Genomic DNA, 114,764 nt, shown 5'->3' on the forward strand with positions numbered 1-114,764 from the left:
GTTCACTGCCCACAACTATATTTTGCCATGGAGAGTTCTTAAGATTATGGGGTTTCAAATATCACCAGTCTGCTATAAATTCAATCATAGCATCATTAAAACCTAGATCATTTTTTAATTTTCATAGCAACCACATAGCTCTATAAAGCTTAATTGTGAATCTTTAATCTCTTTAACTGGTTAATTGTACTGTGGGAACTATTTTAAACTCCTCCTTTGGAAACAGCCAAACACTCTTCAGATATCCACTCTCTGTAGTAAAGGTGTACTATCACTCATCTCAGATAGCCCAGGGTCCAGATGTGGAATCTGTCTCTACTCACTTCTTTTTCTTCCTCCTCCATTGCTTATCATCTTCTTCTGCTCCCCCTCTTTCCAGCTGGCACCAAAACTGGCTCTTTCAGGCCAGGTGGGGAATAAAATGTCTATCCCCATTAGGAACTGAGTATCCAGCTGGGCCAGAATCTGTCAGTCTTCATTGGGAAGAACCTTTCCACCACTGCTGAAAAACAAAAATAGAGTCCTGATAACCAACCTCTGCTTGCCTCCGTCACCATCACCATCAAGGCCAAAAATGGGATCCTACCGGACCCAGTTCGATGTGGGAACAGAAGCCCCCAACCTGTGGCCAACCCTCCTAATGCAAAATGTCTTCATCATTTTATCTCCCCTTTCTGTGATCTCCTTTGGATCTCCTGGGGAAAGCCCATCCCTGCTTATTCCCTGTGTGGAAATCAACTTTTAACCAGCCTTATTCCATTTTGTTTTCAGTCTGCATTTTGCATTAATTTACTTTGTTCTCCTAAATCATGTTTCAGCAACACTCTGGCCCTGTCATCAACTTCAGGCACACCTTATCATCAGTTAAGAAAACTGGAGCCACACTTGATTGAATCCTGTTGTCAGTGTGAATAATAATAATTATTATTATTAATATGGTATTTAGTAAGCTCTTACTATATACCAGGCACTGTACTGGGAACACTACCTCCACCATGGACTAGATCTAGCAACCTCTCCCACTTTTCCGTGATGAGGTTGAGCGCCCTTTTAGGGCAAAGGACTCCTTTGTCCTCACCCATACAGGTCTGAGTTAATATTACAATGAAAGTAATATTGTAATTATTACTGCTGCGTCTTGATTCTTTTACTGGATCTGCCACTTGACAGATGAGGGAAACAGACACCCAAGATCTTGGTAAGAGTGGGATTTAGAGTATTTTCAGCATGGCTACTAGTGCCTTGCCTAGGAACTGGATATAAAGCAAACTAAAAAGGGACCCAAAGGAAGTCTAGGTATGCACTGAAATGGATAAATGCGTTCTATGTTGCCCTTGGGGTGCAGTCTCACACATCCTGTTTTGACTCCTGGATGTGTGGATGGTCACATCAGAACTGGGTGCTCTCTCAGTTCAGGGCAGCACCCTAAAACTACAAATCTTTGAAAGAGATATCCCTAGGTGTAGCCTGCAGAAAGACCAAGAAAAAACGTTCATGTCGGAGAAACTGACCCCCACAGAAGAATTTTACAGGGAAAGCATGATACACTTCAAATGAAAGCAGATCCTACAGGAATGACCAGTCACCTGACACCCCAGATGCCCCAAAACCCTCAGCCATCTGCCCATCTGATAGTGATAACAATAATTAGCCATTGATACACATAATGGTATTTGTTGAATGATTCTGTGTTCTAGTCACAATACTAAATAGCATAGATAGAAACAAGGTATTGGGTGTGGCTTAGTCCCTGGATTTCTGAAGGTCTAAGTTTAGGAGGAGAAATAACAAGTACTGACCCCTATTTTGCAGACGAGGAAAGTGAGACACAGAGAAGTGAAGTGACTAGCCCATGGTCAAGCAGCAAACAAAATAGCAGAGGTGGGTTTAGAATTCAGGTCATCTGAACTCAGGTCCATCTTTTTTTTCCAGTAGGCACACTGCTTCTCCCATGAACCCAGCATGCTGCCTACAAATGAAGGCAAATTCTATGGGAATGACCATATCATCTGAGAGGAACCACCACTCCTCCATACACCCCAAACCCCCAGCCATCTGCCCATCAGACACTAAGGACGGTACTTGACTCACCTTTGGGCCAAACTACAAACTTTCAAAGCATTTAGTGCCCTGTTATGTGTTGGTAATACCCTCTTCTCATTACCAAAAAGTTGTCTGTGGAGCAATGCCAGCCCTTCATAAATCTCCAAAATAGCTCTTGTCTAAAATTCTGGTCTATTTCCAAAATGCCCTTAAGATGATTAGTATAAAGTAGAGTGGCGCCTTTCCAGATAGAGACCTATTTGATTTAGCACAAAGATGATATTGATTCACTGTTCAGATAGAAATATGTCAAAAAGAATAAAATGTGTTATGGAGGAGGCTATTGCTTCCTCAGTGGTCAATCTGGATTTACCTGAGCTACTAGAAGCAGGAAGGAGGCTCACCATGCATCCACGACATTTACAATCTTATGCTGCCCCGCTTGGAGTGTACTGATACCTCCAGATTCACCCTACCTGCTCACCATGGCCTAGTGGAAAGTGCATGCACCTGACAGTCAGAGGACTTGGGTCCTAAATGCAGCTCTGCCAATTGCTTGCTCTGTGACCTTGGCCAAGTCACTTAACTTCTCTATGCCTCAGTTCCCTCAACTGTAAAGTGTGGATTAAATACTTGTTCTTCCTCCTACTTAAACTGTGAGCACCATGTGGAACAGGGACTGTGTCCAATCTAGTTAACTTGTACCTACCCCAGCACCCCAGTGTTTGACACATAGTAAGCACTTAATAAATACCATAAAAAACACTTTTGTTTTTGTGCCTCCTTGTTCCGACTACCACTCCTAACTCCACACCAGCTACTTTAGGTTAAATAGAGTAGAGAATGTACTGAGGTCTGTATTTCATCTGATTCAGAGATGCCCTGACATCAATCAATCAAAAGTATTTATTAAGCATTTATTTAGCGCAGAGCATGGGAGGACCCAGATTCACAGTCTTCAAAAGGCGATGCTTCTAAATACTGGTCACCAGTGGTAGGTAGGGCATATTTTGCACCCAGAATAAGTGGGCTTCTTTCTACATCCTACCATTATATGGGTAATTTCTCTGCAGGTGGAAGAATTGGGAAGAAACCAGGGGACATGGGAGACCAGAGCCTCTGCCTGAATTATGCCAACCCACTGCCTTAATTTGATTTCCTTCCTGGTGCCGCCAAAGAGATTAAAGAGGGTAGAGATGGCCTGGGCCCACGGCCTATGGATGGGTCCAAATCCAGACTGGCATGATCCCATTCCCTGACTCATCCTGAACATTTTAGCCACCATGCTTGGGTGCCAAAAGCCCTGTCATTCATTCATTTAATCATATTTATCGAGTGCTTACTGAGTGCAGAGCACTGTACTAAGCCCTTGGAATGTACAGTTCTGTCAACTGGTGGGTTCAAGTTCAAGATAATAATAATAATGGTATTTGTTAAGTGCTTACTATGTGCCAAGCACTGTTTTAAGCAGTGGTCCAAGTTCAACCTGAATGTGATAGCCTTGGACCTTCCATGGACTGGCACTGGCCTAAAAACCCATCCTATAGAGTCTTCCCCAGACACAAATGTATAGCATCAGCTGAGACACTACCTCTGCCTGCTCCTTCTGCTTCCTTGGGACCCTGGGACCATGATGGGGTAGGGGAGCAGGGCCAACTGCAGGACTGATGGGAGGGATGGTTCCTCTGCACAGCACAAGGCACAACTGCCCTCTTGTCTCATCTGAGTTCTATGTTTTTTCTGGTACAGAACGAGGAATCTTTTTGTCTCAACAATATTATAATATACACAGCTACAGTCCTTGTTGTACTAATGTGTGAAGACCAGATTAATCAGAAAAAGGAAAGTACATCGCCTTGGTAGGAGAAACTAGAACTCGGGACAGTAAGCTCGATGTGGGCAGGGAAACTTTCTACCAACTCTGTGATTTTATACTCTCCCAGTTGCTTGGTACAGTGCTCTACAAACAGCAGTTGCTCAATAAATACGATTGATTGATTGATTGATTGATTGATTGATTGATTGGTAGCTTTCTGCAACTCACAGAATCATCTTCTTTTTCCACTGCCTGCTCCCTGGGGCTTCAAGCCCTAAATATAAATGCTGTCTCTGCATTTGGAAAGGAATCAGTTAAGCTTTGAGGATTAAGAAAACAGAGGTGAAGTATATTAAATCATCAAATCACTTCACTATTCAATATTTGGTATACTTTTCATAAAAACAACAAGAGTGGCAGGGTTAGAAAGTTGAATGCCAAAGTAAAGAAATCAGGAAAACTGCCCTCTGTAGATATCTTTCAGTTGGATTGAAAACTGAAGTGAATATGGAGCAGTGCTTGGCACATAGTAAGTGCTCAACAGATACCATTATTATTATTATTATCATTATTATTGATATATGGAGGATTGATTTTGCTAACTTCTTCCAGCTCCATTCCAGACGTAGGCCCCACATAACACGTAAGCCTCGGTAGGTGGATGCACAGAGCAGCAGAACAGAGAGGTTTTGGTTGTCAGCTGACTACATTAGCAAGGAAATTTTTGGTGATGCTGAAAGAGATCTACTATTTTACCAAGTCTGACTTGCTGGTTGCCATGGTGCATGAGTGCATATTGCGGTTTCCTAAACCTTTGCACCTGAACCTACAAAGGACTGCTGACAGGAGCTTATTTTGGCATTTGATCACGCATTAAAACATAAAACCTATATAAAACTTACTTTACTTCAGCAGGTCTGGTATAATGGTGTTATGAACATCTTTTGAAGAAACCCCACCCTCTGCCCCACAGGACGTATGAACATAGCTGCAATCTGTTTATGTCAACAATAGTAGCAATTTTGGTATTTGTTAAGCCAGATCTGAATTAAGCACTGGAGTAGATACAACTTTGTCAGCTTAGACACAGGCCATGTCCCACAGATAAGGTAATTGAGTACCACAGAAGTTAAGTGGCTTGCCCAAGGTCTCTTAGCCAACAAGTGGCAAAGCCAGGATTAAAATCCATGTCCTTGGGATTCCCAGGCCCATGCTCTATTCACGAGGCCACGCTGCTTCTCATTGTCCGTCACTGTCTGTCTTCCCTTCTGGACTGCAAGATGATTCTGGGCAAGGGAATGTGTTTACCAACTCTGCTGCACTGTACTCACCCAAGCGCTTAGTACAGTGCTCCGCATGCAGTGAGTGCTCGATAAATACCACTGATCAGCCAATTCACAGAGTTGGGCATCACCTACTGGAAGGATAATGGGTAACTGAAGCATAAATGGAGGAGCACTCATCTCTCTGTGGATAAAGTCCTGAATATAGCTGTGCCCTTGGAAGTCTGTGGTGATTGAAGAAATCTTCCATCATGGATACTGTCAGGCAGTGCTGTCCAGACAACAGTCCTGAGTCCAGATAGGGGATAGATCCAAATCCACAATTATGGCAGTGGCACCCACTGTCTTCACTGGTTGCCCTGAAGTTGGTAGCATGTCCTACCCTGGGACTTTAGGCAGGAAAGAGGCAGTTCTCAAAGCAGGATTCTGGGAGAGGAGAAGGAAGCTTTCTTAAATTCTTGGAATAGATTAAGGCTTATGGCATCAGCAGTAATCAATAATATATATACATCATATTTTTTTAAGTGCATACTATGCACTAAGCATTAGGGTAGATCAAAAAATATTTAGATTGGACACAGTGTTTGTCCCACATGAGACTCACAGTCTAAGTCAGCACTGAGGTAGATACAAGATAATAAGGTTCCAAAAAGGGCTCACATTATAACTATTGGGAAAACCAGGTAATGAATCCCTCTTGTGCAGATGAAAGAACTGAGGCACAGAGAAATTCAATCGCATTCATTGAGTCCTTACTGTGTGCAAAGCACTGTACTGAGCATTAAGCACTGTACTAAGCACTTGTTAAGAGTTAAGAAATTCAGAGAATTGCCCAAGGTCACAAACAACTGGAGGAGCCACAATTAAATTCCAGGTTGTCTGTCTTCCAGACCCACACTCTTACCACTAGTCCATGCTGCTTCTCACAATGGCTAAAGGTGGGGGTACAGACCAGATGTCTTTTCAAGATAGTTCTCAGCCTGAACACATTATAGCCATTCAAATCCCGTCAGGCATTTTGTACTATGAATAGAAACAGCTAAATGCAGCTGGGGATATAATGCTAAAATGAGAAGGTGTTGGATGGCCTTGAATTTAAATAGTCTACAACTGTGTCTTGTTGTTAGTAATGCATCTGAAATATGATTTTATTACATTTCCTTTTATTTTGATCCTATAGATGAAAAGATGAAATCGGAGCTCAGCACTCGCTTGCTATACAGGTGATCTGCTTTATTAAACACCAGCAGAAAGATAGTTTCAGGTGGGTAGGTAGGAAAAAACGGTGTACATAAAAGGAACAGAGACTGAGGGGAGGCAGAGAGAAATGGAGAAAACAGAGAAAGAAGGGAGACAGACAAGGAAATGCATCGAGGGGAAGCATCATATCTACCAACTCTTATGTACTCTCCCAATCACTTAGTATAGTGCTCTGCACACAGTAAGGGCCCAGTAAATACCTCTGATTGATTGACTGATTGGAAGACAGAGAGACAGAAGAAAATAGTGACAGAAGGAGAAAGACACACATTCACACCCAACCTCTCTCTCAGTCACCCTACAAGCATTCACAGTGACTGACATATTTACCTACTGAGATGTCCTCGATATAACGTAGAAGTGACCAAAAAAGGTACGGACACTACGGTTGTCCATAATTCCTACCACATAGCTACTGGGGTGATTTTACTTTGCAATGAGCTCCCTGTTACCTCTGCTGTCCATTTTCTACTCCCTCTGACTTTCTGTCCTGCCCTTTTAGAATTTGGAGAAGCCAGAAGTCATGGCCTTGCTGAGTTTCCTAAATCAGAATCATGTTCCCTTTTCCTTACAATTTACAAACTTGCTACGGTTAATACCTTCATAATGGCAATTATCTTGTCAATTGTTAGGAGATTACTTCTTGACCAATGTGTATGCCCATTTTTTCTCAATTAATATTTGCTCATCTCTAAAGAAGAAAGCAATGCCCATTTTCATGTGCTTTTCATTGGATAAAAATATATGTTTTAAATATAATTGAACTAACTTTAAATTTATTATTTTGTCAGGAAGTGAAAGGTGATGTATTAGACTGCAGAGTGGCCTAGTGGAAAGAGCATGGGCTCGGGAGTCAGAGGATCTGGTTTCTAATCCCAGCTCCTCCACGTGTGCTATGTGACCTTGGGCAAGTCACTTAACTTCTCTGTCCCTCAGTTACCTCATCTATTAAATGGAGATTAAGACTGCGAACCCCCAGTTTAGTTTGTATCTTCCCCATTATTTAGTAGAGTGATTGGCACATAGTATTTACTTAACAATACCATTACAAAAAAAGGAACACCTAAAATAGCAGGGATACTTGCTCTGCGGCCTGGTTTGCTTCAGTAGAGCCATGGGAACTGTATCTGTTGGACCACTGCAGATTGCCTGTGTTTCTCAATTCAGTAGAATGGTGACAGGGCTTTTTCTGGAGTGGGACTGCTTTCCCTATGCAGACTGGCACTGAGGGTCCAATCTACAGTGCCCAGAGGTCTAAGACAATTTGATATTTGCAGACATGTAGATATGTACACTTTGGTTAGTGTCCATGGGAGGAGAATATCACTTTTTTAATGGTATTTCATTCATTCATTCAATAGTATTTGTTAAGTGCTTACTATGTGTCAAGCACTGTTCTAAACTCTGGGGAGATACAAGATAAGCAGGTTGGAGAAGCAGCATGGCTCAGTGGAAAGAGCATGGGCTTTGGAGTCAGAGGTCATGAGTTCAAATCCCAGCTCTGCCACTTGTCAACTGTGTGACTGTGGGCAAGTCACTTAACTTCTCTGTGCCTCAGTTACCTCATCTGTAAAATGGGGACTAAGACTGTGAGCCCCATGTGGGACAACCTGATTCCCCTGTGTCTACCCCAGCGCTTAGACAGTGCTCTGCACATAGTAAGCGCTTAACAAATACCAACATTATTATAATTATTATTATTATAAGGTCCCTGTACCATATGGGGATCACAGTATAAGTAGGAGAGAGAATAGGTATTGAATCCCCATTCTATAGTTGAGAAAACTTAGACAAAAAAGTCAAGTGATTTGCCCCTAGATCACACAGCAGGCAAGTGACAGGCAAGGGTTAGAACTCAGGTCCTCTGGCTCTCAGGCCCATGCTTCTAGATCACGCTTCTCATTCAGGTTGGGGAACCCCAGAACAGTGAGATCACACACCAAAGAGTTCTACCGATGTGAGAGTTTATTCTTGAGCCAGAATGTGAAATACATCTGCTGCCTGTACTTCTGGGCCTCTTGATGGTGAAGATTTCAATTCACTTTTCTCTGTCATATGGTGCGTGGGGCAGACAGTTGCTGGGGAGGAAGTTGGAGTGACTCACATGAGCTCACGGAGGGCTTGGAAGGTTTGAAGGGGATTTTGGTCCCTAGGCAATAGACCTCTTGAAATGAGGGGGCAGATTTGGAAGACCACAACATCTAACCAATCATCTCCTGTACATTCCAATTGTCTACTCTTGGGCATTAGAGTGGCCAGAGAGGAGGAAGACCTTGTGATGGGGAAAGCAGAAGAGGTTGGCTCCATATTAATGCTAGAAATCATGGATATAGAAGAGGCAAATTTGGGAGGTTAGCTCCTTCCTGGATTTAGAAAACTCCAAAGCAGAAAGCATTAGGCAGTGAGCCTAACATAAATTTCATATATTCTGTGTTCCCCCTCTGTTTCCTTTTGATTTGGTCTTGTCAGGATTCATGTTTTTTTTCTTTTTGAGAAGTGTGTGTGTTTGATACAAGCAGATGCCTGTGTTCCCTTAACCTGTTGATGTGAGAGCAGCAGAAGGAGTAGAACTTTGGAACCCGGGACAGAAATCTGCTCAAAGTTATAGGGCTGAGTAGTCCGCCTGAGGCCTAATGGTCCTCAATTACTATATCTATGACTAAACTAATCCTGATCCTCTCTTCCCAAGAGTCTCCCTGGAATGACATATTTCTTCCTGGCATCCTGCTTTCTGGATGAAATGACTCTGGGAGAAAAGAAACAACTTAGTGGAAAGAGCATAGGCCTGGGAGTCTGAGGATGTAGATTCCCCAACTTTTACCTGCTGTGTGACATTGGGCAAGTCACTTAATTTCTCTTTGCCTCAGTTCCTGCTTCAGGAAAATGGGGATTCAATACCTGTTCTCAATCCTACTTAGACTGTGAGCCCTATATGGGAACTGATTATCATGTATCTATCCCAGTGCTTAGTATAGTGCTTGGCACATAGTAAGCACTTTAGACATACCATTATTCTTATTACTATTATTAACATCATCCTGCAAGAAGCCACTATAATAAAGAAGAACAGGCTTATATTGCCTCTTGGTATAATATGGTTGCATCTGCTATTCTCATTCCTCTGCCACTACCACTCAGTTCTCTGCCACTCTCTCTGTCTACCCACTGCTATAGAAAGGGTTAGAAAGCCCCACAAGATTGGGAGTACATCTCCTGCCGATGTGACTTATCAGCCACCTCTTCCCATTCCCTGGGCCCCATCCCACCTTGGAAAACTGTTTGTTGCAATGCTAAAACAAACCCAAGACAGGAAAGGCAGAGTGGTCCCCAAGACACAAAGAGTCGAGGCAATTGTCATTAGGTTTTGCCGAGCCTTTATCTGAGTCCAAGAAAAACCTGGCTCATCTCCCCAGACCAAGTACTGTCAAGGACTTTGTCATGTAGAGCCACTTCCAAGAAGAGGAGTGGTGAGAGAGGCCTGTGAGGGGATCGGTAGGCGGGAGCACAAGCTGCTTCCCAAATACCAGGTAAAACCCGATGCATTTCCTGTGGCTTTGGGTTCTGCGGTGTATCTGCTGGCAATTCAGCCAACCCATCTCCTCTGTGTTTCTGTGAACTGACAGAGCAGGGTTCCCTAGATCTCTCACCTCGTCAAGCAGAGCAACACAGCTTTCCAGGTAGTTTCTGGGCCTAAGTTGCCCAGGAATGGTTGGGCCTTGGAAACTCCCAGACCCTGACTCTGATCCCACGCCTGTGCTGGGCCCGCCAGTAGTGATGGGGCCCTGATCAGAAGCCTTGCCCTTAAAGTCTGTGTGCTTGAGTATAAAACTGCTCACATTTGAGCAGAGACACAATTGCACAAGAAAAGTAATGGAGGGCACAGGGTGGCAGTAGGCATCCAAGTACAGGGAGTGCTCTCTGACACCACTACTGAGGATTGGACTGCCAAAGTGAATGCTATGATATGGCACCGTCTGTAGACTGAGAATATGAAGCTGCTGAAACATGTTCTAGTCCAAACTCTGATTCTGCCCCTCCTTAGTCCCTCCAATGAGAGAAAGGGAGGTAATCCAAAGGCTCCTATATGAAAACAATTGATTTCCCTGTTCCCCAACTTTTGAGATTGAGAACAGGTATTGAATCCCCATTTTCCTGAAGCAGGAACTGAGGCAAAGAGAAATTAAGTGACTTGCCCAATGTCACACAGCAGGTAAAAGTTGGGGAATCTAGCCCCCTCTCCCTTCTAGCCCCCTCTCCCTTCTGCACCTTCTGGATCTGTACACTTTGGACATTGATATTCAACCCACCCTCAACCCCACAACACTTACATATATAACCGCATTTTTTTATATTAATGTCAGTCTCTCCCTCTAGACTATAAGACTGTACAGGGAACATGCAGGGAACATGTCTACCAACTCTGTTGTATTATATTCTCCTAAGCACTTAGTACAATGCTCTGCACTTATTCATTCATTCAGTCACATTTAATGAGCACTTACTGTGTGCAGAGCACTCTACTAAGTGCTTGGAAAGTACAATTCAGCAATAACGACAGACAGTCCCTGCCCACACTGGGCTTACAGTCTAGAAGAGACGAGACAGACATCAAAATAAGTAAACAGGTATCAACGTAAATAAATAGAATTATAGATATGTCCATATGTACACAAAAGCTGTGGGGCGGGGGAGTGGTAGAGCAAAGGGAGCAAGTCGGGGTGACATGGAGAAGAGGAAGCACTCAATAAATACCATTGACTGATTGATTGATTGATTAGACCAAAGTTCAAAAGTTCAAGTAATGTCACCCAGTACCTCAACATACCTTATATAAAAATGAGCTTGAAGCTTTGAGTATGGAACCTGTTTGTGGAACGTAAGAACTTTGTGGTACAAGACACGCATAAGGCAGAGACTAGAGGGAGAGGAACTGTTGTTTTATAGAATGCTTTGTTCAAGGTCAAATGGAATGCTTGTAACCAGCAATTTACCATCTTACTTTTCCTCTGCGAAGTTCTGACTGGTAAGTAGAAGTGATGTTACTTGACAGTATGATTAATCTGAGCTGTTTTTGATAAGAGACAGTCAGCCAATTCTATCTTGATCACTGAGATCAGCTTTATGGATTGGAGTAGATGGCTTGTGGTCAGCTTGAAAAGGGCCAGAGAGAGGAAATCATTTCCTTGTCCAGGTGGATTTACACTACCTTCTCCCAATTGCACCCTGTGAATTGTGACGGGGGGAGCGGAAGTTTTATCAACTGATCTCCTAGTATAACCCAGCGCACCCATTTCCTTCCTCTAGGACCAACCTACTCATTGTACCTCAGTCTGATCTATCTTGCCACCAACTCCTTGTCCATATCCTCCTCTGTTCTGGAACTCCAACTTCTTCATATATAACAGACTACCACTCTCTCACCTTCAAAGCCTTATTTAAGTCACATTTCCAGGAGGCCTTTCCTAAGCCCTCGCTTCCCCTACTTTCTCTCCCTTTGGCATCACCTACGCACTTGAATCTGTATAATAATAGTAATAATTGTGGAATCTGTTAAGCACTTACTATGTGCCAAGCACTGTACTAAGCAGTGAGGTAGATACAAGATAATCTGGTCCCACATAGGGCTCACAATTTATGTGGGAAAGGGAACAGATATTGAATGCACATATTTCAGATGAGGTAACTGTGGCACAGAGAAGTAACTTGCCCAAGGTCACAGAGCAGATAAGTGGCAGAGCAAGGATTAGAACCATCATCCTTCTGATTGTGAGTCCCATATAGGACATTGACTGTCCCAACCTTCTCCAGGGCTTAGTGTTGTACCAGACATATAGCAATCACTTAGCAAATACCATTAAAAAAAGCCAGGATCAAAAGTGGCACTTACTGATTACCTCAATGTTTAATATTGGTGGAGGGGTTTTCTGATGTGAGACTCTTAATCCTGAAACATGTCCCGCTGACTTCACTGGAAGTTGGAGGGCAGCAGTTATATCAGAGCTTATTTCAGTGGTCTGCACATAGTAAGTGCTCAATAAATACCATTCATTGACTATAGATATAGCTTGGTGAGAACACCCAACAGAGCACATGAGGATTAAACTAAGAGGATGACTCTGCTGGAGATGTGGCATTTCCCCTTCATTTTTCCTTTTGGGTGGCGGGGATAGAGGTTGCGGTGTGGGTACAGGTTTAGAAATGCAAAAATAAATGATTTTATGGAGGGAGGCCACGCCAATCTGTACAAGGATTTTTTTTTTTTCCAAGGGAAAGGGCCATATTGGAAAACTTCGTCTTTATAGATAACGAGAGCAGTTTCTCTTTGCTTCAGGCACGCTGACTTGGTCGGTGAAATAGACTGGACCTTTTGGATTGAATCTTCCCCTAGAATCCTTGAGGTCTCCATATTAGTCTAATCAAGAATTTGTTCAAATTGAGAGTACCATTCTAGTGCAGACAAAATGTATACCAGTTAGATGATTTTCATACCTCCTAGCCTCAACCCTAGAGTTGGTGGAGAAAGAGCCCTCCATTAACATCTGTGGTTATTTCGAGGTAAAGACCCATTCAACAGGCATGGTTCCCTGAGGTCTGGGGTGCTCTTCAATGGGAAAAGGAGCATTTTACAGAATTTTGAAACATGGAATATTGTAAGCCTTTTTTTAATGTAACCGGGGTAACAAGTAGTTCTCGCAGTTTTATATGCTGAATCTTGAAAATTGAATGTTCCGTTGCAATTCACTGTCTGCTTACAGGTTACCCACTGCATGTTTAATGTGAAAGACATCTTTAGCTTCAGGAATTGGCTCGGGCGGAGGTTGGGAAAACACCACTGCAGGAAATGCTCAGAAGTGGGTTCCAAGAATTTGGTTATTGTTAGGATCCCCAGCTCAGAACAATGCTGATGGATGGCTTAGTGGCACTGGGAGCTGGGCCATTAGAAACTCAAATAAACCCTCATTGTGTTGACTCCTATTTTCAAAGCATTTAAAGATAAATCTTCGGCATGGGATGCGGGCACGTAGCTACTACATGACTTCTGTTATCACTAATGAGTCATGCACCTCTAGGTCTGCACTTTCTGTTGAATATTTACCCTTTGATTGAACATTTTTTTGCATCCTGAAGCATTCTGCATCTATTTCCCAAGAATAAAACCCACCTCTGGGGTGTATATTTTTATCATTTCCTGGAATTTCCAATGAGTAAAGAGTAACATTATACAGTGTTCCAGTATAACACTGAATAGAACTGGCAGGGAAATAGGATACCTGGACCAGGGGGAAAATTTTGCCAGAGCTGATGCCTGGGAACACTTCTAGTTCCACCTAATGCTATCATGGTGTTTTGGTTTTTTTTAATGATATCTGTTAAGCACTTACTATGTGCCAGGCGCTGACCTGAATACTGAGGTAATCGGGCTACACATGGCTACACATTTTGCAGACGAGATAACTGAGGCACAGAGAAGTTAAGTGACTTGCCCAAGGTCAGACAGCAGACAAGTGATGGGGCTGGGCTTAGAACCCTTCTGATTCTCAGGCCTGGGCTCTATCCACTAGGCCTCGTAGTATTGGATGAGTGGGCCTAGCCCACTCTTTTGCAAAATATGGGTAGTGAAAGGTGCCAGGAATGGAGTGTGGGTGTGACATCACACCTAAGCATAAGAGAGTCCATAAGTTCCCCAAGAGCCTGCCTGTGCCTAGTCTGAGCCTCAGTGACCCGTGCGTCATGCCTCATGATGGACAGGTGGATCTTACCCAAGAATGCAAGTGTGGCTGGAAAGACAGATGCTTGAAATAACGGTAACTCAATCAGTCTATTGATGGTATTTACTGAGTGCTTACTGTGTGCAGAACATGGTCCTAAGAGCTGGGGGGAGTACAGTAGAGTTCTTAGACATGTTCCCTGCCCATGAGGACTGCACTTAAGGATAGTCATTGATTTTCTCTTAACGAATAGGAAAAAGGTAAATTCCCCAGACCAACTCAGTAATAATAATTGCTTTTGTTAAACGCTTACTAAGTGCCAAGCACTGTACTAAGTGCTGGGATAGAATGAAGATCATCAGGTTGGACACAGTCCAGGGAAAGACCCTTATCTTCAAGGAGTTTCCTGCCTAGTGGGTAGAGACAAGCTTGAAATACAAAATAATATATCCTACAATGTATAGAAATGTTCAGTTTTTGAAATGGTTATTATGGAAGATGTACCCAGGGTAGATATTTTGTGGATCCATTTTCCTGCCTTTCTATACTCCAGTCATTGTACCCATTTCTCTTTCCTTTTTTCATTATCTAAGTACTGACTCTAAGTTTCTTAGATGTTCCATTTTTGTCTGAGAAAGTCTCTATTCGTCCATAGGAGTCCCAGCATTGCTACATACATTATCTTATTTTTTGAATTTTTTTAAGGAATGGTTTAAGTTTGGAATAAAATCCTATGCCATAATGGGATTTTATTCTATTTAAATTTTTTCATCCAATGGCCATGCTATTTCTTTCCTATCTCCCAAACCCTATACTTAGTTCCACCTTCTAATTCCGTTGTATTGTACTCTCTCAAATACTTAATACAGTGCTCTGCACATAGTGAGCACTCAATTGATTGATTGATTCTAAGCCTTGGGCACTCACCTCACCCCACGGCACTCATGCTATAAAATCCTATATTAGGGTGTTTCTTTAAATTGAATTTATTTTTGATGTCTATTTCCCTGACATTAGACTGTAATCTCTTTGAGGACAAGGATCTTGTCTACGCACAAAGTGCTCAATAAATGTCAGTGATTGATTGAATAGATATTAACTGAGGAGGGCATTGTTGTTCAGAAACTGAGAGATCCTAACTCCAAGCTGAGGAGTTCTTTCTCAGTAATAGAAACAACTTCACAGGAGTATCTGGCTTGCATATTGAAAATTTACCTGTAAAAAAAAAACTATCTGTAGATAGATTGATTTCTAACATAAAGTTTATATTCACCGAATGCTGTTTATGAAGGACACTGAATATCTGTATTGAACGAGGGAGGCATTTTGATTGGTTCACTCTATACTGAAAAATAATAATTTGTCCCCACCATGTTGTTTGCATGATAATTGAATTTACATTGACTATAGATGTGTATTTATACATATATATGTATATATACATAATTATCAAAAAGTCTGGGCTTACTTCAAATTTATGCCTTAAAATACCTATTTAAAAAAGATACCCAGTGACTTCTTTGTCCCAATTTTGCTTCTGTGGGTTAAGCTTGCCCTACTTATCATCTCTCTATTATCTAAATTTGACACCACCAACAGATCTGGGGTCTGGAAATTTGGCAGCCAAGAGAAGGTCGTCGAGGTCCTAAGGCAACTCCACAACTAATTCCCATAACTTCTGAATGTGCTATTCCAAAATCTACCCTTAATCATTACACATATATATTTATGAACACATATTAACATGTAGACTTATAAGCTCCATTTATTTATTCAAGTATTCAGTCAACTGTACATATTTTTGTCTTTGTCAACTATATCTGTAGTTTTACTTCTGTTCCTAGGGTATGCATACAATTTGATTTTCCCCATGTCAATTTTTCATTGGATGGGAACAATCAACATTGTGTGAAGCACTGCATTTGTCACTTGGGATAGCCCAGTGAAAGAGAAAAACATAGTCTCTTCCATCTCTCCTTGAGAACAAGGACTATGTTTTTCTTTTTCATTGGACTATCCCAAGTGACAAATACAGTGCTTCACACAATGTTGATTGTTCCCATCCAGTGAAAAATTGACCTGGGGAAAATCAGAAGACCAAGAGAATCTTGACAAAAGATGATGCAAGTGGCCATATGATAGTGTGACCTAATGGAAGGAACAAGAGATTGGAAGTCAGAACCCCTGAGTTCTAGTCCAAGCTCAACCATGTGACTTCTGCATCACCATGCAGTTGGATTCACACCTTTCACTCACACCCCCCGCCTCAGTCCCACAGCACTTATGTCCATATCTGTAATTGATTTATTTATATCACTGTCTGTCTCCCTTTCTATAATGTAAACTCTGGGTAGGCAGGAAACATGTCTACCAACTCTGTGGGGTTGTAGTTTCCCAAGAGCTCAATATCCCGGCTCCGCTGCTAGTTAGCTGTGTGACCTTGGGCAAGTCACTTAACTTCTCTGTGCTTCAGTTACCTCATCTGTCAAATGGGGATTAAAACTGTGAGTCCCACGTGGGACAAACTGATCACCTTGTATCCCCCAGCGCTTAGAACAGTGCTTTGCACATAGTAAGCACTTAACAAATGCCACAATTTATTTACAGTGCACTGCACACAGTAAGTGTTCAAAAAATATCACTGATTGATGCTGTATGACCTTGGGCAAGTTACTTACTCTCTCTGTCCTTCAGGTTCTTCATCCTTAGCACGGGGATTAAATAATGTGTTCACCTTCCTTCATAGACTGTGAGTTCCATGTGGAATAGAGATGTGCCCTATCTGATTATATTGCATGCACCCCAGTGCTTAGCACAGGGCATGGCACACAGGAAGCACTTAGTAAATACTATAATTGCAATGAAACTACAAACAATTACCCCGATTGTATATCCAAGTGTGGAATGGAGCGCTTCTATGTTCAAGAATCACTGTGCTATAATGAAAAAGTGATCTTGAAAACCTATAAGGTAACTAAAGGTTTTATATGCCAACCATTGCTTTAATGGTAAACAAGAGTTTGGGAGAAAGTGCTTTAAAAATAATGGAAACAGTTCCCTAAAGGTACACCTTAGGGTGAGGGGAGGCTTCTGTCCTTAAGCCTTGTTTAACCTACATTGTGTTTCTATATCAGAAGCACTACATCAGATCATTAGTATTTTATAGAAAACTAATCTATAAGGCCTTAAAGTTCACTGACTCAATAAATTTACAGTAGCAGTGAACTGAAAACAATTAAATTCAGCTCCTGATACAATATTAATGGTTTAATAAGGTGTTTCTGATATTGAAATACAAAACTCTTCTATTTGAAGATATTTCTGAACAGTCAAGCCAAAATTTGGCCAATTCATGGCCACACTACTTCTCTGAGTTGCCCTATTCTTTCACCACATTTTATCAAAATTGCAAAGTAAAAGGTCACATTATTGGTAGGGTGAACATTGTGTGTGTGTGTGTGTGTGTATATGTGTGTATATACATGCATATATACATACACATCTTTATATACCATCTCTAGATAGATGATTCCCAAATCTCTCTCTCCAGCCCTGACGTCTTTCTCTGCAGTTTCACATCTCTATTCTTCAGAACAACTCTAAATGTTCACCAGTACACTCTCCCTCTCCCTTCTTTGTCACCTATGCCCTTGAATCTCTACCCTTTAAGCACTGGGTAATCACCTCACCCTCAGTCCCACTGTACTTATGCCAATACCTGTAATTTATTTTAATGTGTTTCCCTCTGTAGACTGAAAGCTCCTCATTGGCAAGAAACAAGCCTACCAACTCAACTCCCAACTGCTTAATAGAGTGTGCACCCACAGGAAGACCTCAATAAATACTACTGACTGATAGATAGGTGCATAGTATATAATATATAATCTATTTTAATAGAATTTATTATATACATATATATATACATATATATATATATGTATATACATATATATATGTATACTTTTCCCTGTCTTTGTAAATGCTATGATGTTTTCTGATTCATCATACAAATTACCCCACATTTCCCCACATCTTGCTATGTCATTTTTCTAATCCTTCCATTAGATTTGGGTCCAGGGAAAAGGCTGATAGCCATGTCTAATTTGAATGCATTTTGGAGTAAAGTTTCATGACAGGCTATGTCAGATATCTTAGTGAAATCCAGACACTTGCTCTTTCCTTAATCCATAGAATTACAAAATCTATCTGAAAAAGCAATCAAATTTGCCCGGTGTGATTTGTTCTTCACAAACCTTTTGCTGCTTAGAATCCCAGGCTCCATTTTCCTGTAGATATTTACAGACATTTTTGATTTGTTTCTCAACCTTAATGTGATTCCAACTTAGTTTGTGGGCATAATTATTTTCTGTGTCTAATAATTCAAATGACACAACAATCAGGATCAAAGACAAAATAAAGTTGAATTGACCAAACACTTTCCGAGATGAGATCATATATGAATAACACTGGTTCTCCTCAGAACCCTTTCCCCAGATAGCTAGGGATTGATTTCAACTGCTCGATTCATGTAATTCAAGTGTTAATCTCTCTCACTGTTTAGTTTGGACTTCAGAGAACTAGATGTCTACCTTGACTAGGCTGTGAAGGAACAATTTTAATTATGATGTAAGAATTATTTTATTAGGACAGTATACTTCAAAGGGCTGGTCACAACTTCTTTGTGCCTCAGTTACCTCTTCTGTAAAATGGGGATTAAGACTGTGAGCCCCATTTACAACCTGGTTACCTTGTAACTATCCCAGTACTTAGTACAGTGCCTGTCACACAGTAAGTGCTTAAAAGACACCATAAAAGAAAAAAAAACTGTAACCAAAGTGTTAGGTGGGGTTACTAGTGTTCCCTGGCTTCAGCTCTGGCAAAACCTGTTCCCTGGACCAGGCATCCCATCTCTCTGCCAGTTTCATATGGTTTTATATTGTCCCAAGTGCTTACCACAATGATCTGCTCACAAGAGTTCAATAAATATGAATGACTGACTAACTGGAAGGACAAGACATTCTTCTGGGGCAACTGAACATAGGTTTTGCTAGAATGATGCCCTCTATAGTTCTTTCTTGACCAAGTAACCAAGTGACCAAGAAGAGAAGTCTTCTTATTCACGTTTGTTCCTTCCCACATCCTCCCACATCTTTAACTTTCCTCTGGCTTTGAGATAGATGTGTGCTTCCCTAACCCTGGCAGTGCCTTATCTTCTGCCTGATTTTCGCTACTCATCTCCACAATATCACCTACTGGACTGTAAATGGCTCCAAAGATCCTGGGATTGTGTCTGCCAAGTCTATTGCATTGTATTCTCCCAAATCCTCACAGTACCCAGTAAGCGTTCTGTAAACACTAATGAGTCCAGTTTGGAGCCTAACAATAACATTCTCTCTCCTAGCACCAGCCCTGTTAGCAAACAGGGTGTGGTTAATAATGATGGTATTTGTTAAGCACTTACTATGTACCAAGTACTATTCTAAGTGCTGGAGCACCATTCTAAGCACTAGATTTGAGCTCAGCTTGAATAAAATAAAGACAGGACCAAAGGATGTGCCATCAGTGGGAATTTTCACCTGTGATTCCACCTGCTTTTTGGTTGATTTATCCTAAATGAGTCAACTTGGAAGAGATAAAGTTTCACTGTGTTGGGGATTTCTCATTTGATTCAACCTGGCATGAAAGACCTATGGTGAAAATATAGAGATACATTCACGCAGAAGAGATTCTTTGGATATAGGCTATTACAGTGAACACCATTCTCTGCATAAGTAGAACCCAGTGAGAAAAAACATCTACTGACTTATAGAAAATCAGGAGGAGAAGTAGCGTGGCCAAGTGGACAGAAAATGGACCTGGGAATCAGACGGGCCTGAATTTTAATCCTGACTCCCTATCTTTTCTGCTATGTGACCTTAGGCAAGTCACTTAACTTTTCTGTACACTTAATACAGTGCTTGGCACATAGTAAGTGCTTAGCAAATACCATTAAAAAGTCACTTAATTTCTCTGTGCCTCAGTTTCCTCATCCATAAGGTGTGGATTTATTACCTATTCTGTTCCCCTGCAGATTGTGAGTCCAGTGAGGGAGAGGAACTGTGTCTGATCTGATCAACTTGTATCTAACTCCAGCACTTATTACACTGCTGAGCCAAGGAACTGCTAACAAGTACTATTATTGTTATTATTAATAATAAGCTTTCAGACAAGAGATCAGAGACTTTTATTTTCAGAAGTTTCTAGAGCCTCTCTTGAAAATAAAAATGTCTTTGCTGCTCTCTAAAATATGAAGATGCACTGCACTTCAATGAATTGAAAAGTTTCCATGGAGTTCACAACTAAGAATTTATTTATAAAATGCTTTGGAGTCCGTCAGCTGACAGGTGCTCCATTAGGACAGACCTAGCAATATAGATCTGTGTCTAATGTCTTGGCATTTTTCATTAGATTTATTGCCCAGTATTTTTCCAGTGTAATATCTCACATAATCCCAGTGAAGAAGGTAAGGATTAGTTTTATCTGTTATGTGCAGTGACTTTTAGACACCAGATAATGCACTGATACTACTTATGTATTCTCTAAATGGTTAATGTGAGGGTTACTAAGGGTTAAATGGTGGTATTTGTTAAGCGGTTACTATGTACAAAGCACTGTTCTAAGCGCTGGGGGATACAAGGTAATCAGGTTGTCCGTGGGGCTCACAGTTTTAATCCCCATTTTACAGATGAGGTAACTGAGGCACAGAGAATTTAAGTGACTTGCCCAAAGTCACACAGCTGGCAAGTGGCGGAGCCGGAATTCGAACCCATGAACTCTGACTCCCAAGCCCGCACTCTTTCCACTGTACCACGTTGCAAAATTTTCTTGCTTCTAGCCAAGATAAGATTCACTTTGTATCATTGTTGAGGGACCAATCAGCCCACAGATCAGCTAGTTTGAATAAAAGAAGTCATGTGAACAATCATTGCAAATCCCCAGTTGTACTTTGAGTAGAGGAATGTCAAAGCATTCGCTGGGTGCCATCTTCCTCAAGATGTGCTTTATTATGTATGGGAATCTCGTGTCTTTTTTCATTCTCCTTCCCTAAATCTTCCACCTAGTTTCAATAATAAAAAATAATAATAACAATAACTGTGGAATTTAAGTGCTTACTAGGTGCCAGGCACTGTTCTAAGTGAGGGGGTGAATGCCAGCAAAGCAGGTTGGACACAGTCCCTGTTCCAAATGGGGCTCACAATCTTAATCCTCATTTTACAGCTGAGATAACTGAAGCAGAGAGTGAAGAAACTTCCCAAAGGTCACACAGCAGACCAGTGGCAGAACACGGATTAAAACCCAGGTCCCTCTGAATCCTAGGTCCAAGCTCTATCCACTAAGCCATGCTGTTTCCATGCAAAACATATGCTGGTGTTTTGGTACCATAATGTTTAGTAATAGGACATCATTAACTGTAGTTCAATTCTTACATCTTTTTACAGAGCAGACAATAATAATAGAGAATACTCAATTCCAAAACTAGAGAACACCATCTTTATCACAGTCGCCATTGTCTTCATCAACGTCATCATTCTCAGGATTTGTTGATGGTCTACTGTGACCTTCCACAGAAGTTAAAATGTTCTGGTCTCCCTCTCTCAAAGAGTTTACAGTGTAATGGTGGAGACTTGAAAAAGAGTCAATGCTCTCACATGAGAAGCTCTTTTATAGACAAACTAATGAATAGAAAGATCTTTGAGTGACAACTGAAAGCTTTTAGGAAATCTGTTTCCCCTAAATTGCTCTGTTCAAGGGTCAGTTAGCTCAATCAATTAATCAGTTAATGGAATTCATTGAGTGATTATTGTGTGCTATGCACCTAAGTACTTGAGAAAGCCCAACACAATGGAACTGGTAGCCATGATCAACTCCCACAGAGTTTTTACAGTTTGCTGGAGAGGTAGACATTAAAACAAAAAAGTCACAACCCTTGGGATTTGGACATTCCCTGAAAATATTCCAGCTCCATGAATGAATGACGGGGTTGTGGTTAACATTTTCTTTGCTGCCAAAGAGAAAAGATAGAGAATAGTGTCCTAGTCCTAGCTTAAACCTAAGCTCAGAAAACAGAAATTCAAAGTTATCGTAACTCACTGTGGTTACAGATAGTTCACTTCACCAAGCACAAATCAGGTGTAGTCAGACACTTCATTATTAGTCCCCATGGACAAAATGCCCTCTCAGACATGCCTGCTGGATATTCCTTCACCTCAACCTGCCAATCTCCTGACAACTCCTAGCACTTGCTTACTTGCTTGGAGTCAGATGGGGAAGGACCAAATCAAGTAAAGAAACCTTCCTTCTTATAAACCAACCATCCTTATCTTATGCGGCTCCTGGTAAAGGCAGGTAACATCCCTGAACTCTCAGTATTGAGATGTAAAACAGGTCTGCCCTAATCGCCTTAACTGACCTCATAGACTCCAAGAACTCTCTGAGGCTAGTATTATTAGCAGTAATAACACCTGCATTTATTGAGAACCCGCTTGGTGCAGTGGTCTGTTTAGGTTTTGGAAAATACAGACTAACAAAGTGCCACTTTCCCTGACTACAAGAGGCTTATATTCTAATGGGGGAGACAGACATAAAAACGCTTACAGCACCAAAATTAAACAGGGTGGACATGTATACATGAGTACTAAAGAGTGTGTAGACTGTAAGTTTCCCCCTCTAGACTGTAAGCCCATTATGGGCAGGGAATGTTTCTGCTTATTGTTGTATTGTACTCTCCCCAGCGCTTAATATAGTGCTCTGCACACAGTAAACGCTCGATAAATACAATTGACAAACAACTGAGTTCATAAGTACCTCATATCCAGGTCAGTTTCAGAAATGTTCCCATATCTTCTTTCTAATGATCGCCTTATTGGGTGGGAACTGGGTAGAGTAGAGAGAGCCAAGTGAAGGGCTAAAGACTCAGAGGTTCCCCTGAAACCGCCAAGCCCCAGCAGTGTGTGGCACAGGATATGGCAGCAGAAACACATCCATTCCCCGGTGCTGTCTGGTATCAGACTGAATTCACTGCTCTCCCCACCTGAGGGAGCTCAATAAATCTTGGCCGCAAGACAGCTCTCACCGAGGGAGGACACTCTTCAAATTATAAAACACTAGTTCACGGAGTCACCTTGGAACTCTGTTCATTCAGACTAAGTGTAAAATGCCTTTTCTGGAAGAGCTTTCCCCATAGAAGTCCTGTTTCACAGCCCAGAAACCCAGAGTGTGCAACTTGGTTGGAGTCACAGATTTGCTACATCTTCCTGCTTTTACTAAGACCTAGAGAGAGGCCAACTGTTTCTTTCAAGTAGCCTCAAAGCTTTCACTCCCAAGTTGACCAGTTCTTGACCAGTTCTAGCGTCCAGTCACACCAAATAGAGCAAGCCAAGTTTTGGAGTCAATCAATCAATCAGTGGCATTTACCGAGCACTTCCTGTGTGCAGAGCACTTAACCAGGCATTTTGGGGGAGTTCAGTGCTATAGGAACAATCTCTGCCCTTGAGGAGCACCACATTGTCAGACATGAAAATAAATTACAGATAGGGGAAGGACAATGGCAGTGAAGCCAAAGTTAGAAGCCCATTGGGCTGTATTTAGAACTCTAGAATTACTTGCCAAATCTTCCTTGACACATTTTTGTGGATCCAACTCAGTAACATATTGATTTGTAAAATAAATTCATATACAGCTTCTAGTCAACTTCTTCTTTATTAAATAATAGCAATAGAACTAAGCATATTATTTAAGCACTTAATATGTAAGGCCCTAGATTTAAATTTCTGCAAGACAGTACCTTACCTGTTTCAACATAAGCACTTAGTCAGTGCTCTGCACACAGTAAGTGTTCAAGAAATACCACTGATAATGAATGACACAGGAAGGTCATACTTCAAGGATGGCTGAACCTGATTAACTTTTATTTCAGTGCAGAAAATTTAGACATCAGTACAATTTGAGATTACAATTTGAGATTAAGAGCCCTATGACTCAAATCTGCTTTGATATTTATGTCCATTAGTACTCCTATATCATAAACTTTACATGAATTGTATCTAGTGGAGCATAAGTCTCATCCTATGGAGCGTCAGTGGTAGATGGAAAGTCTTGTAGTTAAGTAGAAAATAAGAAGGATTAGCCTGCTCAGGGTTGCCCATTTTCTTCAGTCTTTCGATTTGTTAGTCAATCAGTAGGATTTATTGAGTGCTTGCTGTGGCAAGCACTATTCTAAGTGCTCGGGAAAGTACAATACTATTAGTCCACATGGTCCTGGCACTCAAAGAGACTGCAATCTAGTGTGAAAGACAATTCCTCAATTAAATTACAAGAATGTCAAGATTGAATATGTTTTCTCAGACTGATTAACCATTCATTGTTCTATCTCAATGCTTCTTCCACTTCTGGGATAAACCCCACACTGAGGCTAGGCTTGGGGAGCTGGCGGGGTGCGGGGTGCAAGAAGATATCTGTTTTTCCTGCCTTTCTTGCCACATAAATTTTGGGGACAGACACCCCATGGGTGGATTTCATATTTGATTTGTCATTGCTCTTACTGTGAATTTGTGCTGCTTTTCATCTCTTTAACGGAATATAATGGCAATGTAAAGGTATTATTATTTTGAAAGCTCTAATTGCTTAACCCTGCTCTGGCCAGGAGTATGGAAATGAACAGAAGAGTTTGCAAAGGAGAAGTGCATGAGAATCTCCCAGCCTCCTTAAGTTATGTACGCTGCATGCTACCTGCATGACTTCAGGTGAGAGGATCAATATGTTTTACGAGCAATACAAGTAAAAAAGCTAATTTAGTGCAACAGTCCATTTCCATTGATGTCGATCAGAGGGGGGCAGAACACTAGGCTCCTGATTTACTGTGTTGTCAACATTTGTTAATGTACAATTATAAACCTGTCAGACTGTATCTTCTTTGCTGACGGATGTGGAAAATATGGGAGGCTCCAGATTTGAATGTAGCTAGGTTATAATTAGAATTTTTATCATGAATAGAAATGTCACTCTCAGAAAGCACTGTGGTTTGGTCATAAAAGTAATTCCCTTGATTTGGTCATTATGAATTTATCTTTCCATCATCAATCCCTTAAATATTCTGCCTATTTCAATTAAATTCCTCTCAAACGTTGACTGGGATGGAGATAATTGACAATATCAGACCTGAACCTTTCCTGTAGGTGATGGGAGAATGTCATTTGCCTTCGGCTTAGGAGGAGTTATCACATCATATTCATAGTCCTTGAAACCACCTTGCTGTTCTGCTCTGCTTTGGTCTGCTTTGCTCTGCTTCACTGTGCTCCATACCTTTTTCTAAATGCTGCAGTGTTGTTTGTTACTATGGGGACTAAACTAAGCACAGTATTTTAAGGGAGTTTTACCCTTTCAGTAACCCGTATGTTTTCATCTTGACTTTTTACACTTGTATCATCACTTATTTAGAACTAGCTATATAAACAACCTTATGTTTATGTTAATCTATGATTTAGGAGGGTATATTTTATTTCTTCATGTCATACAATTTAGTAGACCTTTTTATCACTTGTTTCTGTCTTAAAATATCCAATATTTACACACTCCAAACATACAAATTCTCTTCTCCCATCATTTTGATGGACGTCTTAGGAAGAACAGAATGGGCAGACATTTGCTATGCCGACTCCATGCAATCTTACAGAACTCAATGCATTATATCTTTAAGATTGGACTCTGTGTGCACCATATAGAGAAAATTAATTTTCTAATTTATCAGCATCTTGACATGATTGAACGGATTGCAAGAATTCCTTTTTTCCATGTTTCCTTTTTGCCTCTTCAGCTTTATCCCACTTGTGGTTGAAACATAAAAGAATTTAAGAGAAGAAAGAAGAATGTGGAAGGAGGAGGAAAGAAGGGCAGTGAGGAGGAAGGAGGAGGAGGGAAGAAGAACAATGAGGAAGGAGGAGGAACAAGGAAAGAGGAAGCAGGAAGAAGCAGTAGGAGGAGGAACAGACGATAATGAGGATAAGGGAGGCAACGATTTGAAGGTGCAGGCAATGTTGTATTTTCTGCATGTGAAGATGGCTACCTGCCACAAGACAGCCCTCTTGGGGCCGATGGGGAGCAGAGTATCTCAAGATGTCCAGACACAGAACATGAGCAACATGGAGATATTTTACTGGATTGACAGTAAGGAGAATCTTCGAGCCCTGAACCCTCCTGCCTGACCCAGTTTGGCCGATAGGCCTTAGTCCCATTCTGATATTAAACAAAGTGAGTTGAGCCAACACCAACCAACAACCACCCACCTGCAACTTCAGTTCCTCCACAGTGATCAGAGGAATGGGAGAATAAAGCTCAATCCTTAAGTGGGCAGAGAGAGACCTCTGACAGCAACTGGTGCCTGGCAACTCAGAAACAGAAGACAAGGGCATTCTAGCACAGAGGTTACCCAGAGAGAGGCTGTTTGAATGGAGAAAGACATCTTGGAGGATATGGATGGTGGAGAGGCACAGCACCACATGGATGAAGGAAAACAACAGAATGGGGATTAGAAAGAAAAGATAGAATGGAAAGTCAATATGTATAATATATATATTTACATATATGCACATATATTCTCAAAAACTAAGAACAAAGAGAACACAAATGATAACAATAAAAGGCATAAGGAAATTTCATGTGGGGAGAAAACACAAGGCTGAATGAGGAGCAAAAGCATTAGAGGAGCCAGGAATCTGGGAGGTATAGATGTATGGAAGATTGAATGTGGATGAATCAGGAAAGATGTATGTTAGAAAATGAGAAAAAGTGACAAAGGAGACTGTGACAGACTGTGACTAGTTAGGATGGCATCAACCTAATTTCGTGTCTGTAAATTCCTCCCCTTAAAACTGTAAATTCCTCCCTTTAAATTGTAAACTCTTCCCTTTAGGCTGTAAACTCTATCTACAATTAGCGTGTCTCTCTAGCTCCACCTTCTAGATTGTGAGCCCCTCCCTTTACACTGTAAACTCCTCCATCTACACTGTAAACTCCTCCCTCTATACAATAAGAGCTTCCATCTAGACTGTAAATTCCTCCCTCTAGACTGTAAACTCTTCTATCAAGGCTGTAAATTCCTCCATCTAAACTCCTTCCTCAGGACTATAATTCCCCTCCCTCCCCACTGTGTAAACTCCACCACTACACTTTAAATTGCCTGTGGACTTGGAACATGTTTACCAGATTTGCTATATCATACTCTCCCAAGCCCTTAATACAGTGTTCTGCACAAAGTGCTCAATAAATATGATTGATTGATGGAATAAGAGAAAACAGAAGGAGGATTTGTGAATGGGAGACAGAAAAGATCGAAGAGGAAACTTAATAATAATAATGTTGGTATTTGTTAAGTGCTTACTATGTACAGAGCACTGTTCTAAGTGCTGGGGTAGATACAGGGTAATCAGGTTGTCCCACGTGGGGCTCACAGTCTTAATCTCCATTTTACAGATGAGGTAACTGAGGCACAGAGAAGTTAAGTGACTTGCCCACATCCACACAGTTGACAAGCGGCAGAGCCAGGATTCGAACCCATGACTTCTGACTCCCAAGCCCAAGCTCTTACTTAATAATAATAATGTTGGTATTTGTTAAGTGCTTACTATGTACAGAGCACTGTTCTAAGTGCTGGGGTAGATACAGGGTAATCAGGTTGTCCCACGTGGGGCTCACAGTCTTAATCTCCATTTTACAGATGAGGTAACTGAGGCACAGAGAAGTTAAGTGACTTGCCCACATCCACACAGTTGACAAGCGGCAGAGTCAGGATTCGAACCCATGACTTCTGACTCCCAAGCCCAAGCTCTTTCCACTGGGCCATGCTGCTTCAACTTGGGGGTGGGAATAGTGACACTCATTGAGGTCTTGGACCTTGTTGTCTGAGATGATGAATTTTGAATAATCCAAGTTGTATACCCACTGTCCTTGTGTTTCTTGTCTGTCCCATCTGTCATTACCATTATGTCCTTTAAATTTCTATATTCTGATCAACTCTGTGTAGCAATATTTGGAAACGCTGCCTCTAAAAGCCATGTCCCATAGAAGTCTTGCCCTATCTGTGGGAAGGAACATGTGTCTGACTTCCTCAGTGGAGGTGATGGAATTCTGGGCTCCTGGACATAGTTGCAACCAGAGATGGAACAAATTAGAGAGAAACAAGGTTGAAAACCAGAGCTGGAGGGAAGAAGCATAAAATGAAAGGAGAAGTTGGGAAAACGGGAAGAGAAAGGGACAGGAAAATAAGATCGCATTTCCAGCCATAGGTCTCCAGCATCCGACTACGCTTTAAAATTGTTAACTAAGAAATAGAGTTCTAAATAGTTGTGGGGAAGTAGGGGTGGGTGGGAACCATTCTAGAGCATGAAGTTTTAGGATATACGGTAAGATGTACTTCCTGTTTCCCCATTTGGCCAATTATTGGCAGTTTTGCTCTTGACCCAGTTCAGTTTTAGCTCACGAATGCTGGGCATGGACAAGACCTTTAAAAAGTCTTAGCATTTAATCACCACTTAAGTTCTGCTTCCCCAGACGTTGACAAACCAACCTGGCCCCTAGTCTGCTGCTTTCAGCTAGTGAATGATGGAATAATTAACAGCAGGAGCAGAACAAGTCAGTGATTCAACCACGGAGCCTATAGGTATCTATCCTAATTTCCAGTCCCAGACTTGTCATAACGTCCCGGGGTGGGAAGTTCAAATGTCATACTTATAGCTGAGATGTGCAAAGTCACTTGGATCTTGAAATTTCCCTTTTCCAAAAATAAATCTTATCACCATGCAAAAATTGGGGCTACCTTAATTTTCTTTCTGCCCCTTTTAACCAAGATTGAACTCTCTTGTTTTTACATAGGACTTTGAAATCAACTTGCATTTACAAACCCTTCCCAATTCCTTTTTCCTTCTACTTTGTTAGAGTCTTTTTAGAATATTTCATCAATCTGGACATTTTCGGAGATATTTCTGTCAGTTCAGTTTGTTCTATGTCACTTACCAATCAAGTTGCCATGGCACAACAATACCCTTTTAAACTAAAAATAAATTTTCAATAATAAATGCACTCCCACTGAAAAAACACAAACCTCACTCCGTTTATAGTACAATCTGTTTGACAAAACCCATTTTATATTGGCTCCTAGCACTTTTAATCTTCTGAAGTGTTAGATTGGGATTTGTGTCCTTGGAAACTAAGGAGGATCTAGTGGAAAAATCACAGGAGAACTGGAGACTTGGGTACTAGCCCCAGCTTTACCATTTGCTTGCTGTATGACCTTGGGCAAGTCACCTAACTTCTTTGAGTCTCAGTGTCCTTATCTGTTAAATGAAGAATAAAATATCAATTTTTCTTCCCTCTGAGACAGTGTGGGACAAGGGTTATGATAGTTGTGATGATCCTTTCCCTACTCCGGTGCTTAGCACAATATTTGGCGCATTATGAGCCCTTAATACCATTTCATTATCATTAAACAATCATTTTAAAAATAGCAGCAATAAAAAATTAAGTATCTGTAGGTGACTGTGATTTATGAGTTATTTCTAATAGCTTTTGGGATCTCAAAGCAAATACTTGACATGTTTAAAGCATTTTAGTAGGCAGGGACTCCCAGAGATGTTTACAAGCCTTAGTAGTAACAATAATATTTATTAAGCATTTACCGTATGCAGACCACTGTATTAAGCACTGGGAGAAAATACACGGAGAATACACAGGGACATGGTATACCTGGAGAAACTGAGGACTTTAAAGCATCAATATCAAAGGCAACCTTTGAATCCAAATGTCTGGCTTGCATACCTGAGTTCAAGCTGTTTTTCTGCTTTCCTTCTCACCTGGCTTGGAGAGATTTTTAAATGTCACCAAATTTTATAATCTTGGATAGCAACATTTCCTAGTAGAAAAAGCATGAACCAGGGTTCTAATCCTGACTGCTGTGTGACACTGGGCAAGTCACTTAACTTCTCTGTGCCTCAGGTATATCATCTACAAAGTAGGGATTCAGTACTTGTTTTCCTTCCTACTTAGATAGTGAGCCCCAAGTAGAACAGGGACAGTGTCTGACCTGGTTGATTTGTATCTATCCCAGGTCTTGGAACAGTGCCTGACACTTCCTAAGTGCTTAACAAATACCACTTTAAAAAAATAAATAAAAATGAAAAATGTACCCAAACTCTGTCCTTCCCATCCTTACCAGTTTGGATTTGGAGTCTGGTGGCACTGCAAGGGACATTTCTGAGTAAAAAAACCCCACAAAAAACAAAACCCTGGTTCAGTGGGCTGAAGAGGAAGGAGGGCAGGATAGGAGAGAGTGATTCCCTTGATGCCTGCTCCCAGGCTACTCCTTCCTGCCACTCCCAGCCCTTAGTTGGAACTGGGGTATAAGGTAATGATTGTCTCTGTTGGACAAGGGCTCTCCATTTAGCTGGGGTAGATGGATACATAGAACAGTAAAAATAGAAAGTGATAAATAATAAGTTAAAATTCAATAATTACAAGTCAATTATATTTTGAAAAATCTCAAAATGAAATTGTATCAGTTAGGCAGCTCTTTGAAGGGGCAGACTTCTGGTGTCTCATGGCTTTGGCAAGCAATCTTAAGGGAGAAATAACTTTGTTAATCCTAACAGTGGCACAGGGGCTCTTGCTCACTCTGAGCTGCTGAACAGAGTGGGGTTCACCTGCCACCATGTTGGGCACCAAAAGGGAGAGGTTGCCCAAGGCCACAGGCCACCTCCTGGAACACGGAACTCCTGAGGAGGAGTTGTTTGGGGACATATGGCAATAAGGCCATTGTGCACCCCTTGCTCTTCAGGCTGGGCTGGCTTTACAGCTCTCCATGAGAAGGGCAGACCTGTGTCAATGGGGAGGAATTTGTAGATATTGCCATAGGGGAACCAGTCAGTCAATCATATATTCATTGAGTGCTTACTGAGTGCAGAGCACTGTACTAAGCGCTTGGGAGAGTGCAATATAATAATAGATACATTATCTGCCCACAACAAGCTTATAATCTAGAGGGGGAGACAGACATTGATATGAATAAATAAATTACAGATATGTACAAAAGTGCTATAGCCTGGGAGTGGGGAATGAATAAAGGCAGCAAGTCAGGGTGCTGCAGAAGGGAGTTGAAGAAAGGAAGAGAGGACTTCGCAGGAAAAGCCTCTTGGAGGAGATGTGTCTCCAATAAGGCTTTAAATGTGGGAAGAGTAATTGTCTGTCAGATATGAGGAGGACGGGTGGTTAAGGCCAGAGGCAGGATGTGGGTGAGAGTTTGGAGGCAAGCTTGACCACTGGCAGGAGGCAGAGTCATGTCGCCTCTGCTGGATTGGGGGTGGAGGGGAAGAGAAGCAGCAAGGCGTAGTGGATAGAGCAAGGGCCTGGGAGTCAGAAGGTAATGAGTTCTAACCCCGGCTCTACCAAATGTCTGCTGTGTGACCATGGGCAAGTCACTTCACTAGGCCTCAGTTATCTCATCTGTAAAATGGGGATTAAGACTGTGAGCCCCACATTGGACAAGGATTGGGTCCAACCTGAGTTGGATCCATTCAAGTGCTTAGTACAGTGCCTGGCACATAGTAAGTGCTTAACAAATACCATGCCATAATAATAATATGACATGGAAACAGAAGAACTGAAGGAGAAAAGGGTGAGGACACATCCAGGGTGGGCAGGGTGAGACTAAATTTCACAAACATTCCCCACAGCCCAGATGACTGAATGAAGAATAAAGAATTGAAGAGCTGCCGGTGCAGGATGTTGGGGGAGGAGGTGGGGCTGGGGCTGAGTCCCAGCCCAGAAGATGAGATTCCACAACCACCTTTGGTTTATTTTTCCGGTGTTTAACAATGCTCAGCCCTCTTCCTCCTTCCCCTCCACATTATTCTCTTTAAGTTAGCCAGGGCAAGTCGAGTCTTGTGAGTGGTTGTGGCCCTAGGGAATGATCACGCTCCTCCCATATCCTCCCTCACCTCCCACAGTCAAGAGAAATGCTATGTGGAGAGCTACCTTGTGGCTACTGGCATTCTGCCCAAGGACCCATACTCAAGGGACTAGCTATATCTTGAGCTAGTTGGATCAACCCACTCTCTTCTCTTCTCTGGGCCTACTTGGTTTGGAAAATTACAGGCTGAGAGAAGACATAATTGAAGTCTCCAGAGATATAAAGGATCAGTCCATCAATCGATGCTAATTACTGAGGGCTTATTCAGTACAGATACCTTAAGGTAAGTAGATAACTACTCTTGAGGGGCTTAGAGTTTGGCTGGGAAGACAGAGATTAAAATAAATTATAGATAGGAGAAAGCAACAGAGAATAAGGATATTTATAATTGCGCTGTGGGGGTGGAGTGAGTTCCTAAGTGCTTAGGGGGTGGGACTAAGGTGATGTAGTGGGGAGGAAGAATAGGGTGGGGAAATTAGAGGTTAGTTAAGGAAGGCTTCTTGGAGGAAACGTGATTTTTGTTGGTGTTCTAAGATGGGGAGAGTGGGGGTTGTCTGCCATGTATGAAGTGGAAGGCAATTCTAAGGCAGGAGAGAGGATGTGAACAAGGAGTGAATGGTGAGAGCATAAGTAATAGCATGGCCTAGTGGAAAGAGCACAAGTCTGAGAGTCAGAAGGACCTGGATTTTATTCCCAGCTCTTCCACTTGTCTGTCATGTGGACTTGGGCAAGTTCACTTAAATTGTCTTTGGCTCAGTTACCCATAAAATGGGAATTAAGACTATGAGCCCTACGTGGGACAGGGACTGTGTCCAACCCAATTATCTTGATCTAACCCAGCACTTAGTACATTGCCCGGCACATAGTAAGTGCTTAACAAATACCATTAAAAACAAAACAAAAAAATGAGACCAAGCACAGTGAGTATGTTAGCATTAGAGGAATGAAGTGTGTAGATTGGGTTTAATGACAGAAGAGAAAGGAATGAGCTGATTGGGTGCTTTTAAGAACATGGTGAAGAGTTTCCTCTGGATGAGGAAGTGAATGGTAACCAGTGGAGAAGATACTTGAGGAGTGGAGAGATGTGCACAGAATGATTTAGATGAGAGATGATTAGAAATGGAGCAAATTAAGCACTTTCCATGATGTCAAACAAACCTGCCTTCCTGAACCCATCCATCTCCAGCCCATCTGTCAAATGACCAAAGTGTTTGATCAATCACTGATGTTTATTTAGCACTTACTGTTTGAAAAGCATTATCCTAAGTGCTTGGGAGAGTACAATCACTTGGTAGACAATATCCATTCTCACAAGCAGCTTGCAAAGTAGCCCGGGAGACAAGCAAAAAACTAAATTACAGATAGGGGAAGGAACATAGTATAGATGGTTGGTGCAGAGCTCTATAGAATGAACTGGCCAGTGAGTGAACATTCAGATGTCTGGGACATAAATCTCCTGATATTTCACAAACTGCACAAAGGAGATGGTGTTTGTGCCCAGCAGGAGCATAAGTCCTGCAGAACCATAGAAACAGCTAGCTTAATGGAGAAAGCATGTGCTTGGGAGTCAAGGGACCTGGTTTCTAATCTTGACTCTGCCACTTGCCTGTTGTGTGACCTTCGGCAAATCACTTACTTTCTCTGTGCCTCAGTTTCCTCATCTATAAAATGGGGATTAAATATCTTTTCTCCCTCTTACTTAGACTGTGAGCCCCATATGGCTCAGGGACTATGTCTAATTTGGTTGTATTGTGTCTATCCCAGTGCTTTAAACAGAGCTTGAAAGAGACTAAGTATTGAATTACTATATAAATGAACTACAGACTTCCAGGGAATTAAATCAGTTGTTAAAAATCATTAGGGGACACCCGTAGCCCTCCTTGTAGCAGAGAAGAGGCTTGGCCTCTGTTGATTAACTGTGATTTCAATATAGTGGAAAATCCAGTAAATTTCATCATATCCTGTAGAGTAGATTGGCCCTCTGAGTTTACCCCAATCTAATCATGAATATATGTCCAATGTCATATGATAGCTCATCACTATAACAATCTGGAAGTTCTAGTCCCATTTTATTAGTGGGGAAAATGGGAGAAATTAAGGTTAAATGGAGAAGCCACACATACACAAGGTGTTAGCAGTATTTGCTGACCACTGGGTATATAGAATACGGTACTAGATCTGGGGATCTAGATTGTAGAAACATGACCCCTATTCTAATAATCCAATGTGGGCTTGGGTGAAAGGAAAGAAAAGGGAAAGAAAGAATGAGAGAGAGAGAAGATGGGAGGGAGGGAGAGCGAAAGAGAGAAAGGAAGGAAGGGAGGAAGAGAGAAAGGGAGGGAGGGAGGGAAGGGGAGAAAGAGAGAGAGGAAGGAAAGAGGGAAAGAAAGAAGGAAGAGAGGAAAGGAGGGAGGGAGAAGAGGGGACATCTGTGCTGAGACACTCGGTTTGATGCAGAAAATAGCAGATGGTGATCAAGGAGCTGAACTGATGCTGATCTATTATCTCAATTGGCGACATTTTAAAATAGTTCCATTTGAGGTTAGCTGTTTCTTCAAGCTCAGTGGCTTATTAAATAGAATAATTTAGTAATTCAGTAGATAGCTGGCATTTCTCTTTCTTTTTTTTTTTTTAACTTGAGCGGCATCATGCTTAAATGCAGCAGGTAAACAATTAATCAAATATTACAGTACAGAATTAAGAAGCCATATACTTCTGGTACTTTTCAGAGAACTTTACCAGAAATTAAAGTAAACTTTAGAACGTGTTCCTTCCAAGAACACAGTCTGAAGCATAAGCTTATATATTTCATTTAGAGCTTGATTTCTCCGATGAAAAGCAAAACGAAATGCCTCAGAGCTCAAATGCGGGTTGCAATGGGATCCATGAAGTGAAACCCTCAGGAAACCTCTTGTTTCCTTTTATGTTCCTACTTCTTCCCTGTATTTCACCACCCTCTTGTTTTGATAAAAAATAATAATGACTGGGGTATTCATTAATAGCTTACTATGTATCAAGCACTATTAAGCACTGTGGTAGTTGGAATATAATTCAGTTGGGCATTGTCCCTCTCCTTCATGGGGCTCACCGTCTAAGTAGAAGAAAGACTAGGCATTAAATCCCTACTTGACAGATGAGGAAAGTGAGTCACTATGAAGTTAAATGACTTGCCAAAAGCCACACAGCAGGTACTTGGCAATTATACCCCAAGTCCTCAAACTTGCACTCTCCTCAACATTATTATTATTATTATTCAGCCATGTGACCTTGGACAAGTCACTTCACTTCTCTGTGCCAGGGGTACCCTCAGATGTAAAATGGGGATTAAGAATGTGAGCCCTCTATGGGACAGGCAATTGTCCAAGCTGATTAACTCCTATCTACCTCAGAGCTTAGTACAGTGCCTGGCAATTAGCTGTTAATTAGCTGTTGCCTGGCACATAGTAAACCCTTAACAAATACCATAAAATAAAAAAAGGGAGCTCCAGGCAGAAGGAAGGACATGAGAGCAAGAGGTTGTTTGTGAGAGAGATGAGAATCAGGGATAGTGATTAGGTTGGTGAGCTGGGATGTTGAGGGAGAGGATCCCTGGACATTCATATGTGAATTATTGATTTGATAGTTGTCTGGGACACCTTCTCTTCAAAGAGCTCAATGTAAAATGTAAAGGCCTTACATCTTTTCCCAGCAATTACTCTTCCAAAATTGCAAAGCTAAAAACAAATGAGGTAAAAGTGGTGGGTAAGAAGTGTGGCTTAGTGGGTCAATCAATCAGTAGTATTTATTGAGCCCTTACTGTGTACGAAAAACACTACTAAGCGGTTGGAAGAGTACAGTCCGACAGGGTTAGTAGACACATTCCCTATCCACACTAAGTTCAGAGCCTAGAGGAGGACACCAACATGAAAATAAATCACAACTATATACGTAAGTTCTTTAGGGCTGAGGGTGGGGTGAATGACTACTGTTTCGGGTACAGGTCCAGAGGACCTGGGTGCTAATACCGGCTCTGCCACTTACCTGCTATGTGACCTTGGACAAGTCATTTCACTTCTCTGTTACTGTTCCCCATCTGCAAAATGGGGATTCAATACCTGTGTCCCCTCCTACTTAAAATGTGAGCCCCATGTGGGACTTAATTATCTTGAATCTACCCCAGTGCTTAGTACAGTGTTTGGCACATAATAAGCACTTAACGAATAACATTATTATTATTATCCAAGTTCACAGGTGATGCAAAAAGGAGAGGGAATAGGGGAAAGAAGGGAAAAGAGAGGGAGTAAGGAAGCCCTCTTGGAGGAGATGTGATTTTAATAAGACTTTGAAGGTGAGGATAATAATGTTGGTATTTGTTAAGCGCTTACTATGTGCAGGGCACTGTTCTAAGCGCTGGGGTAGACACAGGAGAATCAGGTTGTCCCACGTGGGGCTCACAGTCTTCACCCCCATTTTACAGATGAGGTCACTGAGGCACAGAGATGAAGTGACTTGCCCAGAGTCACACAGCTGACAAGTGGCAGAGCTGGGATTCGAACCCGTGACCTCTGACTCCAAAACCCGTGCTCTTTCCACTGAGCCATGCTGCTTCTCTAATGCTGACCCATAAGTGGTGGAACCGGGATTAGAAACCAGGTTCTTCCCCTTGATATTTGGTAAATCACTGCTCCCCACTTGTTCGAAGCCCTTCTAAAAATCATATCTCCTCCAGGAAGTCTTCCCTGATTTATCTCCCATCTTCCCACTGCATTTTCCCTTTTTTCACCAATTCAGCATCACCAAGCACTTGGGTACTCACATACCCCTGTTGCACTGACGCAAATATCTACATACTGTGTTGCTTCCCCCTATATGCAGTTTATATTAGTGTCTGTCTCCCCTGCTAGATCATCAGCCCCTTAAGGGCAGGGATCATGTCCATTAGCTCCTCTCTCAAGTGTTTAGTATAGTTCTTTGCATAGAGAAATAGCTAGTAAATACTTTGACTAAGTTCCCAGGCATGGGTTCAATTAGCTGTTGAACAAACAGTGCAATGTTAAGAGGATAAGTCAGTATGAGACTCCATTTCTGACTTGGGGACATAGTAGAATTTAGAATTCATGGTATTGAAAGAATAGGTTAACAGACCTAGGTAAATAGGAAAAGAGAAAAAAATGAGAGTATGAGGAAAGGAAAAGGGAGAAGCCTGACTTCCTGAGCTACCAGGTTTCTCCCTCCACTGCCAACTCTATTCTCCCCTTCCTCTAGCACTGCTTCCATAAAGACACAACATGGCGTAGGGAGAAGAGCAGAGAGCTGTGAGTCAGAGGACCTGGGTTCTAATCCTGCCTCTACTACTCTCTTGCTGGGTAACGCTGGGCAAATCACTTAACTTTTTGTGCCCCAGTTTCCTCATATGAAAAGTGGGGATGAAATACCTGGTCTTCTTTTCTCTTAGACTGAAGTACAGGAACCTTGTCTAACCTATTTATCTTATATCTACTCCAGTGCTTGCAACAGTATATGGCACATAATAACCACTTAAATAATACAATTATCTGTATTAGCTGAATATGCACTTGATTTGTACCCTTTATTTGCTCCACCCTCAGCCCCAGAGACTTTTGTACATACCCATAATTTATTTATTAATATTAATGTCTGTCTCCCCCTTAGATTTCAAGCTCCTTGTGGGCATGGAACATATCTAACAACTCTGTTATACTGTACTCTTCTGAGCACTTAGTACTGTGGTCTGCACACAGTAAGTACTCAATAAATACGATGGATTGATTGATAGTTGTATACGGTTGAGACAAAGGCTAAGAGAGAACAAAGTTTAAAACCTATCATGCTCAAGTTACTTGCCCATCTCCTTCTGAATTCTGGGCTGTCCCTCTGGAGCTAGTGTCCTGTCAAGGGGCTAGTGAAGGAGAGGCAAGATGGAGCAGATCAGTGACCCATAGGCCCATTACGCTAGGCTCCCAGGCGAGACATAAATCCACTGAGTGATGTGTGCTAAGCCGACTTAGGATGCCCAGCAGACATTGACTGATTGATCGACACGGAGAGAGGACTGTGTATACAGCACTGTACTAATTGCTTAGGAGAGTACAATATAATAGGGTTGGAGATGTCATCCGTTGCATATATATATATACTCTTGTATCTGTGATATTCAGCAGTGAAGGAGATGGTATAATTTTCTCTGCAGGAGCAGAGCAGCACTTTGAAATAGAGGGAGTTGTCTTTCCATCAGGCGCTGAAGGATTGAAAGGCAGTACATGAAAGACTAGGAACTAATTCACTGCAGAGTACTTAAAAATGAAGTCAATACCCAAGCAACACCCTTTACCCAGACATTTTCATGTTCATGTGTGTATGTGGGTGTGGATGTATGGAGGGGTGGGGGGCTGTACATGCACAAAATAAGCAGGCAGAATATTTTTTTTTTCCATTCACATGTGTATACCTCTTTAAATAATTTAGCAAGGGCCCCAAAAATGAGCTGGAGGGAAACAGCTGCTTTGCTTTTGAAGGGATTTGCCAAGCTTACGTAGTTAAATTTAATAGCTGGGTGTTTCAAACCCTAGAGAACAATGTAATTTGTGTCATTACTGTTACAAAAGGATAACTGTGTGGCGAGGGCTTCACTTCAGTTGCCTAAAAATGTCACACAAGCGGACGAAGGAAAAACAAACATGAGCGCTGAAATAAAAAAAGGGTAATCAAGCTTTGGGGGAGTCTATCAAGCCCTATAGTTCTTTACAGACCTAAAATAAAAATAACGCTGACCCCTTGCAAACTCTTATTCCACCAAAATAACTGATTTTCTTTCCACACCGATTGAGTGGGTCAGCAAAAATCATATATCCTGGGACTGCAGCTAAAGGAGACATTCAAGTCCTTAACGAGTAAAGGAATGAAATTGTCCTCTGGAATCGTTTTGCAGTTCTGGTCTTGGAAATTTTGGAAATTGGAGAAATTAAGATTCAGTTGTGGGGCATATTGGTTTTCACCGATGGGAAAATTTTCTTGTTGAAGCAGTGTTCCCACACAGTTCCCCCATTTTGAAAGGGGGACTTGGAAAAAGGGGTAAGACTGCTGGGAGGAGGTGAGAGAAGGGGAGAGGGAGAGGAGTAGGTAGGATAAAGAGTGGGGTGATGGAGGCAAGGGAGAGAGAAAGAGGAGTTAATCTTGGTTTGTCAGAATCCAGTGTAGCAAGCCAGGTCAGGAAATTCAGCAAGCGACTGATCTAATGTTTACTAGCCCCTGGGCTGAATTTGTTCTGGGCTTGCTGGGACTTGGCTTCAGGACCTGTGGGCAGAGACCTGAATATATCCTAGGCCCCAGGGAGGGGTACAACGGGTACAATGCCACCATCAATGACTGCCTAAGATCCCAGATCCCAGAGCCACCAGCAGGGGAGGCCACATGGACCAGTGGCCTCGTCCTCTGGAAGTGGAGGGGTCTCCCTTGTCCCCATCCTTGAGTGTCTCAATTTGGAGAAGATAAACTCCTTGAAGGCAAGGATCATGTTTACCAACTCTGTTGTACTGCACTTTCCCAAATGCTTAGCACAGGGTTCTGCACCCAGTAAGTGCTCCAAATGATTGAGCTGATAATGGGAGATGCCCAATGAAACTAAGCTCCTCCTCTATGCTGTAAGCTTCTGGTGGGCCAGGAACATACCTACCAATTTGGTTATATTATACTCTCTCAAGCACTTAGGCCGGTGCTCTGCACACAGCAAGCACTAATTAAATACGATTGAATGATTGATCCATACCTACCCCAGGATTAGTGAAGCTCTCAGGCATCATGATTGTCAACTCCATTGTACTCTATAATATAAGCTTGTTGAAGGCAGGGAATGTGTCTGCTTATTGTTATATTGTACTGTCCCAAGTGCTTGGTACAGTGCTTTGCAAACAGTAAGCACTCAATAAGTACAATTGAAGTACCCTCTAAAGCACAATGTAGTGCTCTGCACAGAGTAAGAACTCAATCAAAACTACTGATGGATTTATTGAATGTATGTCTCCTAGGAAAAGAGAATGTCAGTGATCATTATGCCTGTCTTCTATCAGTACTGAGGAAAGACTTGCTTCCTTGGGTGAATATTAGTCATGGTTAGTAGGCAAGGGACGATTGTGCGAAAAGTATCTAAGGGAAGTAGGCTGTCCTGAGTATTTTTGTGGAAGAGCAGGATATCCGCACACTGCCCCAAGCCTGAGTGTATTCCCTGAGAATTACTGCAGAGTCCAGGTTAAATTCCCCAGCTTCCAAACCATCAATCTCAGAACGTGTAGGACTTTCACTGATCCAGTTCCAATACTACTGGGGACTTTATAATGACCACTAACTTCTGGCCTAAACTGACACAGTTCCCCATTCCAGGATGTTTGTATATTTTTCTAAAATTGCCAAAAAGAATCTCCAGAAATCCATCTGGCTAAACTGGATTGTCAGCCAGTCTTTGTCCAACCAATGCTCCACCAGCTAGGGAAGAGTTTGGTTAACTGGGAGGTGTGGGAGAGTTGCTTTTGCAACAGATTAGTAAATTAAGACTCCTTCTGGCCACTGTCCCATTACTAGAGGATTACAGTAATATTTTTATTTCTCAAAGTCCTTCTAAAATCCCAACTCGCTCCAGTCCTTATGTGACTGGACTGCAGAAGCATAGTTGGGAATCAGGGCATCTCCCATCCAACTGAAAGTCAAATGTCTAAAATGCCTTTGTGTGCTACAGAAGTAGGAGTAGTAACAGTATTTATTAAGCATTTACTGTGTGCCAAACACTGTACTAAGTGCTGGGAAAGAATACACAGGTGGGAATTTGACATGGTCCTAGTCTCTCAGGAAGCTCACAATCAATCACTCAATCATACTCATTAGTGCTATTCATTCATTCATTCATTTGATCTTATTTATTGAGTGCTTACTGCATGCAGAAAACTGTACTAAGTGCTTGAAAAGTACAATTTAGCAACAGATAGAGACAATCCCTACCCAACAACAGGCTCACAGTCTAGAAGGGGGAGACAGACAACAAAACAAAACAAGTAGATGGGCATCAATTGCATTAAAATAGATAAATCAAATTATAGATATACACATCATTAATCAAATAAATAGAATAATATGTACAGATATATATTCAAGTGCTATGGGGCGGGGAAGGGGGTAGAGCAGAGGAAGGGAGTAGGGGCAATGGGGAGGGGAGGAGGAGCAGAGGAAAAGGGGGGCTCAGTCTGGGAAGGCCTCCTGGAGGAGGTGAGCTCTCAGTAGGGCTTTGAAGGGCGGGGAGGAAGAGAGCTAGTTTGGTAGATGTGAGGAGGGAGGGCATTCTCAGACCAGAGGTAGGAACTAAGCACTTAGGACAATTCATTGCAGCCAGTTCCCTATCCATAAGTAGCTTACAGTCTAAAGGAGAAGTTTACAGTCTAGCGGGAACTTACAACAATCTAAAATAGCAGCCTGCACATCCCACTTTAAGGGCCGTAAGAAGTTGTTAACACTGGTGACATCGAAGCAGAAGGAGTTTTTCTTATGTTCTTTTAATTCTTACTTAACTGAAAACACTATTGATTCTTAGAAATTGATTTAGAAGCTGTGTTGCAATGAGTTTAGATAAAGAAAAACCTTTCAAGAGAAGCTGATGTTGCCACTGAAAGTGATGGTACATTAGAAGAATAACCCATCCTAGAAAAGTCCCTGTTTGGGGGTTTCAGTCCTATGACATGATACTCTGTGTCATCCACAGGTAAGTTTGAAGACTGAGATCTTTCAGGGAAGGAGCCAATGAGAAGGGAAATGATGAAAAGCATTTATCCTCTAAGAGGATATTGATTTTGCTTCCCTTGTTAAAATTAGGCTGCCTCCCAAGTTTAATGATCCCACTGATCTAAGACCCCCTCTGCCGGAGCCTTCCCTCCGCTCAATCCCAAATGCCAGGCTAGTTCTTTGAAAGTCTGGGATGTCAGCAGCAGTAGGGCAGGGCAGCCAGTCTCTGGGTGGCTTACAAAGATGCTCCCTGGGTAGGAGCCAGCTGGGGTCTGTGTATATGACTCCCTGGTTCATTCATTCATTCAATCGTATTTATTGAGCGCTTACTGATTGACCTCATCTGCCCAATCTGGCTACAACACCCCAGGGAGCTATTCATGAACATGAGTGAGAAATATCCAGGTAAGCTTATTGAAGATAATAAATAGCTTCTCCTGAAGAGACTGTCTAATTGAGACCAGGTGTCTACCAACTACATTGTATTGTACTCTCCCAAGTGCTTAGTTCAGTGCTGTGCACATATCATCACTCAATAAATGCCATTGATCGATTCGTTGATAGGGTATCCCGCCACTCCCAGGGAAAAATTGCCTGTTGCAGTCAGCTATCAGTGGGAAAGCAACTCGTTAATCTACTAGACTATAAACTCCTTAAGGGCTGAGATGGTGTATACCAACTCGATTGTATGGTATGCTCCAAAATGCTTGGTACAGTGCTCTGTATGCAGTAAGAACTCAGTAAATACCATCATTTGATTGATTAACTTATCCTGTCTTCCTCTTACCCCAACACTCCACCTGCCTTAGTTTTTAAGCTTTTCCACTCCCTTCCATTCCCAACACTTGTTCATTCATCTGCTTTGCCCATCCCCATCTAACACTTGGTCCTGTTCCCCAGATATCTTCCCTTTGCCCCCAACTGCCCCACAGCTTTGGGGGAGTAAAGTATCAAGGAAGGAATTAGGAGAAAGGACACCTTTAAAAAAAAATCAAGCAAGGTAAGGTAGAGCAGAATGGAGAGGGAGATAAGGAAAACTAAAAAAAAAAAAAATTGCTTACCTGATGCTAGTTAGCTGTATTGTGGGGTTTTATGCTTTCTGGTCTGCATGGTGGTCTGACGTAGGTACTGTTGAACTGATCAGGTGACAAAGCTCTTTGCATTTCTTTGCCTCCTGTAGCAAGGAAATGACTGTAGAGTTCAAGCTGCAGGAACTTCCCCAAAAGCCATCCTCATCTCGTCAAAACACTCAGGCCTCTACTTCCTTATTCTCCTCCCAGTTGCCTCTCAAACAGTCTCCCACCTGTTCTTCAAATCTAACCTCTCTGACTGTGCCAAGAACCTCATCCTTCCCACCTAATAAACACTACTACTCTACTCCCCTCATTTCCTGTTACCTCCCACTTCTCATCCTGATTGCCTTCTGCCTTTAACTAGGCTAGTTTCCCCCATTCTGAAGAGACTTTGTCTGGACCCTCCTGCACAAGCCAGCCATTGTTTGATCTTCCTCCTCTGATTTTGTCCTAAGTATTTGAATGGGATTTAACACTTCCTTTTCTCCAGCTCTTTTTTTGACCCTCTTTAACAAGGCTTTTTTCCTTCTTCACTCCGCTGAACTCATGATAGCTATGGTCCTGAGATCATGTTCTTTTCATCCAGTCTAATGGGCTTTCCCTGTTGTGACCCCACCTGACCTCTCCACTTGCATTTTGACACTATTGATTGCTTACTTCTCCTAGAAGTTCTCTGGCCTTGGTTTTATTGACTCTTGCTGACCTCCCTGCCTCCCCTTTCTCCCTACTCCAGTCCTTACTTCAATCTACTTTCCAAATCATTTTTTTTAAAACTTATACAGTCTGCATCTTTCCACTCCTCGAGGACCTCCAGTGGTTGTTCATCCTTACCATAAACTTTAAGTCACTCAGTCGGCTCACCCCTCCTATTTTGCCTCACTGATCGCTTACTACAATCCAACCCATACATTTCACTCCTCTCATGCCAACAAACTCACTGTATCTCAATCTCATCTATCTCGCTGCCAACCCTTTACCTGTATCTTCCCTCGGTCCTGGAATTCCCTTCCTCTTCATCTATAACAGACCGCCACTCTCCCCACCTATCAGGTTTTATTGGAGTCACATCTCTTCCAAGAGTCTTTCCTCGATTTAAGCCCTCTTTTTTCCTACTCCCCCTTTCTTCTGTGTCTCCTATGCACTTGGATCTGTACCCTTAAGCAGATGATAATCATCCCACCCTCAGCCCCAAAGCATTTATCCATAATTTGTTTTAAGGTCTGTCTCCCCCTCTCTACTTTAAGCTCCTTGTGAGCAGGGCATATGCCTGCCAATGCCACTGAAATGTACTCTCCAAACCAGTAAGGCCAGTGCTCCCTCCACACACATTTTCAATAAAAACCTTTGATTAATTGATTGATTGATCCTGCTTCTTTGTCAACCAGACTGGACTGTCAATCTCCTTTCTTGGCTATCCTTCTTCCTCTGACTCTTGAACTGTGAAATTCTCATTTGACCTAATGAGCTTAAGGGGCTGGCACTTTATCCAGATAGAAATGTCTTCAAGGCAAGAGGAGAGTGAGATATGAACCAGGAAGGCCCCAGAAGGCTCTGTAGATTATACTTTGGAGAAGTAGCGTGAACTAGTGGATAGAATCACGGGCTTGGGAATAAGAAGGACCTGGTTCTAATCCTGGCTCCAGCACTTGTCTGCTGTGTGACCTTGGGCAAGTCACTTCACTTCTCTGTGCCTCATTTGCCTTATCTGTAAAATGGGGATTAAGCCAAGAGCCCATGAGGGATAGGGACTGTGTCCAACCTGATGAGCTTGTATCTACTCCAGAACTTAGTTCAGTGCCTGGCACATAGTAAGTGCTTAACAAATGCCATAAAAAAAGTTCCTATCTCCACAATCACTCAGTGGTATCTACTGAGTGTTTACTGTGTGCAGAACAATGTACTGAGTGCTTTGGAAAATACAACAGAATAGATTAGGTATTCCTTGTTTGTGATGAAGATGGGGCCATTGACCTCTTCAGTGATGCTGTGGGGGTCTGGCTAGAGCAATTTAGCTTATCATGGGCAATCCAAAGTCCTTAGTTTTGTAACAGATAGTGTAGTCCTGGACCTCTTCAGATGTCAAATATCTCCTGATGACTCTAAGTCTTTAGTTTGGTGTTTAAATGCAATCCCAATTCCTCTACCAAGTCTTCCCCCACTTAAATCCCAACATTCCAAGCTGAACAAACATAGTGGTCATTTCCACCACATATCCATTACTCAGTATACCTAACTTCAATCAATCGATGGTATTGAGTGCTTACTCTGTGTAGGGTGCTGTAATAAGCCCCTGGGAGAGTACAATACAGCAAAATCAGCAGACACATTCCTTGCCCTTAAGGATCTTACGGTCGAAAGGACTTCAAAACTTGGGAATCTGTTTATCAACTGTACATTAGATTATTCATTTTGAAGACTCTAGCTGAAAATATTTCTAGGTCTGTCTCACTCATTAATTAGTGTAAGCACCATGTGGGCAGGAAGTGTGTCTCCCGTTTCTGTTGTATTCGCCCAAGTAGTTAGTACAGTGCATTGCATTCAGTGAGACAATCAATATTATTACTATTACTACCTCTACTATAACTATTACTACTACTGAGAATCAGTGTGGCTTAGTGGAAAAAGCATGGGCTTGGGAGTCAGAGGTCTTGGGTTCTAATCCTGGCTCCGCCACTTGTGAGCTGTGTGACTTTGGGCAAGTCATTTCACTTATCCAAGCCTCAGCTACCTCATTTGTAAAATGGGGATTAAGACTGTGAGCCCCATGTGGGACAACCTGCTTACTTTGTATTCCCCCAGTGCTTAGATCAGTGCTTGGCACACAGTAAGCACTTAACAAATGTCATCATTATTATTACTGCTCTATGGGTTCTGTGCCACCATTCAGTCCAGTTATCTGGAAACACATTACCAATCTCTCTCAGCAACGGTGAAAATGCTGACAGGGCTTTACAACCATCTTCAGATTCACTATCTGCGACGCTAAGAAACCAGTGATAGAGCTTGGCTTTCTCCTCAAATACCTTAGACTTTTCTTTTGAAGACTCTAATTATTCCTTCCCAATGGACTATATTTTCAACAACTGTTAATAAATTGGGACCTGTGCAAGAAGTTCCCTTCCTTTCATGGTTTCTGGAATAGCTGTTAATTCTGACCAACCCATATCGTCGGACCACCAGCTCAAACGCTTGTTAGATGCATCCAAATGATTTTATCCCTAGGTCTTACATATTTTTTCTTGCTGCTAATGATCTTGCCAGCCATGCCCTCTACTCTCCACTCTCATTCAAATCTTGGCTGGGCTTCCTTTATTTCCACTTAATAAAATAAAAATGGTAATGATGTAGAAGTTTTAGACATCTAAATTTTCACAAGATTAAGAAAAACAGAAATCAGGAAGTATTCCAAGAGCTTTTACAAATGCCACAAGAATCACTATATCCTGTACAAAACAAACTCATCTCAAATAGGCTCCTGAGATATATCTCCTTGTCTAAGTGAACCAGAGTCAGGATCAGTGAGATAAAGTCATAAATGGTGCTATTCTCGATATGGGGTTTATTAATCAATCACAATTGGTGGTATTTACTGAGGGCTTACTGTGTGCAGAGGACTGTACTAAGTGTTAATGTGCCCAGTAGGTAACTGATCCAGAGTAGCAGCTATTCTCTGACTGTACATGTTTCATGCCCTTAGACCGAATTCCAAATAACTGTGGGATAGCTTGTACAAGGGCTAACTAGAGGGGTGAGGGTGCTGTGTCCCCAGTATTTTTATTTTTCATTTTGGTTTGTGGAGTTCATAGTTGCCCTTCTTTCAGAGTGTTTATGAGCCACCAGAGAGGGAAGAGCTGGTGGCACCAGAGACACTTATGACCAGGAGCCTAAATCGATGAATGGAAGCTAGATCACTTCCCTGACTAATCCCTCATTCCTTCTTCTCCCACTCCCTTCTGTGTTGCCTTTGCACTTGAATTTGCTCCCTTTATTCCTTTTATGCCCGCTCTCGGCCCCAGAGCACTTATGCACCCATCTGTAATTTATTCATTTCTATTAATGTCTGTCTCCCCCTTTAGATTGTAAGTTTCTTATGGGTAAGGAGCATGTCTACCAACTCTGTTGTACTGTCCTCTTCCAAGCACTTACTATAGTGGTTTGCACATTGTAAGCTCTCAATAAATATGAGTGATTAATTGATTGATCACTTAGTTGCCCCCCTCCAGTCCAACCATGTTCAGGGAACAAGCCTGAACAGCACAATCATGAAAGGATAAAATGCCCCATCTCCCTCTTCCGCTTTTCCTCCCAAGAGGTCTCCCACCTGTTCTTCAAATCTAACCCCTCTGCCTGTGCCAAGAACCTCATCCTTCCCACCTTATAAACACTCCTACTATCCTTCCCATCTTTACCTGTTACCTCCCAGGCTAGTTTCCCCCCTTCTGAAGACACTTTGTCTGGACCATCTCAGCTCCATCTCATCCTGCCTCTCTGGACATAGCCACCCTGCTCCTGATAAGCAGGCACAGAGATGCTCCGCCGTCTTTCTCTCTTTCCTTCATGTACATTCTGTTCCTCACTCGCCCTCAACACTCTATTCTTCATAGAAATTTACAACTAGAGTACAGTCCTACCATAGCGACCATTTTCACAGTAAACTTAAAGGCAAACCCAGGTTTAAAAGTTACCTGTCCTCCAGGAGAGCTGAAAGAACTGTTGGATCCTCTTGGGTGGGATTGGATCAAGTTTGTGATAAAGTTCCTCTCTGGAATGCAGGATTTCTGGCCACTGCTAAAGTGCGCTCCCCTTGTCCTGCCTACCAATGACTCTTTTACCACAGAACTCAGGTAATGTCACTATCAATCAAGCAGTGGTATTTACAGAACATTTACTGTGAGCAAAGAACACTACTAAGCTCTTGGGAAAGTACAGTATGACAGAGTTGTTAGATACGATCCCTACACCTTGGCTATTTTGCTCAGAAGCAGGGCCAGATTCAGGCTCGTTGGGACCAAAGCAGCAGTTTAGTGGACTTTCTAGACAAAGTTCTCCATGGGAATGGGAAGCAGCATGGTCTAGTGGATAGAGCCCGAGCCTGGGAGTCAGAAGGTCATGGATTCAAACCGCAGATCTGCCACCTGTCTGCCATGTGACCTTGGGTAAGTCACTTCACTTCTCTGGACCTCAGTTCCCTCATCTGTAAAATGGGTATTAAAACTGTGAGCCCCCTATAAGTCAGGGACTGTGCCTGACCCAATTAGTATGTATCTACCCCAGTGCTTAGAACAGTACCAGGCAAATAGTAAGCACTTAACAAATACAATAATGATTATTATTAATTATTAATCCCAGTTAATAAGGGATTTAAGAGGATAAGAGCACAGAGGAAATTTTCAGTCTGATTCTGTAGGCAACTTGACATGACCCCTTCAAAAGCACCATTGCCAGTTGTGACGTTCATTCCTTGGACACCCAATTTTTCAGACACACGTTTCTAAGAGGAGGTCATGGTTAGAAGATAGTTATCTTATATGCTTAAATAAAAAAAGAAGAGCTTTAGCCTTTCATGCACTTAAGAAAGAGCTAAGCCAAACACACATAAGGAATCAGAGACAGAAAACAATTCACGGAGGATATGACTCAGCTTTCACAAATGCTGCAAAAAGGAAAATTTGTTGTTTCTGTCAAATGCTGAAACTTCAATCCCAGAAACCAAGTCTGCTCTTTATGCCTAAATCAAGAACAGGGGAAATAGTGTCAGCCAGTAATAACTGCGGTATTTGTTAAGCACTTACTCTGTGACAGGCACTATACTGAGTGCTGGGATGGTTACAAGCAAATGGTTGGACACCACAGTCCCTGAATGACATGGGGCTCACCATCTCAAACCCCATTTTACAGCTCAGTGGGAAGAGCATGGGCTAGGGAGTCAGAGGTAATGGGTTCTAATCCCAGCTCCGCCACTTGTCAGCTGTGTGACCTTGGGCAAGTCATTTAACTTCTCTGGGCCTCAGTTACCTCATCTGTAAAAGGGGGGTGAAAACTGTGACCCCTATGTGGGACAACCTGATTACCTTGTATCTACCCCAGAGCTTAGAACAGTTCATTCAAGAGTATTTCATTCAATAGTATTTATTGAGCGCTTACTATGTGCAGAGCACTGTACTAAGCACTTGGGATGAACAAGTCGGCAACAGATAGAGACAGTCCCTGCCGTTTGACGGGCTTACAGTCTAATCGACTGTGCTTGGTACAGTGCTTGGTACATAGTAAGCGCTTTACAAGTACCAACAGTATCATTATTATTATTATTATTGTATGAGGTAAATGAGACACAGAGAAGTGAAGTGACTTGTCCAAGGTCACACAGCAGACAAGTGGCAGGGGGTATTAGAACCCATGACCTTCTGACTCCCAGGACCACGCTCTATCCATTACACCATGTTGCTTCTCACCAGTAGTGTCTATGACTTAGAAATCAAGAGAGTATTCTCTTCCAGTGCTTAGTACAATGCTCTGCACACAGTCCTTGCTTAGTAATTACTACACTATTGCCATCTTTGGTCTCTCTAGTCAGAATTCCAACTGAGGTGCTAGTTGTCCAGTTGCTTCTCAAGTCTATGAACTAATGAATCAATCAATGGTATTAATCGAGCCCTTACTATATGCAGAGCACTGTACTGTGCTTGAGAGAGCACATACAAATAGAGTTGATAGACTACCCACAAGAAGCTTAAATTATAAGTGTGAATATTTGTCCTAGTTGCCATGGTGTGAGATCATTAAATAAATGTGGAAGAGAAAAGCTATCAGAGACCAGAAGCAATCTGAGGGTGTAGAACCTGACAGGGTCTAGTTACTGATTTCCAAGCCACCAAGCCCCACAAATTGCTCATCTTTGAAAGCTGCTCAAGCCCCCACTTTGCAAGGTGCTTAGACATTTGACCTTACTTCCTCCCTCATGGTGCCCAAGGGCTTTCAGAAATTTTGTTGGTTAAATTTTGTTGCTTTCTGCAAAATGGACAGCATAAAATATGGGAGTTCCTCTTCCCATCCTTCCTGCTATTGCATGAGAATCAGTTGACTCTCCCTGCTAGGGAGCTTCTAGGGCAGGTTTCATTGTCTCCCAGTCTCTCCTAGAAACATAGGGAAAAGTAGTCCGTATGTTGGCCACTTGCCCCAGGGAGTGAGTGTCTTTAGCTATGTGACAAATGGATGTGGAGAGAGGGAGAGTCAGTCCATCAAGCAATCGTATTTATTGAGTGTTACTGTGTGCAGAGCACTGTACTAAATTCTCGGAGAATAGAATTGGTAAACACGCTTCCTGTCCTCAAGGTGTTTACAGTCTCTAGGGTGTGACGGACATTAAAACAAATTACAGTGTACGTCCATAAGTTCTGTGGAGCTGAGGGTGAAGTGAATGAGGGGTACAGACCTAAAGAAGGATTTGCAAGGGCGACTCCAGAAAGGAGAGTAGGGGAAATGAACGCTTAGTCGGGGAAGACCTCTTGGAGGAAATGGTATTTTTATAAGTTTCTGAAGAGTGATCATCTGTCAGATTTGAAGGGGGAAGGAGTTTCAGGTCAGAGTGCTAGGGGACGGCAATGAGATAGATGAGACTGAGGTACAGCCAGTAGGTTGGTATTAGAGGAGGCAGGCAAAGCAGAGCTCTGCCAAGCAGAAAGGGAGAGAAGGAAAAGGAGAAAGAGGAAAAGAGAGAAGCAGGGACAGCAGTGAGATGCTTGGGAGAGACCATTCTTCCAAGACAGCTATCAGGGGATCAGTGAACAGAATAAATTTATTTTTACTGAGTAATCAAGGGATTGGAAGCATGGAACAAAATAGGGTAGCAATAGGGAACAAAAAGCAGGATTAAAGGGTAACTTCCCAGAATAGAGAAGTGTCACTAGCAGAATCCTTCAGGGATCAGCTTTAGAATAGTTTTGTTTTTCACATTATGAGTAAGCCGGAAGACGAAGCAAGCAATGAAATCACCATATCTGTCGGAGACCCTAGGCTCTTCTTGGTGGAGAAATGATATGCAGATGGGAATAAACAGCAAGAAGAGCTTGTAAACTAAAGTAAATATAGGCAGAAGAGTATCAGATGAGCAAGTTCAAGGTACTCTTTGACTTGACTTATGCCGAGTCATCTCTGACCCATAGCGACGCCATGGACGCATCTCTCCCAGAACACCCCACCTCCATCTGCAATTGTTCCAGTAGTGTATCCATAGTATTTTCTTGGTAAAAATACCGAAGTGGTTTTTGCACAGTAAACTTGGGTCTCCACCCTTGACTCTCTCCCATGCTGCTGCTGCCCAGCCCGGGTGACTTTTGACTACTAGCAGATTGCCTTCCACTTGCCAGCCATGGCCAAGCCAGGAATGGAATGGGTAGACCTCTGCTTGACTAATGGGTAGGCCTCTACTTGACTCTCCCTCCCACAGTCGAGACTGGTAGACTGCTGGAAACTCTTGAGGTGCCATCCTGAGAGGGGCAAGGTATTTCACCTAGACCCAAATCTTGCATCTACACTGTGATGGATATTATTCTGTTCCTCCACTCTTCTTTGCTGACTCGGTCAGGGACATGCTACTAGCCCAGAGAGCCCACTGGTCTAACCCAGGAATACCATTGCTTATGAACTTGAAGTATCCGTCCTAGCTCAGTAAAAAGACTCAGAAATAATATCATCTACTCCTTCAAAACATCAGTTCTTTGTGGCAGCAGCCACAAAGGCCAGGGAAATACCAAGTATCATCACAAGGGATATAGTTCTGGCAGTATATAAAACCCTGGTTCTACATAAAGCTTTGATGACTCCAGCTCAGAAAGAGCATAAAAAGCTGCTTAGTACAGTGCTCTGCACGCAGTAAGCACTCAGTAAATACAATTGAATGAATGAATGAATGAATAAAGTTGAAAATCTTAGGACAAATTTATGGTTTAGCATCCTTTTGATTTCACTGGAAAGGAAGCTGGGCAAGGTTGGGTTATTAAGATACATATATTCAGGACATATTTGGCCATCATTGAGTCATATTTGAGCTCTAAAGCTGGTGGTCTAATATAATCTCCTAATCAATAAGGGAGGTAAAATGACTTAGGGAAAGTACACAGGTCTAGCCATCAGAAAATTATGGTTCATGCTGTGTGATTCAAACAAATCATTTACCATCTCTGCTCAACGAACCTCAGCAGGGCAATAGGGATACAAGACCTGTTTCTTCCTAACTCAAAGGGATAGGATGAATAAAAGAAATCCAGTGATGTGAAATCACCTGGGAAAATGTGAATTCTAAATTGTGCCAATCTGAATATTTTAGGGCAAAGAGCAAGTTCTGCCTTAAATATCTAGAAATTAAGGCCAAGTATGAGGAAGCAAATTATTCAAATAATTTTCTATTTTTTTCCAGGTAATGGATGAGTGAGTATGCATGGGATGTACATATTTTTAAAGGGGCTTTTACCATGGAAAAGTGCATTATTGTTTCCAAATTAATATAGGCTTTGCCCTGTTCGGACACAGTCACTGTGTCTTCTCTCTAGTCAAGGTTTAAAGCATTCCAGAAAGTCCAAGTGAAAAATGAAAAAGGTGGAGGAGGGGAGGGGTTGGTCCTGGCAGAGAAAGGGCAGAGCAGTGAAAACCATTAGCTTGGAGAGCTGTCAAAGCCCAACTGAATTATCTCTATCCAGAATCTTTGATGTCTTTTATTATAGGTCTAGAGAATCTATGAAAAGATAATTTTTAACAGATTTCTCAAGTGTGTCAGGAACCGCTAGGTAGAGGAGGGAGAAAGAAAGGAGGAAGACAAAGTGGGAAGAGATAAGCTAGGTAATGAAGTCAGAGTGAAGGCTCCTAGGAAAATCAGCCAAGTGCACAGAATAAAAACTGAGAAATTTTCATCCATTTTTCCCTGCAACGAGGAAGATAATATATATGACCAAGAATCCAGTCCCCGTATTGTGGACATTAAGGTATTTTCTTGCTGTATTGAGAAAAGCAGGATGGCCTAGTAGAAAGAGAATGAGTCTGGGAGTTAGAGGACCTGGGTTCTAATCCTGACTCTGCCGCTTGCCTGCTTTGTGGCCTTGGGCAAGTCACTTAACTACTCTATGCTTCAGTTTCCATATCCGTAAAATGGGTATTCATTACTTGTTCTCCCTCTTCTCTAGACTATGAGCTCCATATGGGCCAAGGATTGTGTCCAAGTTGACTAACTTGTATCTACTCCGGTGCTTAGTACAATGCTAGGCAGATAGAAAGCACTGGAAAAATGCCATAATCATCATTATTAATGTGTTTGCCTCACACAGAGCTTGTTTCTTTTTTAGCTGTCCTTTGGCATCCTTATTTTCCTAATAGTTTTTGCTCAAGGAGAGTGGCCCTTCTCACAATTGCTGCCATCCAGGCTCTCCATTCTGCTGCCAGGATCTTCCTGCATTTCTGTATTGTCTTGATTTAAACTGGACTTAACTGGAAGCAGCGTGACAGTGAAAAGAGCAGGGCTTGGGAGTCAGAGGTTGTGGATTCAAATCCCGGCTCCAGATTAGTGTGTCTCCTGTTTGTGTTGTATTTTTCCAAGTAGTTAGTACAGTGCATTGCATTGCATAATAATAATAGTGATATTTGTTAAGAAGTTACTATGAGCCAAGCGCTGAACTAAGCACTGGGGTGGATACAGGATAATCAGGATAATGGGGTTCAAAGCCTAAGTACATTCCAGCACAGGCTTATAAGACTTCAATTCGGTATGAAGTCTAATGCCTTGTTACTGTCAATCTTCTTTTGTCCATCTACCAAAGACCCTGTTGACCTATTTAATTTTGTTTTCCCCAACTCTGCCCAGCACCATCTCATGGGATAGGCGATGAGCTGCCTAAGTGGCAAAATTCAGTGGCCGCATCTTGTTCTGTATTGTCAATATCAAAGAATGTTGATAGCACTCTTGCTTTGTCTTTACTCGCGAGGTGACCTTGGGACCCAATCACTCAAGAATGAATGTTCTTTAGCCCAAGCAGTTAGACTTAACCCAGAAAAGCCAGCAAAAGGGCCCAAACAACTGGGAAAACTTTTTCATCTTTTTTGTTTGTTTTTATGGTATTGATTAAGTACTTTATTTTAGGGAATCCATTCATGCAAGGTGAAACTTTTTCAAAGAGATGTGTCCTATGCTTCTCCAGTATCCACTTGCCAAAGCATAGAAATCTGGCAGGGGGAGTACTGGAGGTCAGAGGAGGAAGTAGCATGGACAGTTCTTCATTTGGGCCAGAGGAAGCCAAAAAGGGAAGGAGCAATCCCAACCTCTAGTCTTCTTAATCATGGAGAAGAGCTTGTCTTCCAGTTCACATCTTGGCTTCTCCTGAGCTGACAGAGAGCACCCAAGATCTGGGAGTGAAGCATTTGTTGGGAAGTGTTTTGGATGGCTCACCACAGGCGGGAGGAGATTGGGAAAGATGGAAGCCTGTGTTCAGCACCCCAGGGCCTCCTCCACTTACAAATCATCCACTGGATTAAGTTGTGCATCCACTCAGGCACTGAAGTATTTTCCCTTCCTACGGCCTCTGGGATGGGGGAGAAGAAGAAGTTAAGAGAGGGGACGCCACCCTCACTCGACACCATGACATTATGCTGCTTGTGCACAGAAGAATAATGTCCTAACATCCCACAGAAGGCCATTGGCCCCCCTGAGCCTTGAATGTTTCTCTGGGGAAGGGGTGGAGTGTCCAAATGACTCAAAAGCCATTTTGTTCTCCTCCCTCTCAGGGCCATATTTGCATAGGAGCTGCTTCCAGCAGGCAAGTATTGGACATTTCCACCTACAGTTGCCACTCAGCACTTCCTCAGGCTGCCTACGCCCCCCTCTCCCATGACGGTGCCCACAGAGGCATCACTCACTCACTGTTTGAAGCGGGCTCTGTCTGTCAGGGGAATGCAGATCAAAGCAACAGTGACAGAGGGGCTGATGACCAATGACTAGGGGACAGCAGAGAAATAGTCATGGTCATCTTTGTTAAACATATTACCATGTTCCAGATACTCTTCTAAGCAGTAGATTTATTGAGTTCTTACTATATACCAAGATTTTTACTAAGCACTGGGATAGGTACAAGATATTCTGTACCAAGCATTGCACTAAACACTGATGTAGAAACAAGGTAATCAGGTGGGACATAACCCTTGACCCACATAGGGTTCCCAGTCTCAGTAGGAGGAAGAAAAGGTAGTGGACCTCTATTTTACAAATAAGGAAAATGAGGCATAAAGAAGTTAGAAGACTTGGCCATGGTCACACACCAGGCAAGTGGCAGGGCGGGCCTAGAGTCCAGGTCTTCTGACTCCCAAGTCCTCAGAGATTGGTGGGAGCCCTCACTCCCTCTAGAATGTAAGCTCTTTATGGGAAGGGAACATGTCTGTTTATTGCTATATTGTACTCTCACAAGTGCTTATTACAGTGCTCTGCAAAGAGTAAGCACTCATTCATCCCTTCAATCATATTTACTGAGCGCTTACTGTGTGCAGAGCACTGTACTAAGCACTTGACTCAATAACTATAATTGACTGGCTGACTGATTCAGGACACTAGAGCCCTGAAACTCTATGGATGGGAAGAGCTGATCAGGGAAGTGGAGGGAGAGTGCATAAGGAGATGTTGATTCTGCTCTCCTTGACTGAGTGGAGCTAGGATTCCTTTCCCTTGTAGCTTGGGGGTTCGAGGCTGTCGAGGAGATTCTAATGGGGGATACAAACTCAGTGATGGCATCCTCACAAGTCCACATGCAATAAGATCTAAAATTCTGACCATTCCCTGAAGCCACCGATGTCACATTCAGCTCAGTATCCTTCTGTGAGAGCAGCAACAGGATAATTGTAAGAAACATGAGATGGTTGCTTTTCTGGACAGCTATTTTTAAGATTTAGGATGGACCATCTAGCTGCACCAACTTCCTGCTAGATCTATTTGTGCCACTCATCCATGAATTAATCCAAACCCCTCTTGAACCCACTGCTATTTTCTGCCAGCTTAATTTACTGCGGTAACCCATTCCATATACTTACCACAACATGTAAATAAGTGTTCCCTGTGGTGTGTTTTGAAGCTACTATCTTCAAGCTCTCATCCTGGGGTGTTATGGGGTTCGGTAAATGATAAATCCATATTTGGCCTAACCACACTCTTCATAATTTTGTAGGCTTCAACCACCCCCACCCCCACCTCTAAACGTAGGTCTTTCCAATGGAAGAGTCTTTACTCTTTCAATCTATCCTTATAAGGAAGTTTCTGCATCTTTACTTTTCAACATTAAAATCAATAAATCAAAGTGGGTAGAGTTGGTCATCCTATTGCCCAAAAGCCAGACCCCTCCTGAGAATAGCATGAATGACCCTGGGAGGGGTATAGGGGTGCTAGTTCTGGAAAACCTAAGCCAGCCTATGATCTTACTCTTTAATAATGGTGATGGGTGATAATAATAATGAAGACAAGAGAACAGTAAGCTGTTTACATTCTTTGGAATTTCTTGGATTTCTTCGTAGATATTTGAAGAATGACAGTAGCCTAGAGAGGGGACTGATTTGAAATATAGAGAGTGAAATTTGGGTGTACACTGGATAGTGGGTGGCATTATTCAACGGGCTGAGCATCTAAGGAAATGGAGTGGTGTATTCAAAGGAAGCAAGCATCATAATCCTATTGAACTGGAAGGCAAAAGAAAGATTAGATAATGCAAGACAAGATGAGAAAGTCTAGAGAAGAATAAACCATTAAAGGAAATGGTGTTCACTGAAAGACATAAAACTCTTGCTTTAATGGAAGTTAAGGTTGTTGCCTGAAATCTATTGAAATCCCATGAAACCATTTGAAACTCATCAAACCTTAAGTGATTCCACCTGAAACCTAATAGAAGACTCAAACCATTTGTATACGCATTGACTCTTGACCAAATCAATTTAATTTAGCACTAAACTTCTGAACTAATCCAAGAGAGTAAAATTGGAAATGGAAGGCTTGATAAATACTATTACTGAAAACTAGAACTTGGATTTCTGTTCTAGCCTTCCATGGTAGAGGAATCTCTCATGCCACAAGGGTGTTGGTTATCAGAATGTTTTAGACCTACCTCAAGAGTTTCTGACTTATAAGCATCCATCCTATTTCATATTCCAAGGAGTGACGGAGTGAGAACTGGCCTGCAAAAACTTCGGAGAGAAGTCACAATCAATCAGTCAGTGGTATTTATTGAGCACTCACCATGTGCGGACAACTACACTAAGCACCTAGGAGAGTATAATGTAAGAGAGAGGGTTGACGTTTTCCCTCCCCACATGGAGTTTAGAGTCTACAAGAGGGAATCACACCTGATCAGAGGTGTGGAGGATAGGCTTCGTTCTGCATAGGAATCTTGGCACCTGGCAAGGTCTCTAACAGCACTCCAGCCACTCCTCCCTATAACTCCCTTTTCCCTAATTGCCTCTCTGACCACGGCAGTTGCAATCCTCTTGCCACCCACCCCCCCTACACACACACTTCACGGACCATCACCTTTTCCCCTCCCTCAGAATTCTCTCTCACCAGTTTCCCTTCCTTGGTTTGAATGAACTAGTTAGGTTAGTGAAGAATTAAGGATGCACGGGTTTATCAACTTTGAATTTATGTGCAACTCCATGAGGCCACAATATTTTTTTCCCCACACCGAAGTCCACACTTTAGCACTAATGCTCTAAAAAGAAAAGCAAAAATTTAGGGAGTATTATGAAGAGAGGTAGTGTAATTCAAATGTTGCTCAGGGAAAAGTACTTACAAGAGCTGTCAGAGAATGAAGGAACAACCACTTAGCCAGCATGTGCTGAGTCTGCTTCCCCCGTAAATTCAGCTCTACGGCAATTTCTCCAGGGGGCTCACGTGAGAGAAATGTAAGCATATCCCGAACCTCATCAACCTTCGAATCATCACTTTAACTGTACTCCGAGCCTAAAGTAGGAGAAAAGCAAATCAGAATCCCTGATGGGAGTTTATACCTTGAATGTATAAAGCAGTCTTCTTCTACATAGCTCAGAGCATTTCACAGATATCACCCCATTTGTCTTTTCTAAATGATTGTCACCATTTTCCTGCTCCTACTACATGGCCAGCCACTTCCCACATACCGAACTGTTTGGCTTCTGAGCACCTTCACCTCCTCCATCTCTCAAATTTTTCATTTGAAAGCCACATAGTCTGCCTCCCCTGCATATTACAATTATTGCTTCTAACTGCTCTGCACTTCTGCTCCCAATTATTTCTGAGTATCTTTGATGTCTTGCCTCCTGCCCTACTCTCATCACCCTCTTCTACACTAGCCTTGGTGACTTCATCATCCATATTGGTTATCTTGATGGCCATCCGACTATTGGTTTAACTCTGCTGACCACTTCATTCACCCTACTTTGGCCACTTAACACCATAAACTTAGAGAAGCAGCATGGCTCAGTGGAAAAAGCACGGGATTGGGAGTAAGAGGTCATGGGTTCAAATTCCGGCTCAGCTTCTTGTCGACTGTGTGACTTCGGTCAAGTCACTTCATTTCTCTGTGCTCCAGTTACCTCATCTGTAAAATGGGGATTAAGACTGTGAGCCCCACGTGGGACAACCTGATCACCTCGAATTCTCTCCAGAGCTTAAAACAGTACTTGGCACATAATAAGCACTTAACAAATGCCAATCATTATCATTATCATTAAACTCTCCCCAGGCCTCATACTTACCATACACGATCTCTCTCCAACTTGTACGTACCACTCTCTAGCCTCAACCTCACCTCATCTGCACACACGCCAAAGCTGCCCTCACACACTCCCCGCTCCGATCACTCCTCAGTCCCATTCACTAGTTCTATTTCCACTTCTCATAGTACTAGTAGTAGATACCATATTTATTAACTAGAACACTGTTCTGAGCTTTGGGAAAAACTACACAGTTGAAAATTCATCATGGTCCCTGGGTGTCCCTTAAGGAACTTACAGTGAAAATAAGGAAAGTGAGAAGGGACGGCTGACAGATGCACAACTGACTAACCCACAAGACTCCTCTTTTGGTCTCCATACTTTCCTTGTTCCACCCATAGAGGTTAATCTGCACACATGGCTTTACTTCACTTCACTTCTGTTGAGAGGATGCCCCAATTTACCTCACCAGCCCCAACTTCACTCCTGCTATGCAATCTTGCATTTCCTCTTGCTTAGGGGACGTAACCTCAGGGATATCTTGCCAGCGGGCCAAACTCAACATGTCCTAGGCTGAATTTCCCATCTTCCTTGCTAAACCCTTTCCTCCTCCTAACTTTCTTATCTGTGCTGAAAGGTTAGAGCCATAACCTCTACTCCATCCCACCTATGCAGCACTGTTGCCTAAAGAAGGAGTCAGCACATTAAGGGGTCCAAGCAATGCCATTTTCCGGAGACAGATGCACTGGAGTGGTCTCACTAACCTGCAGAACCCTTCATGAACCCTTCAACCCCCCTGTTTTTCCCTCCTAATATCCCATGCTTCTCTCCAGCAGCGGGACTCCCATCTCTGACTTCTTGAGAAGTCTGTGGGCTGTCGGATTATTTTGGGGTGTTCTCCTGTGGAGACCTCTGGATGGCCATCACTGGGAATGCCATCCTCTTCTTGCCACTCTATGATTGCTGTTTTCAATCGACCTCCAATGTTCTCTGCTGTTCTTTTGTGTCCATGGCTCCAATGCCCTTTATGACAATTATCTGATCATCCTGTTCTTGTCCAGTTCAACTGTCCTTCAAAATAATTCCTCACTACTTCTCTGCTGTTGCCAGCCACTGTCCTGATCCAATGATCTCCCTTTTATATCACTCATTCCTGTGCCACCAAATGTCCTACTCCATGCTTCTGTTCCCGTTATTATTTCTGCCCAACAATTTGCTCCCCCTTGAACCTCAGATACCCCCCAACTCACATGAAGACACCAATATGCATTAGGCTCTCTTTTACATTTTTTTTAAATTAAATTTGCTTTCTCTAAATTTGATGCAAGACTGCTTAATCCCCAAATCTTACCTGGTGGCGAGGAAACTATAACACCTTTATCTTTGATCCGGTGCTTCTTGCAGTGATGCATAGGATTGTCCAGTTGTCAAATAATAATAATGATAATAATAATAATGGTATTTGTTAAGCGCTATGTGCCAAGCACTGTTCTATGCATCGGGGTAGATACAAGGCAATCAGGTTTCCTAGGTGGGGCTCACAGGTTTAATCCCTATTTTACAGATGAAGTGACTGGGGCCCAGAGAAGTTAAGTGACTTGTCCAAAGTCACACAGTTGATAAGTGGTGAAGTCTGAATTAGAACCCATGATCTCTGACTCCCAAGCCCATACTCTTTTTACTAAGCCACACTAGCTATCTCTGCAGGCTGTATGTTACATCATGAAGTGGATGTAACCTGGGCATACAGGATGTTATTTGGATAATAGAACAGTGTTACAAATTGTCAGTCTTCCCGTCTCCCTCTCTATAAGCTTTATGAAGATAGGAGTCACGTCTTTTACCCTTATCGTATTCTCCCATGTGTCTAGTACAGTGCTTGACACATTATAGGCTCTGGAAAGCATCAGAGCCTAGTTGGAAGGACGACAGGCCTGGGATGCAGGAGACTTGGATTCTAATCCCAGCTCTGTTACTGGCCTTTTGTGACCTTAGGAAAGTCACTTAGAACATCTGGGTCCCATTTTACTGTAAAATGGGGATAAAATATCTTCTCTCTTCCCCTGTGAGCCTCCTGTGGAACGGGGATTGTGTGTGATCTGATTATCTTGTATATACCCCAGCCCTTAGCACGCAGTAATGAAATATATTAATGAATAATAAATGTTTTTAAAGTACTATTTATTGATTACACTTTATATCCATTTGTCATGATCGTGAATTTTTAAAAGTTCAGATGAAATACTATCGACAATATGGGGGGGCTAGAAAATAAGTGACTGGAGAAGTAGAAGTAGAAATAGTATTTATCAAGCAATTTCTGTGTGTGTTTAGAGCACTGTATTAGGGACTAGGAGAAAATACACATGTGAGAATTAGACATGGCGCCTGGCCCTCATCTACCTCATCATGAAAGAGGAGGAAAAAGTCAAAAGTGCTTTGACTTGTCAACGCCATGGAAGATTGATTAGCCAGATTCAGACGGCTAGTTATGATCCCAGACTCACATCCAACGTCCTGTACAATTTTAAAAATCAAAAGCAATTCCAACTCCACAGCTCGTTGGCTAAGGAGAGCCCCAATTATCACTGATGATAATAATAATAATGATAATAATAATGATGGTATTTGTTAAGTGCTTACTATGTGCCAGGTACTATACTAAGGGCTGGGGAGGATACAAGCAAATAGAGTTGGCCACAGTGCCTATCCCATGTGGGACTCACAGTCTCAATCCCCATTTTACAGATGAGGTAACTGAGGTATAGAGAAGTGAAGTGACTTGCCCAAAGTCCAACAGCAAACAAGTGGCAGAGCCAGAATTAGAACTCATGAACTTCTCACCCCCAGACCCATGCTCTATCCACAGACTGGATTTACACAGTTCTAGTCTTCCAAAGGGCTCGGGTTTGTTTTCGGTTATATATCTGATTTATTCTTATGAGGTTCTTATGATGCATCATGGCCTAGTGGAAAGATCATGCAGCTGTGAGTCAGAAGTCTTCATTTCAAATCTAGACTCTGCTGCTGGGCTACTGTGTGACCTTGGGCAAGATACTTAACCCCTTGGTGCCTCAGTTGCATCACCTATAAAATGAGGATTTTTTTTTTTTTTAGAAAAGCCTAGTGGGATGGGGACTGCATTTAATCTGATTTTCATGTGCTTGGAACATAGTAAGAGCTTAAAAATACCATTATAATTATTAGATTAGGGAAAGCAGGTGTTATTATCCCAATTTTTCAGATGAGGAAACAGAGACAGATGGTTCAAGTGACTTGTTAGAGGTCACACACCAAGTAAGAGACAGAGCCAGGAAAGAAATCCACATCTCCTAAAATCTGACTCAGGTCTCTTTCTAGCACAGGGCTCCTCTTTTGGGTTAGATAACGAAGCTACTGGTAATCGGTTGTGTTTTAATCAGCGTTCGTGGCTGTGGTCCAGAAGACTAGTCGAGTGACCAAAAATCCATCCCACATCATGGACATGGAAAGATAGTTTCTTCGGTAACTTTACTGTACTCTCCCAGTCACTTAGGGCAGTGCACAGAGTAGGTCCTCAGTAATGACTCTGATGGATGGACTGCTGCATCCGTACCTTCTAATTGACACGAAGCTGGAGAAGGGAGATGAGGGAGGACTGCAGTTTGGGTATTTGTCTTGGACTCTGCTCCTCGTGAAGGGGTACCAGATTTGGGGATTACAGTTGGAGGGTGGAGAGAGAGGTCAGGGAGGGGTCAGTTCACTGTCACCTCTGTGCTCCGTTCCCTTGTTGCAGCAGCTATTAACTCCATGGGTGCTTCTAGAACTATCAATGTATTTATTATTAATAATAATAATAATGATGATGATGGTATTTGTTAAGCGCTTACAATGTGCCAAGCACTGTTCTAAGTGATGGGTTAGATACAAGGTTCTCAGGTTGTCCCATGTAGGGCTCCCAGTCTTAATCCCCATTTTACAGATGAGGTAACTGAGGTCCAGAGAAGTGAAGTGACTTGCCCCAAGACACACACAGCTGACAAATGGTGGAGGTAGGATTAGAATCCGTGACCATGTTCCTTCCACTAAGCCACGCTGTGTGTAGAGCTCTGTACTAAACATCTGGGAGAGTACAACACAGTTGGGTAGACATGTTCTCTGCCCACAGTGAGCTTACACAGTAGGGAGGGGGGGACAGACCTTAATACAAATATTTACGGCTATAAACTCTAGGCAGTGTGATCTACTGAAAAGAACACAGGCTGGAAGTCAGAGGACGTGGCTCCTACTCCCAGCTCTGCCACATATCTGCTGTGTGACCTTGGACAAGTCACTTTGCTTCTCTGGGCCTCAGTTCATCTGTAAAATGTGGATTAAGCTTATGAGCCTCATGTGGGATCGGGACTGTTTCTGACCTGATTACCTTGTATCTATCCCAGTACGGTCCCTGGCACATAGTAAGTGCTCAACAAATACCACAGTTATTATTATTAGGGCCTGGAAATACTGAACATACACACACACACACACACACACACACACACACGTGTTCCCTTCTCCAGTGTCCCAAATAGCAGGACGGGGCAGGGGTAGAGAGGAGACATTTTATTGCCCCAGACCCACACAAGCCTGATGCTGGCTCTGACCAGCTAGCACAGCCATGGAAGCATCACCTCCTTCTTTCATTATTCCTTCACAGTACAGGATTCCTGGTGAATAAAAATAGTTCCAGGTGATCACCTCAAGAGAGCATGCCCAAATAGGGTGAAAACAGGGCCAGGAAGCCCCAGAAAATATAAGAAAACAAGTTGGACTTTTCAAACCAAAGTGATGTGATGAAATACTACTTTGCATCAGTCCCCTCAAGGCCAAAGATTAAGAAAGAGCAACGGTTTTAATGCCACCTTTTCCTTCCATTGTGCCACAGGGGAGATTTCTGTGCCTGGGGGACTCAGGCAGGCCTGAAGCCTAGACACTGGGGCTGTCGTTCATTTGCCATGTGGCTTCAGTCACTCTCACGTCACTCTCTCCCCAGAGCCTCAGCACATGGGAGTAACCTAGCCACCAACCTAGTGCATCCACTCATTCTGCAGATCGAGAGCATGTTAAAAAGTGTTTAGAGCTCCTTGAAATAAATACAAGAGAGGTTTATTCAAAAGAAATTATCTTTCTGTACAAGATAATTAAGGACCCATCCCTCAAGTTCTTTAGAGTCAGTGGACTGTAGATCTATTATAACCAGTACTTTGGAAGAAGAGAAAATTACTTGCTTCTGTTCCTTTTTCCATGCAGGCTGTAATCACTACTTACTTCTTTCACTGGGAGAATGGATAAGATTTACTGTTGGGCTGCTTTAATCTATAAAGGAACTGACATTCAGAGCAGAATATTCTTGCTCCCCCCAACAGATATTTAGCAATTTCCTAGTGATTTCTTCCCAGGATTCATGTCATTTCACAAAGAAGGTAACAGACTACAGCTTCTTCTCAATGAGCACTACGACTCTTCCTTACAAATAATGGAAAAACAGAATAAGCCCCCTATGCCAACCTGAACCAGTCAATTCTTAAGTTTGTCAATAATGTGTGGGTTTTCAACTGACGTTACCTTGGCATGAACAGGTCTGGCATGAACAGTTGCAGATGGGAACTGCCCACTCCTTGTGGGCAGGAATGTGTCTATCCATTCAGTTATATTGTAGTCATTTATTCCATCATATTTATTGAGCACTTACTGTGTGCAGAGCACTGTACTAAGCGCTTGGAAAGTACAATTCGGTAACAGGCGGAGACAATCTCTATCCAACAACAGGCTCACAGTCTCTGTACACAGTGTTCAATAAATATGATTAACTGATTTATAAGCAGAGATAGAAGCTCGACTCCTAGGTCCCTTTCAGCTTGACTAGATGAGATGCCCCTACTGCTCAGATTTACGGTGTCCCTGCCAAAAACATTCAGTAGGAAGATAAATCTATTAATATATGCCAGAATTTCTCCTTTCTATGGTGACAAGGAAGGATGGGATTGCATTCATTCATTCAATCATATTTATTGCATCCCTTCATATATTTCATTCTGAGGTTTCATCTAGGGTCTTGTGGGTACCTTCTAATTCCCAGTTTGGTACAGTACCATTTGATCTCCATGGCAACCAGTCCAGACTTAAATCCTGGTGAAAGGACTCTTCAGCAACTACCTAGTCCAGTTGCCACAGCAGTCAACCAAAGCAAACACTTTTAGCACAAAATTCCTGTTGAAATCCACATGGTTTGGAAATAAAGACCAAATTTCTTAGCAAAATATTCAAAAATCAGGTCATGAAATCCAAGTCCACCAGAATTTTCTCAATTCAAGAAATCCTTTTGAGATACCCCTTTGCTTAGCCAAATACAGCCATTCTTTTGAGTCAGTGTGAGCCTTATCTATGAAGGTGGAGGTCAGCGTGGCTGGCACTAAACTTTTGTGGGGAGGAGGGATCATCAACAAGTCAAGTGACAGCACGGGTTGTGGAGTGGCATATGCTTATGGTAGCCTGAGCCTGGAATTCTATTTCTGCTCTGGACTTGATGTATTTTTACTACAGTGTATTAATCCTTTCTGTATGTTTCCCTTAGTGCAAACAAGCAATACACCCACAGACAAAAATACTCAGTCTATGTCTGTGTCCCTACTTTTATCCTACCCATATCCTAATTCTTCCCCCTTCTAGCTATTACTCTCTCTGTATTGTGCTCCCACTTCCAAAGAATTACCCTGTTCTTTACTCTCCCACCTTCATCCCTTTACTCCTATAGTTCCCCCAGCTTGGCATTCCTTCCCCACATCAACTATTGCTCTGCCAACATTCAAACCACTCTTAAAATCCCATCTCCTGTAAAAAGTCTCCCCCCATTAGTTTCTCCCTACCTCAAACCATTATTTATTACATTTGAATATTCACTTTGACCACCCCGGTTATAAGTATTTTTTTATGTTTTTCTTTCCCCATTAGTGTAAGCTCTTTGTGGGCAGGAGAGATATTAATTTTTATGGTAATTGTTAGGCAACTGCTATATGTCAAGCACTGGGATAGATTATACAAGTTCTCAAGTGCCTATTATAATACACTGCACCATGTGGTTGCTCAATAAATGTTATTGCTACCCACTAGGTAGGGCCAGCTTTTGGCTGGAAAGCAAATTTTCATTTAATTACTTTTGACTATCATAAAATTGCTCAAAACTTTCTCTGGTCTCTTCCTCCATCTCTAAAGCAGCTTTTTTTAATGGCATTCCTAAGTGCCAGACACTGTCCTGAGCGCTGGGGTAGATACAAGTTAATCAGGTTGGACAGAGTCCAAGTCTCACATGGGGCTCATAGTCTTAATCCCCGTTTTACTGATGAGGTGACTGAGCCACAGAAAAGTTTGGTGACTAGTCCTAACTCATGCCCCCAACAAGTGGCGGAGCTGGGATTAGAACCGAGATCTCTCTGACTCCCAGGTCCGTGCACTAACTACTTGGAAACACAGCTTCCCCTTGTCTTCTGCTCTGGCTGCCCATTCTTAAGTGCCTAGAATGGGAGACTCAAATCCTGATGATGCTGATCTTCCTGGAAGAAAGGCTCCTACTTTGAAATCCAACAGCCTTCCAGCTGTTTCTCCTTAAGGTCATCAATGAAGTTCCTCTCGTATGAGGTTGAGTGGAACGTCATATTTCTTTAGGCCCCGGGATTCAGTAAGAAAAGGTTTCTGGCAGCAATAAGAGAGTTTCAATTTGAAGGCTTTTGCAACAGAACACAATCAAAGCTTCTGAAATTTCTATTGCCGCCCTACATTCTGACCCTTTAAAAATGGAACTCTTTAATGCTCAGTGCCTCACTTGATGTCTCTAAAATGGACTGACAGGTAGGCTGTTATTAATAACCAGGCCTTTAGAAGAGAGAACTGCATTTCCCTCCCTTCCTTTGCCAGCAGTATCTTTTCCTGCTCCTAACCTCCTAAATGTCTGAGGCTGTGGTAGAAGACTAAAGGTTCATTCTGTGGGCCCATAAACCATTCCTCAGTATGTTTTCCTATTTTGTTAAAGATTGTCCCAGGACTTGCCCATACATCTGCATTTGGATGCCAATCCTATTGAGAAATTTTGGAGGACTTTCCTTCTATAGCTAAATCTATTGGGGAATATCAATGAATCCATGCCATTATTGAGCACTTACTGCATGCTGAACGCAATAATAACGGCTTGGGAGGGTACTACACATCAGAGTTTATGGATATGTTCTCTGCCCACCAGGAGCTTACAGTCTAGAGGGCGAGACACATTAAAATAAATTACAACAGATACATAAGTATTGTGGGGCAGAGGGTGGGGTGGATATCAAGTAGTTAAAGGGTACAGATCAGAGTGCATATTCAATGCAGAAGGGAGAAGGAATAGGGGAAATGAAGGTTTAATTATATAAGTAATTTATGAAATGGCAAGATACTTAAAAAGCAAGCCCTAATGGTATTTATGCTTCCAGGTTACTAAAGTAGAAGGCTGAGGTTTCTTACTACTGTGGTATTTGCTAAGCGCTTACTATGTGTCAAGCACTGTTCTAAGAGCTGGGGTAGATACTAGTTAACCAGGTTCGACACAGTCCCTGTCCTGCATCGGGTCCACAGTCTATGTTGGAGAGAGAACAGATATTGAATCCCCATTTTAAAGTCGAGGAGACAGGCACAGAGAGGTTAATTGATTTGCCCAAGGCCACACAGCAGGCAAATGGCAGAGCCAGAATTAACATTAGTAGTAATTATAACAACAGTAATAATTATAATAATAACTGTGGTATTCGTTAAGCACTTACTATAAGCTGAGAACTGTACTAAGGGGTTGGGTAGATACAGGATAATCAGGTTCCACATGGTCCTCAATTTTATAATTTAACAATATTGTAGGAAAGATGTCCTAATTGTACTAAAATTACTGGTAATGTAGAAGCAGCGTGGCACATCGGAAAGAGCCCAGGCTTGGGAGTCAGAGGTCATGGGTTCGAATTCCGGCTCTGTCACTTGGCAGCTGTGTGACTGTGGACAAGTCACTTCACTTCTCTGTGCCTCAGTTACCTCATCTGTAAAATGGGGATTAAGACTGTGAGCCTCATGTGGGACAACCTGATGACCCTGTATCTACCCCAGCGCTTAGAACAGTGCTCTGCACATAGTAAGCGCTTAACAAATACCAACATTATTACTTTGAGAGATTCCACAAAATGGTAGCTTACTTCTACTTCATCAGAAGTAAAACGCAAGTGTCCACTCTCCCTAGTGACCCCAGTTGGTAATCAGATCACACCTTCTTTAGTCCCATCTTCCTCGCCCTCTTCAAACTTTCATTCCCTTCCAGTGGCAGCTTTTAGAGCCCTGGATCACCTCCTCCGTCCGCCTCCTACGCTCCTATGCTCGAGCTGCTGAGCGCTGCTGGCGAAAGTCCAAGCACCAAGCCGACCTCACACACTTCAAATTTATCCTTTCCTGCCTTAACTCTGCCCTCTCCTCCGCCAGGCAAAGCTTCTTCTCCTCCCTCATCGACACCCATGCCCGTCACCCCCGCCGATTGTTCCGGACCTTTAACTCTCTCCTTAGGCCCCCTGTTCCTCCCCCTCCCCCATCTCTCACCCCCAATGATCTGGCCACCTATTTCCTCACGAAAATCAACACGATCAGGTCTGAGCTCCCCAAAGTCACCCCTCCGCCTCTCCCCTCCCCCCCCAACAACCCCCTCCCCTACTTTCCCATCCTTCCCTGCAGTATCCTCAGAGGAGATCTCCTCCCTCCTCGCAAGTGCCACCCCCTCCACCTGCGCCTCGGACCCCATTCCCTCTCACCTTCTTAAAACCATCGCCCCTGCCCTCCTCCCTTCCTTAACTACTATTTTTAACCACTCAATCTCCAAGGGCTCCTTCCCCTCTGCCTTCAAACATGCCCACGTCTCCCCCATCCTAAAAAAACCCGCTCTTAACCCCACTTCCCCCTCCAGTTATCGTCCTATCTCCCTACTACCCTTCCTTTCCAAAATCCTAGAACGAGTCGTCTACAATCGATGCCTAGAATTCCTTAACTCCCATTCTCTCCTAGACCCCCTCCAATCTGGCTTCCGTCCCCTCCACTCTACCGAGACTGCTCTCTCTAAGGTCACCCATGACCTCCTTCTTGCCAAATCCAATGGCTCCTACTCCATTCTGATCCTCCTTGACCTCTCTGCTGCCTTTGACACCGTCGACCATCCCCTCCTCCTCCATACCTTATCTCACCTTGGCTTCACGGACTCTGTCCTCTCCTGGTTCTCCTCTTACCTCTCTGGCCGGTCATTCTCGGTCTCCTTCGCTGGAGCCTCCTCCCCCTCCCATCCTTTAACTGTTGGAGTTCCTCAAGGGTCAGTTCTTGGCCCTCTTCTGTTCTCCACTTACACTCACTCCCTCGGTGAACTCATCCGCTCTCACGGCTTTGACTACCATCTCTACGCAGATGACACGCAGATCTACATCTCCGCCCCTGTCCTCTCCCCCTCCCTTCAGGCTCGCATCTCCTCCTGCCTCCGGGACGTCTCCACCTGGATGTCGGCCCGCCACCTAAAACTCAACATGAGCAAGACTGAGCTCCTCATCTTCCCTCCCAAGCCCGGTCCGCTCCCAGACTTCTCCGTCACCGTGGATGGCACGACCATCCTTCCCGTCCCGCAGGCCCGCAATCTCGGTGTCATCCTTGACTAGTCCCTCTCGTTCACCCCACACATCCTATCTGTTACCAAGACCTGCCGGTTTCACCTCTACAATATCGCCAAGATCCGCCCTTTCCTCTCCACCCAAACGGCTACCTTACTATTACGGGCTCTCGTTATATCCCGGCTAGACTACTGTGTCAGCCTTCTCTCTGACCTCCCTTCCTCCTCTCTCGCCCCGCTCCGGTCTATTCTTCACTCCGCTGCCCGGCTCATCTTCCTGCAGAAACGATCTGGGCATGTCACTCCCCTTCTTAAACAACTCCAGTGGTTGCCTATCGACCTCCGCTCCAAACAAAAACTCCTCACTCTAGGCTTCAAGGCTCTCCATCACCTTGCCCCTTCCTACCTCTCCTCCCTTCTCTCTTTCTACCGCCCACCCCGCACGCTCCGCTCCTCTGCCGCCCACCTCCTCGCCGTCCCTCGGTCTCGCCTATCCCGCCGTCGACCCCTGGGTCACGTCCTCCCGTGGTCCTGGAACGCCCTCCCTCCTCACCTCCGCCAAACTGATTCTCTTTCCCTCTTCAAAACCCTACTTAAAAATCACCTCCTCCAAGAGGCCTTCCCAGACTGAGCTCCTCTTCCCCCTCTACTCCCTCTGCCATCCCCCCTTTACCTCTCCGCAGCTAAAGCCTCATTTTCCCCTTTTCCCTCTGCTCCTCCACCTCTCCCTTCCCATCCCCACAGCACTGTACCCGTCCGCTCAACTGTATATATTTTCGTTACCCTATTTATTTTGTTAATGAATTGTACATCGCCTTGATTCTATTTAGTTGCCATTGTTTTTATGAGATGTTCTTCCCCTTGACGCTGTTTAGTGCCATTGTTCTTGTCCGTCCGTCTCCCCCGATTAGACTGTAAGCCCGTCAAACGGCAGGGACTGTCTCTATCTGTTGCCGACTTGTTCATCCCAAGCGCTTAGTACAGTGCTCTGCACATAGTAAGCGCTCAATAAATACTATTGAATGAATGAAAGTTTCCCATGGGTTCTCCTGCATTGCCCCTTTGGCAATACACATTCTCGGAACTTGGACCGTAAAGGAGGCCAGTCCTGTAGTCATACCCAGGTGCCGAAACGGGGTGCGCATTTAGAAACACCAAAAGGACAATTGGATTCAACTCAAAACATCTTATGTCAAGAACTGCCTGCAGTAGAAAACACATTAATAGTCCACAAGCCCTTCTTCCAGATTACGGAGCCTTCCCTAGCAATTCTCATTACCTCAACTAGAAGCTCCACCAGCAGCGGAATACAACATTAGTCAAAACAGAATCTTTTAGGAGATGCTCCAAAAAAGTTGCTATCAGGTATCAAATAAGTATCTGACCATCCCGAAAAGACTCTTTCTCAAAATCCACGAAAAAAGGCCAAGAAGGAAACCACTATGAGGAAAAGGAAAGGAAGATCTCCACAGTCAGAATCGGGACAAGAATCTTTCACTGTGCCTCATCGTTTCTGAACAATATAACTCTATTAAAACCTGCAGCTTTTCAATTTAATGCATCAACAAAATTTAGAAAAGAGAATTGATTGGTCCATCCAGGCTAAAAATATATTGCCCTCTTACTTGTCGTTGGAAAAAACTGGAATGGTTTTCATCTGCAGAAGGAAAATGGTGTTTGTAGTAACAATAATAACGGCATTTATTACACAGTAGTGCCAAGCCCTGTACTAAATATTGCGATCAGATGAGAAAATCCCTGCTGCATATCGGGAATCACAGTCTAAATCGGAGGGAGAGTAGATATTGTATCACCATTTTACAGCTAAGGAAACTCAGGCACAGAGGATTAAGTGCCTTGCCCAAGGTCACCCAGCAGATGAGTGGCAGAACTGGGATAAGAACCCAGGTCCTCTGACTCCCAGACTCCACTAGGGCTACACTGCTTTCCAATATAATCTCAATGTAAAGCTGAGCTCTCGTTAATACTTGAGTTGCCTTTGTCTTCTGCCAAGTAAAATTAATTCAGATATTATACCACATAGACAATCCTCTTCTAGAGAATGTGGTGCAGCCTAAAGTTCTGGGACTCAGACAGCTCATCCGAACATAATTAAAATGGTCTGAGAATCTACAGATCAATAATGTGCCATTCTATTACATATTACTTCTAATCAAATTTTTCTAACTCTGCTGCAGACATATTTAAAATTCCAAACACAATATTCTTGGAGCCCAGAAGTAAGCCTGGAACTTAAAATAGGATAAAGGGAGAAGGGGCAAATTATAGCCCAAACCTTACGATTTAAGCTAAACCAGTCATAAATAAGCAACAAAAATTACAGCTCATCGCCCTCAGGGAAATAAAATAAAATGAAATCAGCATTTAATTTTACTCAGCTGGCATAAATGGCTCACAAAATGATACCAGAGGCAGACTTCACCAACCTTTCAGGCTACATTCTAGTTTGCTGCCTTTGTCAAAACACTTTTTTGATGAATAAAAGTCCTGAAGGGCAGTCTCAGTCTGTGCTATCAGTTCTTCAGGGCCAAACTGATGGGGAATGGGGAATTCAAATCTACTGCACTAGTAGATGACGTAGCCACTTTTGAATTGTGCCTATGCAATCAAATCAATTTGATTGGACGGAGCAATTACTCTAATGAAGGAAACTGCACTAAGCACTTGGGACCAGACAGTAGAGTTAAACACATTGCCTGCCTTCAAGCAGTTTGAAAGATGGCAGAGGAGACAAACACTACAATAAATTAAAGGTAGGGGAAAGCATTAGAGTTTAAAGATATAGATATAAGTGATGTGGGGGTGGGAGTTGGGGTGAGCATGTAAGTGAAAAGACAATGCAATAGGGCGGGAGGTAAAGTGAGGAGATGAGAAATAAGTTGGGAAATACTTCCTTAAAATGGGGAGAGTACTACTCTAGACCGTAAGCTCACTGTGGGCAGGGAATGTATCTACCAACTGTGTTATACTGTACTCTCCCAAGCGCTTAATACGGTGCTCTGAATACAGTAAGCGCTAATCAATAAATGATTGATTAGTGTCTGATGGATATAAGAGTGTGGGGTGGGGAGAGGAAGGGGGAGTTTCAGGCCAGGGGCAAGCCTGAGCAAGGGGTCCACGGATGAAATGATAGCAAGCGGGTATCAGAGGAGTAAAGTGTTTGGGATGGACTGCAGTGGGAGAAGAGCTTAGAGGAAAAAGTGCTGATGGAGGGGGCTTGAATCCAAATGATGGTAGTTTTTTGCTGTATCAAGCAAAGGTATTTATTGAGTTCTTACAATGTGCAGAGCACTGTACTAAGCACTTGGGAGAGTACAAAAGAGTTGGTAGACATGATTCCTGTCCTCCATAAGCTTATAATCACAATATAACCATCAGAAAGCATGAGGTCACCAAAAGCACATGGGGATTTCTAGAAAATGGTAGCCTGATAATAATAATAATGTTAGTATTTGTTAAGTGCTTACTATGTGCAGAGCACTGTTCTAAGCGCTGGGGTAGATACAGGGTAATCAGGTTGTCCCACATGAGGCTGAAGGTTAATCCCCATCTTACAGATGAGGTAACTGAGGCACAGAGAAGTTAAGTGACTTGCCCACAGTCACTGAGCAGACAAGTGGCAAGGCTGATGAAGGATGCCTTGCAGAGGTGGGATCTAAACGCAGGCACCGTGCTAATTTTTGGAAGACTTGGAAGACGGGGGAAAGGGAGAATATGTTTGCTTTTCTCAAGTGAGTAATTAAAGATCCCCTCAACCTTTACTAAGTCTATAAATGTTGTATTCAGCAATAGCCTCTTTTTCTTTTTTCTTTTTATGTAATTTGTTAAGCCTTTACTACGTGCCAGGCACCGTATTGAGCACCTGGGTAAATACAAGTTAAGCAGGTTGGATGCAGTCCATGTCCCACATGGGGATCACAATCTTAATCACCATTTTACAGATGAGGTAACTAAGTGACTTGGCCAATGTCATACAGCAGACAAGTAGCGGAGTTGGGATTAGAACCCAGATCCTTCTGACTCCCAGGCCTGTACTCTATCTTCTAGGCCACACCGTTTCCCATCACTGACCAAAAGGTACAATAGAATGTGCTGCTACTGAGGTATCAAGGAATATTTTGCTCTGAAACTACAGACTTATCCTCCCACCTCAATCAATAATACTTATTGAGTGACTGCGAAAAGAGCACTGCCTTTACTTGATATAATCTATATGCGTGGGAAACAGAATCATAGAGTTATTTAACATGACTCTGCCTTCAAGGAGCTCAAAATTCATGCCCCTCAGCACAATGGAGAATGTGTGGAAGGCTTAGTGCAAACTGCTAAAAATAACCACTGGGGTCTGAACAATGCCCACCTGAAACAGCAAGAGACCAGAAGAGAGATTCACTGCTATAGTCCCAAGGTCTACAACTTGGACTGTAAGCCCCATGTGGCGTAGGGACTGATTAATTTGCATCTATCCTAGCACTTCAAACAGGACTTGATGCAAATACCATAAATTAGTATTAATAGCTTATAATATGGAGGCAGTCTGTCAGCAGCATCAACTTCAAACCAAAAGGCGACTGAGCCTAAAATGTAAGCTTCTATTGAGCGAGATCCTGTTCTAAACAAAACTAGATGAAGTTAATATAAATGCTGATTGGCAGTGATGAAAATTTACCTCCAAGCTAAGAGATGGTGGCTCATAGAACTCAAACAACTCTACAAGGAACTGTAACATTTTTTTCTGATGTGAACCTAAAACAATTATCCCCACAGTATCCTTGGTTCATTCTCTCTCTCTCCCTCCCTCTCTCCTTGCCCCCTGCTCCCCCTCATTTTTAAGGCCAGGTTTCTGAACCATATTTTGGCTGTAGCATATATGCTTGACCAAAGGAAAGGGAAGGGTAAGACAGGAAGATCAATATAGACATAACTATAGTAGTCCAGACAGAAGGTGTTGCAAGCCAGGATCAGAAAAGTGCCAGAACTTCGACTTGGGATGAAGAAGTGGTCAGATTTGGTAACCGTTTGAATATGAAAAGTCCCCAAACTATGATTGATATGGGAAGCGGGGAAGTATTTGACAATCGGAGTCTTTCCATAAAGTCTGAAATACAAGAGTGAGGCAAGGAAAAGAATGGAGTCATTAGCTAAATCTGAGTATTCTCAACAAAGAGGCTTCAAGAACAGGCTGTACAGAAAGAGAGCTGGCTAGGAATTTCATTTTAAGGACATCCTTAGTGAGTAGGATGATAAGGACAAACATTTAAAATAACATATTTTCAAAGATAACATTCATTTTACCCCAAATTTCTTATTTCTAAGAAACAAGCCACAGTTAAAGCTATTGAGCATGGGCAATTTACAGATTTGAAAGGCTTCATTTTTTGTGTCTAACTCTTGTGGTGCTCAACTAGTGGTGACAGATTTGATTCCAGCACTATTTTTCCTTTCTAAAGCCTACTATCCTTTAAAATTCTGCCTGTCATCACCAAGCTCAGCATGGGAGGGCAAGCAGGTAGGGAATAAGGAAGCAGTTTGTTTTTTGTTGATGATGATGTTTTTAAATTTGGAAAATTTGTGGGATGGATGAGTGGTTGTCCATTATGGGACCTACAGAGCTCAAGTTCAACCTACCTTTCATTTCTATGGCAAACATCATTTTATTATAAGAATCCCAAGAATAATTATCCAATCGCCTTGCAAAGTTTCACTTTTAGGAAACAGAGAAATAAAGAGGTGCATACTATATTAAATGACTACTTATGAAGATGGAACTCTATTACTACTAAGGTTCCTTAATTTTGCCTACATTTCAATCGCACTCCACTGAGATCTATTTATAAATGATCAAAATCACAGGCTGATCAAGAATCCCATAGGAGGCCTAACTTTCTAAGGCGTTGCTGTCACTTTCCTCAGCCGGCATATAAGCCCCGCAGTCATTTGCAGCCTTCACTTGGGCTTCCACAGCCCTTCATGTAGGCTTCTATCCTGAGCCTACATGAGTCATATTCACCACTTGGATCAACTTTTTCTATTTTTTCCTCCAATAGCTTCCCTACACCTTTAGGAATCACCACAAGGAAGACTGCAGCTCAACTCAGCTGAATTTAGCAATAATACTTCCAATGTTAAAGTCTTCCACTGACTATCATTACACTTTGGCAGAGTTCAATTTGGGAAAACAAGATATGAATGTATGTTCCACATCTTTGGAATACATAGCACCTTCTATGAATACTTAAATTTCCCAATAGTACCTCTGCTATATCCATGCAATTATTCTCTTTTGCCCTAATACAATGAAACTACTAAACTGGTGGAATGTTGCCAGGGGCTTTCACCATAATTCAGAGGCAACATAACCAAAAGGCACAGTTGAAATTAGTTTTCAGAATGAATGGGTTAGTTCAGGGGCTGGAGCAGCTGAAGGCTGTGTACAATTAATGGCATTTGTCAACACCCGCAGCCTCCTCTGTAGAACAAGCAATCTCCACAGAGTGCCAGCCTCCAGCTTGGGGCACCTTAAGATCCACATGACCTGGAAACAAAAAGCAAGCCTGAGACGTGCACTGGAGAGCACAATGGCACATTTCAGTGATACTGGCATGGTTATAATACAACCTCTAATCAATGACAATTATCTAGAACAATTCTGTTAACATTAGCATTGTGGTTGTTCACACAGGCTATCACTGCTTAGAGGTATAATGAATGTCTTTTAAAAACAGGAACGTTCTCAAATGCAAAACCCCCAAAAGCATGATATTTACACATAACTGCACTGAGAGTTCATCCCAAATTCTTTTTAAAATATAGTAAAAATGCATGCAAAACCAATTTTCACACCCAAGCCCTAACTAGCTTTGCCTGAATTTTTAAGACTTGTTCAAACAAATAATTAAGTTAATTATATGGCGAATGATGATTTCAGCTGTCTCTGCAGACAGACAACACGAAGAAATCCAAGGAAACTTTCATTAAATAAATTTATTTGTTAAAATAATTTAACTCCAAATACAACTGTTGTGTTTGCATCGAGTTCTATGTACAATTCTTGTTTTATTTGAAACATCAAGATTTTAACAACTGACATTGTTACAAAACGATAAACCGCTTTTCCACTTTAAATGGTCAGTTGTATTAGAGCTCAACAATTAACTGTGAAATATATTTACTTCACCTCTGGGAAACCCCAAATCAATAACGTTAAGTCTGGTTCCAAAACCCGCTGCAGTCATTCTTGAAACCCTGATCGAGAATTAACAGCCAGATGCACTAGACAGATTAAAAAAAAAAATTCCCCATCTTTAAACATTTGCTCGTTTGTTGAGGAGGCGGTCCACAATTAAAAACCTAGCCCGTGTCAGGGCACAGACACTGGTAAAAACGGAAAATAAAAAAGAACATTATACACAACATACATATGTACACATACACACACATATACACACAGAGGAAACCCCTGAAAACAAAATGCAGACATCTCCGGGCAACATTCTTGACTCAGGAAAGCAAATACCAGTAGTTTTCCCACAGAAAGAGTGATGGTAACTGCAGCATTGGGGCTTAGAAAGGCTCATTCCTGGTAATTCAAACCAAAGGGAGAAAGTGATCAAAGCACCTTTCAATAGCTCAGGAATAATTCTAAATAGTAACACTTTTGATCAGCTGCTGGCTTGTTTTGCTTAGGTTGAACAAAACATAAGCGAACAGTTACCATCACTATCACAGTTTAAAAGAATAAAAGTTGCAACATTTAAAAAGAAAAATCTGTAAACCTAAAAAAAAAAGCCTGCCATTGTAGAAAAGTACAAAAACTCTACAGCAACAGCTAAAGAAAAATGGGTCTTTGGATCAAACCATAATTTTTTTTTTTAAGGCATGTTAGAAATACTTTCACTTATAATAATTGGTAGTCTGATCAGGGTACAAAATAAAAGTGACCCAAGGCAGCCAACTTCCTCAGGATGGCCACCATTTCTTATGGCCACTTAATGTCACTTTTCTTGTCCAAATGCAACTCTGATTCACTCAAGTTCAATTATATTCACATCAGATGAAATACCAATAGTGCAGGACAATCTCCTTAGAGTCACACAATAAAGAGCACAAGAGCATTTACACAGCATGATGATGTGTGGTGCTTCGTCACTAAATACATATAGTACTGTGATGAAAAACATGACCAGGAGGCAAATTCACTTCTTACTAGAATTTTCACATTATAAGCCCATCCTAGTTTTCTGTCATGGATTGTCTCTTAACTAAGAAACCATAAGTTTTGCTAATCCTTTCCTTTTTATATCCTACTAGACCGCTTGTGTAATACAGTTCACTTTTCTTGCCTGCATAAACAAGCCATACAGAACTACTGTAGACCTTGTGTTGATTATTCCAACTCTCATCTGCTGGGAATTATTTTATCAAAGTAACTATAAACGAAGATAAGTCTGAATAGTCACAGATTTCACAAATTCGACAGAATTTATGGACATACCATTGGTTCGGTTGGCAAGGGGCACGGCTCCCACTTAGAAGAAAAACTGACAGTCTTGAAATTGTCTTATGTGCAAATATATGGTTGCTATTTTAAATGAACATGGTCCCGAGGGAAGGTGGTGGAAACTGCTAGAAAGAGAGCAACTATGGAATACGGGAATAAAAGGAAGAAAAATCAGGGTCCAATCTTCATGTTCGAAACCTTTTATTTCCTTGTGTGCAGTGCATAAAGGATTACAGGCAGTCAGTTGCTGCTGGATCTAGTCACTTCATTTCTCTGTGCCTCAGTTACCTCACCTATAAAATGGGGACTGATACTGTGAGCCCCACTTGGGACAAGGTCTGTGTCTAACTCAATCTGCTTGTAACCATGCCAATGCTTGGTACAGTGCCTGGCACACACTGAGCGCTTAATGAATAGCATCATTAGTTTCTGCTACCTGAGTTCTGGTCAATTGATCAATCAACAGTGTCTTGAGCACTTACTGTGTGCAGAGCACTGTTCTAAGCACTTTTTCGGTTGTTAAACATTACCCCCCGTTTTCCTATAATGTGGAATCTCCAAGAACACACTGCTGTGTTAAGGAAAACTTATAGTCCTTGGCCCCATCTCCATGTGCATGTGCACGGCTATGTCCTCCGACACTGTCCTGTGCTGTAGCCAGAGACACATGCAGTCGGAGGAAAACGGTTCTCTAAATCGGCAACTGGGTTCTAGCCAAAACAAGGAGTGAAAACACAAGCTCTGGTAAAATGGAGTGCACTTAAATTATCTATATATTTTGTATTTCAAGACACTTGAAATAATTCTAATGGCAATTTACGGGAAGCGGAGAGAGTACAACTCTTCAGTCCCATAGATGCCACTCTCTCTGATCCTGTGCAAAATTCTACCATGTGTGCACACAACCCAAACCCCACTCCTTCTTCTTACTCACTGATACACAAATGACTACAGGTCCTGTTCAGGATCGGGTAACCAAGAGGACACAGGCCAGGGATATTGCCGTTTGGAAGGCCAATTTTATTTGCAAAGGTCCATCTCAAGGCAATTTTACCAGCATTTAAAATTTAAATTTTGATTGAAAAAAAAACCCCAAAAAACCCTTCAATGTGATTGTAAAACTTCTGAACAGGTACTTCTGTGCCATTACTCATGCAAATGATTAATATTTTACTGTTATAACTAAATGTCACAACTAGAGCACCTTGTCAAAACAAAGTTTTCATTCCCATTCTATTTGCCATTTCACTAATCGGCAAAATTGTTGCCTGACAACCCTTGGTAAAGATAATTAAAGATAAATCTTTCCATTGGTTAACTATTTTTTCCATAATATATGGTCTCTCTTGCATCAGTTATTCAATTAAGGAAGAGAGCTCTAAAATAGCAAACTCTGATTTTGAAAGATGGCCACCCAGCGATCACACCACAAACCATAGCCCTTGAAGGCAAGAAGGAATTTGTTGTCTTTAGCAAACTTAAAAATGCAGAGTATTTGCACTGTCCCATGAAAGGTTTCCACAAATGGGAACACCTGGATGCAACATGGCTTCATTTTCCTTACAAGATGGAACTAGTTTATCTACTAAAACGCTCCTCGTTAGTAAGGCTAAGCAATTTATTTTCATCACAGTTGCTTCCTCCTTGGTCGGTAACGACACTTCCTGCATTGTAAACAGAGGGTTTGTTTGGTTTTCTGGCCTGATCAAAACCTGAAGAGGTCCTCCATTTTCAGCAGCAGAGCAGACGATTTTACAGATGCTAATCCCCAACTGTGTTTTCCCACCACTAATAAGACCTTTTTCTTTCAAGGATCAATGCAATGACATTGTTCCACATCACAAAGTGAACAACAGTATCAGCTTGGAAAACAAGTAATAATACAGAAGCCTCAAAGAGAACTTCTCCCTGGGCTGCTGTGAGCAGTTCAACTGAAATGACCATTTTTGGCTGAGTAAACCTGGCCAGGAAGTACCAACAGAAGCCCCGAAGTAGCAGACAGCAAAAGATATCTCCCTTGCGGATCTTCAAAAATCAGGATAAAATTGCTTAATCGGGAATGGTCACTGCGGATCTTCTTGTTTCTCCATCTAGACTGTTCCTAATTTACGCAAGAGCCGCTACGATTTGAGACAACACCAACATAGCTTTCAATGAAATCACCCTGTAGATCGATTGGCTATGCCATAAAGTTGCAGGTGCATACGGAGATGGTGATGGAACTGTAGTTACCAAACCCGAATATATTCAGAGACAATGATTGACATTCACTGCTCAGCTCTGAATGAGTATTGCTGCTTCACTAGAGACTCATTCCACACATCTTGCAAACCAGGCAGTAAAGCAGACAGAACTTCGTCATCTTACAAAAAGTGGGCAATGGGGTCCGGGCTAGGTCCGTATTTTTTATGCTATTGGATGTTACATGCGGAACAGCATGGATCATCTTTGTCTGGCTGAGCTGCGTAGTTCATCTGTCTGACAATTTCTGCAAAAAGCTCATCCACCATTGTTTTACTTTTAGCAGATGTCTCCATAAAGGGACAGCCCCACTCTTCGGCCAGGGCTCGACCCTCATTCGACGAGACTTCTCTTTCACTCTCCAGGTCCACTTTGTTCCCTACCAAGATCACTGGCACTTTCTCATACCTGCGAGGAAACAAAAGAAATAACAACAATTGAGACTTCTTCAAACTGATAAGTCGACAAAGAGAATACCATATTTCCATCAGATGGTGAGCACACATTTCACATATTCGCAAATATTGATCTTGGACAAGAATTCATATTAGGCAGTGGTTGTAGTTTACACACATCTTGAAGGCCCAGAGAACTTTGGACAACATAGGTAATACTGCTGTTGATTTTAAGCGTGAAAGATGAAAATGAATCGTTCTCCTAGGTCTGATTCACTTTGGGTAGTTTTTGTCCTATATTTGCAAGTTCTGGCACAGTCTAGGCTTGCAGATATCGGGCAACTGATGGAATGCCTAAGGAACCCTTTTACTTAGAACTCTATTCCAAGAATAGCTTTTGAGTTCAGCCTTTCTCCAAAGCTGAAAACAGTCCAACTTAAAAGATAAAATACAAACCCTAGAGGTCAAGTCATTAGCTCAGAGTGACAAAGAATAAATGTAAAATTGAAAAATCATTTCTTGTCTCCTTACTAGTTGTCATTTTATTTGTACTTTTACCTCGATTCAAGTCATGTGAAAGCTTCCTTGTTTACGCATTCATAAGTAGTCAAGGGATACTTTCACTCTGGCTTTAGAAAAACTGATAAATCATGGGGAGGAAAAAAATACAGTGCCGTTGCCGCTAAAATCAAGTTAATTTCTCACTCTGTCAGGTCTGGTAATTTGGAAATGAATGGGATTTGTGTATATCTTTCCAGGACTAGCTGCTACTACTTGGAAGTGGATCATCATCATTGGTATTGAGTGTTTACTATACGCAGAACTGGGTTTTAAGTGCTTGGGAGAATACAGTTACAATGAAGTTGGCAGACCAATTACCTGCCCACAATGAGCTTACAGTCTAGAGGATCATCTAATATCATTAAATGTGCAAAGACAGAATGAATGGAAGTTCTTTTACCACTTCAATAGAATTAAGATTTGGAATTCTAGGATCAAACCCAATTTAACTGTGATCTCTATACTTTCCAAATTTTAATATACTTAATATTAAATTTACATATTGCAGTTTTTTAAGATTTTTACCACTTGTAATTTGCCCATCCAATCTAATTCTACCATTGCTAATTTAAGTATATTCATGGTCATCAATACTTTGAACATGACATCTGAAGATTTGGGGATAGCTAAATGTCCCATGAATATTTTTTCCCCTAAGGATTTTTTTTCTACCTACTCTATATGGAAGTCTGAATTTTCCTTGGGTAGCAGTTAACTACAGTTAATTTTTGCTTATTATTTTTCCTCATTCTAACATAGGGCCCTCATCTCCAAATCTAGATTTGGACATTGGCAAAATCTGAATCATCACTGAATCTAATACCTTAAATTGAGTAATTATTATTTTAATCTAATTAAGTATGTCAACTGGTAACTGTTAAGATACGTGCTCTCAGACTTTGGGGCAATTTGTAAAGAAACAAAAAGAGCAATATTTTCAAAGAAAGATTGGTCACACAGAAGTTGTTGAATGTGCATCAAAGTCGGATAGCAAATTAAAGCACATCAACATTTAATCCTTATTTTTACCTCGATTAAAAATCTGATAATTATTCCCAAATACATTTTTTAAAATCCTCTACAGCTATTCTCTACATAAAATTTGATTAAGGTAGACTGGGTGTCCATATCAATTTGTACTTCAAATTAATGGCCCATGTAAGAAATCACTTTCACACTTCAAAGAGATGTTATTAAGATTTATGTTCTAAAATTCAATCTTGAAGATACTTGCAATGATACCAGAGTGGCCAGACCAAAAAGACCGGATGCAACAAGCCTGAAAATTCCTTGCCTGCCTCGTTTCAAACCTTGATCTCCCTGAAAAATGCCTGTCTGACAAGATGACCTTTTATGGTATTACAGTATGACAGAAAATGAAACTTAGCAATGAAGGATGCTCTTTGCCTCTCCACGTGCTTAGGACTGTCCAAGCCTTGAATATAAGACATCACTTGTCTAAGAATTTAGAAAGTGGGGAAACAGTGCAAACTACTCACCTTTCTGCTAGCCCCAATAACACACACAGAGAGTTTCAGTATACAACTCGGCTTCCTGATTTTTGTTTCCAGACAACATTTACCTAGAGTACTTACCCTAAGAATACCCTTTGTTAAATCCTGCTGGGCCAGTCCACTTCTTAATCTTACCTATGAAACAGTATTACCCTTCTTCTGAAGGTGACTGCCTCCCATACTGACCTCTTACACAAAGTCCCGTTGCCTCTGTGTCCCTGCCAGACTTGGGCTGAATTTTAGTGGATTCTGGGTCGATTATTAGTAAGTAGTGAATCTTGATAGTGCATAAATCTGATCGATTAGGTGGACATTATTGTTGCACAGTGGATTTGCCTTTTCTTAGAGTGTTTTATTAATGCTCTTCAGAAGTACTTTTTTCCTTATTTCACATGTTGAAGATGTTAGCTCATTTCATTCTACCATTTATCTACACACATGTATAGCTCATTGCTTACACGTTTAAGCACCTGGCATAGTAATTAGAATGTACTCAATGTCAACAGCCTGAACAGAGCAACAGGCAACAGAAAGTACAACCTGAGCAATTTCCTGCTATACCCACTTCGGGCCCTGATACATATTTCACTCATCAGAGGAAGTATCCACATACATTGACTAACTTTTTGCAAACCTTTAGAACGCAGGCTGTACCCTCATTCTATTACTAAATACTCTGCTGTATTCTAATAGATTTCAAAATTGGCTTAGCAATTTCTCTTTGCTGCGACGGTGATCTCTGCTTCTAGGAGCCTAACATTCTGGTCCAGTCACTCTGCTTCTAGGAGCTTAACATTCTGGTCCCGTAGCCCCCGTATCCCACTGACTTTCGGTTTTGTTTTCATGTGGGCAGGGAATGTGTGTACCAACTCCCAAGTGCTTATCACACTGCTCTCTGCACCCAGTAAGCGCTCAATAAATACCATCAATTGATGTCTTAGTGTTTCATCTCTGCTAATGTATCTAATGTATCTCTGCTAATGTAATGTGAGTCCCACCAAGGGACAGTGACTAGGTCTAACGGCTGCGTATTTTTACCCAGGGTTTGGCACACAGTAAGCACTTAATAAACACTACTACTATTACCAATACAGGAAGTTATCGATGACTTTGAGCCCAATTCCACGGCGATCTAGTGGAATAGTACAGGCCTGGGAGTCAGCGGTCCTGGGTTCTAATTCTGCCTCTGCCGCACACTGTTGTGTGACCTTGGGTTAACTTCTCTGTGCTTCAGCTTCATCATCTGCAAAATGGGGATAAAATACCTTCTCCCTCCTACTTTATGAACCCACGTGGAACCTAATATGTAGTATCTACTCCAGTGCATGATATAGTGCTTGATACATAGTAAGCACTTGAATACCACTATTATTAATTCTTCGGTGTTTGGATTTACTTCCGGGGATTGTTTAGCACTTGGAGTACAATCATCACATTAGGGATTCTTGATCCAAAAGTTTGTTAAATGCAGAAGGGAGGGATGGTTCTAGGTGGATTTAAGGGGGCTAGTAAAGGAAATACGCTTAGGCGGTGGAGGGAGTTGGCTGAACTCACCTCCGCTAGGGCGATCCCATTTAGGAAAGCTCCTTTCATTCATTCATTCAATAGTATTTATTGAGCGCTTACTATGTGCAGAGCACTGTACTAAGCGCTTGGGATGAACAAGTCGGCAACAGATAGAGACAGTCCCTGCCGTTTGACGGGCTTACAGTCTAATCGGGGGAGACGGACAGACAAGAACAATGGCAATAAACAGCGTCAAGGGGAAGAACATCTCGTAAAAACAATGGCAACTAAATAGAATCAAGGCGATGTACAATTCATTAACAAAATAAATAGGGTAACGAAAATATATACAGTTGAGCGGACGAGTACAGTGCTGTGGGGATGGGAAGGGAGAGGTGGAGGAGCAGAGGGAAAAGGGGAAAATGAGGCTTTAGCTGCGGAGAGGTAAAGGGGGGATGGCAGAGGGAGTAGAGGGGGAAGAGGAGCTCAGTCTGGGAACGCCTCTTGGAGGAGGTGATTTTTAAGTAGGGTTTTGAAGAGGGAAAGAGAATCAGTTTGGCGGAGGTGAGGAGGGAGGGCGTTCCGGGACCGTGGGAGGACGTGACCCGGGGGTCGACGGCGGGATAGGCGAGACCGAGGGACGGCGAGGAGGTGGGCGGCAGAGGAGCGGAGCGTGCAGGGTGGGCGGTAGAAAGAGAGAAGGGAGGAGAGGTAGGAAGGGGCAAGGTGATGGAGAGCCTTGAAGCCTAGAGTGAGGAGTTTTTGTTTGGAGCGGAGGTCGATAGGCAACCACTGGAGTTGTTTAAGAAGGGGAGTGACATGCCCAGATCGTCTCTGCAGGAAGATGAGCCGGGCAGCGGAGTGAAGAATAGACCGGAGCGGGGCGAGAGAGGAGGAAGGGAGGTCAGAGAGAAGGCTGACACAGTAGTCTAGCCGGGATATAACGAGAGCCCGTAATAGTAAGGTAGCCGTTTGGGTGGAGAGGAAAGGGCGGATCTTGGCGATATTGTAGAGGTGAAACCGGCAGGTCTTGGTAACAGATAGGATGTGTGGGGTGAACGAGAGGGACGAGTCAAGGATGACACCGAGATTGCGGGCCTGAGAGACGGGAAGGATGGTCGTGCCATCGACGGTGATAGAGAAGTCTGGGAGAGGACCGGGTTTGGGAGGGAAGATGAGGAGCTCAGTCTTGCTCATGTTGAGTTTTAGGTGGCGGGCCGACATCCAGGTGGAGACGTCCCGGAGGCAGGAGGAGATGCGAGCCCGAAGGGAGGGGGAGAGGACAGGGGCGGAGATGTAGATCTGCGTGTCATCTGCGTAGAGATGGTAGTCAAAGCCGTGAGAGCGGATGAGTTCACCGAGGGAGTGAGTGTAAATGGAGAACAGAAGAGGGCCAAGAACTGACCCTTGAGGAACTCCAACAGTTAAAGGATGGGAGGGGGAGGAGGCTCCAGCGAAGGAGACCGAGAATGATCAGCCAGAGAGGTAAGAGGAGAACCAGGAGAGGACAGAGTCCGTGAAGCCAAGGTGAGATAAGGTATGGAGGAGGAGGGGATGGTCGACAGTGTCAAAGGCAGCAGAGAGGTCAAGGAGGATCAGAATGGAGTAGGAGCCATTGGATTTGGCAAGAAGGAGGTCATGGGTGACCTTAGAGAGAGCAGTCTCGGTAGAGTGGAGGGGACGGAAGCCAGATTGGAGGGGGTCTAGGAGAGAATGGGAGTTAAGGAATTCTAGGCATCGATTGTAGACGACTCGTTCTAGGATTTTGGAAAGGAAGGGTAGTAGGGAGATAGGACGATAACTGGAGGGGGAAGTGGGGTTAAGAGCGGGTTTTTTTAGGATGGGGGAGACGTGGGCATGTTTGAAGGCAGAGGGGAAGGAGCCCTTGGAGATTGAGTGGTTAAAAATAGTAGTTAAGGAAGGGAGGAGGGCAGGGGCGATGGTTTTAAGAAGGTGAGAGGGAATGGGGTCCGAGGCGCAGGTGGAGGGGGTGGCACTTGCGAGGAGGGAGGAGATCTCCTCTGAGGATACTGCAGGGAAGGATGGGAAAGTAGGGGAGGGGGTTGTTGGGGGGGAGGGGAGAGGCGGAGGGGTGACTTTGGGGAGCTCAGACCTGATCGTGTTGATTTTCGTGAGGAAATAGGTGGCCAGATCATTGGGGGTGAGAGATGGGGGAGGGGGAGGAACAGGGGGCCTAAGGAGAGAGTTAAAGGTCTGGAACAATCGGCGGGGGTGACGGGCATGGGTGTCGATGAGGGAGGAGAAGAAGCTTTGCCTGGCGGAGGAGAGGGCAGAGTTAAGGCAGCAACGGCTCCGGCTGCCGCCACTTCCAAAGCCTAGGGTCCCCGCTAGGCAGCAACCAGTTCCACTGGGGCAGCAAAGTAGTCCCTCGGCCCTAGGGTATGGCGGCCCATTACGGGCAAGTGCGAAGGAATTGCCACTGAGCATCAGTTTTTTCAGAAAAAGAGACCACCATTTTACGCAGTGTGCACTGGCTAACAAGGCAACAAATTGCACGGCACGCACGTGTTCTGCACACGGTAAGCACTCGATAAATACGACTGAATGCTTTGAACATCCTGGCCCAGATGGATCCTGCACGTAAGCATCACGGGCAGGTCCTTTACAATGTGCTGCTTCCCTTCCTGCCTAATGGACTGAATGCACCCGACTGGCAGTGGTGGGGGCTCAAGAAGAGCCACAAGCTATTTGAACGGTAATCGATTGCTCCCTGTGGGTCCCTGGTCTTCAGGTCTCAGGCCCGAGGCTAGTCTGTCATTCCTGATGGGAGACCCCACCATCATTCTTCATTGATTAAGTGATGCCCTAGTGGTCTGAAAGCATTAATGTCCCTCCTAATGTGCATTTCTAGAAGTTAATTTAGGCACTGGGACAAAAAGACTATAACATCTTGAAATATATCCTATTCTTAAAAAGACACCTTCTGCAAGTTTGCCATTATATACTCCCTTCTGTTATTTGCAAAAATATACTAAAACAAGGCCTCAAATGTTTTATACATTTGTCAATTACATTGGTCGGTAAAGTCCAAGGTGAATGACGACTAGGTTGGAAGTCCATTTCTGGCACTTTGTAGATGCATGTTTATTTGACAATAGTTATTACAACAAACCAGCTAGAATGATCGTGACATACATGTACATATTTATTTGATGTCTAACTTTTTAAATAACAGAGCAACTTTATTAAATGTTGAGCCCTACATGCATAATTTCAGTCCAATACCATCTCAGATCCACAAATTTAATGTGCTAGATCCTTATCAACCCCTGCCCATGTACTCAGAGCTGGTGAGAACCTTGATCTAGCCAAGGATATCCACCTGGCTCACACTTCTCCTGTCCCAACCCTTTCCCTGCTGTGCCTGGCTCCAAGCATCAAACCAAATCAAAGGTTAAGCCCGGGGCCAAACTCAAATTAGGTCTGGGCTCATCGGAGGTGCTATGCTATTTCACACCACTATTCCTATGCTATTCCTGGCAGCCCTGGGAAAAACTGCAGATTGTGACCTTGCCTCAAATATGGTAGTATTACCCAGCTCCTCCTTCATCTCCTCCTGTCTATTTCCATGATGCAGGATGTGATCAGGAAATTAGTGGTCAAAGCACACGTCAGGCCCACCAGGAGCCACTTCCCATTCAGCAGACTACTACCAATTTGCTTGTATCCACTCCAGCGCTTAGTACAATGCCTGGCACACAGTAAGCGCTTAACAAATACCATTATGATTATGACTGTGAGCCCCATGTGGGACAGGGACTGGTGTCCTACCCAGTGCTTAGTACAGTGACTGGCACATAGTAAGCGCTTAACAAACACAATAATTATTATCATTAATAAAGTCTGTCGTCCGAGAGCTGCTACGTTTAGACACATAAGAAGCTAGTTAGAGTGTTAGTGACCACACTTCAGTCAGCCACACATTAGGGTCTAACAATAAGCCCAAAGATCTCAATGCTAACTGGCAACGGAGAGCCTTACATATAGCCAAAGGTTTTCAACAGAATAGAGCTGAATTCTATCCCCAAATTATGATTTCTAAATGTCACTACTTCCAATGGCCCCTCTAAGAAAAAAAGAAAACCAGATCAAGAAGGCTAATATGATCTTAGAGGGAGTAACAAAACTGAATGATGCAAGAAAGTGGCATCACAACTAAAATTAACCACAGAAAGCAGAGCTGGCTTCTGGAGCAATTAGTTTCTCACGTTCTCAATGAGCCTTCTTTAATATCACATGGCAAGATCGGATCACAGTCAATAAGGTTCTGGAATGCAATTGGTTCCCAAGCATTAAAATAATGCTCATTATAACACAGCTTCACCGAGTGGGGCTTGTGAGGAGCATTGACAATAACACCTAAGCAGATGCTACATAGCGAGGTGAAATAAATCAACTCTATTGTCCTAAGCACATGAGAGAATAGGATGCAACAGAGCTCCCACCATTTTGCATTTACAGTACCTTTTTAAAAAAAAAAAAAAAGACTGTCATCAGACACTAACCTGATTTTCTACAATGCTGATGAAATTTCCTTTTAAGGTCTGCAGGATTCAGTCCTCAAATATTTTACTGGTAAGGCCATTTTTATGATGGCAGAAACAAGTTGGAGAACAAGCAAACTACCAGCTGTACAGATTGATTCACTCCATGCCAAGTTTTCTATTACATGTTCCTAAGCACCAAGTAGAACACTATGCACACAGTAGGGGTTCACTGCTGAGAAGGATGAGGAAGTTTTACTGAAAAGAAAGCCAAAGGAACTTAACCGCTATTTCTCACACTCCCCATAAGCACATTCTCATCAACTGATTTGCCGTAACCAAAACCTGAACCTTTGAAACTCAGTTTCTGCAGTCATATGAAAGGAAATCTTCTTGCTTCAAAAAGAACTACAACTTTTTGTTTTGTTTTCAGAGCTGCATATTATTGGCAGGCAGTAACTTTTTATTATCGAATAATTACCTGTAATACCTTGAGGCCATGTTCAAAGTCACCTTAAGGATAACACAGATCAGAAACATGTCAACTTCTATGGTCAATCATCAATCTGTACTTAATTTTCTAAAGCCACCACACAGCTAGTGTGACGATTCTGATGCTGAAGTCTGTCTGATGGCTCTGTGGAGTTCATCTACTACCTTTTCCTTAAGATTAAAAATCCCTGCTCTTCCCTGTTCCTATCACTCAAAGAAACAGTTGGGGAAGATAGAAGGGACTAACTTTTTAAAGCATGCTTACCAAATATATCTGTCTAATCTCAAGAGCTAAATAAAAATAAAGGTTGATCAGTGAACTAACCCTTTAATTATTTAGTAATGTTCAACACAAAAACAGGAAGCAGGAAGGTATTGCTAGAAGACACCCAAAAAACTAAACAGATGTGTACAGGCAGAGAGCATTTGAAGAGTGGCCTGGGTTCTAATCCTGGCTTCAACACTTATCTGCTGTGTGACCTTGGACAAGTCACTTAAATTCTCTGTGCCTCAGTTACCTCATCTGTAAAATGGGGATTAGCACTGAGAGCCCTAGGTGGGACAAGGACTATGTCCAATCTAATTTGCTGATATCTATCCTAGTCTTACTACAATGCCTGGCACATAGTAAGTGCTGAACAAATACAATAAAAAGGTGACAATTTTGTTGAACTAAGCCAATATTTGCAGAGCTCTCACTCTGAACAAATAATTTTAAACACCTTAGAACAACTTCATGGCACAGACTGAGCATTACACTAAAGGTAAAAATGTTCCCGCAACTGCACCTTTTTGGTAACTTCTATCTCCAGCATTTTTTTTATATTCTGGAGGCTACACTTGTAACTGCTCCTTCAAATTAGGATTTTCCCCCTCCTTCCTTCCCACCCATAGGTTTAATTCCCCAATAATGCCACTGACTTTCCTATTCCATTTCTTGGCTAGTAAGTTCCACGCTATCACTTTCTTCTACAATTTGGAGGGAAAAATCTATTTAATTTAAATTTAATTTTAATTTAATGCCTAATACCATTCATTTTCTTTTTTCAGAGTTTCCCTTTTTGAAACCTAATACTCTAGCCTGGAAGTTCTTTCTGATTTCTGGGGCGATCATCACCATCATCGACAGCACTGACTGAACTTCAACTATGTGCAGAGCACTGAACCAGGTGCTTGGAAAGAGAAGGTCCGGTTGATTGCTAATCACTAGGTAGTGGAACTGTATTCAAGTGATAAAGCACTGTAATCAGCTACCAAGAAAGTGATGGAGTCTCTAACCCTGGAGATCATTAAGAATAGACAGTCATCTGCTCTGAATGGTTGGTCATTCATCTGATTGGAGTCAAGGGGTTAGACTTCTCTTCCAGGCCTACGATCCTATAAATGAGACCAACCAAAATTCCCAACTCCAAGGTGGGGGCATGGGAGAGAGAAAAAAAGGGGACGGGCGGACACGTAATGATTCTATGGAACTGGACCACCCACTGTGAATGACTGCTGGTTTAGTGAGTGGGCTCATATTTCCGCAGACAGCCAACGGAAACATCTCCCCCAAATGGCATCCTCCCTCAAAAAGACAATCAGTACAGTTAATATTTAGAATGATCAATTGTTTTTTGTTATCCAAAACTTCGAACTTTTTCTTGAATTCGTGAAGTGCTGTTTTACTGTTGAACACTTTTAGTGTTTGTATTTTCTGATAACTATGGGTTTTCTACCCATAAGAAATGTCTTGTCCTTGAGAAACAACTAGTTATGACTTTAAATCCTGACCCAAGGATAAACATCTCTATTTGGAAAAATGAATTTTGATATGAGGACCATAAAAAAATGAGCAGCTTAGTAGTTCCTTTCATATCACAATGTTTACCATTTAACTCTACATTTGTATTAAGCAACTAATATATTTTGCCAAATTAATAACTATTATTTCGACTTAAGATCAGATCCACTTAGGAGATAGTTGTAAACATAAATAACGGCTCCTGGTTTCCAAAAGAGAGCCTCAGTGCCGAAGTTGACAGTCTGAAGAAGCACTTCTAAAGCAAGGTAAATTCTTATTTACAACAGCAAAAGGGGTCATGATTTACTTTATATAGTAAACCTCTATTGGAAATTGGGAGACTAGGGGATCATTTCAGCACCAATAGAATGCTTTAATATGACAGATTCACAAAACATGAGATTAAAAGCTCTGAGGGTACTCAGTTTGCATAAAAAAGACTGAATAAGTAGCCCTAAGAGTCATTCTTAATCTATAAAATCACAAAGCAATTCACTTTAGAACTAAACATCTGAGACTTAAGTCTACATAAAAAAAGATAATCACATGACAAGTCTGTCTTGTACTCAATTTATTCAAGAAACAATTACAGGACCCCCCCTCCCCAACACACACACACACACACAAAAACAAACCAACAAACCTAATAATTTGTAGAAAAAACTTTAAAAGAAAACAGCATAAAAAGAATGGTCAGCTCTGCCATTTATTTATAGGGAAAAATAGTTCTTGATTTCACCTTAAAGATTGATTTATAGTAAGTGAATTCATTTACCTTTCTTGACTCTTAATACCATTAGACTTGAAAACTCAAGGACAGATAAGCAATAGTAGGTTTCTAGAAGGAAAGTTAGCAATGTTAGCTAGTACATCTCCAAATCTTAGGATAGGGGGCAAAAAAGGCAACCGTTACACTGCTCCTCCAAGCATCCTTTTGCCACTGGGGAAGCAATATACTGGGCAACACGAAACATTGGTCAGATCTACTAAGGGCAATTCTTACTTTCTTCAGTATATTCTTAAACTTGAGAGTGGTCACACGGAGGATTTGCTCTCCATCAGGTTGTTTTATTTAACCGCAACTACCAGCAGCCATTAAATATCTGGAAGGACAGGGAACAGGATGAGTGGGGCTCCTGACATGCTCAGGCTTTGACAATTAAGGTAAATAATACCACCTTGGACAAGTATAAAATAATCATATATTTAGCCAGTATATCCTTACCTAGAATTACCCATTCAACCATGTTATATAGATGACTTTGTTCTTTGTTCCTCCAGTCTTAATTTAGCTTTCCTTTCTGTTTTTCCATTTATCTTCCCTTTGTGCCTGTCAATAATTCGGAGTAATGAATCTGTGCCCTGGTGAATACATGCTGTATCCTCCCTGTCTCCTTTGGAGGGTACTAGCCAAAGCCAGTCCCTTTTTCCTGTTTTTGTGATAAATGACAAGCAAGGTATAGCTAGAGAGCTTTCTTCAGGATCCTGAAATTGGTCCTACTCTAGAGACAGTTCTGAGCAGGCCTGGGGGGTGCGGGGAAAACTACTAAACTAGAGAATCACAGCAAAGAACTGGAGCTACTTCTGGCTTATCTCCCCAGAGGTCCTCAAGGTTGGAATGGGTTGCCCCATCTCTGATCTTCCCTAATCCCCCCCAACTCCCCTCTCACCTTGATCAGATCTCCAACTCTGGACCATGACTTAATTTGGCATCTTGGACCACTTGGCCCACTGTTGGACACAGCCTGTCCTATTTACCTGCAACTTGAGAAAAATGAACCAAAGTAAACCTCTGTTCCACAGGCAACTATCTCCATGAAATTAATTTTACTATTCAATGACTTTTTTCGCTCCACTTCCAAAACCTCTGGGAAAAGAGTACTTCCTGTTGTATCCCCGTGTTTCCTCATTCGTGTCACCAGGCACATACCCATAGGTGTTCAGTCTTGTTCTTGTCCCATACCATCTCTGTCATGCTGCCCACTCCGGTAGGTGGGCCCAACTTGAAAAGGTGCCAGGGTGTCAGGAAGGAAAAGAGGAGATCTTACTCCCCAGGACAAAATTTTCAGTCACCTGAAGACAGGTTCCCAAACTGCCTGTTCTTCTAAAATAGCTCCTTCAATACTGAAAAACTACTGAATTCTATACAAGGCAGGCTGTCCTCTTAGCTTAGAAATTGTCTTTTGGTGGAGACATCCCCTCCCTTTTTGTAAACTGACACACAACTTCTGTAAACTTTGATTTCATAGGTTGCCCAGTTGAAAAAAAAAATTAAAAATCAAACTTCGCACACTTATATATATGATAGCTCTGAATCGACTACTGGCCGTCCAGATGTCTGGCAGGCTTTCTTGGAATGAGTCCTGGTCCTGGACGTGAACTGGTTTTCACTATGCCCCATAATGAGACTTTGGCAACAGAGGATTCTGCTTTATGAAAGCACTTTCTCTAAGATAATGAGAGCCTTCAACTTTTACACAAAAGATTGGGCATAAAGTTGATCTCTACTTAGCCATCAAAGCAGAATAAATTAACCCACTCTATTTCATTCGGTTGTAAACTTAATTTGCAGATTCCAAATTCTTAAGAATGATTTAAATCAAAACAACAGTCTAGGAGAAATACCACAATCTGCCAAGTGTTCTGTTCTTTGTCTTTTCCTACTCTTCCCTAAGCTTCTGATAACCAACCAGGTCTTCAGGGGCTTAAAGTCTGTTTAAACTTTATATTGCTGTAAATAGACCATACAATTTGAGTTGTCTTGTATAAGATCCAGGAGTCTGTACTGAGGTTGGCAATAGGTCACTCGACTGATGGCAGAAAGGTAAGGCAGAGACTGGAGGCCATTTGCAAATTCCAGACCCCAAACTTCAGCCTGACTAAAAGAAACTAATGCTTCATCTGCCGCAAAAGAGGCTCTTGGTACCTGATACTATTGCCAGAGGCTGTTTCAGGAGGCTGGGATAATAAAAGGAAAAAGTAGAAGAGAAAGTAGAAGAAAGTTCAGGGCTTTTTGGCTGGGAATTATTGAGGAAGAGAGTAACCCAGTTGGAGGAAAAAATACTCATGGCAGAGGAGAAAAAGAAAGGAAAGGTGCTACATTAGAACCAAGCCAGCTGAAAAATCAATCGATGGTATTTGAGAGCTTACTGTATGTGAATAACCCCTAATAGATCACAGGGTCCAAGAACTGGTAAGTCTAAAAGGAAACTGTATTGGGATTAGATTATATGTTAGGTTCTTTTGGCCTTGTATTGATGCTGGCATTCAGTATCTTAAGTAAGTTTAAGAGGGGATTTTACCAGACCCGTGCACCTACAATGCTCTTCCATAATATGCATTTTCATTATACATTTGGGATAAAATACTCCTAGGAAATTGGTTCCTTCCCGGTGCCTGGAACTCCCTCCTCCTTCAGACCTTGGGCACGGAACTTGCCTACCAACTCTGTTATATTGTTCTTCCAAGTGCTTAGTGAAGAAGATTTGAAGGACTTATTATTAAAAGTTAAGGAGCAGACCAAAAGATGGGCCTATATTTGAATGTTTTAGAAAACAAAGATCGTGACAACTGGAAGTTTTAACAAATTTATAGTGGATGGATAGAAGACTGAAACAATTTTTCTCTCCTGGGATCGATAATTAATAATAAAGGAACTAGTAACCAAGAAATACGCCAAAGATTAATGTTAGGAAGACTTGCTATAAAGAGCCTGGAAAAAGTCATGAAATGTGCTGATGTAACAATTACCGTAAAAATACAAATGATCAACTCTATGGTTTTCCAGTGACAACGTATGGATTCGAAAGCTGGGCAGTGAAAAAATAGGATAGAAAGAACAACGATTCTTTTGAAGTGGGGTGTGGGAGAAGGCTTCTGTGAATACCATGGACTACCCGGAAAACAAACAAATGGATTTTGGAGCCAATTATACCAAAGTGGTCTTTGGAAGGTCAAATGACAATTTAGATTAGCATATTTTGGATACTTCACCAGAAGGACTAATTCTCTAGAGAAGACACTAATGCTAGGAAAAGTCCAGAGAAAACGTGGAAGAGGCAGACAAGCAGCTAGATGGATAGAGACCATAATGAGGATAACGGAAGAACCATTAGAAAGGTTGTGGATTATGGCAGAGGACAGGAAGTTCTGGAGAAAGTATATTCATGAAGTCCCTATGAGTGGGAAAGGACTCGAGGACACTTAAGTGTTTAGTACAGTGCTCTGCAGACAATACTGACTGATTGATCTTCAAAGCCCTCCTGAAATCCCACCTTTATTTTCTTCTCCCCAGGTCACATCGATTTCAACAGGACATCTTGGCGCTTCTGTACTGCTAACCTTACCACGTGGGTACTTATTGATTTACTTTACTATTTAAGCACTTATTTATTCACTTACTCACTTTCCTGTTCTCTTTTTCCTAGCTGTAAAGAAGTTTGTGTCTTTCTCCTTCACTAGAATGCAAACTCCCAGGGGGCAACAATTGTGTCTCTAATGGCTATTGTACTCTCTGCACACAGTAGGTGCTCAATCAACACCATTGACAGAACAGCCTAACATCTATTTGTACTGTAATAAATACATATATAACAAACAGAATAAAAATAATCACTTCAAGGAAAATCTAGACAGTGTATGCTATGAAAACAACTATCATTCACAAAGGCTAGCACAAGGATAGACATGATAACACATGTCTACTAGCCAGATTATCAATTGTATTTATTGAGTGCTTGCTGCAAATAGAGCAAGGGAAGTTGGGGCCCTTTAACAGAAACAGATTTTGGCTACAACTTCGGTAGAGAGGTCTCCTTATCTTCCCTGACTTCACTCAAGAGTTGGATTTGCAACCAAACAGCCCTTCGCTTCTGACCTCCCTAATACGCCCACAGTCAAGCGACTGATGACATTACACTTGCCTCTGTAGTAGAATTTTGCCACTATCATTCACATACGATCCAACAATGCCAATATCAATGATGAGAAATTAAAATTCCAAAGACTCACTGGTAACCGAATCTGGGCAAGTTAAACAACTATTTCACCTCAGTGAGCAGGTCAAACACCAACTTTTAATCAGCACGATTCTCCAATTCCCAGAAAAGTGAGAGACATCACAGAGGCACACAAGATTTAAAGTGGCCGCTCACTGTTCACATCGCTGGCCAACTGCAGACCGGTGAATTATTTCAGTAGTCTTTAACACTGAAATTAAGGTAATTGCTCAGCACACAGTGTGTCAAGCACTGTTCTAACCTCTGGGGTAGATATAAGTTGATTGGGTCTGACACAGTGCCTGTCCCACTTGGAGCTCACAATCTAAGCAGGAAGGAGAACAGGTATTTAAATTCCATTACTTTTTCCTGCCTTTGCTTTATTTAGAGTTATGACTCTAACTCTGCTATACTCTCCCAGGCACTTTCCCCCCGGAAACACAGTAAATTCCTTGAGACTATGGCTTGCGCTTTCTGCATGCTTTCTACACACAACAGAAGCTTAATAATTCCTGATGAACACTGCAGACTGCTTTTGATGTACTGTTTTAATATATCAAAAAGCAGTCTCCAAACTAGATGTCTGCAACCTATGGCGGGGCAACTTCTATAGTGGTATCTGACTTCTTGGAACCAAATGCCGAAGCAGGGAGCCCCCAAACAACACCCCACAATACAGGGTACCGCTAACGCACGGGGCACCCTGCTGCGAACTACTTTAAAGTTGTTTAAAGACACACGGCTCTTTCTCGCAGATCATGGAGCAGGTCGGCAAATGAGAGCCTGCCTGGAGCTATCTGCTGAGTAGGCCCCAAATTCCAGGACATGGTCCCCTTCTCCTCTCAGAACGTATGGCCTGGGCCTACGCCACTCAAACCGCTTACCCCGTGTCATTTGGAGGAAGAATCCCTGCCCCACTCAGTGCTGAAGCACTTGTGAGCTTCGCAGGTCTGCAGAATCGGGAGGGAAGGAAGGAGACTGGAGCAGGAAGAAGGGCCCGGCTTGGACTCCCACCACGCAGCCCCTGAAGCCCCATACCCAAGTAGCAGACCCTGAAACTCATCACCAGCTGCAGGGTGAGATGGTGTTCTGCTCCAAGCCGGAAAAGATGAGAACACACTGTTTCCAGGAGCCTTGCTCAGCCCCAGTGGGGAAGGTGAGAGTTTCCTGCCCTTCGGGGAGTCTAGGTGGTGAGGCAGGGACCGTGCCACTGCTTCCCATGCCCAGCTACGTGGGCAGTGCCCACTCATATCCCTAGGGGGAGAAGGGAGTGAGAGGTAGGAACAGCAAAGGAGGGGGATGAGTGTGACAGTGTCATCCTGAGGTATCTCGCCTCTCATCCCTCGTCTCTACTCCCTTCCTCAACTGGAAGCACTATCTATTGCTGCGAAGCACCTTCGTGATCCAGTGGCATCACACTGTGCCATAAGCAGAGTGACAATCACATCATGCTCCAGCCCCATTATAACAAGAAGTCCGGGGTTGGGGGAGAGGATGGGAGGGCATTAATGGTTCACTGCCCATGCCACCGCCATAGAGGTTTTGTGTGGGTGGAGGGCAATGGCAATTTAAACTGCAGGGTGGGAATGAGACACATAAAACAGTTGAAGCAACAGTGAAACAAGCCAAGTTACCATGGATTTCGGTTGTAGGACTGGGTCTTAGTAGATTAATAACTCAAAAGCTTCATTTTGGGTGATCTTCTATACAAAAATGTTGCTAGCTCCCTGATCTAAGCCTGCCAAATGGTTCAATGAAAAAGCTCCCAATGAAGGAGCCGTCGACAAGGGGCTCTGGGACAATACTGTAATGAGGAACCCCAACTGCAAGTCCGGACTTTCCAAGTGCATAGAAAAACTGGTATGGCAAGGATGAAATATCAAGACAGACTTGATGAAAATGATTCTGAACACCAAGAAAACTACTTGGAAATAATACATTGTTAACATTGCGCTTCCACGGGACAAGAACTTAAGGAAGACCTGCCTGCCTGTGCTGGTTGGACTCTGAAGATCAGGTTAAGAATGCTAAATTGCAAGTGGGTTACCGAGCATAAAGAAATACAAGAATAGGCCAACTACACCAACTTATCCCAGCATGGCTAATGAGAAGAGATTTTGCTGCCTTTCTCAGAAGGAATCTTGCAAAGGTGATGATTACCAACACCTTCTGACCCTGCCTTTGACCACTAAGGCCCTGTCCCTCGGAAATGCAGAAAGTCGTCAAAATGTCAAGGCTTGGCCTTAACTTCAACTTTTGATTCTTGCAGAGATCTACAAGATAAGGAGGAGGTGTAATGCTTAGATGACTATACAGGCTATTTCTGAATGTATCTATCCACCACTGAGCAAATGTCACCATTATAACTATCTTAAAGAAGAAAGGGGAGCAAATGGACGGTGGAAACTACCAAGGTATCTCACTGCTCTCCCCTGCCAGCAAGAGTCTAGCTAGACTCTCTCTGCACAGTTAATTGATGAATAGAATTAATCTTGTCCTCCTTTTTTTTTTTTGGTATTTGTTAAGCGCTTACTATGTGCCGAGCGCTGTTCTAAGCGCTGGGGTAGATACAGGGTAATCAGATCCCATGCGGGGCTCACAGTCTTAATCCCCATTTTCCAGATGAGGTAACTGAGGCACAGAGAAGTTAAGTGACTTGCCCAAAGTCACACAGTGACAGGTGGCTGAGCCGGGATTAGAACTCATGATTTCTGACTCCTAAGCCCATGCTCTTTCCACTGAGCTACGCTGCTTCTCCTGATTCTCAATTTGGACTCAAACTAAAATATAGCACAACAGATTCAGACAAAGTGCAGGGGGCAACACCACAACCTTCTATATTGTTTTCTAAGCTCTTATAAAAGCATTTGACAGAATCAACAACAACTAAGCAAACATTCATTCAATAGTATTTATTGAGCACTTACAATGTGCAGAGCACTGTACTAAGCGCTTGGAATGTATAATTCAACAACAGATAGAGACAATCCCTGCCCAATGCCGGGCTCACAGTCTAAACATTCACTCTGATTCTTAGGCTCTTCTTCAGTAGTACAGTTTAAGTTGAAGGTGCCCTTCCCCACTCTTTCCCCGATATCTGAAGAGTAAAAAAGTAGGTTTGTTCAATAGGGCCATTCTCCTATGTTGCTCTGCTTATGTGTCTGGACCAAGAAATCAATGGTACTTGAGTGCTGTGTGCCTTCAATTTTGAGGATGATGCTACCAAGATCAGAACCTATTCACCCATGCAAGAGTGGCTAAGGGCAAAAAAAAATGCATGCCAACGTATTGCTTAAAGAGTGGTAGCCCCTTGGTGTTTTTATCAGACTTGTCACATATGGGGCCTCTGTTTTTGCGCCCAAATCTACTTTATTTTCCCAGAGTCAAGTACAGTGCTAGGCAGCTAGGCATACAGTGAATTCTCAAAACACAATGTTGACTGATTTGCAAGTGACTCTTGGTATCCAGATTTGAACAAAACCTTTGCTCGCAGACAGCAATGCCTTGCCCAACTGCTGCTGCTGGACTGGTCAATCTGCTCCACGAGTCTGACACTAGTCCACAGTTAATAGCACAATTTTTGACTTTCTGCTTCACAATACGTTTACACAGTTTATTCTGCTCTCTCACCTCATGTATTCTCCGTCTCACTTTACCATATAGCTGCTTAGTTATCCTGTAGCCATCCATTTTTCTCTCATGTCCCACCTGGCGGACCTGGGTGGTATGAGCAGTACTTCAATGCTGGGGACACGGCTGAGCCCTTGGACCCTATCGTTGGCAATCTCATACTGCCACTTGACACTGAGCATTATTCAAAGATGGAGCTGGTGAAACTCCTTTAACACAGGATGTGTCTTCTGAAATAGGTCCAGGTCCCACAGCCGTCCCATCAGCCGCTTATGAGGTTGGACTCTACAATAGCCTTAGATGCACCCAGTAATGAGGCAACAGAATCAATTGATCGTATTTACTGAGCACTTACTGTGTACAGAACATTGTACTGAGCACTTCAGAGAGTACAACACTCTCATACTGCCCACAACAAGCTTATAGTCTAGAGGACACACAATCAAAAAGCCAGAAAGGCTTTGGGCAGGATTAAAAGAAGTGTGAGAAGCAGCATGGCCTAGTGGAGAGAGCACGAGCCTGGGAGTCAGAAGATCCAAACTGTAATCCTGGCTCTGCCAGTTGTCTGCTGTGTCACCTTGGACAAGTCACTTCACTTCTCTGGGCCTCCATTACCTAGTCTGCAAAATGAGGATTAAGACTGTGAGCCCCATGTGGGACATTGACTATATCCAATATGATTAGCTTGTACCTAACCCAGTGCTTAGTACAGTGTCTGGTAAACTACAAGCACCTACCTTCATATGAATTTGAAAGTCTAGAAGACCTCTACTCTATTCTTCCAAACACTTCAAACTTGCCCAGGAAGTTTGAGGAAACCACCCTTGAATGACAAGATCAGCATTCAAGGAGACAAAAATTGGAAACACCGATAATGGTGACTGCCATAATGCATCAAAGGAAAATCTGTATGTAGATCGTTGTTTTAATATAGATCTTTCTGCAGCACAACACAAGAACATAATCTCATCATCAGTGGTATTCACTGAGTGCATACTGTTTGCAGAACTCTGTTCTAACTGCTTGGGAGAGTAAGGTACAACAGTGTTAGCGACACATTACCTGTCTACCACAAGCTTACAGTCTTTAGTCTAGAAGACTACTCCGGTCGTCTCTCAAACTCAAAATTCCCAATCATGCATCAAGCCTCATAACAACCTATTTTATCACTCAGTATATCTATTCCCTCTCTGTCACAAGAGGCCAGCTTCATTATTCCAACCCCTACTTCACTCACAACTCTCTTCCGTAAACTCTGCCTCCTTTCTGATTCATCTTTCTGCAGTGAATGTGGTGAGAGAACCCTGACCCGAGTCCACTTTGTTTGCTCAGATAGGCATGGACAGATAATACTGCTATCACAAGCAATTTAAGACACTTTGTATATTTCTGATTTGATACTGCACTATGCTTGGCAATTCATCAGACATATTAAATTTTATCTCTTAAGTAACCTCGGGTTTAAAGAGAAAGGGTACCTACCAAAGAACAAAAAGCACAATCCCGGACATTTTTACAGGAAAATGTTTGCATGTGTCTCAGAAAGGTTTACTGGGTGAATAAAGGACCCCCAGAGGTCAACAACTCCAGTCCCTATCATCAAGCCGGCCACTTCCTATTCTGAAGCAACAGCCAGACGTCTTCATCTTCGGACAGCTAGTTTCCCAGATTTCCATTGGAAACCTCTTCTAGTATTAAACCACCTTTTCAATCACAATGTTTTAATCTTACAACTAAATCGGGACCCTTCCTGCCTTCTTGATTAGCCGTATTCTTCTGCCTGCCTTATGAGAGCCAGTGGGAGGAGGGTGGAGGGGGCAGGGCAGGAGAGAGAGAGGGGCTCAAAATGATTTCTAAGTGCTTCCAATATTCCCAGCAAAGAAGGTTGCTTCTTCCTAAACCATATTTCAAAATAAATGATCTTGGCAGGCATCATTTTCCCTACCAAATTCCATTTCTCTGCAATTCTTAAAATATCCCTTCTGCATCGAGCACAAGCACCTCATAATTGGAACCCCACCAGTTCTCCCCTTCTTACGTAGCTTCCATCTTGTACTCTCCACTCCTTCTACTGAGCGCACCTTCTTTTGTACCTTAATCTAGACTTTCCCATCTCTTAATTCCTCCCTGACACCGTTCCTCTGGCCAGAAATTCATTCCCTATCAAAATCCTTGGTCTTCCTTCTACTCCCACCATTTTTATAGGATCCTAATCTGTCTCACACATTAGCCTGTAAACTCCTCAAGGGCAAGAAACATATGACTTCTTTCTGTGTCACTCCCCCAAGCGCTTAGTACAAGGCTTTGCAGGCAGTCACGCAAATAGGCACTAATTTAATCCCATCCACTTACTGATAGTGAAGAGAGTGTAATGACATTTGTTCTAATATAATTGCTGCTGCATTGATTTGAAAAAGATAAGGGCTATACAGAGAAACACTGGTGAAGAGGAAAGGAAATACAAAGAAAATAAAAAGATATCACCCAAAAATGCTTAGATGCAATGTCCCTTTTGGGAAAATGTTAATGACACAAATTAACATGTGTCAATTAATGACGCTGCTTCAGATTCTTTTAATAGGGATTAACAAAAGACCAATATAGATTAGTAGGTTATCAAGACCAGGAAATAAAATGACAAACCTACTTGGCTATTAAGGCCCTATCTTGTATATAAAAGCTCTAAATAAGCACCGGTGACCAGTCTGTTGTGGGCAGGGAATGTGTCTGTTGTTGCCTTGTAGTCTCTCACGCACTTAGTAGAGTGCTCTCTGCACACAGTAAGCGCTCAATAAACATGACTGAGGGACTGACAGTGTCCAGCAGTCCAGAGAGGGAGGATGAGGACTCAGTCCCTGGTCCTTTGGGGTAGGGATACCCCTATGTTTGCAGCCCAACTTCCCAGGCTCAGGTGCTACTTCCATTTTGATGCAACTGTCCTAGAGACTCACCTTCTCCTCCCCTACTCTCTTCTGGCTCTCCTCCACAGATGGTGCAATCACTAGAAGGAACCTGGAACAGGGACCCATCTCTCCAATGCTCCAAGCATGGAACTGTACCCATAAGTAGCAGGGATAGATAACCCCATGGCCACGATCTGGCTGAAATTTGGGGCAAGCTGGGACACCTTCCCTTAGACTACCAACCAGCTTTGAATGGCAACTATTTTCTATTGCTGATGCCTCAAGGAACCTATTTCTCTAAATGCATCATTTTAAATCGATGTATTAAGTGCTTGGCAGAGTACAATATAACAATATAAAAGACACATTTCCTTGCCCACAGTGAGCTTACATTCTAGAGGGGGAGGTAGACATTAATATAAATAAATGATGGATATGTACATAAGTGCTGTGAAGCTGAGGGGTGGCAGGGGGAATGAATAGAGGGAGCAAATCAGGGCTACACAGAAGGGAGTGTGAGAAAAAGAAATGAGGGTTTAGTCAAGAAGGACTCTTGCCTTCAATAAGCCCTTGAAGGTAGACAGAGTAATTGTCTATTGGATATGAAGAGCCTCCAGGCCAGAGGCAGGATGTGGCAAGAGGTCTGCGGGGAGATCAAGGTACAGTGATTAGGCTGGTACTGGAGGAGTGAAATGTGCGGGTTGGGTTGTAGTAGAAAAGCAGCGAGGTGAGGTAGGAGAGGACAAGGTGGTTTAGTGCTTTGCAGCTGATGGTGAGGAGTTTTCTTTGATGTGGAAGTAGATGGGCAATCACAGGAGGTTCTTGAGGAGTGGGGAAACACCGACTGAAAGTTTTTGTTAAAAAATGATCCAGGCAGAAGAATGAAGTATGGACTGGAGTGGGGAGAGACAGGAGGCAGGGAGGCCAGCAAGGGCGCTGATACAGTAATCAAAGTGGGATAGGATAAACACTTGGTAGCAGTCTGGATGGTGAAAAATGGGAGATTTTTTAGTGATGTTGTGAAGGTTGAACTGACAAGATTTTGTGACAGACTGTGACAGATGAGTAACTGTGGGTTGAGTGAATGGGATGGGTCAAGGGAAATGCCAAGGTTTACAGACTTGCGAGACAGGAAGGATGGTGGTGCTGTCTACAGTTATGGGAAAGTCAGGGGGAGGACACAGTTTGGGTGGGAAGAGAAGAACCTCTGTTTTGGACATGTTAAGTTTGAGATGACAGTGGGACATCCAACTAGAGATGCCTTGAAGGCAGGGGGAAATGTGAGACTGAAGAGAGATCAGAGCTGGATATGTAGATTTGAGAAACATCCACAAAGAGGTAGTCGTTGAAGTCATGGGAGCGAATGAGTTCTCCAAGATAGTGAGTGTAGATGGAGAATAGAAGGTGACCCAGAGTTGAACATTCAAGGGCACCCACAGTTAGGGTGTAAAAGGCAAAGGAGGAGCCTGAAAAAGAGACTGAGAATGAGTAGCCATGGAGACAGGAGAACCAGGAGAAGAAAGTGTTGGTGAAACTAGGGTTGGATAATGTTTCCAGGAGAAGGGGGTGGTCGACAGCGAGGCAGCTCCGAGTTCCAGAAGCATGGAGTGGAGGCCGTTGGATCTGGCAAGGAAGAGATTGTTTGTGACCTTTAAGAGGGGACTTCTGTGAAGGAGACCAAAGTCAGACTGGACAGGGTCAAGGAGAGAACTGGAGGAGAGGAACTTGAGACAGTAGGTCTAGACAACTTGTTCAAGCCACCTGGAGAGGAAAGGTAGGAAGGAGATGGGGCAGTAACTGGAGGGAGTCAAGGGAGGCCATTTTTTTAGGACAGGGGAGATACTAGCTTGCTTGAAAGCAGTGGGGAAGAAGCCATTGGAGAGCAAACAGTTGAAGAGGGCAGTCAGGGAGGGGGAAAGTGCTTTGATAAGGGTCACGGGGTGGGGTCGGATGCACAGATGGAGGGAGTAGATTGAGACAAGGAAGGCGATCTGTTGAGATACTGCTGAGAAAGATGGGAGAGTTGAAAAAGGGGAAAGAGGAAGGGACTTGGAGGGGAGCATGGGAGATTTTAGGGAGCTCATACCTGATAGTTTCAATTTTCTCAATAAAGTAAGTAGCCAGGTCATTGGGGCAAGAGATCAGAGAGGCAGGGGGACGGACGGTTTGAGGGGGGAGTGAAATGTCTGAAGGGCAATGGGCATGGGTGTCAATAAGGATGGATGCTACCTTCTTTTCCCACCAAAATCCCAAACAATAGCTACACCGTGGAAATTTAAAAAACTCTTATTAGAGAATGAAATTGTGCAGCGTCAACTTTGACTTTTAAGCCTATGTGCCAGCTCCATGCGGGGGATATGGTCCCCAGTTTTGGGGTTGGGTTGCTAGCCTCAATCACCCCAGGTTTTTCTTGTTTTTTTTTGGTTGGTTTGGTTTGTGAAGCACTTACTATGTGCCAAGCACTGTACTAGGCACTGGGGTAGAAACAAGACAATCAGGTTGGACACAGTCCCCGTCCTACATAATGCTCAGTCTTAATCCCCATTTTACAGATGAGATAACTGAGGCCCAAGGAAGTTAACTGACTTGCCCAAGTGACACAGCTAAGTGGCAGAGCAGGGATTGGAACCCAGGTCCTTCTGCCATCCAGGTTTCTACAAGACCCAGGCAGAGCTGGAAAGAATCCCATATTGTGTCTTTCTGACCTGAGTTCTTTCCAGCCTTCTGAGCCATCCCAAGATCTACCTCCCTTATTTTCCTTCCCCTTTTCATCCCCACACTTGGAAACGAAAAAGTTGGCACCCATACCTTTGAGTGAGATATTGAATGGGAAAGGACATCAAGTATTTTAGGTATTCCTAATTTACATGATGCAATCTATTTAAAATAGCTTATTCATCATACTGAGTTTTGAGTCATGAATGATTAGGGGGATATATTTTTAACTGGCTTAATTATTTAGTTAACTAAATACAGCAAACCTTTGGAGACTTGAAATGCTGATTTCAATGTACTGCCTCTGAAATGGTTCTAGAAAATTGCAAAGTTAATATTCAGAGTAGTTTCTAAGTGATTAATAACTTGCTCATTTTCAAGTATTTATTTTGTGGTCCCTGGTGACCAACAACCATCCTCAGAAAAAAAGCAAGCTGCCCATTTCTTTTTTCCTGTTTTATTCTAATTTTACGAATTTTAAAATAATGTCACTCATTTGGTCCTCGAGGCTGAGGTTACAACCATAATATATCAGCGTTTGCAAAGACAAGCTCTCAACCACAAATGAATATGATCAGCTATTTTAAATACCACATTGTTCACTTCCAGATTCTAGTGAAATAAAAATTGGTACATCACAGTGCTATCAGTCTTCGGTGATAAGTGAAAATTCAAAGATGATGAGAGAGGTAATTCTACTAGGGGTGGAGAAGTACTGAGATAAGAAGGCAAATAAACTACTATCAGTTCTGCTAGGCGGTGTGTTTTCATTTTTCAATTTGGATGAAACATTTGAAAAATTAGGGAAGACTCTTCCCACAATGCACACCTTTCTCATTGGAAAACTAGCCCTCAGTTGGCAAATGTAGTTTGGGGGTAGGAATATACTCCATTTACCCCAGTGCTTGGCATATTGTAAGTGCCTAACAAATATAACAGCAGCGTGGCTCAGTGGAAAGAGCATGGGCTTTGGAGTCAGAGGTCATGAGTTCGAATCCCAGCTCTGCCACTTGTCAGCTGTGTGACTGTGGGCAAGTCACTTAACTTCTCTGGGCCTCAGTTACCCCATCTGTAAAATGGGGATTAAGACTGTGAGCCCCATGTGGGACAACCTGATTCCCCCGTGTCTCCCCCAGCGCTTAGAACAATGCTTTGCACATAGTAAGCGCTTAACAAATACCAACATTATTATTATTATATAACAGTAATGATAATCGTGGTAAGTATTAGGAAGAAAGGGTTGCGAGCAGGTACACAGCATCGGAAAAGACGTGACGGAAAAATTTGATCTTGGTTTTAAAGCAAGATTCTTCAAGAAATAACTTTGGTATTACAACAGAACTGACTGGATGCATGTCTTTCCAAGCTCTCTGTACAGTATGCTGCACATGATGACTGATTAAGCCAAGCGCCCCACCTACAAAGGGCCCTGATAGTTTTATGACTATTGAACTGGGCTGGGCCTTGTGCGTTATAATTTGATCTAACATGAGTCTCCTGACCCAAAGCCTCCAGCTGATACATGAAGCCATTAATGTATGTTCAAGAAACTCAACACCTCCCCATTAAGTGAGAAGGTTCGATGGAATGGTGACCAGAATTATAGTCATCATAAAAACGCACTTTTGACACTTAAAAACCCACTGTTTCTTCTTAGCAAATAAAAAACAAATATTTACCCACTGTTAGATCTACTTCATCTCACCAAAGGAACATTTCTTTATCTTCCTCCAGGAATCTATTCAGTCTGTTCACCTCACTTGTCTTCTGGAAATTCAACGGCTGCTCACTGTCAATCAATTCTATACCATAAAGTTCAAGCCTCAAATTGTAGAGAAGCCAAAAGCCACTCTGTGGAAAATAACTGGGCTCTAAGGCAGTGTCCCTGCTGCATGGCCCCAAGGCGGAAAACCTGAAGTATGAAGCAAAACAGCCAAAAGACCTGCTGTTTAATATCCGCAATCCCCCCCTCTTCACCTATTGCATCTCCCCTAGTTTTCATTTTCCTCCACAAACCTCCTTTCTAGCTCCTAGTTGCCATGGACTGATGTCCAAGCTGGGTTGGTGGCCCTTAAAGAAGGCAATAATAATACTAATAATGGCATTTGTTAAGCACTTACTAAGTGTCAAGCACTGTTCTACACTCTGGGGTGGACACAACGTAATTGGGTCGGACCCTGACTTTGTCCCAAGTGGAGTTCACATTCTAAGCAGTAGGGTATTGAAGCACCATTTTATATATGAGGAAGCAGAGGCACAGAAAAGTTAAGTGACTTGCCCTGCATCACACGTCAGGCAACTGGCAAAGCCAGGATTGGACCCTTGGACCTCTGACTCCCAATCCTTTCATTCATTCATTCAATAGTATTTATTGCGCACTTACTATGTGCAGAGCCCTGTACTGTGTTCAAGCCCAAATCTACACCTCCAGTTCTGAGCTCTCTCCTTCTCTACAGTCTGGCATTTCCCCGTGCCTTCAGGACTTCTCTACGTGGGTGTCCCACCGACACCTCAAATTTAACAAGTCCAAACCAGAACTCTTCATCTTCCCATCAGTCAATCAATCATATTGGCTGAGCCCTTACCGTGTGCAGAGCACTGTATTAAGCGCTTGGGGAAGTACAAAATATCATTGTATATATTGTACATATGAATAACTATACATCCCACCATCGCTGCCCACCGCGACCTTCCAGTCTTGAGGGGGAGACAGACAGTAATATAAATAAATTTTGAATGTGTACATAAATGCTGCGGGTCTAGGGGTGAACAAAGGGAGGAAGTTGGGGAGATAAAGAAAGGAGTGGAAGAAAATGAAAAGAGGGCTTAGTCAGGGAAGGACTCTTGGAGGAACCGTGCCTTCAAAGGCGGCTTTGAAGGGACATGAAAAAGACATGAAAAGGAAGGGCGTTGCAGGCCAGAGGCAGGATGTGGGCAAGAGGCTGGTGCCGAGATAGACGAGATTGAGGTACAGTGTGTAGGTTGGCACTAGAAGAGTAAAGTATGTGAGTAGGGTTGTGGTAGAAGAGGTAGGAGGGGACAAGGAGATTGAGTGCTTTAGAGCTGCTGGTATGGAGTTTCTGTTCTATGAGGAGGTGGATGGGCAACTTATGGTATGGAGCTTCTGTCTGATGAGGAGGTGGACGGGCAACCCACCGGAGGTTCCTGAGGAGTGGGGAAATACAGACTGAACGTTCTTGTAGAAAAGTGATCCGAGCAGCCGAGTGAAGTATGGCCTGGAGCGGGAAGGAACAAGGAGAAAGAGAGGTCAAGGAGGCTGATGCAGTAATCAAGGTCGGAAAGGATGAGTGACTGGACTAACGTGGTAATCCAAACCTGTCCCATCACTGTACATGGCAGCACCACCTTGTCTCACAAGCCCATATCTTTGGCCTGGTCCTCGGCTCATCGTTGTATTCAACTCACATATTCAATCTGACACCAAATCCTGTCAATTCAGCCTTCACAAGATGGCTAAATTTTGCCCTTTCTTCTCCATCCAAACTGCTGCTGTGCCGATTCAAGCATTTAGCCCATCTCACTTTGGCTACTACATCAGCCTCCTAGCTGATCTCCCTGCCTCCTGTCTCTTCCCACTCTAAACCAGATGACTCTCTGCTGCCCGGCTCATTTCTCTCAAAAAAGTTCATTCTGTGTTTCCGCACTCCTCAAGAACTTCCAGTAGTCGCCCAGCCACCTCCGCAAAAAGAAACTCCTCACCACTGGCTTTAAAGCTGTCAATCAGCTTGCCCCCTCCCATCTTATTTTGCTGACTTCTCACTGTAGCCCAACCTGCTCATTTTGCTCCTCTCTCACCAACCTACGGGCTTAAGCATCGTGGCTAATTTAACGTCCGTCTCTAGACCGTCAGCTGCTGGTGGACAGGGGGCGTCTACCGACCCCGTTGTATCGTATTCTTCCAAGTGCTTAGCGCAAGTGCTCTCCACACACTAAGTGCTCAATAAGTACCACGGATTGACTGATTCTTTCCACTCGGCATACCCCTTCCCCAAGGCTTCCTGAGTGCACGGCACTCGTTTTCTCGAGTCCTCTAATTCCACGAGAGATCAATAGTCCACTTGTTGTCTCATTATCCAAAACCATCCAGTGAAATGGAAGTTTGATGAACTGCGGGGAAGAGGTGATGGGGTTGATGAAGGACTTTATGAGACCGGGAGAGGAACTGGCCTAGAAAAGGAAGCAAAAATGCCAGAAAGGGAGTAAATCAGAAAGAGGTGTCCCTGTGTCCCTAGATGTCATCTTGTTTAATTAAAAACTGCTTAGCTTCCATCTCATTCAATATTTGTAAAATTCCTCCCCAAGTCTATTTTCTCATAAGGGAATTATCAATATTATCATTCTAAGATGGACTAATTAAATTTAGCGAGGGCTTTTCTTTTCAGAGAGACGACCTCAGTCCCTCAGATGTTCCGCTTCTTGGGTTCGACACATCTCAGCAGTTCCTCTTGGGAGGGACTCTGAATAGCCGAAAGCCTTTGGGGAATATCACCCACTTTAGAGACCATCTAACCTACAGCATTCTTTGTGAAGGGTTCAAGACCAAGTAACCACTTCCACAACTAGAGAAGTCCACGATACTCAAATCCCAAGCCGATTCAATGTATCAGGACAACAAGCTCTCCAGAATGCAAGTCTTAAGAGACTCAGTCGTCCCACTACTGGCTGAAGGAGCCGGGAGGATTAGTCTCCTTGACCTGTAGAAGTACTCCAGAACAACAAGCAAACCAAACAAAACCAAACAATAAAACTAAACCGCAACTTCTAGAGCCAGCCTTTACTGCTTCCTGGTACCAAGAGTGTCACCGAGCCTTGGGTTCATTCAACTTTCAACAGAAGAAACCACACAAGCAACTAAAGGAGCACCAAAATTAAAATAGCTTCCAGTCTGCTACAGTAGAAAGGGATGGAAAGGGGAAAGAGGGGGTTCGAAATTTCATAGGCATGGGATAGGATACTTGTTTACCTTTTTACACTTGGAAATTCACCTCCTCCCTCTAATCCCGGTTCGTAGCTACTAAAGCGGTTCCCTGAAAAAAACGGCCTCCACTTTTGTCCTCTCCCTGTGGCAATTAACAAGTGATCACCATCAGTGAACATTAAGATCAATTAATAACTGAGGGCCTATTGAGTGTGTGAAGTTCTACAGCACACTTGGTGCTTGCCCATTCAAAGCTGGACAGCTAGGCTGATTTAGCTTTATTTAGAGCAGATTTAGAATTCCACTTAAAAGTGAACGGTTGTCAAACAAGGTAAGCCTACATGCCAACTCCATGGGGGCAGAGAGGTAATTGCTCCATGAATTTCCAACCGTGGGGAAGTAAAACCATCGCTTTCACTGCCCATTTCTTCGGGCAGGACTCTTTGTCTCACTCATCCCACATCTGCCACAAGACCTAAGAGCTCCTGAGTAGGACTGAAGTGAACTCAGGGAGAGGAGGAGGCCGCCAAGACCCCCAAAGGGATGTCTGACCCACTGTCTCTTTCATGAATTCCAGTCATTTCCAAGTCCCTTCCCTTTCACCCTCCTGCTCTCAAAATTCAAAATTGGCACCTATGAATGTAGGGTGTAAACAGTGTGCCCCGATAAGAGGACAGGTAAACCCGGGCGACAAAGCAATCAGCATAATTTAAGGTGTAAGCTACACTCTAGACCGCCTCACCCAACAATCATCAGCGACTCCAGTTGCGGAATCCACGATACTTGCACTAAGAAGCAGGTAACACATAGAAGCCACGATACTTGCACTAAGAAGCAGGTAATACATAGAAGCCACAATATTTGCACTAAGAAGCAGGTAATATGTGGCTTGACTGGCCTGGGTTTTAACCCTGATGGGATGATAATTAGAAAAACCCACTAAAACCAAACTCGGGAATGTAGATGGAGGCAACTAAACCTTTACAATATCAAGATTATTTTTGGTAAATCAACTTTCCATTTCTGAAATGATTCCACAGATGAGAGTAAGAGATGAATGGCCTTCCGGGGCCAGAGCGGCAGAAAAAAAAAAAACAATTAAAATTTAGTGACCCTTTAGGGACGGACAGTAAAAGAATTATGTAGCATAACATTTTATGAGAAAAAAATAAATAAAAGCTCAGAATTTCCTGGCGCTTGTGTCACTTTGGGAAACTTCCATACAATGGTTTCTTGTGAATTTGTCTTTTTTAAACAACGGGAGACCACTACTCCAGAAGGTGAAGAAATATCTGCCTCAGAGTCGTACGCGTGCCCATCTGGCAAATCTAATAATTAGGTAGACAGTTGACACTCTAAAACCGACTGCCCTTCTGGTGTGCATATATACAAACGCTTAGTCCAGTGGTGTGCACACAGGAAGCGCTCAAGAAATACGACTGAAGGAAGACTGAGTCTCTGCCCGTTTTAAAACAGCCGTGTTAAATATGCAGTTTGGGAATTACACGGCCAGTAGGAGTTTCCTCCAAAATGCTTTTACAGAAAAGACAAAACGGTGTTTGGGTCCCGAATGCAGCAAGGGTAAGAAAAGGTAAACCCATCCAGGTTGAGAATCCTGATTATTTGCAGGAAACCAGCAATTATTCAATCGCATTTACTGAGCAGTGTGGCTTACGGGAAAGAGCCCGGGCTTGGGAGTCAGAGGTCTTGGGTTCCAATCCCGACTCCTCCACTTGCCTGCTGTGTGACCTTGGGCGAGTCGCTTCCCTACCCTGGGCCTCAGTTCCCTCATTCATTCAATAGTATTTATTGAGCGCTTACTATGTGCAGAGCACTGTAGTAAGCGCTTGGAACGTGCAACTCGGCAACAGATAGAGACAATCCCTGCCTCCTCTGTAGAATGGGGATGAAAAGTGGGAGCTCCATAAAGGACAGGGACTGTAGTCCAACCTGATTAACTTGTGTCCCCCGTGGTGCTCAGAACGGTGCTTGGCACGTAGTGAGCGCTTAACAAAGACCATCATTACGATTATTACATTACTAAGGGTTTGAATGGAGTTTTGTCCCTGAAATGTGACTTGAGGAAGGGGTGCAAGGGTTAAAAAACTGCCCCCTCCCCCCCTTCCGCAGAACAGTCTTCACATTCAATAGCATTTACTGAGTGCTCACTATGTGCAGGGCACTGTAGTAAGCACTTGGAATGTACAATTCGGCAACAGATAGAGAGCATCCCTGCCTCCTCTGTAGCATGGGGATGAAGAGTGGGAGCCCCAAGTGGGACGGGGACCGTGGTCCAAGCTGATTAGCTTGTGTCCCCCGTGGCGCTCAGCACGGTGCTCGGCACGTAGTGGGCACTCAACAAAGCCCACCATTACGATGACTGCATCGCTACGGGCTGGAGGGGAGTTGTGTTCCTGAAATGTGACTTTAGGGAGAAGTGTGCTTGTGGGGGGGAGGGGGGTTATAAACCTGCCCCCCTCCCCCCCCTTCTGCAGAACAGTCTCCACATTCAATAGTATTTATTAAGCTCTATGTGCAGAGCACTGTAGTAAACGCTTAGGATGCACAATTGGGCAACAGAGAGCATCCCTGCCTCCTCTGCAGCAGGGGGATGAAAAGTGGGAGCCCCAAGTGGGACGGGGACCGTAGCCCAAGCCGATGAGCTTGGGTCCCCCATGGCGCTCAGAAGGTGCTTGGCACATAGTGGGTGCTTAACAAAGCCCATCATCACGATGATTGCATCGCTACGGGCTGGAGGAGAGTTTTGTCCCTGAAATGTGACTTCTGGGGGGAGGCTATAAAACTGCCCCCCCTTCTGCAGAAGAGTCTCCAAATTCAATAGCGTTTATTGAGCGCTATGTGCAGAGCACTGTAGTAAACGCTTAGGATGCACAATTCGGCAACAGAGAGAGAGCATCCTGCCTCCTCTGCAGCAGGGGGAGGAAAAGGGGGAGCCCCAAGTGGGACGGGGACCGTAGCCCAAGCCGATGAGCTTGGGTCCCCCGTGGCGCTCAGAAGGTGCTTGGCACATAGTGGGTGCTTAACAAAGCCCATCATCACGATGATTGCATCGCTACGGGCTGGAGGAGAGTTTTGTCCCTGAAATGTGACTTCTGGGGGGAGGCTATAAAACTGCCCCCCCTTCTGCAGAAGAGTCTCCACATTCAATAGCGTTTATTGAGCGCTATGTGCAGAGCACTGTAGTAAACGCTTAGGATGCACAATTCGGCAACAGAGAGAGAGCATCCTGCCTCCTCTGCAGCAGGGGGAGGAAAAGGGGGAGCCCCAAGTGGGACGGGGACCGTAGCCCAAGCCGATGAGCTTGGGTCCCCCGTGGCGCTCAGAAGGTGCTCGGCACGTAGTGGGCGCTCAACCAAGCCCATCATCCCGATGATTGCATCGCTACGGGCTGGAGGGGAGTTGTGTCCCTGAAATGTGACTTTAGGGAGAAGTGGGGGGGGGGGGGGTTATAAACCTGCCCCCCTCCCCCCCTTCTGCAGGACAGTGTCCACATTCAAGAGCATTTACTGAGCGCTAGGTGCAGAGCACTGTAGTAAACGCCTAGGATGCACAATTGGGCAACAGAGAGAGAGCATCCCTGCCTCCTCTGCAGCAGGGGGAGGAAAAGGGGGAGCCCCAAGTGGGACGGGGACCGTAGCCCAAGCCGATGAGCTTGGGTCCCCCGTGGCGCTCAGAAGGTGCTCGGCACGTAGTGGGCGCTCAACCAAGCCCACCATCCCGATGACTGCATCGCTACGGGCTGGAGGGGAGGTGTGTCCCCGAAACGCGACTTCTTGGGGGGGCCTGGGCCGTGTGCGTGCGGGGGGGAGGCGCTGCGGGCGCGGCGCGGGCCTCTTACCGCTTGACGCGGATGATCTGGTCCCGCATGGGCTTGATGTCCTGGAAGCTCTGCTGGTTGACGAGGCTGTAGACGAGGATGAAGCCCTGGCCGTTCTTGATGTAGAGGTCCCGCATGGAGGCGAACTGCTCGGTGCCCGCCGTGTCGAGGATCTCCAGCACGGAGGGCGACGAGTCCACCTCGATCTCCTTGCGGTAGAAGTCCTCGATGGTGGGGTCGTACTTCTCGATGAAGGTGCCGGTGACGAACTGGACGGTCAGGGCCGACTTGCCCACGCCGCCCGACCCCAGCACCACCACTTTGTACTCGCGCATCGTCGGCCGCCGCCGCCCCCGACATAGACGTCCCGCCGCACCGCCCCCGACTCGCCCGGCGACACGAGGGCGGTCGCCGACAGGGCGCGAGCGGCGACGGACGACAGACCACCGAGGACCCGCCGCCGCCGCTGCCGGAGCCTGAGGCGGGGCCGCCGCCGCCGCCGCTCCGCCTTCCCTCCTGCCTTCCCTCCCTCCCTCCCTCCCTCCCGCCGCGGCCCCGACGGCCAGCGTGCGCGCCCCCGCCCCGCGACGCCGCCGACGCCGCCCGACGCGCGCGCCCACCCCCCGCAAGGCCGCCGACGCCGGCCGACGTGCGCGCCCTCGCCCCGCAGCGCCGCCGGCAGCGTGCGCGCCACCCAATCAGCGGCGTTGGGGGAGGGAGGCCCGCCCCCCGTCACCGTGGCAACCGGGGAGCGCGCCGCCGCCGCCCCACCCCGCAAGGCCGCCGCCGCCGCCGCCGGACGACGTGCGCGCCCCCGCCCCGCGGCGCCGCCGGCAGCGCGCGCGCCACCCAATCAGCGGCGTTGGGGGGGAAGGGGGGCCGCCCCCCCCCGTCACCGTGGCAACCCGGGAGCGCGCC

General features: G+C 43.2%; 1 protein-coding gene across 1 annotated transcript; it reads right to left on the bottom strand.

Moving 5' to 3' along the window:
- Positions 1-76,292: 76,292 nt before the first annotated feature.
- Positions 76,293-114,297, bottom strand: RAP2A (RAP2A, member of RAS oncogene family). The gene is made up of 2 exons (XM_029073857.2): positions 113,868-114,297; positions 76,293-80,476 (listed from the first exon to the last, which is right to left on the bottom strand). Exons 1-2 carry the CDS (start codon positions 114,179-114,181, stop codon positions 80,239-80,241), a joined length of 552 nt encoding a protein of 183 aa, XP_028929690.1. The 5' UTR covers positions 114,182-114,297; the 3' UTR covers positions 76,293-80,238.
- Positions 114,298-114,764: the final 467 nt, after the last annotated feature.

This window comes from Ornithorhynchus anatinus, chromosome 10 (genome assembly GCF_004115215.2).
Source record: "Ornithorhynchus anatinus isolate Pmale09 chromosome 10, mOrnAna1.pri.v4, whole genome shotgun sequence".
Taxonomy (NCBI): Eukaryota; Metazoa; Chordata; class Mammalia; order Monotremata; family Ornithorhynchidae; genus Ornithorhynchus; species Ornithorhynchus anatinus.

Bases quoted from the DNA above. Each gene is read 5' to 3' on its own strand.
- RAP2A (XM_029073857.2), bottom strand. From the start codon at position 114,181: ATGCGCGAGTACAAAGTGGTGGTGCTGGGGTCGGGCGGCGTGGGCAAG. The intron at 80,477-113,867 runs GTAAGAGGCCCG...GTTTCCTCGCAG, and splicing joins CAGATCATCCGCGTCAAGCG to GTATGAGAAAGTGCCAGTGA.